The sequence below is a fragment of the Pempheris klunzingeri genome, chromosome 13 (assembly GCF_042242105.1).
Source record: "Pempheris klunzingeri isolate RE-2024b chromosome 13, fPemKlu1.hap1, whole genome shotgun sequence".
Taxonomy (NCBI): domain Eukaryota; kingdom Metazoa; phylum Chordata; class Actinopteri; order Acropomatiformes; family Pempheridae; genus Pempheris; species Pempheris klunzingeri.
In genome coordinates, this window is record NC_092024.1 from 6,383,038 (window position 1) to 6,527,216 (window position 144,179).

At 40.5% G+C, this 144,179-nt stretch overlaps 2 protein-coding genes across 2 annotated transcripts; both read right to left on the bottom strand.

Annotated features, from left to right (window-relative positions):
• Window positions 1-29,268: 29,268 nt before the first annotated feature.
• Window positions 29,269-45,233, bottom strand: gabrg1 (gamma-aminobutyric acid type A receptor subunit gamma1). Its single transcript, XM_070842349.1, has 9 exons — window positions 45,157-45,233; window positions 35,402-35,562; window positions 33,789-33,856; window positions 33,127-33,347; window positions 32,740-32,822; window positions 31,285-31,422; window positions 30,669-30,821; window positions 29,648-29,850; window positions 29,269-29,547 (listed from the first exon to the last, which is right to left on the bottom strand). Exons 1-9 carry the CDS (start codon window positions 45,231-45,233, stop codon window positions 29,269-29,271), a joined length of 1,383 nt encoding a protein of 460 aa, XP_070698450.1.
• A 16,010-nt stretch (window positions 45,234-61,243) lies between these two features.
• On the bottom strand, window positions 61,244-115,910 carry gabra2a (gamma-aminobutyric acid type A receptor subunit alpha2a). The gene is made up of 9 exons (XM_070841961.1): window positions 115,843-115,910; window positions 111,641-111,753; window positions 95,405-95,472; window positions 78,286-78,506; window positions 74,379-74,461; window positions 73,274-73,417; window positions 71,655-71,807; window positions 63,200-63,402; window positions 61,244-61,546 (listed from the first exon to the last, which is right to left on the bottom strand). The coding sequence occupies exons 1-9, from the start codon at window positions 115,908-115,910 to the stop codon at window positions 61,244-61,246; spliced, it is 1,356 nt and encodes a 451-aa protein (XP_070698062.1).
• Window positions 115,911-144,179: the final 28,269 nt, after the last annotated feature.

Here is a 144,179-nt window from a genome sequence, read left to right on the forward strand (position 1 = left end):
AACAATGGAAATACAAAAGGGTCCTGCAGAGGTTTATCCATCCCCATTTTTGATTTCCCCTTTGATGCGCTTAACTCTTGTGCTGATTTTGAAAGTGGTTGTAGCTAAACTAGTCCTTAAAGTGTCTCCAAGCAAAAGGGGCATGTGGAGGACCTGGAGCCATCAGGAGCTTAGCTCAGCATCATACTGCTGTGAAAAAAAAAGATAACTTAAACTTCTAAATGGATAATCTTCTCTAATTTTTCTAGTAAATGTGAGGATCTACACACAAACAAAGCTCATATACTTAATTGTTGGTTGGGAAGCATAAATGAGCCAAAGCAAGAAAACACTGGTCGTGACATAGAAGGACAAAAATGTCAAATAAGGAAAAATAAAAAACATTTGCTCATGTTATGACCACAAAGCCTTGAATCAGTTAAAATGAGAGGGCACTTCCATCCATCATCTATGGTTATCTACGGGGAGCTGGAGCCAATCCCAGCTGATTTCAGATGAGAGGCTGGGTCACCCTGGACTGGTCGCCATCCACCCACAGGGCCGACACACACACAGACAATCACTCACACTCACACCTACGGGCAATTCAAAGTCACCTGCATGTCTTTGGACTGTGGGAGGAAGCCGGAGTACCCGGCAAGCACAGGGAGAACATGAGAACTCCACACACTCCACACTCGAACCTGGAACCTTCTTGCTGTGAGGCAACAGTGCTAACCACCACACCACCACGCTGCCCCACTCTCCTTAATTACACAATACCTTAGCGAACTAGTAAGCTAGTCTTGTAGCATCATCTCATCATGAAGTGTATCAGTACACAGCTCTCTAACCACAGTCATTTGAACCAGGGAGGGGGGTCCAACTTTACATGTGTTTACAAACCACAGCTGTGGCTCAGAGGTAGAGTGGGTGGTCCGTCAATCAAAGAGTCACTGATTCGATCCCCGGCTCTGATGTCTTGTCTTGTCCTTGGGCAACCCCAACCCCAACTTGCTCCTCCAACTCGCCCAGTCTCAATCAATCAATCAATCATTATTTATAGAGCGCCAGTTCATAACTGTGTTATCTCAAGACTCTTTCCATAAAGAGCAGGTCTAGACCAAACTCTTTAATTACAGAGAGACCCAACGATTCAGGAATTCAACATTAAGGATTCAACAATCCCCCCATGAGCAAGCACCAGATATTAGATTAGGAAGCAGTGGAGGAAGAACTCCCCTTTAACAGGAAGAAACCTGGAACAGAACCAGGCTCAGAGGGGGGGGGGCTTTCTGTCAGGGTCCATGTTGGGTGGAGGTTGGACAGAGAGAGAGAGAGAGAGACACAGAGAGACAGAGAGAGAGAGAGAGAGAGAGAGAGAGAGAGAGAGAACACAAACAGCAACCAACATACTAACAAAAGGAGTGTGACTAAAAAATTAGCATTATGGTAACATTGAAAAACATGACGAGTGGCCGACGATCCTCAGCAGTGATTCATGAAGCCAGGAGAACCAGGATCAGGATCCACAGGAACCAGAGAACCACAGCAGGAGAACCAGAACCAGGATCCACAGGAATCAGAGAACCACAGCAGGAGAACCAGGACCAGGATCCACAGGAACCTGAGAGATGAGAAAAGCACAGAAAGGCTCCGGGGAAGATGCCAAGTTAGTAACAGACATTAAAGAGACATGAAGCATCAGGATGGAGAGGAAGAGGAGGAGAAAGGAGCCCAGTGCATCATGGGAGTCCCCCGGCAGTCTAAGCCTATAGCAGCATAACTAGGGGCTGGTCCAAGGCCTGATCCAGCCCTAAACTATAGGCTTTATCACTAAGGAAGGTTTTTAGTCTACTATTAAATGTAGAGAGGGTGTCTGCCCCCCGAACCCAAACTGGAAGGAGGTTCCACAGGAGAGGAGCCTGATGGCTGAAAGCTCTGGCTCCATCACTACTTTAGAGGACTTTAGGAACCACCAGTAGGCCTGCAGTCTGGGAGCGCAGTGCTCTAGTGGGGTAGTACGGTACTATGAGCTCTTTAAGATATGATGGAGCCTGACCATTAAGAACCTTGTAGGTGAGGAGAAGGATTTTAAACTCTATTCTAGATTTTACTGGAAGCCAATGAAGAGAAGCCAGTACAGCCTCCAACTTGAAATGAAAACGTGCTGTACAAATTATCATAATTTACCATTTAACTGACAAATCTTACTCATTCCATGGTGGTGGCATATAACCCCAACCTGGCTTTCTTCTGTCTGTATCACGTCTTTTTTCCATCAGTGGACTCTGGAGCACAGATGCCGTCTTCTTATCATCCCATTCAAAATGGAATGAGGCCCACTGACGGCGGAGAGCCCAAAACAATAGTGTAAGACCCCCACAACACGGTGTACTTCTTCAAGACATATATCTATTGAATATATCAAATATCTAGTACAGCTGGAAAAATAAATATGATCGTTTATGTCAGATAATTAAGATAGTATTCTAGAAAATAAGGTTTTGAATTGGCAGTTCTTACAGTTTACAAGGTAGGGTTGTGAAAATATCTAATATATCAAATACCTAGCTCTGTCCAATTAGAAATAACGCTGCATCTAGATGATCTATGAATATCTTTAGTATGTAAACGATGTAATAGTATGATAGTAATAATAAAAGTTTTGTAATGTAATGCAAAGTGGTCGATGAGGGTCATGGATATTGACGTCACCTGAGCCACTGTGGTATCAGATATTGAGATATCACATAATGTAAATATAATGTATGTATATATTAAGTATTGATTAAGATGTGCAAATGAAATGTTCGAGATAATCTAGTACGAATTGATCAAGATAACACAATGACTTAGTATAACAAGTGTGATGGATCATGTGACCAATCAAAATGAATCAATGTAACCAGAAGGTAATCAAATATCACATTTTACACTTTGGTTTAAATAAATCTTTTTACACTTTTAAATAAATGCAGTAAGAAGAAAACAGAATCTGATGGTGTAAATTGGAGTGAATACTTTGTTTTAAAAAAAAAAATGTACTGAGGAGGAATTGGAACCTAACGGTGTCAACAGGGTGTGCTGTAGGATAAAAATAATAACTGCCCAGGGGGACTTACCCGCCCCGGCATGTCAAGTCAATGTCAGGTCAAGTTAAGGTCAGAAGAGCAGACTCCGTCTGGAACACTGTGTAAAGTACGACATATTCTAATGGTGTAAAACCGGTAAGAACTGCCACAAAGGGGCAGGCAGGGGAAATCATTCTGCTGACTCCGCGGATTTTGGGCTATAAAAAAGGGACCTTGCATTGTGTGTTAGAACTGTTCAGGATTTGATCTTGCTCAGGTCTCGGGCTTTGTTATCGACAATAAATCTCTACTGCGCTGAATCCTGAGGTCTCCTGGTTGCTATTTGGAAGATTGACTCTTGATTTTTTGGAAACTTGAAAACCTTTGAACCTGGAAGGAGAAGACTGACACCCAGTCGGGGGTTTCCCTCCCACAACACTACTCATAGCATTATCTGGTCGCATTATTGATTTATAAAGGACACATTTTTGACCAGCAGCAGACCTCTGGACTGCTGCAGACTGATGTGGACTGATGAAATAAAGAGATGAAAGCAAGGATGAATTCTTGTGGATAATTGTTGAGCGATGTAGTGGTTGTAGTTAAAAAAGAAGAGTGCCAAAAAACAAAGAGCATTTTTCAGTCTTGAAATTTTCCAAATCAAATAACTCAAATCAACTCTAAGACTTAGATTTCACTGCACGTTTGTAACAGCATTCCAGTGCCAAAGGTGGATTGCTCCACAGGCCCAATATATTTCGTGGTGATTTCAATGTATTATTCCCAGGATCCCAGAAAATATGTTCTCACCTTGTATCATCCTGGTCATGATTCATCTCTACCACTGCTATGAGTCATTATAGCTCCTCTCATCGCACATGTGTGCTGGCTCTGACCTGATGCTCACCACACTAGTATGCTATTCATGGTCCTTGTGGCTGTCTCGTCTGCTTCCATGGAAACTGAGCTGCTGTGATGAGGAATGGAGAACGAACGTGACAAGAAGTAATCCAGCAAATCTGACAGAGCACACAAGGTTTACTGCAGCACAGATAAGCTGTTCCTGTATCCTGTTCTATTCCTGTATTCTTCACTCTAATTAGCATATCTCTGAAAGCAATCCCTACTCATCAGCAACAGGCTAACATGGTCCCACAGATCTGTGATAACCTGTGACTCAGTTTCCACCATTGTTCTTAAGTGTACCCTCATACTGAGCATCATTTGGACTATTTGCTTAAAATAATGTTTCTACAATGTGAACAAGTATACTATATGTACTATACCCAATATATGGACTAACAGTAAACTCTTAAAAGGAATAATTCAACATATTGAATAAATATTCTTATCACTCTTATCTTTAGAGCATCAATATCAGTCTCCTGTATGTTTTAATTATGGAGGCAGTACAGATCTGATTTACCTAGCTGACTGCAGCCATGCAATGTTGAGTATTTCTTTGCATATCAGCATCTGTGACTGACTGAGCTGTTTGCCTTGACTTTTCCCTCTTGTAAAAAATCAGGAAGTTTATTAAACTGCCCAACATAAGAAGGTAAAGTGAGCACCAACAGGAAAACATTGAGTCTTTGTGAGGACAAAAAGTAACACAGGTTGGAACTCCAACAGAACCTGCAGTATATTCCTAACTTTTATAAATATAGTCATAGTTTCAGTGTAAGCTTTGTACAATAAGAGGTTCCACACATATCTAAAGTGGCATCTGTCCTTGCATGATTGTCACTGGCAGTGACACTTTGAGTGGAATGCATGCAGAGAAATCAGTGAGAGGAGTCTGACACATCAGGGGTGAACGCGTCACTGCGGAGACAAACCAAAAGGGACTACATAATCATGCACTGAACAGAGCGAGGCAGGAAAGCACAGCTGAGCTCTTCCTGCAGCAGCACAGAAACCAGAACAGAGTGTGCCTGACCCACTGAGACCTGTTTGGCTCTCCTGACATCTGGCCAGCACACTGAAACCAACTCAGGGTGATTTAATGGGAGGCAACATACATGAAGACATTGACGCTGTCAGGTGGACACTCAAATGATGAATGATGAATTATACCAAGAGAAATATCAGAGTACAGACAATTCTGCCTTCTTTTTCTTGGCTGTAATCAGGACCAGCCTATTTCTTTGTGACAGCTATTTCTTCAGACTGAAACACATCATTTTTTATTAAACCTGGTTTTTATAGCTGGAAAGCCCAGGTGAGCTTAATCAGCATTACGACCCTCCAACATCAACCATCTTGTCTATGAATGATGCAGAAAAAATTAGTCCACCCATTTGTCACTTCCAGGTTGGACTATTGTAACTCGTTAATATCAGGCTGCCCCAATAAGTCCTTAAAGACTTTCCCTGTTTGTCTTTTAGATGGCGCCCTGATATCGATATTCTCATGGAGCAGCTTGCTGTTAAAATGCTGGTCCAGACCGCTGCTGCTCGTGTTCTGACGAGAACTAAGAGAAGAGATCATATTTCTCCTGTACTGGCTTCTCTTCACTGGCTTCCAGTAAAATCTAGAATAGTGTTTAAATGGTCAGGCTCCATCATATCTTAGAGAGCTCATAGTACCGTACTACCCCACTAGAGCACTGTGCTCCCAGAATGCAGGCCTACTGGTGGTTCCTAAAGTCCTCTAAAGTAGTGATGGAGCCAGAGCTTTCAGCTATCAGGCTCCTCTCCTGTGGAACCTCCTTCCAGTCTGGATTCGGGGGGGCAGACACCCTCTCTACATTTAATAGTAGACTAAAAACTTTCCTTTGTGATAAAGCCTATAGTTTAGGGCTGCTGTGTGCCTGTGGATCCTGGTCCTGGTTCTCCTGCTGTGGTTCTCTGGTTCCAGTGGATCCTGGTCCTGGTTCTCCTGCTGTGGTTCTCTGGCTTCATGAATCACTGCTGAGGATCGTCAGCCGCAGCCACTTTTTATCAATATTGGTAATGTTATTGTTATTAATATATGAACTATTCTCATGTTTTTCAGTGTTACCATATTGCTAATTATTAGTCACATTCCTATTGTAAGTACTATAGTTGCTGTTAGTATTTTGGTTGCTGTTTGTGTTCTCTCTCTCTCTCTCTCTCTCTCTCTCTGTCCAACCTCCACCCAACACGGACCCTGACAGAAAGTAGTAATTTTAGTTACCCCCCAAACCAACTTCTACCACACACACCTGGCCATTTGAGGCATGCCAGGCTCAAACAATATATAATATAACAATATGCAATATCAAAGACCAGGCAAAGGGATTTTACAAAACTAACCCCTGTATGTTTAAGATTGCAAACACAAAAATCACTACTACTTCTACTGGAGCAGGCAATGATGAAATCAGCAAGACACCATAGAGTTACTAGCTAGTTTCATCCCTAATCTTCAGACAGATACTTGTGGTGCAGTGGTTCCTCTGGAACCAGTTAGGCAACCAGAAACTGGCAACCCTCTGGAGACCCCAAGACATTGTCTTCCACTCTCTCCGCCACCTAAAGTGAAAACAACAAACTGGCTGGTTTCCTGTAAAGATCTACCACTTCAGCCTACCAAGGGGATGCATGGCTCTTAGTAACTGAGGTGTGCCCATCAACACCAATTACAAGCAGCAGTACTAACCTTAAGTTCTGAACAAAATGGTATGCAAAGGTGAAGTGTCTGTTGTGTTCAAAAGAACATGGATACAATAATAACACCTCGTCTATGCTGAAGCATTATAGAGCCCTGGATGAAAACAAGGAGACCAACCAAGGTTGACCAAGTTCAGGTGAGCCATTTTAGGATGCAATGATAAAATTACATGGTACGTTTGTATTAGACAACATTAATTTATATTTTAAATGTGACTAATGTAATTGGTAATTGAATACTGCATTTCTTTTGTCATCAGGAGAGAAGAATGATGTGGATGAGGCCTTGGTCAATATGATGATTGAGGATTCCCAGCCCTTCACTATTGTGGAGGACAAAGGGTTCAGAAAGCTTGTTAAAGTTTTTAACCCTACCTATGTTCTCCCCACAAGGCAGGTGTGAGTGGGGTACTACACACAAAGTTACTTGCCTTGTGAGTAAATATGGGTGCTTGTGCCAAGGAGCTTTGTTTGCGTCACACAAATCGTTGAGTTCCTTTATTTCATTGCAATATTCTAAATGGCGCTGTTTTGTTTAAGTTGCTGCTGCAGTGACACTTGAATTAATCACTTTTTGTTGGTTAATTTTATAGGAGAGGCTGAGACAGGTGCAGGAGCAAATGGGCTGGTCGGCACTGTAGCTAATTCAAGAGGTGGATACACGCTGGAACAGCACATACCATATGCTCCGATGTGTTTATGACCTCAGGGAACCTGTAGGAGCAGCTCTGGCACTGACATTGCCCCACGCTCATCAGAACAGTATGAAATTATCGCAGAATGTCTAAAAGTGCTGTCCCCAGTTAATGGTGCCACAGTTGAGCTGTCAGAGGAGAAGAGAGTGTCTGGATCAATGCTACACCACACACTGGAGGATGAGGAAATGGGAATTGTCCAAACTCACAGCAATAGCTGAGAGTCAGAGGAGACAGTTAAGGGAGAAGCTATACATGACATTGTTTGGACACCACAGTCCTGCAGACAAAATATCACTGCGGATGCAACAGTGGAGGTCCAAACGTACCTTGATGAACCAAACATTGAAAGATTGGAGAACCCCCTAGAGTATTGGGAAGGACAGAAATATGTATATCCCAACTTGTATAAACTTGCTGTTGCTTTTCTCTGTACCCCAGCTCCATCTGTGCCCTGTGAAAGGGTATTTTCTAAAGCAAATCATCTAAAAAAAAAAAAAAAAAGAAACCGCCTGAGGCCCAGCACTGTGGAAAAGTTAATAAAAAATGAAAAATGAATAAAATGTTCCTATTTTATGTGTTGCATGTTGTCCCTAGTAACATAAGCACAGTCACAAACCAAGAGACACAAGCACAGTCACATCACAACCCTCTCCCCAGTTTGTTCCCACTTTCCCTTTTGACCCTGCCATTGTATCACACAGACAGACACCATATTAATAAGTTAATAAGTTATGTATTGGCATCACAAACATCACTCATTCATTTATTCAAAGCTTCACACACCGAAGCCATGGTGTCATTACAATCACTTGTTTTAGATTTATTGTCCACTTGATTTCACAGTAGAGCAAATGAAGCACCATGAAGCTTCGGCCCATGAGTGAACCAACTGGATGGAAAGCTTCAGTGCCTCATGAAGCTTCATCTCGCCATCACTACAAAATAGGTTTGCATCTCAGATGAGCCCCCCATTTGTCACAACCTGGCTCAGTGGATGTGTCCACACAACACAAACAGGAGTAATTTATTAAAACAAGTCAATACCAGAGCACACTGATGCAGGGTGGATGCCAGCTGTAGGAGGGGGGAGAGCAAGTGATCACACACACCAGCTTTTATAGCTGGAAAGCCCAGGCGAGCTTAATCATCTGATGACCCTCCCACATCAGTCAGTTTGATTGCTGAGGTTGTCAGGACAGCCTCCAACACCGTGGGAGGGGCATCACACCTAGGAACAGCTAGGATACTTGATACTGGATACTTGATACATGAGGGGCATAGGGGGCTGAATTTGTTTGTTTTTTAACCTTCATAGATGATAAATCAACTGAGAAACGAACGTCTGCTTTCCATGGTGCTGCAGATGACCCAACTGTGTTGTATGGATCATTCTCTGCAACATAAAACATTATTCCATGTATTGACAGATCATTAACGCTACTGCCCAATAGCATAGCTTTAAAGCAGTTTACTCTCTCCAAACATCTCAAAACACATATATATTTAGATCAGGGAAATCAATATTTTTGGGGCACCCCCGAATCTCCCTAGCACGAGTTTTTGGACTTACACTCAAGGATAATTTCCACCAGGCAGCGACACAGCCGCTGGAGCTGATCGCGGTCACTAGAGCCCAGAAGCAGTCCACACTCAGAAAAACAAATGGCAGACAAAGATTCTGGTCAGTTTTATAAAATAAAACATCATCAACATGCAGAATTTCCATCATATATTCCACCATCACATCAATATTATTTTATAATTTGTTGCATCAGGTAAAACATCAACTAGTCAAAGGGTTTTTTCCGCTTCCTCCAGATGCGATATGAAGCTGTGTGGCAGACACACACATACCCGGTGAGATTTCGCTTTTAGTGGATGTGAGTGTATCCTATGTACATGATTTTGCTACTGTACTGTCTATATACTGTACATATCAGTATTGAGCTGTATGTCCTGCTGTGTCAATCTGGGGGTTGCAAAGTTTCCATTTAGAGGTGATTATAACCTCGAAGACCATCAATCCCCCATCCTTCCCATGATTCAGTGCGACACCATTCCAAAAGGTTTTTTATGATGCCAAAACCCAAGTGCCTCCGCTTCCATTACACCAGGAGAAAGGGGGAAGTGCTACACACTGTGTTCTTTAAATAATGAACCCATATGCCTTGTTGCATTAATAAGTCATGCACCACCTGTGAAAGTGGAGGAGTGGGGATTGATACAGTATGCCATTTGTGTAGCTGCAAGACAATGTATTTACTGATCAGTGTAACCACACATCAGCTGTTCTTTCAGCTAAAAAATGAAGAGCATTTCTGGAGACACTGCGTTTTATTTGACCACTTCATGAAAAACTGAGCATAGTAAAATGACCTCTTATTATAATTATTACACTTGATTAAGTAACTGTTAACTCCTCTTATTACCATGAAAGCTGGCGTTTTTTAACCGTCATGTCTTTTGTTCCTTGAGTGTTGATAATTGATTGATTGATCATAAGCACCTTCAGGTCCACTGGTAGATGTACTAGGCCTCATTTAACACATTCGAATAGTAGTGATATCAACTGATGAGTTGACAAAAAACTCAAAGATTGATTTTAAAATTCGCTTTGCTTCAGATGTGTATACGCTGCTGCTGAAAGCGTGTGTTTTTGGTATTTCTCAACCATTGTACGCCCCACCCCCAACACTCCCCAAAGTACTGGGTCTGAATGCTGCAGTGCTTTTGACAGAAGATGGGATAGATGGAACATTTCTCCTTCATGCTTTAAAAAAGGAAAGGGCATCTGATAGAGCACTTCCACTGACATATATGTGTCATACATTCTTTATGAGGCATTTCACTAAAAGAAAGGCTTGTTATACTTTTCTTCTGGGCAGCACATGGATCTGGACTGAAAGAGCGAGATTTCTGTTGAGATCCTAAGATGACTAGATAGGCTGCTAAGATTAGCTTTATCATTTATTAAAGCTGATAGATTCTAAATGTCTTCATAAAAATGCTCCAGATCTATCTTTATCTGTGTGTGCGTGTATGGGTTCTCATACTGCTGGCCTTGTAAGAGGCAGGCTGAGTTTTAAATCTTTGCAAAGAGAGCCATTTTAGATCCTTAATCTACCGTAGCTGAGAATGACAAACCATCATTGGACAAAACAAATCAGAAAAAGCAAGAACATTTCAAATAAACATCCTTTCAGAATACACAACACGCAAAACTTCAATTCAAGAAACATGATTTCTCATTTAAATGTGTCTTCAGTCCAGGATTAACTGTTTGTCAGTATGTGGGGCCTACAGAGGCTCTGAATGGATCTGAAAGTTGTATAGTTATTATTATAAACCAAGCCAGCATTAACAGCTAGTTCATGATTGTAAATCAACAAATTAATGGTTTATTGCAACACAATGAAATAAATGAAAATCACTTCATAAAAATCTGAAACAAATAGTAGAAGTTCAGGAGAGTACCAAGGCCAGCTAGCAAGAGATAGGCAACCACTTCAGGCATAGACCGGTACTTAGCAGTGCCAGATTGGTCTGTACTTGACGACAGCACAGTCCAGTGATTTGGTAATTTACAAGTAAAAAGATGTCTAACTGCCTATTACTAACTCTCAGGAACAGAACTCAGCTTTGAAGCAAATTTGGCCAACTGGTAACACTGGATAATGCAGCTTGTGTTCACATGACGCACACTGGCCCAAAACACATACACAATCATTGGGATGGGAGAAACTCTAAAACTGAGAATAACTTAGATAATGTACAGCACACTGAAAACTAATACTTGGACTGGTCGCCAGTCCATCACAGGGCTGACGCTTAGAGACAGACAACCATTCACACTCACACACACCTACGGGCAATTTAGAGTCACCAATTAACCTGCATGTCTTTGGATTGTGGGAGGAAGCAGGAGCACCTGGAGAAAACCCACGCAAGCACGGGGAGAACATGCAAACTCCACACAGAAAGGCCCCAGGCAACCGCATTTCTGCTGGCCTGCAGGTTTGAGCCTGGAACCTTCTTGCTGTGAAGCCTGTGATGTTCATACCTATGTAAATTATTTAGTAACCATGGTGACTTGTATGCATGTCACAATGGGAGTGCACAGAGTTTCCCTGACCAATCCTTAATGCATAATAGTACCGTATGTGCTGAACGTCAAATAATGTCAGGTGTAAGAAGTTGGTGTGTCCTCAGAGCATCCACATTCTCAAGAAAATGGGTCTAAACGATAGATTGCGAAGAGAATGTTTCAGGTATGCAGCAACTACAAGCTGAAAATACAACAGTTACCTGTAGTATCTAGATATTTATGTGGCCTAATCGCAGTGTCATTTGCGTGAGGAAGCACACTTCAGCACTTCAGAACTGCATGTTGTATAAAAGCACCCAAATCCTGTCAGCCCGATAGTGTTGACTCAGTGTGTGGGTCTGTAAACACGTTTTGTTGGCTCTGCAAAAGCAGACAGTTATTTTGCTGTGTTGCAGGGTCACTTTACCCTCAAGCTGATGACTGTTATTGTTCTTTAGGTTGCTGATGGCACAAGATAAAATGAGGTTTTCTATCAAATAACACATTTACTCCAACTGGACAGTCGCCCCTAACCCCAACCTATGCAGGACTTAGTAACACAGTGATGGCTTAGCCGGGCTAAAAGTACCACACGTATTCCTGTTTCTAAATCAGGGCCCATATTTATCAAGCATCTCAAAAGATGAATATAACTGACCAAGAATTCTCAAGTGGTGTATTTTTGGATCTACATTTTGGAGTAAAAGCATTTCATCAACTTTCCTAACTTAAAATATCATTCATTTCTCTGAGAGCTGCAGAGGAGTCCTAACCTGTTAGGAGTTACCAGGCGATGGTGTTTAGGAAGAAATGTTTTTCGACACCTAATGACATTTTGCTTAAAAAGAAATCTGTCTGACAAAAACACAATGGGCTAATATTTGAGAATAACATTGCAGGACATAGCACACGCAGTCTCTTCAGACACCCATGTCCTCAAAACTTTTTGGAAATGGGAAGAATGCAGCGGTGCACAATGAATCAGCTAGAGATCAGATTATCAGACAGGTATTATCAGACAAACCTGACAAACACAACTACACTGTTGCCCATAAAGTTGGAATCAAATGTTTTTGACCTCTTCTCATGAAATGATTGTGACAATGTGATTTATTCTTGATAAATAAAGTGTATATCTTCTCAACTTTATTGATCAAACTCTTCCAAACATCGCAGTGAAACTGAAGACTGTGTATTCAGGCTTTAACAAAATTGGGGGAACTGAACAATTATTACCCAGACACCCTACAGAGGAAAGCCATTTCGGTTGCCTGTATCCGCAATCTCGTTCTTTCGTTCAATTCATTAAAATATATTCATATATTCCCTACAGTGACTCCTGGAATCATTTCTGTGACAGAATTTTACTTCTGCATGTGAAAAAGCCAAAAAGTGAGAGCGGTTGATTAACACAATAGAAATGAATGGATCTGAAGCTAATTTTGATACTGAGGAGATTGGAAATATTTATTATTATGAGCCTCCCAGGCGTCCAAGTGATCAGAGAGAGAGAGAGAGAGATCACTGCCTGATTACAATTACTACGTGTCACGCTGCTTCTCATTACTGAAATCATTGGACTGACAAATTTGAAAGTCAGCAACAGTTAGAAAACCAGACTTACTGTGCACCGAGCATGTTTTGGTTGAGCTGAGACTCTGACAGGTCCGTGACCATCGCCCACTGCGGCGGCTGAACCAGGAGTTTTAAAACTCCATCATATTGCCTGGAAGATAATCCTCAGGTCTTGAATGAGCACCACATCCAGTGTGTAGTTTATAATAATAAACCTGTACTGTAGGTTCAGTTATTCCATTTCTTAAATTTAGGAATCTGTGCCATACCATACATTTTCTATATACGCTGAACTTATTCAATAAAACATGACCTCCAAAGGTTAAAATTTTTCTCTGATTCTCTGGGTGCCAACAGTCTCCCAGCCAATCAGCAGCCACCACCTGCAACTCAACACAATGACTTTCCATAGCGCAGGGTGAACAGCGTCACCCTCAGGTAGGGAGGGAACACACATTATGACCAAGCATCATTACAGCTGAGAGCTGCGGGGAACTGAAGAGTTGAAGAGTAGCTGGAATGAACATGCAGTTATGTGCAGATATTGTAACCATTTGGCAACTAGGGCACTTTAATTTATCCAGCTTTTGAAAGATTTAATACTTTTTTCTGATATAGAATAGTATTGAATTACTTTCTGCCTTTATAGTCCGTCTCTGTATTGCATTGTCTTCATCAAGACTCAAATGACAACAAGGTGCTTTGTTATAGAAAACCTACAGAAAACTGTTTGATGAGATGCTGTGTAACAGGTCTGATAGCACATTATTTTGTTGAGGACATTTTTTAAGATAGTTCCAGCTGAATCAGGAGAGACTAGTTCATAAACTCAACTCAACTATTACTAGTACTACTAATGATGATAGGCTACTACTAGAACCACTAGAGGAACAAGAACAGTACAATCCCAGTACATTTTTGCCTACTATAGGCTACAGGATGTAACTGTTGTGCAGGCACTTCACTGATATCACCGATGCTTGGTAGATGGGTATCAGTGATATCACTTGCTGCAAAGCCCTTCTGTCCTGAAACGTGCACATCCCATGCTAATCTGTGATGTTACTAGTCTGGATACTTTCTATTGCTCCTGTGTATAAGTTAACAAGAACTTGTAAAGAGTTTTGCCTTTCTTATATACGAAATATAGCCGTTTCTTAGCTCTCTTAACCAAGACGGAGATGTGAGATGGCCATGACTTTTCTTTTTTTTCTGTGATACTGATACCCAGAGACTGTACCTGCACCACCTCAGCTCTATTGATACAGACAGGGGTGTGTGTCTTTGTCTTCTTTTTCCTAAAATCAACAATCAGCTCCTTGCTTTTGCTGACAATGAGCAGTAGGTTGGTCCTGCAAGTGACAGCACCTCTCTGTGATGGTTAAAAGGGTTAACAGTGGAAATTAACAGCAACAGGTCTGTTGTTGTTTGACTGCTGAATTTCCTCTATGTGGACTAACGACAATCTGAATGAATGAATGAATGAATGAATAATTTCAACAATTTTACTTGAATATTGTTAATCAGCGAAGGGATTGGAGGCCCTTGGCTGCAGAGCCAAAGGAGGCTGAGTCATTTGTTTATGCCAAGAGCATTTTCTTTTCACATTCAAATTAATTTTAAGCACTTATCTTCTGTCCAGAATTTTATGTGAAGAGATAAACCCTTAGGGAATAAAGTACATTCCACTGAGAAATATTACTGAAAAACAGAATGAACTGGTAAACTCTAATTTGTATGATAATTAAGTTTACAGTCACTTAGTAATTAAACAATTGTAAGAAACTGGGTAAGCAGTTGGACGAGTGTTAAAATCATAGCTGTTTGAGGAAGCTAAAGCTAAGTTTTTCAAAAAGCAAACAGTGTCAGTGACAGGCAGCTACTTTCCTTTTATACCCATGATGGAGATGTGAATAAACTGTTGGATTACATAAGAGGAAAATCGCCTTTTATCTATTATTCACATGCATTGTGGCTTTTCCACTGATTTCACTCTGTAAATGAAGACGGTGAGTGAATGTATCTTTGAATCGTGTTCATTTAAGCATGAACTGTCAGCTCTCTAAATTATTCACACGCAAACAAATTTAGACCCACACAGTGCATTTGTAAACTTTGGAAAATAGTCTGTTTTCTCTAGTACTAATTCACGTGCATGTGTGTGTGTGTGTGTGTGTGTGTGTGTGTGTGCGTGCGTGTGCACGCTCCAGAGGAGTTTGACATTTTCCCAAAAACTAGATGTCCTCATGTACAATAATCTATGACAGTAGTCTTGAAGAACCTTGAAAGCAATGTAATATAAAATGTATCCGTTATCACAGCTGGAAGAACAAGAGATACTAAACCTGTGTTTCAGGTTCTGTCAGGGATTAGAGGCATATTAGTATTAGGAAGATGCAACATCACATCAAGGACAACTCATTAGGTGGGTATTATTTAGGGCTGTGGACAGGTGGGGGTGATTTAGGAATGTGAAAAAGTGAGCGGGTGGATGTCAGAGGAAGGTGAAAAGCTCCCCAGCCAAGCATGGGCCCTGGAAAAGCGAAAAGTAGCTGGAGACAGGGTTACAGGGGCAGACTGATAACTGAGGCAAACATTGTTGTGCTTCTTGTTGGCTCCTTGTGCACATGAATGGGATGAAATATTTAAAGCATATGGCTTTTACAGGATGTCCAAGTGTTATTGGATTGAATGAATCATGTACTGACAACAGTAGGAGTCAGGAAAAGAGTCTGTATGATGTTCAGAAGAGTTTATCATTTTACAGCTTTGAGATAAAATGATTATTAATTATTATTACTATTGTTATTATTACCATCATTATATTATTACCACTTCTTCTGTATTGGTAGGCTGTGTATTGGTACAAGAAAGAACAGGAAAGAAGACAATGAAGTCATTCCATGGTCATACATTAACAGTGCTACTCAGTCAATGAGCCATGTACTGAAACAACTCAGTGGGTAGAAGATAAACCTCATCAAGTGCTTCTCCAAAAGCTCTCAGTAGAAAAGTTTTGAACATTTGAACTCCTACGCCTAGATGAAAAAATGCCATAATTGAGGATTGCAACGCGCCACATTCGGCTTTTAGTAGAACGTCACTTTTTATTGTTTAATTTCTACAGTCGCTCACACAGCATGTCACCCAGAATGATTTTTACAGAATTGAAATGAACACAGGGAATTGCAACCCACAACCCTTCCCACGCACACTGTGACCTCATCTAATCCAGGCAGGTGTGAAGAGAAAACACTCCAGAGGCTGTCAGAGCCACTGTCATCTCTGACCCTCTGTAGATTGGTCAGCCATGACTCCAATATGACTGACAGCGAGGGAGCCGGATGGAAACACTCCAACTGTGAACTCTGTTAATTATCTGTGAAAGGGACATCTGAGAGGCACAGACGATTGTAACCGGGTCTATATGGATGAAACCATTTTTAAAAACACTGAGATTGCCAATTCTCAATATCTGTGCAAATATTCAGCGTGTTAGTTTATTTCATATATCTATTTTTCATTTTTTCAGCCCAAATTTTCCCCAATTTAATTCTCTGAGACAGAAACAAACTCATCTTGGAAACTATAACGTGAGAACATCAGAAACAGACAAGCTTTATACAAAATAGAGCAAATACCCATAACACAGGAAAATAGAAATGCAGACATCTATGTAATATGCCTTGATATACGCTTTGAGTTGATGTAAATCCGCCTCTTCTGATATTATACAGTTTAGGTGGGCCTAAATGTTTCCTCATCCCTTATATTTAGCAGAACGTGAAAAAATGTACAGTAGCAGACTACATGACATGAAACTAATAGCACAATATGATGAAATATAGCAAAGCAGGTGCACTGAAATGTAGGCCTGCATGTAGATTTTATGTACCAGCATAATGTGTCACTCAAGAGGAATGCAACGGGGGGTAAGTTTTTAAAATACCAAAAAGTTCAGTCCAGTCTGGTGTAGCTCCAAGTCTTTGCACTTCAGTGCCAGCAGAAAGAGCAGGTTGCAGTGGGCCCAGATGCAGTGTGACCATGTGTCAGTCCTGTTGTCTCATGGGGAGTGTTATTATACACCTGGAACAGACTAGTCAAGTGGTCTGGCCAGTGTGGTTTTGCCTTCCTAACAGAGACAGAATCTTTTACAGGCCCAATTCCCTTAATGCCTGTAGGGTGTAGGGGTGCTACCGGGGTTGACTTGAAGGTTGCCCCTTGACAGGATTCCCATAGCTGGATGAGGTGGTGCCTCAGAGCACAAGTAGTGGTGGCTGCCATCTGGTCTTTAGTGAGGACAGCCCATCCATACGAACAAGTCGTAATAAGTAACAAATAAGAGTAGGTGTCACCGTGCCAACCACATAACAGATAGTCAATTGAAACAGTTTCCAAAGGTTATGAAGTTAAAGTAGGCATCAAAGGGGCCCTTACCTCTTGGCCTCTCTTCTGTTGGGTCCACCTTATGCACTTTGACGCCCATTCCTGTAAGTCAGTGCCCATCCCTGGCCAATGGAAGGTTTTCCTTAGCAAGGCTTCAATCTTGGCCACACCCATGTGGCCTGTGATACTTCTCCCAGAGTTTATGAGTCTTATTTGTGGAGACCACCAGTCTAGTATGACATTCCTGGGCTGTCCGTTTCAGTATGCCTTCCTGGGTATGTAGCCGACTCGATCCCCCATAAAAGTTTGTGAAATAGCCACGAATAATAGCCATGAGTAATTCATAACACAAATTGTTTTTCATGTCCCTGTTTAAACAAATGTATTTCTATGGGATTATCTTTTTGGGTCTGTCTTTTTTCCTGTCAGTAGGACTTCTGCAGGACCTGAGAGCACAGAAGCTGTACTGTTATTTCTCATTTTATGCTCATCTTTAATCTATAACCGCTACATTACTTAACATTTAACAACAAGATTTTATCTTTTTATTTTTTCCATTTCACTTTATTAGTCCAAATCAGCCCACAGCTGTCTGGAGGTCTGCTGCTGGTCAAAAACGTCCATCCATCCATTCATCCATTATCTTCTACTTATCTGGGGTTGGGTCATGGTACCAACAGGTCAAGCAGGGCACTCCAGATGTCCTTTCCCTGAGCAACGCTTTCCAGCTCCTCCTGGGAGATCCAGAGCTCATGACCACTGGTGAGGGTTGGAACATAGATCAACTGGTAAATCAAGACTTTTGCCTTCCGGCTCAACTCCTTCTTCACTACAACACGCCGGTACACTGCCTGCAATACTGCTGATGCTGCATCAATCCTTCTGTCGATCTACAAGACCCAAAGATACTTTGGGCAGCAACTCGCTCCCAACTAGGAGGGTGCAATCAACCATTTTCTGACAGAGAACCATGGCCCTAGACTTAGAGGTGCTGACTCTCAGCCTGACTGCTGCAAACTACCCCAGCACATGCTGAAGGCAGGGACGTGCGGTCAGGGGAGGCAGGTGAGGCAGTGCCTCATCCGTCATCATCTTCACCTGCCCTCACGAGATGTATACTAATGATAAAATAAATATTTGTCCACTGATCTGTGCTATAAATGCAATTTCTGTATGATTAGAATAATTTCAATCATTTTTATAATCAAAATCGCTGTATTTTGCGTATTTCCTGTTCAATTACAGCGTAGGCAGCGAGGTGAGGCAACACCGAGCTGTGCCTCACGTCAGATTGCGCAATCCCCTGCAAACTGGGTTGAGCGCATGCCTTTTGCTTACTCAGTGTATGCTACCAATGTAATGCTTTATTAAAATGTTTTTATACATTGTTGACATTTTTATTATATGTCCTCACTTTCCATATAATAGGTAATGTATTTCACGTATGTCTATCACTTATTTAGTGTTAGGATCTGACATAAAGCCGCACTGAAAAGACATAAGGTGAGGCTGGCAGTACCTCTGCCTCAACGTAGCGGGCGTACGTGAGCTCACGTTTCTTCTTGTTCGGTGCTTGCTCTTCTTCTACGTAGTCAAGTAAAGTTCAATAGGAGTCCGTTATTTTATGTTTTGCTCTGACTGACTGCAAAAATGGAGGATGTAATATCTCAGCTCAAAAATTTCTCAAAATTGGACTTTCAATCAAAACGTGAAGTAATAAATAAGAAGGAGAGGCGTATGGACTTCATTTACAAGTAAAGGTAAGACCAGTGTGCCAATCCTGTGTGTGAGTGAGAGAGAGAGAGAGCGCATCCACCGTGGTGCTGTGCCGCTTGTTATAGCTGTCTGTAGCATCCACCTTGGTATTTTTTGGGAGGCATACTGAACCGCTATACATTTTACATTCTTCCTCGGCCCAATATGTACCTGCTATGTGTATGGAAAGAATGCTGATATGAGATATGACACACAATCGGTAGTTGGCAAATATATCGGGTGCATATATTTGTAAATCTGACTCTGAAAGAGTAAGTGCCTCACCAGCCACAAACCTCACCGCACGTCACTGGCTGAAGGCATGAGGAAGCCAACAGAACCACATCACCAGCAAAAAGCAGAGACGCAATTCTGAGGTCCCCAAACCAGACGCTCTTCTCACATCTCAGGGCGGCCCCTCCCCTGGAACCACTTTGCCTTGGGAGACCCTACCAGTGGCTATAGCCCCAGACAACACAGCTCCCAGATTCACAGGGCCACAATAAATCTCCCCACCATGATAAGGTGGCGATTCTTTGGGGGAGTGGTCAAAAACCGGTGCTTGACAAGTCAACAGTACGACTGGTTAATGCTATGACCATCCATTTTAATGTATTTCTCCTTCCATCCTTAAAAATCGGATTTTTTTGAATATCTTTTTTCTATCAAATCACCCTCATACTCTGCTCATAAAAATGACCCCTCAAGTCAATGTATGAAAGTTACTGTATGAAAGCTGTATATTTTTCCTGATCAAACCAAGGTGCACTTGGAACAGAACAGAACTGAAGTTCCCTCTAATTATTAAACACAAACACAATGTGTTACAATTGTTATGTGCATTTAATTATCATTAACAAATAGTTTTCATAATATATTAACTTAATCTTAAAGCTAAAGCAATTAAACACAAAATTAGCTTGCTTGAACAATCATTGAAAAGTAAATAGGGTCTCGCTGCTACCACATAAACTCCACTAACATCCAATAATTACCAACAAAAAAAAACCAAACAGACAGATGACTACATACCTCACTGGCCATGTTAACTTAAAGGGAGAAAGAAACAAAACCTCCAGCTTACAATATTTGTTTGATTTAGTCATCAAAAAAATAAAAACACCTTCTTTTTTTGTTGCAGAAACTTGACTTCAACGAGCACTTTTAAAAATATATTCTTACATATGTTTATGTCATTTAACCAAAAATATTTTCTCAAAACACAATATCTCTTTTTCGCTACAGGGAAGCAAAATTCCCCAAAAATATTTCCAATAAAGAAGTCAATTCCCACAGAGTCAGTCTTTAAAGTCAGAGTCAATGTTTTGATCATAACATATGTTTGCAAATACACTTATTGCAGCAACACAATGTTTCTGATCATGTATCTAATCTAAAGGTTTCACATAGCGCTCTTATTTGCCACCCATAAGGTGGGAGCTTTTCCAGTTCACACATCTTCATACCCAGTAATCACGTCTCACCAGGAGGCGATGGTTGGCTTTTTTTCAACCTGTCTCAGCACCCTCATTCAGGCACTACTCCCTTCTCTCATTCAGCTTACATGGTAATTGGTACCTTCCAGTGAAATGAGAAACCGAGAGAGGCACAAATCAAATGATGTGGGACCTAAACGACCAAAGAAATCTCATTGTCTTTGGATAAGTCACAGCCTTGAAAAATAGCTTTTTGTGATATTTTACCCAGCAGTTGAGAGACTGCATGGAGAAAATGTTTCATCTCACTGTAACCCAATGTTTCACCAATGAATTTCAATTAAAAAAGAATCAAGGAAGAACAGTTGCAGTCTGTGCAGTGCTCTAATAATATGAACAAGCTGCCAGGGTAATATTAAGAAGAGAATGAGAGTTTTATGTCCCACCCAGATATGTACCGATCTCATTTATGAAGGCTCTTTAATCAAATACTTGAGCAAAACATTTTTCTCCAACATTTTGTGGGCCAGTAACACCATTTTAACAAATCAAAGTGGTAAAATGAAAGCAATATAGCATAACAATGGTTAAAATAGTTATTAGTTGTTGACACCTACAACTCTACGTTTCAACTGTTGTGATGCATAACCTTGAAATAGCAACTCAGCAAAAATGACTGTGTTTTACCTACTGTGTGCAGCTGCCATGCCACCCCGGTAGATCCGCCCCTGAGTGGTGGAATGACTGACATAATGCCACAGCTAGCAAAACTAAAAATGTTCAAGGCTTCTGTAGACTGACCGAGTCACTAATCTGAATTACAACCCTTGGATTTAATGGTAGGCAGACTTGATAAATTTAAACATGTTAATGTTAAATGTCATAGGATAACTTGAAGAAGCAGAACATGGAATTGTCCATACTGACAGTGTGAATGTGCTCTCTATGAACCCGTGTTAGCTTTTCATCACGTATCAGAGGTTCTTACTGTTTCCATGATGGTTTCCTCCAGCAATATTAAGTCAGAAAATATCACTTGGACTTTTTCCAGGCACTGCTTTATTTCTCACAGTGTATTGATTTAGTAGTCACGATACAACATGAGCAACATTTACAGAGAATGACATTGTACACAAATGATGTCTTTATATGGCTTGAGTTAAATGCAGTACATAGCATTATGCCAATCATTAATAATGATCACAGCGAACAACCTTGCTGCCATGTTCACATGATACCTGAACATGTTATTTGAGGTTGTTGGGCTGAAAAATACAGCATTCGATTTTGAAGTCTTTAGCTACTTACAAGGAGGGTATGCAACATAATGTCTGACATGTACTAGAGATACAGATAGAGCAACTTGTGAATACATTTGAATAATGAATAATTTGAGTTGCACTTTACAAGGATTGAAAAGCCATATAAACTTACACTCGTTTAACATAGATCATGAAAACAATCATTTTTGAAGCGAAGACACAGTATTGTTGAAGCTGGGGGGACAGAAGGCCCTATAGAGACAACAGGCCTACCCTACCATGTGTAGGCAGAAGCCATCAGTGCTAATCCTAAGACACAGCTCTATCAAAACGTGCAAAATTCTTAAAATGATATTCACATATGTGGTGTTTGGACAAAGAGGCTCTGAAAAAACAAATGTTTGCATTTATTATGCTATGAATAACGTGTGATATTGTCCATATTAAGCATGTCCAATGTTCAATTTGGATTTGTTGAACAAATGCATTTAGTAAATAAAACTAACCTTAAAAGAGCAATATATTCCAACCAACACTATACCAACAATCCGCTGTATTCAAAAGCATTGTCATGGTGAGAATGAGGCTTTTTTCAGCCCATGTATCCACAGAATGTCCTTGTGGTTCAGGTACATTAGAAGAGTATTTACCATTTGCACATGTTCTTTGATCTGAATTTGTTTTCTCTGAGAACAATTAATAGAGTAATGTGACTGCAAGCAGTAAAATTTAATGACGGGTTTCACTGCTGAGGTGTGGGGGTAGATAAGGGGATTGTCGTGGAAAAATCTAATGGTGAGACTGAGAGCACCAACATCTTTTATTCTTGTACAAGAAGAGCGAGTTTGTGTGTTTTGACTGTAGGGACTCAAAGCTCTATGATACAATTTCAATTCAATTAATTCCAACAGGCTTTATCGGCACGATATTTGACAAAAACATGTCAAATACCTCAGTGTGTGTGGTTGTGTGTGTCACTGTCGGTTGTTAAATAATCCAATAATCAAATAATTCTTGACAGAATCTTAAATATATAACAATATATGACTGGCTCCACCATACTCTGGTGGACCAGTGTGATGGTCATTATCCTCTATGGTGACCGGTTAGGTTTTCTATAACCTTGAGTGTGTAAACAGAGTTTCCAGTATGGATATTTACTGGACTATTCTAAATTCTGAATTTAAAGAGCTGGTCATTTTTGCCCGTCTATTTGTTGTACAAATAAAGGTATCCCTAATAGAAGCCAGGTTAAAACCGAAGGGCAGTTGATTTCCTTTTACAGCAACGGGTCGCATAAATGCAAAATTCCATTTGAAACGTAAATTGACAGAGTCATGAACAAAGTTAAGCTACATGAACTTTTACTAGTTTTAATCGGACATGCTTACAAATATGTATTCAATTGTCTGGCTGCTGCTACTGCTGGAGGTCTCTCGTTCGCTGTTAAACTACTGTCAACCAAACTTGACACTTCCTGTATGTCTTTCACATTAAAAGTCTTTAAAAGTCTAAACTCTGGACCGTAATACCGTTTGAGCTGCTTTAAGGATTGAAGTATTAAACAATTGTGCAGGAAGTGCTGGTTTGGTTTGATAGTAATTGGGACACACTAAGAAGACAAATGCTGAAACTCACTGTGGCTCAGACAGAGGATATACAGACATTGTGGTCTTGTGAAGTATTTGATACATGATTCACATTTTATTTGACGCATTATGGAAAATTTGTAGCTCTTTATCCTCTATGTCTTTAATACCATTTCTCTAAAATAATTTCAGAAGTCTTATAGCAAACAAAACCCTAAGAGAACAATTGCAACAATGTCCATGATTGCATAGATTAATGCTTTCAGTACATTCCATGTTAGATACTTGTTGAAAACTACTTGTGTATGGACACCTCAGCGGACATTACTTATTACTGAAATGTGAGTTAATTAATAGCTATATCACCTTAACATTTCTATCTGGATTTGATGTACTTATGTGGGGACTTAATGTGAAGTGATGTGTAACATGACATTTATACAGGACATGCTACTAAAGTATGGATCAGACAGTTTCTTTGGTGCATGTGAAAATTCAAGAACTGCTTGTCTACAGTTGTTTAATGGGAAAATAATGGTGTAGCATTTTCCCCTTCTTGGTATCTGTGTCGTCTGCATTTGCCACACGTCCATTTCTACATTTTAGAGCATGAGAAAAACACCTGAAGTAGTATTCACCTCTATTTTCTTTCTTTTTTACTATCATAAAAAAATGGACTTAGCAGTCAACATGGATGCTCTTTACACTACTCATTAACTAGTAGATCTAAGAAGAATACAGTGTTTTTACGACTGAAAGCTGAATCTTTTTTCTAAACATTATTTACATGAAATGTTCAGTAACTTTTTAACTAATTAAAAATGTACCAGTAGGCGTACTCCGTAATGATGACAGTTTGACATGTTCTGGTTTACACATTTGTTAAAGGGCAAAGAACTTGCCTATCCCATAATTCACTCATATCAGCCTATGCAACCCTTAACTGAGCAAAAGCTTGCTGTATACCTCCCGTACTGAACAGCAAAGATACTAATGATGACTAAAAGTAGCTAACATTACCTCATCTGCTTACCTCTGACCCCTCATAACAAGAATAACAAGTTACAAATATGTTCATTTGAATTGATTTTTAACTGGATGCCATTTAAATTATTGAGCCATCACAGTTCTGATACTCTTTTAGCTAACTTCACACGCTCTCAATCACAACATAGTTTGGGTGTCACAACAGACTCATTTTTCTTCATCATAGATCATAATTTCTAGAGATACTGCATCCTTTATCCCTATGAACACTCTGGCGACTGCATACGTACCCCTGGGGCACAAGTACCCCTGTTTGGGAATCACTGTCATAGAACATAAAACTAGCACTTCAACCTTATGACATGTGGCGCTTTTCTGTTACACAGTTTTAGCACTACTCGCCTCGACTCGACTCTTGAGTACCACCTCAACATGGGTGGGGTCATCATAGCAAGGCAGCCCGAAACTCCAGTGATGTCATTTGTATGCGACACAAACACAACACAACTAAGGACATGGAGGCGATGGTATACCTGCTGCTCGGTCTGTGGCTTTTTGTCAGAATCAAGGTACTACGCACGCAAGGTAGTGCGCACGGTCGCTGTTTCCAAGGTTTTAAAAAAATGGCGGGTTTGATTCTTGTGAACGAGTTGCTCTCATGACTCATCCAGTGACATCACTCCCTGGCCAATCAGTGGCCTGCAGTCTGTTGACGTCGCATTTTCGGCTCGACTCAGCTCGCTTGGAACCCCGGCCGAGTAGGTACTAAAAAAGTACCCGGTACCAGGGACTATCACGAATGGAAAACCCTAAAGACCGAGTAGAGCCGAGTCGAGTAGAGCCAAGTAGGTGCTAGTGGAAAAGCCCCATTAGTGTCCTGCCAAGAACTACTTGTGCTACCGATTTAACAGTCCATGACATGAAAGCTGCATACATCTGTTGGATGTATCTGGCTATTCTGACTACCACTGTTCAGTTTCATATACACACACATCGTTAACACTGAATCCTCAAGATTAAATGAACTGTTCTTTGAATTTTTGTAGCTCCCCTTTCTGCTAACTAAAAAATGATATTTGTCAGCTATGCTGTGTGTAGTAAATTACTTCCTGATTAGCTTACGGAAAGGCAGAGAGGTGCTTGTTGAGCTATGAACCTCATAAGCAATGCTCATACAGGCCTTGATTTGAGGGCCTACTGAACTGCACAAGCAGTCTGAGCCAGTGAACTTATCACTGAACTGAAAACAGTCAGAAGCAGCGTTATTATGTAATGAACAGTGAACAAGCTACATAGACTGACGATAAACTGAACAGAACAAGTTGAGTAGAATCAACATGATTCAACCAGATGATTTTTCTCAGAATAAACTAGACAATGTCAAACTGTACGACAACTTTATGAACCTCAGCCATTTCCGAAGAAGTTTTGTACTGTATGTAGCTAAAAAAGTACAAATGAAGAAAAAAAAAAGTTAAATTGAAGACAAATTTTGGTCTGTTGTTGTATATTGTTCCTTTATAATAATGACTCAATGCTATTGACAGCTACCACTCAGACATTATACTGAAAAAGTTGTGCAGATGTTGCTGGAAATATTTCAGTGTGCATTAATCTTTCATGTTTCAGATTGTTTGTGGGTTGGTAAAAATATCTGTATAGTGAGTCTTTTAAATGCAACATTACTGTATAAAAGGAACTTCAAGTCATTTATAAGCTGTATTGTAAAGGGCATTTCTCAGATCTATCAGGAGGTAAATGTAGAGTTTGAAGCTGGAAATTTAAAATTCAGAACTGAAGTATTTTGAGAGAGTATGAGCATTTGTCTCACCAATGCTTTTTTCTAACTTGTAATACATCAGTGTATAAAATCTGGCTGGAAAAACAACCATCATTGTTCAAATCACTTCACTGTTTGACAGAGGTTACAAATTCATTCCATGCAGTAGCTTCTGAGCAGAGGCTTGCCCAGTTTTACCTCACTAATCATAATGCTGTGAGGTGTTGCCTAGAAAAATAGAATCCTATGAACAATGGAGTTGTTCAAATTTACAAAGATATGTTCCCTGGTTGTATTATAGTGACCAATATCAATCCCCAAATTCCAGTAAAACTCTACTGAGTTCACAGAGCTTTTGACCTCTCTAACAAAATCAGGGAGCATATCTTTAAGACAGCCAACAATATCCCTTCATTCCACATGACGGTTACAAAGTGCAATGCACTTTCTCTTTCTTTCGGATTCTCAACCATATCAATAGCACGGTGGCAAAGAGTAAACAAACATTTGGCCTATTTTTTTTAGGTTTGATGGCAATATCTCCTCTGTGGAGGCTGGAGTTTGACTTGTGCAAAAATGTCTCGGGTCAGAGCTGCTATAGTATGGCTCAGGGTAGGGTTGGACAGTACGGTAATAAATCTAAATCCAATATCAAATCTGCTTATTGAATTGAAATACGTTCAAATCCTTACTGAACCTAATGACAATGTTGAAATTCCAACATTTGCAAGTTCACTTTAGCTGTTGTGTAAAACCATTTGTTAGCTGTTGGTAACATGACCTGCCACTTGTGATGTTTGTCATTTTAACCAGAGAAAGCAACGGCATGTTGAATAGAAATGAGGCCTAAGTGTTTTGGACATGGCTCTTTGCTCATAAAAAAGAATGAGAAGACATAAAAAATGCTCGTTTTGGAGCTCAGTGGATTAGGGTAAAGATACATTTAGTTGAGATAAATTTAGAAGACAAAGGAGGAAGATTTAGTCAAAAGGCAGAGCATGAATGGAGTCAGTCAATACTATGAAGCACTTTTGCTGTCAAGAGAAAGTGTCATTTGGCTATACTGAATTATTTAGGGTATCAACAGGCTTTAGTCTTATGGATGGAGTGCGGGACTTTTATGTATAAATGAACGTCCATTACATTCAAGTCCATTCTAAATGCATTCACATAGTAATAAGTGAGCCTCTCACTGCCATTTCACAGAGTACCGCAGAATGTGCAAATTGATTTGTTTCTTGTTGGGCAATAATACGCTTGGCCCTGAAGGTCAAAACGCTGCGAGTGGCCCCTAGTAGTTATGTTCATTAACTCTCACCCTGTTCCCATTGTTTCTAAAAGTGTGTGTTAGCGGTACACACAACACCGCTACAGCCTTCAAGGTCCCATATTGTGTAAAATGCAGTTTTTAATGTCATAACATAAATGTGTGTCCCCAGTGTGTCTAGAGAGGAAAACATCCGTTCTCGTTTATTTTTGCTAAATCTTTAAATAAATGTCAGCGAAAAGGCTTCATTTAGATTTTGCTCCCAGCGACTGAACCGTAAAGCTCTCCTGCAGCTCCTTCAGAAAGGTGACGGCCCCCACCCACTGAAAACCTGAAACAACATGGTTGTGTGCCACTGATGTTACCTCGCTAATGCTTGGTTGCTGGTAATGAGAAGAAGATGTCAAAGGAAAACATGCAAATTGTGCTGTTGTAGGCTGCGAAAACCCTCAAATAGCCTTCATGTTCTCCCATCGTCTGAGGTAGTCAGAACCCAGTGGATTCACTTTAGTTTCGATAGTTTGAAGTGTCCCTACAAGGAGGGGAAACAGTTGTATGTTTGAACAGCTGTTGTATGTACGAACCATTTCACTTCAGATTGTTTTCTGAATGACTAGCAACAAACCTGAGGCTCAAGGATGGATGTGTGCCGACTCTTCGTTGCCTGACCTCAAAGCTCTAAGTTTTATGCTGTTTTACTTTATATACTATCTATTGAAGTTGGCGTTAGCATGTTGCATGGCTGATTTGCTAGCGTGTGTTGCACCTGCTCAAGCAATGTTGCACTTGGTGGTTAATGCTGTCATATTGAGACAGTAGCTGCGTGAGTGTTAAGCCAACTAACTGAAAAAAAGTAGTGGGGTGGATGCTGGTGACTGCTTTCATGTTTCCTTTTATGGAACATTGCAGCACTGGCTGTGAGCTAACAATAGCTTGGCTGTTATACAGAAGCCTGTTTTACTTCATTATGCTTCCAGGTATGTTTGTGTGTGTGTGTGTTGCTGCTGTAACATTATGTAAAATATACTGCTGCAACCAGCAGCTAAACTCCTACCCATACAGTGTCTAAAGTCAACCTGATGCTAAACAGCATGCCGATCCACACTACACTTAGCCTTACTGTCATACTAATATTGTGGGCAATCCAAATTGATCTCCACAGTTGTAGATGATATTCCTGCACAAGCATGTGCGGCTGTTAAGCTTTTGGTTTAGAGGTGGATATTGTGGCGATATCCATGGCATAACTGCAGCAACAGTCAGCTACGGGGCTCCGTGGTTTCAAAAACACCGCTGGGGCTGAAACCAGTGGGAATTTTTCATAAAAAGTGGAATCAGTCCCGGGCAACTATCAATATCCTCAACAGACACACAAACAATTTCATGGAAATTCAGCCTTTAACTTTTTAGATGCCATGTCATGTCAAGGGGGATATTTAATTTGGTGCAACATTAAAGTTGAGAAGGTCATTAGGGCCTATGCACTTGGAGAAATAATTATCCATACTGTACTTAATGGCATACTAGTCAGTAGTTATTGACTTATTCTGCTCTGGAACAAGCCTGACTGACACTGCTAGTGCAGGGGAAAAACAAGACATTGCCATTCATAGTTTGTCTTTAGGTTTAAATGTAGGTTCTTTTTTTTTTTTACCATACTTTTGTGCCAACTAGCTATTATGTCAACTTTTATAGCAGCTCTGCTTTTGTGAGAAGCTTGCAGATGTTAAACTCCAGTTGTCCTTTTTTGAGGTACTGGTTTTATAGATACAGATAACCTATCCAGTAAACTAAATTGAAAAGGCCAAAAGCAGTGGGGAAGAATATTCGTGAGTAAGAATCAATCTTGGAAACCCGTACATGCATCCTGTTTTCGCGCCATGCGCCTGAGCGGCAGTCGTCAAAGCAGCAGAAGAAGCTGGTGCAGTCTTTTCCATCCAAACACTCATAAGCATAGTCACCCTCCTCATGATAGGGCACAATGTTGTTCATCTGCAGCAGGGACGTCCCAGGTCGGATATTCACCATGCTGGAGGCTTTCTGTTTAGGAGGATGTTTCAGTACATTACTATTACATTCAGTAGCTTTGAAAGAAATGACACATTAAAAAGACAGAGGAAAGAAAATGAGTGTTAGGTACCTGTGCATTATTGTTGGCTTTAGCTTTTTTGCTCTGTCTGTTGCTGGTGAAGTAGTGCAGAGTGCCATACTCCATGAGGGCAGCGAAGGTGAAGATGAAGCAGACAGAGACAAACAGGTCCATAGCAGTGACATAAGAAACCTTGGGCAAGGACTTCCTGGAGATGGTGCTCAGAGTTGTCATGGTGAGCACTGTGGTGATACCTAAATGGATTGCACAGAGGATGGATGTAAGACAGAGACAAATTCGTCTGTGCAGTATCAAATATTTGAATGCTTGGGTACTACGTGATGAATTTGGCAGGGGAAGCAGCAGCCAATGGACAAATCAGTGAATTTCCATAGCAATCAAGGGTATTTCAACAAAGCCGAGCTGTTAAATCTTTAGCCTCTGTTTGCCTTTTGGTATTCTTTGCAATAGAGCCCAGAACAACTTGGTTGGTGTGGGCAGTTGAATAGCTCCACCTCAAGAGACTTCTGGATACTGAGGTCCTAAAGTCTCCAACAATTAAGTCCAATTGGCATCAGGGGGAAGTCATTGTGTGAAACGTGCATAGCACAACATTAAAGCCCCATAAAACTTGGCGTCAAATGCTAAGTTTCTCTACAGCATTGATATTCATGATTAAATGAACAACAATCAAGCCTTGTTTTTATGATGATATTAACACACATAAGCTCAGCTACTCTGCCTCATCAGGACTGTTAGCATGTAACTCTGATCAAAGAGTAACTAAAAGTGAGCAAAGAAACCCCCCGTTCCCTTTATCCACTCATTCAAATATTGGTCAGTGGTGATCGGTTTAAGGAAGTAACATCTCTTTTCTTCTAACGCAGCTCTGCCCCGTTTAAACTATTGGCACAGACAGAGAAAAACAATTAGGTGATTGAAAAACACGAGTTTTCAGGGCCTTTAAAGCCTCATTTTCCTCATTATGTTTATTCATGGCCAGTGGAAGTGATTTACAGAAACTGGCCAAGTTGAACTCTGACTCCACGTTTGAAATAAGAATGCATCAGACCTAGAGATGTACGGGCTGGGACGGCATCCTTGTTGATCCAGAAGGAGACCCAGGACAAGACCACAATCATACTGCAAGGAATGTAGGTCTGGATGGTGAAGTAGCCCATTCTCCGGCTCAGATCAAAGAAGATCGTCATGATTACATATTCTCCTGAAGTTTAACAACAGGGATATAGAGATAAAACATTAATAAACCCACAGGGAAAAGTGACATGTTCAAAGACTTAAGGTAAGGCAGGGCAACACAGAGCACAGGTTGGAATTTATGTAATCCATTACATGTTACCAGTTTAATATGAGTGTGCTTTCTTAAATAACTTAACTTTCTTAGATAACTTTTTATTGTAACTTGTGGTTTTAACGTGTAACTTTTACTCATTATACCCACTTACTAAAACAAATGAACACATGAGAGGACTGCAAAAGTACAAATAATTGGTTTAAACCATGGTAAAACAAATGCAGCACAACAACAAATTAGATTAATATGATAATGGTGAACTGCACTCTTTCCTAAAACTAATCCATATTCTAAACTCTTTCAATATTAGTCTCTCATATAAAAATATAAAGATCCTAGCAGCATGTAAGAGGGCTTGCCCACACGCTCTCACCTGACTGGGTGTGTGCCACATCAGAGGTGTTCCTCAGCCCTACAAAGGCAAACTGGTAGAGTCTCCAGTACCGCTGGTCTGCTACCTCCACTGCCCGCCTCTGCCACCGGTACATGATCTCATTCTTAGGATAACCATCTATAGAACCCCTCGCCCAATACAGACACACAAAAAATACATTAGCAAACCTACTAATGCCTGTAATATCCAACACAAAGATCGCACCTGTCATTCAACATAATGTACCACACATCACCAGGGAACATTGCACCATGGCAAGGCAAAGGGGAGCATTCAAGATGGATCTTACCTGCACAGTCTCACAAAATTTCCTCAAATGAGCAAGATGTCTTCAAATAACAGTCTGTGCATGGCAGTATTTGGTGGGTAAAACGGGCTTTGATAGGCATCTGTGTAATAATCAGTAGTAGGCAGGTGTCAACTAATGCTTACTCCCCAGATATATTATATTTTTTAGTGATACACTGTTTGTTAATAGTACAATATTTCAATTGACTTGACCTTGTAGTGCTTTGAATTGGATTGTTTTACACAAGATAGGCTCATGTTTCCAATATATTCCCAACTCTCTATGAAACAAATATGTTTTGGCAACAGTCCTCGTGCCTTAAATGTCATTCTAGTGAAGGTTTTCTGATATGGCATTTCTATGATTAAGGTCACTATAGGCACTATAATGCAATCCCTTAGTTAAGATTAGAGACATACCTTAAGTATGGGAGAGATTGCCTCAATAGTTAAAATAAATAGTGTCTGTTAGTAGAAGATAAGACATTGTCCAAGGTCTTGAAGGCACATTCTCTTATTTTTGATCACAACAAATGTCAAAGGTTCTGCATTGGTATAAAAATGTCACTCCACTTCCATTACTTCTACTGAGAAAGCACTATTTGCACATCTACAAGATGCTAACTTGTAAGCAAAATATATGTTCTTTAAATAAATGGCCTGTACTGGTCCAGGGGAGGTCGCTTTTGTCGTGTGCTAGTGTCTGTTTGTGCTCATTTGATGACATTTAGTGCAATTGTACAGGTCCTGGCATTTGTCCTCAACTCCATGAAATGGTCTTTTCATTAGTGTGTGGAAGATTGAGATCACGACGAGACATGAGAAGCTAAAGCACAATGCAAGAGACGAATGAAGGATGACACAGACAGCATGAATCACACTGGGTGAGGCTGCATAATTCATTAAGTCTGTCAAAGAAAATGGGGCTGGGTGACCTCCTCTCTCTGCTGGTGGAGCAGATGATAGATTGGTACAGGCTTAGAGAGGGCAGCCTCAAGCAGATGGCCCTTTTAAGCAAGGAGAAGGAAAAAGGGGCTTAGCCACTGTGCTAGCCCGCACAGCAGCCCCTCTCTCTGCACAAGTTACGGAAGTTGAAGTCAAGATGGCGGGTTCAAAAATGGGAGGGGAAAACGTTTGACCACCTACAGCTTGAAAACTCCAGTGGACACGAGTGCTCATCCATTGGAAAGTTATGCAGCTTAAGGTAACACTCCGCATTAATAGTCAACCTGACAAAAACAGAATTGTGACAGAGAAAAAGCAAAGTCTCAGCGTTGGTTTTTTCCCTCCCAAGTGTGAGTGAACATGCTAAAGGTACCTTATGTTCTCTCTGTAATTACACCAACAAATGCAGAAAGGACTGTGAACATTAGATCATGCTTTGACAAATTGGGGTCACCTAATGATAAAATATAAAAATACTGATGCACACACTAAAGCTGCACAAACAACAAAGGTTTTTGAAGAGTTGATAGATTAACATTAAAGATAGCTACCACAAAGGTACGTAAACTGGGTGCATTACTGCCCTACCTCAGTGTGTACATCACTCTCCCATTGCTCCACAACCTCAGGAGACGGTTGGGAGTGGTGATCCAGTGGGCGTCTGATTTGCGGGAATTTCTGAAGAATGTGTCAGGAATCCAGATTTTGCCTACCATGTTACTGTTGAGCATGAGCAGCTTCATTGAGCTGTTGAATTTCAGTCTGCTGTCATACCATGTCTGGGCAAAGAAAATGTCAATGGTGTATTCCTGCAACAGAGTTAGGACAAACAATAGGACAAAAATCGATGTAAATGGTATTTAAACAGTTGCTTGAATCATTTCCTAGTGGGGAAGTCGTTATTGGATTGGATTGCCATGAAAATTTGGTTCGGACATTCATTCATTGTGAACTTTGTAAAGCACTGTGAGACAACTCTGTTGTGATATTGGGCTACACAAAATAAATTGAATTGAATTGAAATTTCCCCTGAGGATGACTTGTAACTACTTAGTAATCCCTGACTTTTCATATAGTGCCATCATTAGGTGACAACTTGTTGTTGTCAGTTGTCAGTGAAATATCTTGTAATTTCACTATAGCTTGCACATGCTTGTTTTTTAACATTAGTAACATTTAACATTACATATAACATCATCCATTATATCAGCAGAGAAAAAGCGAAGGGAAATCAGAGGGAGCAGTCTCACCATGTTGATGGGGTCCACTGGTCCAATGCTGTTGACATACACAGCTGTTTCAATCACTGTTGGCCTCACTGAAATATAACAGAAGGCACATGTATTTACACACGGACAAGGATTGCAGTGTACAAGGAACTGGATATTTCAAATTGTGCAAAAATCATGGACCAAAACACAGGTTGGTGAAACAATGTGACTTAGTGTCAGTTTATTTCCCAGCTTTAATCTCAGTCCTTATGTGTGATAACTCAGCTGTGCTACACTGGTCAGCAGTGCACACTGCTTGAACACTTTTACAACAGGCACTATGTAGATGCTATTTTCTCAGACAACCTGGCAATTGTCAATCACAACAACTAAAGCACTATTTTATTTTCAGGTTTCTGTTGTATCATGTTTAAAATGTCAACGACAAATGTAACAAGCCAAATAAAGCTATGACCATCCATTTTAATTCATTTCTCCTTCCATCCTGAATAATCATGTTTTTTTTGTCTCTATGGAGGAAATAACGCTCCACTTTTCCTCACTGTCGTCGCTTCCTGTTAAACATCTCACACGACAGTGTGCTTATCAGCTCAGCAATACGGCAGACTACCATTAAGGTCATCAGTTTGAATTATTTCCCCCCCGATTCAAACAACAATCAAGCTTTTTATCCTTTTTCTTAATAGTGGAAGTGTCATCATCCAGAGCCTCATTGACCATTGCTATGGAGAGGAACACAGTCTGCTTTGCTTTACGTTACAAAACTTTTATTATTACTATGATACTATATCGTTTACATTACTGAATTAAATCATAGATCATCTATATGCAGAGTTATTACTAGATACTGGATATACTTGATTCATTTATCTTTTTACAACCCTACTTTGTAAACTGTGAAAACCGCCATCCCAAATCCTCATTTTCCAGACTACTAGCTTAAATCAACATAGACATAAACCAACATGTTTAATTTTCTTACCATAGATCTTCTACATGCTGTGCTGTTACTAATTCGGCTGTACTAGATGTTTATAATTTGGTAGTTGTATGTACAAGTACATCATGTTGTGGGGGCGAATTTGACGATTGTTTTTGGGCTCTCCACTATCAGTTGGCTTCATTCCATTTAGAATTGCCACCAGTCGGCCGTAAGCTGAATTCAAACAGCCCTGTATCTTTTGAGAAAAGGCTTTTTATTGCCTGTCATTGGAAAATGCGAAGTTGCTCATATAAGTTTTATAGGATTTATGAAGATTTTTTAAATGAAATTAACAGCAGGGAAAAACTCCACTCAGAAAGGTTCAAGGTTCAAACCAGGTTCATGCTGGCAGATTCCAACCTGGAACCTTCCTGCTGGAAGAAGGAAGAATGTGTGAAAGACAAAGTAAATATTATATCTTCTGTCATATTACAATCTCATTTTGAAAATTCAAAGAAAAGCGGAATATTAAAGATACTTGGTTCTCTCCAGACAACAGCAGCAGCTGGTAAACGTTTGTACGGAGTCACAAGACAGTAACCCATGCTGCAGAAGGCATTTTACAAACCCCTTTTGAACTGTGAGGTGAGTATTCTGTGGAAACAGAGTTAAAACAAAAACGTATTTCCAGCGGATGAACTTCACTTGCCTCCAATGTCAGGCCGCAGTTTGTTGTCGTACCCCAGCAGCAGTTTATTTAGGATCAAAGTCACATCACTCTCATAGACCTTTGGCGATAAGACCCAGGTTTTATTTATGGGCACGTCCTCATAGTCCTCTTCTTCCTGCTTACTGGGCCCAAATGCTGCACTGTGGAAGAGAAAAAAAACAAACACCGTCACAATGCTGTAATATAATCCAAAGGGCGAATCCCAGAAAATGTAAATTAAGGGGGGAGTTTTTTGTTTCAAAATTCAAAATAGTGTATATTTCTATTGGTTTTCAAAACAAGTGTTTAACCGAATTTTATTCCACTTAAGGTAGAAAAATCACTTAAACAGCACTTAAGGCTCCAGTATTGACTTCAGCACTGGGTGAAAGTTCCAGTCAGCACAAGAAAAAGCCCACAAATGCAGGAGAGCACCTCAGCACTGAGACAGAAATAGCCTGCCTTGTTCATACTTAGATTCCATTCCAGTCAGTGAGGGGAAAAAGTATTATGTGAGATACATAAATCATCTCCACTGCTTCATATGACAGCTGCTTCATTTTATTTTGGCACTGAGAACACTGGAATCTTCAAATTCAGTCAAAGGTAGCAACATTACAAGCCCTGAGGTCCTAAGGTTCAACACCCTTTAGAACACTGGCCAGAGATCTACTCATTTGTATATCCACTTCGTCCAGTCTTCACCCGAGCTTGCAGCTCAGGAAAGGTGACATCATACCACAATAGGTACGCCTTAGTTGGAAAATACCAGCAGTATAAATGATTTTATGAATTCTTACATTGTGACCTTCTCATTCCCTAATTTCACATCTCGATCCCTTGTGCCTATGAATGTGCCGTACTGGTGCACCATGTGTGTACAAACTATTACACTGTCGTAGGCCATAATCTAAAGCGGTTCCTTATATTTTTTGTTATTCTATCAATGTGAAGAATGCAATAGCCAAAAACATTGTATGTGATATATTGATTTACATGCAGATGTAACTAACATGACACTAAACAACATGCAGGAGAAAGCAGATATATACTTGCAAGTGTACATACACAGTGGTGGGACGCCGCTAATTAATTAGAGGCTTTGTAATGAATTAATCTCGAGTAATCGCATTTTTATATTTGACACAATCAGCAAAGTTTTTCAATTCAAATACATTTTGGTTGACGACTGAATCAATGAATAGACACATACGTGAACTTAAACAACAAAAATGTTTATTTTTCATCTATATTTAACTGTACAATTCTAGCTTATATTATATTCTTTTTAACTCAAGCACTTTCAATGTCTTAAACATATTTGTAACAAGTAAGTTCCAGGGAACCCTGACCACTAAACATGGTAAACAAAACAACAGATCAATAAAAAGCGCCATTTCTACCATCGGAAACAGTAAAAAAAAACTCAACAGAAACAGTGGAAATATAGGCCATAACAGTTAGATGAACATTTTAGAACTTTATAACAACAAACCCATCGGCCTCACAATACCTATTTCTTCTCTTTAAGCCAGTTTGTTATGATCTTGAGTTTAGTTATTGTCTCGTCTCTTGTCACTTCCGGTTTTATTTTGAAATTCCCTGTCCTCCTCTCGTTTCAGATATATTTACTTCCTGGCCTCCTGTGTCTCGTCCTCTGTGATTGTCTGGCCCCGCCTTGATTGTTTCCACCTGTTCCCCATTACCTCGTGTATTTTAGTCTCCGTCTCCCCTTGTCCTGTGCCAGTTCGTCATGTACCTTTGTCTTGTCAACCAGCGTTCCTGTTTCCTTGGACCTTGTCTTGAATCCGTGTCTGTCAGTTTTGTCTTTGTGTTGATACTTTTTTCAAGCTTTGTCTTGCTTCTTTTGTTGTTACTTTTTGTATAGATTGCCTTTGGCCTGAGTATTTCTGTTTATTGTATTTAGTTTTGTCTTTCGCTCCTGCTTTTACGGAGTTGTTTTTGTTTCCTTAGTCTTAGCTTTTTGCCACCGTGCTTGTTTGTTTTGTCTTTTCTTAATAAAGTTTATTTTGATACTTCTGAGTCGAGCGTGTGGGTTCTGGTTCTGTTCGCCTCCAGGCTTAACAGTACGAACTGGCCAAACATGAACCCAGCCGACTCTAGTCAGTTCCAGGAACTCTTAAGTTCCCACAGTGTCCGTATCCGACAACATGAGGATAAGGTGTCGGCTATCAAACAGGGAGTCAGGGATTTGGCTTCAAGACAGGATGATTTCAAGGCTTCTGTGGTGTCCCAAGTTAATCTTTTAGCTGAACAAATGCAGGACATGCTGACCCAGCTAAAAGGACATCCACCGGCTTCTGCATTTCCTGGTTCCCCGGCTGGTGGAACTCATCCACCCATGACTCCGCCTCCCGTTCCTCTGAGATTGGCCCCGCCTGAAAAATTTGCTGGAGATTCTGACCTATGTCGCCCGTTTCTAGTACAGTGCGAATTACATTTTGAGATGAACCCTTCGGCTTTCAACTCACCCCGCGCCCAAGTGGCGTTTATTACATCTCACCTCACAGGAAGAGCGGCGGCATGGGCTACGTCAGAATGGTCACGTAACTCTCTGACATGTCAATCACCAGAGACATTCATGGCAGCTCTTAAGAGCATTTTTGACCACACGACCCCTGGAAGGGAGGCCGCTCGGACACTACGAAGGTTAGTCCAAGGAAACAGGAACGCTGGTCGACAAGACAAAGGTACATGACGAACTGGCACAGGACAAGGGGAGACGGAGACTAAAATACACCAGGTGATGGGGAACAGGTGGAAACAATCAAGGCGGGGCCAGACAATCACAGAGGACATGACACAGGAGGCCAGGAAGTAAATCTGAAACAAGAGGAGGACAGGGAATTTCAAAATAAAACCGGAAGTGACAAGAGACGAGACAATAACTAAACTCAAGATCATAACACAGTTACTGTTTTCAGAGCTCAGTGCTGCCCTTTTCTTTTGAATTATGTTTCCTGCAAGTGAGAACACCCTCTCACTGGGGACAGAAGTGGACGTGCTCCTGCAGCGGAGTTGACCACCGCTGCGGCGGGCAGTCTGTCTCGCTGATGGTGGGGTCAGCTCTGTGGAGGCTCAGGGCACAGTTAGGCCCCACCTCGTCATCAGAATCAGAGTGTGAAGAACAGGAGGCCTTTCCTCTTTGGTGACTGGAGTAGCTCTGTTGGATTCTTGCAGCAGTGCCCCAAGGCTGGTCCTTCATGAAGGCAGTCTTGAATCTCACCATGTAGGATGAGTCCTCATCAGAGACCTTCATGGTGCGGAGCAGGTAACACCACAGAACATGAGACACAAGGAGCTCAGTCACTTATCTGCAGTAAATAATTCAAATCAATTAATTCTATTTTACCAATTAACAGTCAATTTAAAAAGCTTTTCAAATTCATAGTAACTAGCAATAAATCCTGTTAATAAAACAGTTCCGTTTACCTGTATGATTCAAGGACGGTCACTAGCTTCTCCAGTTTTGTCCACTCTGCTGTAGTCAGCATAGGTACTTGTCTGACAAGAGGAGCCTCGACAGCCTCTGGGTTCTTTAGGAGACGTGAGATCATATCCAGCGTTGAATTCCACCTTGTGGAAACATCCTGCTGTTTGCTCCTGGTGTACTTCCTCAGTATTGGCTGGGCTATGCTTAAAGTGACTCACTATCTTGCGACACTTTGCCAACACATCACTAAGCCCACAGTCGTCAAGGCAAACAGTGATGGTTCTCTGCTAAATGTGAGTAACACAAGGCACGTGCTGGAATGGCTGCTGTCTTGCTGCAGCCATCATGGTTCAGGCGCAGTCTGTTCCAATTGTGGTGACATTTCTTTCAATTCCCCAGGCCTCTGCCACAGAGAGAAAGTGCTCCGCGGTGTTTGTCTTCTGTAGGGTTAAGACGAAAGACTGGAGACGCCATTCCCCGTCTGTGGCGTTAATAGTGTGTGCAGTCACAGCGACGTAATTAGAATTGCTTACCGAGGTCCAATGATCCCCAGTCAGAGCAACACATTCGGCTTTCTTCAATAAATCCTCTTTAGTCTGCTTTTCGTGTCATAAAGCTGCTCGATTTTACGTGAAATTGTCTCTCTGCACAGCAGTTTGTAAGTTGGGTCAGACGCCCTTTTCCAGCCCCTTATCCTGCACTCTGCTTTTCATAGCGGCAGCAGCTTGATTACCCATGAATCTCATCAACCGTCGCTATGGTGACCCAGTCTGCTCTGTGTTACAGTGTTAAATCTTTATTATTAATAAAAATTATTTATTTTGAATATTATATTGTTTACATAACTGACCTTTATCATAGATCAGGGCTGGGCAATTAATTTCTACAGGGGGCCACATGAACAACCTGAACTCTTTTGGAGGGCCGAACCAACGATAACTTGAACTTAATTCGGCTCAATATTAATTTTTCTCCCATTGTAAAAGGCAGTCAATCATATACTTTGATTAGCTGCTACTGGTAATCAGAAGTATAAGAACATTCTGTAAATATTTATGTAAATGTATGAATTGTGGAGTAGGTTGAAGAGGAAAACAATCCTATAAAAGTAATAAACAGTTAAAAACAAAAACAATCATTACATCACTGTTTCATTCTATTTGTAACTTGTTAATCTTCACAAATACTGAAAAGGTGTTTTGCAGTATGTTAAAGAGAAGCAATTGATCAACTTCATACAAAAAGCAATAAGCGCCTTTGATGTTTTCAGTTCAGTTTACTTGTTCAATGAGAAAAATCCATTCTGTCTTGGGCTTGAACAAGTGCATTGAAATCTGACTGAATGTCTGAATGTTTGTCCCATTTCAGTCCCAACTTGTCCAAACTCGATTTCCCTCAGTTAAGAAGTCACTCCCTGTTGTTGTCCCTTTCATTGACCGCATGGCTGCCAGCTCCTCCGTGATTTTGAAGTCTGCAGTGATCCCACGTGAGATGATGAGTAGCTGGGCAGTGTCACGAACATCGCAGGGGAGCCAGGGGAAAGTTAACCGCTCTGTACTTCAGCTGAAGCTCCAGATTTCCCGCGATGTCCTCAACCCTTCTCATTACAGTGAACCTTCTCAAACGCGCCCTTTTTCTCTGGGCATATCTGAGTCCACCAAACACTCCTTAATAAACTCTCCGTCAGAAAACGGTTTACTTTTTCTGGCGATTTTGTGAGCTATGACATAACTTGTCTTGACAGCTGCGTCTCTGGGTGTGAAGCTCTGGGTCTCCTCGTGTTTGGTCACGTGGTGGCGATTCAGAATGTAATCCTTAAACACGGTGACTTGTGTACCACAAACTAAGCACACGGCTTTACCTTTGACTTCTGTGAAGAAATATTTAGCAGTCCATGTCTTGTTGAAAACGTGGCATTCGGAATCAGCTTTTCTTTTTTTAACGTGAGCCAACATTTTTAGGGGGCTAGGGATAACTGGCTAGCATCGTCTGTCGCCGTGCAGACAGACGCAGATACGTGCATTCTTACGTAAATAATAATAACGCCAGGCTTTTCAAAATAAAAGCAACACAGTTGTATTGCATGCACGGCATAAATACTTGTTCATTCGCACGGACAGGGATGCCCAAAGGGCCGTATGTGGCCCGCGGGCCGTAAAATGCCCAGGTCTGTCATAGATCATCTAGATTTAGTGCTATTACTACTTCAGTTGTACTAGATATTTTATAGCCAAATTAGTAATAACGCCACATTTAAATGACATATGTTCAGACAAATCAAATATGTGGACATATAGTTAGCTAGTATTCTAGAAAACGATGTTTTGGATTAGCAGTTTTCACAGTTTACAAAGTCGGGTTGTAAAAAGATATATTTATCAAATAAATCAAATATCTAGTAAATGATACAATAGTATCACATTAATATAATTAAAATGTTGTATTGCAGAGTAAACCGTGTTCATCTCCATAGCACATGGAAAAATGAGGCTCATTCTCTATTAAAAAATTGACAACAAAAGTTTTTCTTCGAGGAGGAAATAATTCAGACTGGCCTTAGAGGTAATCCATCGTATTATTGAGCTGTCTAGGACACTTCCAAGTTTTTATGCTGCTGATATTACAAACAGAGGACTGGGACAAAGACCCATTTACATAATGTTATTAGGCGGTAGGACTTGTCCAAGGACAAAATCCACATTTTGCTATAGATCATGTGTTCGTTCTATGCTTATTTCAGCAAAAAGCATAGCACAAAATCAGCTGCCCCTGCAAACACTGAAGGCTGTTTACTATGTTATCACAGCAATACATTTCAGTGGAGCCTTTATAATACCATCTTCTGTTTCAACATTATAAAGTAAAAAATAACATTTTTATTATAGGAAAAGCTTGATAGTTTCTCAGATGGGAATCTAAGTCACATACAAACTCCCAATTAATTACAGGAAAGAATGCTTTGTGAATCCAATGCTGAAAAGGCATTTTTGGGTTGTGACTTTGGAATAAAACACTGCTTTTGGCTGTTTAATGTGTGTTTTCTGCTGCCCTTTTGTGTCTGTTACAGGTGGTGAATTCTCCATCTGTGTTAAGGTGTGCTGCTGCTGTTCTCCATTAATAAATACGGGCCTAATACTGTAAAGGGACCTGAGATCTTAGCATTTAGCTTAGCATCCCCGACTGGGGACCCAGAGCGGGGTCAGAGTTAATCCACTTGCTCCTGGCTAATGTCCTGCTGTGTGAAGGTGGACTGGACATATAGTCATTAATATAAATGTGGGGGACAAAATAACACAAACACCTGCCAGTATAACACAGTACAGTTCAACAGCACAATAAACTACTACTGTGGCTGATAATGTAAAAAGCACATGTTACGTCTTTGTCAGTGTAATGTATGACATCATCCACAGATAACCCATTTGCTCTACAACAGATGCTCGTCAGTTAATCCTGATTCATTTCTACACCTGACCGTTATAGCTCACTGATCCTATATGTGTCAGGTTTATTGATTCTGTATTAAAGCTAAATTACAACAGGGCACGTTCGCATCGTGTTCTTGCTGCGATCCGGTTTTATTCTGTCGTACACACAGTTTTATACTCCACTGGAAGCATAGCATTTTTCCTGGCTGATTAGTTGAATTGCCCAGATTTGGTTGATTTGGTTATTTTCCCTTGAATTCATGCTTCAAGGGGACACAAACCATGTTTCTTATTTTGTCCATTTTAGTTGTTCTATTGTACATATTTCCTACTTTGTTGTGCTGTAGCCTACAGGCAGTAGGTTGATGTGGCCAGGCAACAGCCTCCATTGAAAATATACTAGGAAACACCAGCACATGATAGCAGGATGTAAGATGCAGGCAGGAAGTATTGGCTTGTCCACTGACAAACAACAGAGGAAGGCAGTGGTGATAGATGTAGCATTTCTGAGCGACAGCAACGTCGCTAAGAATTCACAATAGAACATCAACAACATATCAGAAATTGAAAGTGAGACATTTCACCGTTTCATGAAAAAATATTTGCTCATTTTGAATTTCATAGCAGCAACACAGCCCCTGCCCCACAACACAAGTTGGGACAAATTAAAAATAAAAAAAAAATTTGCAACTAATTAGGTTAATTGACAACAGGTCAGTAACATGACTGGATAGAAAAAGAACATTTTAGAGAGTCTTTCAGAACAAATGATGGGCAGAAGTTCAGCAGCCTGCGAATTGTGGAACAATTTCAGAAAAATGTTCCTCAACGTAAAATTCCCACTATCTACAGTACATGACATCATCAAAAGATTCAGAGAATCTGGAGAAATCTCTGAGCTCAAGGGACAAGGCCAAAGGTCAATATTGGATGCTCGTGATCTTCAGGCCTGAAAACAGGCATGATTCTGTACTGGAAATCACTGCATGGGCTCAGGAACACTTCCAGAAATCACTGTCTGTGAACACAGTTCGCTGTGCAATCCACAAATGCAAGTTAAAGCTGTATCATGCAAAGAAGAAGCCATATGTGAACACGATCCAGAAATGCCGCCATCTCCTCTGAGCCAAAGCTCCTTTAAAATGGACTGAGGCAAAATGGAAAACTGTTCTGTGGTCAGATGAATCAAAATTTGAAAGTCTTGAGTGGCAGTGTCCTGTGGACTAAAGAGAAGAGGGACCATCCAGCTTGTACATGTTGTTATATATTATTATTAGTAGTAGTTATCATTATTATTACTTTCGTGTTTGAAGTTTATTCTTATTCTTTTGGAGCTGTGTGTAACAAAAAGCAATTTCCCCCTGGGGATTATTAAAGGAATTCTGATTCTGTTATCAGTGGACAGTTCAAAAGCCTGCATCTCTGATGGTATGGGGGTGCATTAGTGACTATCAATGCTGAAAAGTATACAGAGGTTTTAGAGCAACATATGCTCCCATCCAGACAAACGTCTCTTTCAGGGAAGGCCTTGCATATTTCAGCAAGACAATACCAAACCACATACTGCACCCATCACAACAGCATGGCTGTGCAGTAGAACAGTCCGGGTGCTGAACTGGCCAGCCTGCAGTCCAGACCTTTCACCAATAGAAAACATTTGGCGCATCATAAAACGAAAAATCCGGCAACAAAGGCCCAGGACTGTTAAGCAGCTAGAGTCCTACATCGGACAAGAATGGGGCTCCTCCTCACCCCACCCAGACGTTCACAGACTGTTGTCCCAACTTTTTTGAGCAGCGTTGCTGCCTTGAAGTTCAAAATGACATGTATTTCCTCTTAAATGGCACATCTTCTTAGTTTAAACATTTTAAATGTTTTGTATGTTCTATTTTGAATAAAATATGAGTTCATGAGTTTTGCAAATCATTGCATCCTGTTTTTATTTACATTTTACACAGCGTCCACTTACCATCCACCAAAGAATTCAATTCTGTGGCCTGGCAACAACACCTTGTAACGTGTTAAGTTGGAGATTGAAAAAAAGTTGTGAATGAAAAGTGTGTGTGGGGGGGGGGGGGCTCTTATGGTGAACACCATTAACTGGACCCCATTTTCAGGCACCAAAAGTCATACTAATAATCTTATTTCAGTTTTCAGACTATTTATAAGAGACTACCTTTGTAAGAGACTACCTTTGAAGGCAATGGTAATAACCAGGAGGTGGAGCCTGAAAAGAAGCTGTAGAATAATGTGTGCTGTTATGAACGTGTGATTGAAGTACTACATTATATCGATCTACTTGTGCAAAACCTTGTTTATTAGGCTGCACTTTCTCTAGATCTATCCAAGTGTAGCGGTCACAGTGGCACTTATCACACATCACCGTTTCTTCACACTTTACACATCTGTGACCAACAGACAGGGACTGAGCTAAGTTCACACCACGCACCCTCCGTCCATCACTAGCCCCCATGGCACCTTACTGCTGTATGCTCCTGAGGCAGATAAGGGCTTCATGCTCATGAAAAAGATGCTGATGGAATGAAGCCCCCCCCTGTTGTTCATTTCCCTACAGATGAGTAAAATGCAGATGTATCATGGCTCAACGCTGGTAAATGTAAGGAACATTTCTCCATCAGTCAGGATGAACCCCCCCCCCCCCCCCCCCCCCCCCCCCCCCCCCCCCCAGGCCACAGCTCACACAATGACACAGACAAGGTACAGTACCTACGCTTCCTGCCGAGGGCAAAGACACGAGAGCCCGGAGGAGGCGTCCGCCATCTGCAGCATCTGCAGCCGTTCACCTGCACAAACCTCGTCCCCCCCCCGCCCCCCCCATCATGATGGAGACGTCCCCCTCAGTGCACACTTACCACAGTCCGAGGAGAGCGAGCAGCAGCCAGGGGCTCATGGCTTTGTCCTGCACGGCTCGGAGAAGAGGGCGCTTCATTCTCTCCCCCCCACACACACACACACAGCTGGAACACGGTCCTTTCCACGGAAACACAGAGGAAACAGAGCTTGTTGTCTGTCAGGTCGCGTCTGAACGCAGCCAACAAGGGTTAAATGTAGCGACGGAAGGATGCGAGAGGTGCGTCCTCGGTGTGTGAGGAGGAGGATGAGGAGGAGGAGGAGGAGGAGGAGGAGGGAGCTGGCTCTGCCCTAGTCCATCTGCAGTGCCGCTAACAGGCTCTGTGACACCAGCTGCTCTCAGTGAAGAGTCCCTCTGCCTCCGCTCACACACCGACTGACTGCTGGATGCAGATTTCGAGGCTGTTACTGTTACAACTATTGTTCATGCTGATGTGTATGGAAAGCAGATGCTGCCTCACATTCACACTATCTGCCCCCTGTAATCCTCTTGCAGTGCAGGAGCCGCTCTGTGGCATCATGCAGGGGGAGCTGCTCACGCTGGAGGACCACAGGCTGCTCATGGGCAGAGCTGCGAGGGGGGGGGGTCACATTAACACTCCATGGTTTCTCACTCAGCAGGGTCATGACCAGGATTTCAGCGATCATGAGTCCAAGGTGACTCCGAGGCACGGCAGTTGAACATGCTACATGTCATTCCACAGCTCTGACCTCCCCACCCTCACTTAAGTCTGGCTACACGAGGGACTCACTACTTCCTGCAATGGCACTGAACATTAGCACTGGATGTACAGTGTGTATATATGGTGAAATGTAACTGTCACAGATACTGGTCCTGTGTAAGGGTGGAACTGTAGAACATGAATTCCCCTCTGATAAGCAGAATTACCAGGAAGATAGAGTACATGACCCCCATTACGTTCTTACATCGCCGTCCGCAAATGTATTCCTAGCAGTGTGGAGAAGGTTTTGAAACAGCACGTGGACCATCAGGGTGGGGAGTGGTTCACCACATGGGGCACAGCGCTCCTTAGATGACTCACAGGCTGAATGTTAAGACAAAGAAGACAAAGTGTATTGCTGCTCCAAAAAAAACCATGAAAGTTCTTTTCCTGAATTTTCTTCAGTTGTTTCTTCTTCAAATCAAATCGAATCAAATCAAAGACTTTATTGTCACATGCTCAGCAGTTACATGAAGCGATCACTGGCAGTGAAATTGTTGTGTTTGTGGTTCCCGGTAACACCGCTGACAGTATCAATAAAGAAAAACACGCCAGCAAGTAAGTAAGTAATCTAAAATAAGGTATATACAACTAAAACAAATAAATAAAATAAAATCAAATGTACAGCTAAATAGATAATAAATAAATAGAGGTGCAAAATAGGGCAGTGCAAAATTGTTTGTGCAGATTATGGGCAGTTTAAAAGTCTTCTGGCCTGGGGGATGAAACTGTCCCTGAGCCTGCTGCTGCGGGCTCGGATGCTGCGGTATGGCCAGACGGCAGCAGGCAGAACAGTTTGTGGCCCGGGTGATAAGAGTCCTCGATGATACTGGTGGCCTTCTTCCTACACCGCTGGGTGTAGAGGTCCTCCATGGATGGCGGCATCGTCCTGGTGATGTGCTGTGCGGTCTTCACCACCCTCTGTAGAGCCTTACGGTTGAGGACGGTGCAACTGCCGTACCAGGAGGTGATGCAACCAGTCAGGATACTCTCAACGGTGCACCTGTAGAAGCTGCAGAGTATCCTGGAGTTCTTCTTGTAAATAATATATGATATGTCTGTCAAAAAAAAAATTCATGAGATGAATCAGGAAGAGATCAAACGGCCTCTGCCAGAACTCTCATTAGTGTTCATCCTCACATGACGAGGAAGGAAGAGAGAACCACAGTACCTTGTGGGATCACATATCAATTGGAGGGTCGGTGGTTCGATCCCCGGCTCCTGTGAGTCAGCATGTCGAAGTGTCCTCGGGCAAGACACTGAACCCCAACCTGCTCCTGAAGCAGCTTCAGTGTGTGAATGTGTGTGAAAGAACAGTCTCCTCCAGCTTAGATTCCTCCTGAATGAATGCTGTGAGCATGAGGATGTGAAATGACTAGTAAGGCGCTATATAAATACAGACCACTCTGACTAGATACAGTACACTCCACATTATTGTAGTGGTGTGCTTTGGTATTCCAGCTAACTCGAAGCCCCTGTGTTACGAGTAGAGCTGGTCGGTTCCTGAATCACCCGGGTTAATGATTCGAATCTTCGTACTGAATCAGGAATCACGAGTCCGAGGTCTCCATTAACCCGGATCCTATGCGTCCTCTGGCTGGCTGCTGCTTGTACACAAGGCGAGTTAGTGGACTCACAGGAAACACCGCAGGCTCAGGTGATTCGGTTCACTGACTTCACTCCAGTCAATGAATGAGAGTAATAAGTTAAATAAACAAGTGGTTAAACACACTGGTGTTCGTTATGTGGCTCATATATTTTATGCACATGCTATGATGATGATGATGATGATGGTGGTTATTATTATCAGTAGTAGTGGTATAGACTAGTAATACAGCATATTTTATTGTAAGCAAAACAACAACAAACTACAGTTATATCATTACTATTATTATGTTATATTATTATTATTATTATTATTATTATTATAATTGTTAGACAACAGACAAAAATGCTTACAGGCTACTTTAGGACTGCTGTTTGTTTTCTGCTGTGTGGAATTTTAAAATAAACTTCTGTGTAACCTAATAATGCGTATGTGGATCCTTACCATGGGTGAATCCACAGCGACAGGGGAGGGGGGCAACAACACTGACTCAAGTGACTCAAGTGAACCGGATCACTTTAGTGAGTGACTCAGAGTAACCTGAGTTTACCACCACTAGTTACGAGTGAATTGGAATGTGTCAAGGGGGATGTTCCATCTGCTAATAATGAGAAGGGGGGGGGGTTACGGATTTGTAGTGCTTTTATGATTTTGTGTAATAATTAGTTATTATGTTTATAATCAGTATAGTAATCAGTAATCAAGCACTAAAAAAATAAGCAACGTTCTATGTACCTTTTGCTTTCATGTGAATCTGTTGAGTCTTTGGATTGATGGACCGCCTGCAGCACTTGGTACAGCCACGTGAGACGTTCTCTTTCAGTCTGTATTTGGAACTGAAAGAGACAGGTGTGATGACGGAGTGTTCTGCTTCTAAGTTCGATTCCAGTGTTTCATTTACAGTTCTGTGACTATGTTATGAAAGAGCAATGTCAGACAGTTGTAACATAAAAAGTGAAAGTCTGTACTGTAAGGTGTTTTAAAGGGTATTGCAAGAGTTCTCAACTGTGTTCCCTCGAAGTGCCAGCGCTAGCTTAAAGTCACACCTTGCATCTCACAGAGCCATGGGGAGTGTATATTTCCTTCGGGATCTATATAGAATGAACGTGAGGTGTATTGTTGCTTCACTAATGTTTTGTGTGTGTGTACACATGCTGGTTAATTGTGCCTATCCTGTGGTGGTTTAGACATGTGGGACAGGGCAGACTTATTTGATTTTTCGTTTGTTTTATTATTACTATTATTTTATGCATCCCTCAGTAGTAGTCTGAGGAGAGGGTGTGAACTGATGCAGTCCCTGTCACATGTTGTGTCATTACAGACTCATTCAGTAAAAGAGATTCAAGATCTTGGTGATTTTGTGGTGTGACCTGAACTCACTGCATTATCAATCAATCAATCAATCAATCAATCAATCAATCAATCAATCAATCAATCAATCAATCAATCAATCAATCAATCAATCAATCAATCAATCAATCAGTCTTTATTTATAGAGCGCCAAATCATAACAGTGTTATCTCGAGACTCTTTCCATAAAGAGCAGGTCTAGACCAAACTCTTTAATTAGAGAGAGACCCAACGATTCATGATTCAGTCATTTTGTCTGACCGTTGTATTCAAAGTGATGTGTTTCAGACTAAAGTTAGTCTTTACCACTCCTAGGGTCATTAGGCACAGGTGAGCTAGGTGCTCACCTAGTGGACAACTATAAGGAGCGATTCGTTTTCTAATTAATTTCATTTTGAAGTCTTTCACAGTGTCGGTACATGCAGAAACCAGACTGTAGGAGAAAACAGACTTGATGCCACCTCCCAAGCACACTGAGGAATGTGGGTTTCCTCGGGAAGAACAGTCTGTCTGTCTGTGACATGTTTTTTTTGAAAGGATGGAAGGGATGGTTGGAAGCTCTGAAATTAACTTTATTACTCACATCCATCGTCAGCTGCTTGAAGCATACAAATCAACATTTTGGCCGTTAACAACTGAATGAAGCAGCAACCACTTCTCTTGTTCAAAGCTTAATACTACATTTTTAATTGCCACCAAGAAACACATTTTAATAAATCAAATTAACTAGTGAGGCCTAAACATCCTGCAGGGAAAAATATTATTGCTGTTGCGAAGACACTACATCAACTAATTATGCCGTATACCCAAATAGCATGAAAAAGGTGATATGAGGGACACCAATTTCAAAAAAATTCCCATTTGCTTTTATCTTTTCATCAAAGCACTCTGCTGATAAACCACAAACAACTACATTCTTCCTCCAATTGTCATTCAATAAATATTCATGAAAACATTTGAACATTATACATACAAGACTGTATAAATACTGTGCACGTTTGGTATAGTATATGTGGTCAGATCATTATCATTCGCCATTTACTTTCTTTCTGACAAATACATCTACTTGTGAAGTCAGGTGTTATTCTATGTCTTTCTTATGGCCAAAAAAACCCTTGAATAGGCCAAAAGTAACAATGTGTTTGTTCCTCTTTCAGCATTGTCTGATTTCCCCATCCTGCCCGTGGCTCTCAACACCAAGACCTTTGGTTCCTACTGAAGACATAAAAAAGTCTGTCTTTCATTTCCAAAACAGCCAGCCACAGTTTTTAGTAAATATTACTGAAACAGGAGGAAATACAACAAGATGATGCAGTCATTCCTGCTGTCCAGCATTAAAACCCATGGATTCACACTGCAGCTGCCTGACCAGTGAACACATCTTCCACACTTGTACCCAGTTTCTGGTTACAGGCAAACAGAGCCATCCTTCCTACTAGGTTATGAATCATGCTGTCTTTGCCTGATTTTTATTTATGTTTGTTTGTTCTCCACCAAATTAGTGAGGACAACATGTTTCTCTGTCTTTCGACCCCTGAGGGTTCAGCTCTCTTTCACCTTGGGCTCTGCTGGAGACCAGTTCAGCGCTGCACCTCATCTCACCAGGACCCCTGAGAGTCCAGCTCCAGGTCTGCAGCTCACTCCTCCAGCCCCAGAGCAGACCACCTTTTTCATGGCAGCGACACAAAGTCCTGCCTGAACCAAGTTTATCAGCACCAGCAGGTATGATCCAAAGTCTGCCAGCTGATCTTCAGAGCAACAGGAACACACCAGCAAGTTAGTACTGAGCTGCTCACTATCAAGGAACAAAGGAGCGACCAGATTCCTCCATCCTGCAACCAGGACAACAAGGACAAAGAACCAGAACCTTCTTCCAGCCTGGTTCATCAACAGGCTGAGAAAGCAGCACACTGAAGGACCTTCTTCTTCCCTTCTGAGGACTGGGAACAAACTCTAACTGGACATATACAGCATAGAATTACTGTATACATGGCTATACAATGGTTTAACCTTGTTAATGTATTGTCTTAGGTAGATTGTTTATGATTGATTTTGTTATGTGTTAATAAATGTGTTAATCCACATGCTGTCTTCTTTAATATTGTAGAGTGAATACTGCCAACCTCTACTCTGTCAGGACCTCAGAAAGTTAATTATTAATCATAATACCAAATTGATTGAGGTCAGTATTTTATGAGACTGAATGAGTAAAATGCTCTTTCCTCGAGGTGGTGCCCCAGTTGAGGTGGACTTAACACTAAACAATAGAATTATTAATTATCTTTAATAAGTAATTATTTCAGATAGCCCCAGAAATAGTGCAAACCCCAGAGTACTGAGCACAACATGTTACTGTGTTGTGACGGCGATGTCCCTGTTCTCTGATCTTATGGAAACATGTGGACATGGATGTTTGGCTGTATAGCATTCATTCGAACAGGTATAGATGATTAGTAACACTCAGGCATGTTTCTCTGAATGGATAAATTAATCAGCCCTACTCACTTCCTGTAAAATGTTTCATGTTATGCCCTTTTGTTCTCGTCAGATTACATTGCGAGATGATAGTGTGTTTGCGTTTGCTTGTGGTGCAGTGCTGAGTCCCTTCTTGCTGACTGAGGATGCAGACAGCACAGAGGTGAGAGAGGTAGATTATTCACACATGATAAAACTATTGTGAACAGCCTTGCCATCCCTCGGGCCAGTGCTGTAGCTGTAATTATATTTTAGATCTGAGTGGTGCGGTGCTGCTGGGTACACAGCTCATCAGAGCTGCTAGATGGCATTTTACATTACACTGAGAACCTGATTGTGCCAGAGATACAGTATGTGATAAAAGCAAGCTATTGGAGCTATCTACTTTGTAGAGCTCAAAAACAAAAGCCACGCAATTAGCGGGCATGTAATCCAGGGGTGTGATAAGAAAGACCACATTAATTCTGACATTTTTAATTCTAGTTAGCCATTGCTTGATACATACGTATCTGATTTGTGTGACCTCAGTCTGTCAGAATTCATGTGATTTTCCTGCTACTACAATACCTCCTCAGGCTGGAAGGAAGTTTGCTGACAATAGTGAAACAACAGTTGAGTGTTGAGTTACTTAACTCATCAGCGTTTAGAATTTTGCTTCCTTGCATCAAGACTCATCTAACTGGAAGCATATTAAAGGAGGAGGCTGAATGGGGCCACCACATAAAAACTAACTTTAAGGCAAATGGTCTGTATTATTTCAGTCATTTCAACTACTCAAAGCACTTCTACATGACATCCTCATTCACCAACGACACACATTCACACACTGGAGTTATGCTTCAGTTGGGGTTCAGTGTCTTGTCCAAGGACACTTTGACACGACTTAGATCGAACCGCCGACCTTCCAATTGATGGACGACCCACTCATCCTTTGAGCCACAGCTGCCACAGGTAAAGCAAGGCCAAGTTTTTTTGTATTGTACAATCAAACACAAGTATTTTGCATAGGGTGAAGAAATGCATCAACAACATTTAAAATACATTAGAGAGGTTGAGTTGAGACAAACTAAACACCTGTCCTATAGCTGCAGATGGTGTACACGAGTTAAAACTGGGCAGTTACATGAACTGTATCTTGTTCGTGCATGCTATAAACAAGATACAAATCGTTAATCAGATGAAATTCCTTATTTTAGCCCACTTACGGCTCAACAAGATACAGTTTCAGTCTGAAAACTGTTTTCTCACAGCTTTATTTCATCATTGTGGTTTTTTTAACTGGTCTTAAAATCATTCACTTTCTAAATCCCATAAATGGCCTGTCAGGATTACGTGAGTCAGATTATGAGTCACACCTCACTTACTTTTCTGCTTAACTTGTGCGCCAGACGTGAGGTGCAAGTTTCCCTGACGTGTGTCGTCAGCTGCAGGCCAGCAGACCAGCTGGCTGAGGCAGCAGCACTGGATGTAGAGAGCTGGGGTGGATATTATGGGATGAAATTGAGGGGAGTCTGAGATGAGTGTGGACAGCTCTGGCCTCTGGCTACGGTCAGGCCCTTAGAAAGCTACTCCATCTCAGAGATTCAAGATTATTGTGATGGACAGAAGACTCACTTTGTGTGTGTGTGTGTGTTATTAAATGATTTGAGTCATAGTAACAGAAATACTGTGTTTCCATGACAAGGTTTTGTGCATGTGTATATGCATATTTTTGGCTGTTGTGATTTGTACGCCTTTTGGCATAGAAAACTTGTTTCGCCACCTCTTTTATAACGTAGTTTTAAGTAGGAGTACAGAGGAATTGAAATAGCATTCTCTTACTGTATTTTTGTAGCTGCTGTGTGCAAAGCTTGTGGGGTTTGAGAATAGGCTATCAAGCAATAGGGATAAGGTGATGTTGGTGCTGATCAAAGGCAGGTGGACAAGTGCAGACAGGAGGGTAAATGTGCTGATGTGCTGTGAATGTGGAGCCGGGCTGATTATAGCCTCTTCAGCAACACTCACCATTCAGCAGGACTCCACTCTCAGCAATGCTGTGGATCTAAGCACTGTTGGGATTTGGATGCCTCGTGGTCTGCTGACTGTGTGTGTGTGTGTGTGTGTGTGTGTGTGTGTGTGTGTGTGTGTTTTAAGGATATCTAGACACCTTTGTGTAGAGTAACCTTAACATTTAAAGCTGATTACACCCCAGCAGCGGCAAGTATAAAAGTATGTGATGTCAGTCTGGTCAAGTCCAGAGCATGACACGAGTCAGACTGCCATGAAATTTACATATATGGTTGCAAGAGAGCTGTATGTATGAGCTGTAAGTGCTTTGTGGTCTTTCTTACCCTCTCAAGCTACACACTTGCTCCTTATTAAGCCTACAAAGAAGATAAGCTTGATACATGTATCTTGTCATACATCTTGTCACATGATAACAGCTGGTTGTATTTAGTAGGGGAGTAAGTAACCTGTGTCTTTGTCTGTTGTTGGACCTGGAAATCCTCCTTGATCCTTCTGCCCACAGCCTCCCTTTGAGCTATTAGTTTTAGCTGATGCTGTAACCCCAACATTCACTCAGACACTGCTCCCTATATAAGCGACACTCAGCAGATTCCTCTCTGGAAGCAGTGAATTGACACACTTATGAATCATCGGCGCTGACATATCTAGCATCACATAGCTGTCATTTGGACATTGTATTTTGGGATTTATATCAGAAAGTTGTGTATATGCCATTGACACTTCTGCTTTCATTCCATTGTGGGGATTTTTATGGGCATTAGAACGCTCTCAGCTCAGACATTCAGACAAAGAAAATAGGAGACAATAAAAACAGCCCAATATTTAGCAAATAAGGAATGATTTTGGACACAGCCATGATTTGGGGTTTTTTCTGATTCAAGCCGTCATCCAGGGTGTTTCTTATTTCACTGATGTAGTGTTCCCCACACACAAACGTGATGTCATGATAATACCACTCCAGTCTTCCCCTCGGGGGTGGCTTATTTCTAAGCCGTACCAGCAGAGATCTTAAGTTGTTAAATGGTTTTTGCTAAATACTGACTCCTTTAAGATTCTGGTCAGATGCTCAGCAACCGTGTGCATAAAAAGCATTTGCTGTCCATAGACCAAACATAGAACTGTATGCAGAGTACGTAGCTGGCTACATCAGCAGCTGCATCACATAACATAGCACCCACCTCACGGATCATTAAATACCACATACAACCAGAAGCCCTGGAAGAACAGTCAGGTCAGACACATGCTGCACGCCTGCTCGTGGGCATTTAGATCAGGTAATGAGGTGGAGTAATACAGATTACAACAGATTACAAACAGCAATACCAAAAGAAGCTGGAGGGCTACTACTCCACCGACACCGGCGCATGTGGCAGGGCCTGAAGCACATCACGGACTACAACTCCGTGAGGTGGAGATGTTTGTGATTCCCTCCATGGGACAGTCGCTTTGAGACGGGACAGGCACGACCCCCCCCCCCACTGTCTGTCTCATCAGCTGACATGCACTGAGCCCTCAGAAGAGTAAACCCATGAAAGGCAGCTGGCCTAGATAACATCCCCGGGCAGGTCCTCAGGGTATGTCCTTCAGAGCTGGCTGATGTCCGCACCTCCAACCTGTCACTCATGCAGGCCACAGTCCCGACCTGCTTCAAATCCACCACCATCATCCCGGTCCCCAAGAGGAGTCCGGTTAACACGCTGAATGACTACAGGCCTGTAGCACTCATTCCAATCATTATGAAGCACTTTGAGAGAGTGGCGCTAGCTCACATTCAGAACAGCACACCTCTGCACCATACCTACTGCACCAACAGATCCACGGAAGATGCAATATCTGCAGTGTCGCACACGGCCCTCAGCAGTTCTCACAGCTGAGAGAACTATAGTAGAACTGTATATAGTTCCTTGTATAGCTACAGTTTATCTATCTTCTTTCTTTTTCTATGTATTTTTTGAATCCTGAAGCAGCATTGAAGGCAAAACGGCAAAGCAAGAATTTAATTGTGCGGTGAAATTTAAAACAACTGAATTGAATTGAATGTTACATTTGCACTCAATCATTTAGTGATTTCATGGAAGCTTTATTTACGGGTGAGGGCAGATCCTTAGAGAAAAAGGACAAAGAAAATTAGGGATATTATGATTATTGTTATTTTTTCATTATGGGCCGCAGTAGCTTGATGACTCCAAATAGTAATAATAATAATAATAATAGTAATAATGGATAAACATTGGTGATTAATACTCCTTTTTTTAACCTTCGTAAACAGCTAATGAGATACATACATGCAGTTATTGTAAAAAGAATGTCTGAAAGTATGTCATACCATTTCTATATTAGTCATTCAAATTTTACATTCAATCGTCCGTCCATTTATTTTCTTAAACAAGAGGATGCACATCAATCTCATCTTTGAATGAGAAAGCATGAAAGAGCTGAGCACACAGGAGGATGATGGGGTGTGTGGTGAGGAACAGGCGTTAATAGGTAGCAGCAGGAGGGTGTGGTTGGATAAGTGAGTAGTGAGCAGCGAGTTTGCTTGGTCACATATTGAGACAAAATAGTGGTGGCAGTACACAGGCTGAGTCGTTTAGATCTCCACTGGAGTTGTGTGGCTGAACCATCTCTGCAAGATTCTTAAATCAAATCCCAGTAGAAGCAACAGAAACACGACACACAGGAAAGGTCAAAGGCACGTTTGCCTTCTTTTATTTGGGCTTTTCCAAGCTCAAGACAGCCAGTATCATACACTATGCTTCAGACGCCATTGTTCGTTTACATTCTTGTTCCTGGAAGCCGCTTTTCCTGATGACGTCACCATGCCATGAAATACCGCTCTTGGCCAAGTCAAGGCAAGAAAATATGACTCTATATTTGCCTAATTTGACTTAGTAACCATCATAACAGACAAAGAGATAGTAAGGGTAGTTTGTGTAGGAGGAAAAATATGTTAAAGTCTGATAACAGAACACACACGTTGCACAGGATGTCTGACTGTCCTGTCCTGGAAACTCGTGAGTTTCATGAGAACATCCATAACAATTCCTGGCATGGTAAGGTAACCCAAGTTGGAAACAGGATAACACACACTCTGCAGTAGCAGAGAGATATGCACGCAAGTTACTGGAATACTGCGTACACACAAAGTGGAAAGCAGGATGTCACACACATACAATTCACCAGAATAATCATACACACACCAAATGAGCACACCCAATGCAATACACACACATTGAGTAGTGACGCAGTATTGAAGTATAAAAACCCCTGAAGTTGATGAGAACTTTGGAATTGAATTGGAATTGGTATCGATATTGAAGAGCTTGTGAAGCTGTGTTGTATTTAATAAAATTCCCCGAGGCTGCTGACGTTGGTGTCCGGCTGATTCCTTTGATTCTCCATAACATTTGTAGCTGGCATTACAAATAAAGAACGTCATGCTCTACATAGAGTCACTTTATTGCCAAAAAAAATCTGAAATGACAAAAAATCTAAACTGTTAGCAAAAACTCTGGATGAATGCTAAAAAACTGTAAGTATTACACAAGCAAAATGGCAGGAATCATAAGGTGCTTTACTTTGTACTTGATTTTAGATGCTTTACTTGCTTTTATTTTTCTTCTATTTATACCATAAATGTACGTACTTTTGCTCTCCTGTTGTGGCCCTGATTTGATATGAAACTTGTTGAGTGGGTCCTTGAAATACACACCACTGAAATACTGCACAGTTTTTCAGAGAGCATGACATTGGTCTCTTGGGTGGGCCACTGAAGCATACATTGCACGCATTATCTGTTATGTCTGCTTTGTCCTAAATAATTGATATAAAAGTTCAGAGAATTTTGTCAGTCTTGTAACTCCTTGTTATGTAAGTCTACTCTCTAAAAACCCTAAATATCCTTCATCCACCTCTGACTCCTGGTCGATGACCTTTGACCTCTTCTTAGTAGATGCTGTGAGTGGTTTTGCTCTGGTGTCCATGGACAGGGTCTGAGGTGGACCATATGCCTATTTATTTCTCACTAACTAGTCTGTGAATTGTCAGATCAAAGCTAGGAGAGAAAATGTTGATAATAATGTACATGACGCACTTTTCTAAATGGTAAATGGTCTGTACTTGTATTGTCTTTACGCAACCCAGTCTCACAAAGGTTTGTGAAATAGTCATGAAATTTAATTTTAACATAGATCATCAAGATACAGTTTTATTACTAATTTGGCTATACTAGATATTTGCTATATTTGATAGATATATCTTATTAAAATCCTACTTTGTAAACTGTAAGAACTGCCAATCCAAAACCTAATTTTTCATATTTAACCAAGATATCAAAACAGATTATCTAGTAATTGCTAGTTTGGGTATACTAGATATGTGATACATTCAATATATATATCTTTTAGTTGCAACCCTAAACTGAGAACTACAACTGTGGTGCTGATTTGTGTGAAATTGCATGGTACAAGCTCTACATAATTCTACTTTTTGATAAGAGCTCTCTATAACAGTCGACCCCATGCCTGAAAACATGTGTTATGAAGGTTAGTATTACACCTACAGGACGGGCCTCGTTTCACAGAGCACTTTGAAGACCCACTTCATAAAATGAAATAAAAAAGTGGGTCCAATATTATAATTAATTTGAAAATTGCAGAGTGACATAGTAGGCTGTTATAAAATGAAGAAACTTGAAATGAAATGTTGATGGAAATATGGATGGAAATATGGACAGTACTATCGATAAACCTATTGAAAAACCTTAATAGTTTTTTGAATTGAGATGGTAATAATTCAAACTAATGGCCTGAACGGTAGTCTGTAGTATTGTTGAGCTGTCAAGGACAGGACAGGAAATGGATGATGATAGCATTAACTGGTTGTTTTGTTGACTTATCAAGCACACGTTTTTGACTGGCAGCGAACCCTCTGTACGGCCAAAGACTGATGTGGACTGATAAGATGAAGAGAGGATAAGGATAAAATATCATGGTTAGATGTTGAGTAATGTAGCGGTTATATTTTAAAAAATATATATAAAATGAGAAATAACAGCACAACTTCTGTGCTCCCAAATCCTACAGAAGTCCTACTGACAGAAGAGAAGATCACACAAGACACAAAAAGATACTTCCATTGAAATACATTAGTTTGAAGTGGGCTCAGGGACACTAAAAATGAGAAAACTATTGATGGAGACATAACTAGATTTCGTTCTTGTGTGTGTCTATTGTCCTGGTAGGGCTCTTATTTACAACTGTTGGGTGTGAATGGATGGTTTTCTTTTTTCTGTTACCAATTTTGGCTTGATTGTTTCCACGCATGCTGACTCTGAAACATCTTAGTTTTGTTCAGCTAAAAACAGGAAGACACTGAGATTTGTTGTGAGTGAATTTCACAATTGTATTAGTGGTCATATCAATCAGGAAGAGCTTCTCCACTCCAACATTTAAAAAACACAAACAGGTTCAAGTGTGCAAGACGGAAAAAATATTGACCTCTTGAACAAATCTCATCTAAAAGATACACAAGTGGAACAAAGGGTTAAACAAAGTACAAGGTTTATATACTTATCTAAGAAATGTATATAATAAGTGTATTGGAAGGAAAAAACAATTTCAAGAACTTAACACATAAATACACAAAATTCAAAAAAGGCAGTACTATTGACACAGTATACTCTTCTAAGGGGGACCGAAGTTAAGACTTATAAATGTGTGAAGGTCCTTCGTTCCTGCTACATTTGATATTAAAAAGATAACAATCAAACTCATTATTTAAATAAACACAGAGACACATTAAGACATATATAATTCACACACACAAACACATATTCTCACACATTTGTGTCGACAGTGGGATGCACTTCACGTGGGGAAGTAGAGTGGCAAAAAGTCTAGAAAGCTGTACAAAAGCTACAGAGTGAGCAGCAAAGCACCATTAGTGTCCTCAAGTCAGCTTCTGAACACAGTGGACCAAAATGTCTTAATCAACCATCTGTAAAACTGTTGGCATCAGTGATGAATAGGTTTATGTCCTCTCTGTCCAGCAGGTACTTCTTTGCCATGCTTGACGATGCCTCACTGGAATTAGAAGCCCAAAAATGTTCTGCAATGTAATGATTCTAATTCAGACATAATTATAACTATCCCTTTCGGCCTCAGCACTAGCAGCGCCGACGGTCTCTCCTCTAGTCTGGCTGTCTTATCTAACAATATCATGTTTTACTTCTAATTTTATTTTTCATCTTTATTGTAAATAAAAAATAAAAAAATTATCGTGGTGAGACTGTAGTGTGAAATTAGTTTCCAGAAAATATTGTAATTTGGTATAGATATTAATTAAAAAAAAAAACCAACACAGGACCAGACTACTTTCTGCAAGAATAGACTGAGGAGCATTCAGATCACCGTGACCGCGAGTGTGACTCGCTGCTTCTTAAATCCCTCCTGGCTGATGAATACTGACGTTTATGTAAAGTTTATGCTTCATGATAATAATCTAACACGGTGAAATGAAATTTAGAGATGTTTTCTTGTAATTATGACATAATCCATCAGTATTATATCTCACAAATCCTTGGATAATCACTATTATTGCTGTTGATTGTGGACCTTTTCAAGGGCAGTGTTGATTGAAATTCCATTCTTTAAATGTACCTCGTACCAGCTGTTGATGTTCTCTCCATTGACGTACAGCATTTAAAATAAGATTGAAAAAAAAAAAAACATTTCTATGACAGCAAGAGTGATCATTTCCAATGTGTGAAATCGAGGTTGATGAGTATGAGGTTGTAGAGCTGGACATGTTCATCTACAACAAGGACAGGAGGTTTAGAAGTGCTCAGAATAATGGAAAGATTGAACTGAAATGTTTAAACTGAAAGCAAAATTCCTGTGCTAATAAAGACAACAACACAGTGCAAGCAAGATTTGGAACTTGTTTAGCTTATAATGTTTTGCTTTTCTCAAAATGACAAGATAAAGACCTTATAATTGCGAGGTAGACAGTCAGCTAGCCACACACAGGAGCAGACAACGTCCCAGAAATTCATTTCGCCCCACCTGAGGACAGTGGAACAAGCTTAAACCACAACTCTGATATATTGCCATCTTGGAAAGTTGTAATGGTGAATGCATTAAAAAAATGATTACTATTATTAATAACTAATAATTATTTACACAACTAAAAGACACAAATGTAATTATGTATTTAGGTTTTGGTCTCCAACTCCTGAGATAAATATCTGGCTCTTTGGGTGTGAAATGTTCCGCTACTGACCAGCTAGTTTCTGACTTTGTCTGTCTGCTGCACGGTGGTGAGCAGGTCGAGCTGTCTCTGAAAACAGCCTCCTGCTGCTGGAAATGAGGTTGAACGAGAGTGAGACTGAACCAAAACAGTAAACTTAAGTTGGTGGAGAATCTCTGTGGCTTCGTCACTTCGAGTGACATCTTTCACACCACGCATAGTAATTTGATCCATTTTGATTATAAAAAAATTCATTTAGATTTAAACATTAATACTAATATTACAAGATGCTGTCATCTGTAAGCCATAAGGGAAGGATATGTTTGTTTTTTTCTTTTTGAATGTAATGAAAATGCAATGTGATTCCACATGTTTTTGAATATTGAGAGAAAGCAGACATCAGTCAGCACTGAAGCTTCCTTTTCTCTCAGTTTAGGCAGATGAAAACTAAAAGTATCCTGTTTGACTATAATCTGATAAAGATGCCTGGCTTACTCCTGTAGTATAAGCTCTTAAGTTTAATTTAAACCATTAATGATGTTCACCTACATCAATCACAAACTGCACTCAGTAAGGAAAGAGAGAGGGGAAGTCTGGATGTGGTGTCTGAATGAGCAAAATGAATACCAACAGATATATAAGTCCTGAAAGGGCTGTGTGTTTGGAGTGTGTCCTTACAATTCATTTGGCAGGATCCATGTCTTTAATGACTGGTTCTCTGTTCAGGTAGGTGGCCCAGTAGACCAGGTTAAAGCTCCCAAACAGCACAGGGAACATGATGCGGGAGATGCGATCGATCTTACTGACACTGTTGAAGGTTTTCTTGCTCTGCTCCGGCTTTGTCTCTGCTGTGGTCTTGTTGGGATCACTCGGAGCACACTTGGAGATGGTGGGCAGCGTGGAGTCTTTCGTGATGTTGGGAGCATAGTTAGCCACAGCTACAGCATAGGCGTTGTTCTTCTTCATGATGGATGCTTCCTTTTTCTGAAGGAGAAATGCCTCATGGTTAGAGACCTTTTGATGTAAACATTACCGGTGTTCCAGTGTTGGTGGTGCATGCAACGTTTTGAGATAAAACAAATTCACTGTGCCAGGTTCGTTTTGAAACCCAGGGCTGTGATGTGTGGCTGCAAAACTTGCGCCGCCCCAACAAACATTACAATTACAGACGTTTAAACCCTTTCACATACTTTCAAACGCTGCATAAATATATGTATTTATCCATTCAGAAAAGTAGAACTGCACTTGAAAGTGATTCAAGTCTGACTGCTGAGATGTTTCCATATGTCCAAGCTACACAAGCTACATACACAATCTTCTCTCCTTCCGAGTCTCTGAAAGCAGCTACTTTCAGTCTCTTGATCCTGTCGTATTGGCAGCTCAAGAGAGATTTGATGCTTGCCTCTTGACACATGCCATCTTTTCTTTCTGTCATTTTACAATATGTCGTCTTGGTTTAACTTTCCAGCCACTCTAGCATCAGAGGACTGTTGTTTCTTTGTTCCCAAATTAATCTGATTCTTGACTCTGTTGTCAGGCAGCAAACGCCCACGTGGAACAAATACCATATCATTAACGATGGCTCCAGGCAAGTGATGACTATAATACAGTGGAAAGCAGCTGTTAATGTCATTTGTGACATCTGTATTTGACAAGTCAACATATCTGTGTATATAATAAACACAGATATACAAGTGAGCCCCCCCCTTTTTAACATACTTTTTTTAGTCACAACAGACAGACATGATTTACATATTTTTTACAGTATGTCGACAGTGACAGAAGCTTCCTGAGGATAAAACTGTTTGATGATGCTGATCATAAATAAATAGCAATCCTAGAATTGTAGAAAAATTCATTTTTAAAACTCGAGTACTGCCTGAAAATCATGATGTTGTAGGTTTTCTTTATATTTATATTTGTCAGAACAGTGATTGGTACACTGCAAACAGAAGCTGCTAACAGCTAACTCCACATGCTTTTAAAGGTGGCAAATTGGCAAAATGTAAACAAACTAGAACAAGTAGGGCTCCAGATGTATTCCAGAGCGGAACTAAATCCACAGTTATTAAGCATCCAGTTTACTTCCCCCAAAACCCCAAAATCATGGGAACTGTAGTTTTGAAACTTAGAGCATAATTATCTCCAAAATAGAAGTAAGACAAAGAATAATAACAGGAAATACAAGGTGCTGGGGGGCACACAGTTGTCTCAGTTTTGTCTAAAAGGAGGTCCACAGTGTCAGACTTTGGAAGTCAATATTTGGTTTTTGGCTTATGTGAGGCTTAACAGTTGCTGTATTCAGTTCATTAGAGAACATGTTCTACCAACTGAGCAACATCCACAACAGAAGTCTTAACTGCAGAGAATCTGCAGTAATTGACAAGCCTGGTTTACGTGTTTCAGGCCCTCACTGTATATCACCTACAGGATGCACCTGCAGTATTGCAAACCTAGGTTAGCCTTGTCTTGTTTTATACTGGCTGTCCCCCCACTTTCCTGACAGCTATAGCCTTACATAGCCAACTGATGAGGAAGGTTCTGTGTTAGCCCAAGTTAAGTCATTCCCTGACTGTGAATGGCCTTCACGATTGATCCTGAAGAGAAGTGGTCCCTTTAGTTGTGTAAAAGCTCTACCTTGTCATTGACAACACTCTTTCCATCCCAGGCCCAGCCTCGCTTGGTGAAGTAGTTGACAGTAGCAAATTCAATGAGTGCAGAGAAGACAAAGGCGTAGCAGACAGCGATGAACCAGTCCATAGCAGTAGCATAGGCCACCTTAGGCAGTGAATTACGGGCACTAATACTCAGGGTTGTCATTGTGAGAACTGTAGTTACACCTGGGAAGAGAGGGCAAAAGCATATAGAAAAAAAGTATGACAGATTATATTTAGCAAAAGGCAAACAGTAGAGACAGGCCTTATCATAACCGAGTTTTTGCTCGTTTACTATGCGCATTTTCAGGTTCATACTGTTATTTGGGGGGGTCCTACAAGAATACATGGAAAAAATACACGGTTTAAGAATACATGGTTTAATGTTCAAAAGACACACGTTCTTCTCACACTACCTACCTGCTGCAGCCATTTCAGCCTCTCTCTGTTTTAGCTCCTGTCTCCTTAAGGCTCACCTAGTGAAAGGCCTGGTCTGCTAGAGGTTGAGCAGGTATCACCCATCGTGTTTCTACATCAGCCCTGCCAGCATTTCTAAGCCACAGAGTCCATTAGCCAAGTGCTTATGCAGAAACTGGGCAAAAGTGAACAACATCGGCAATCAAGAGTGAAGTTTTTTGTGAGGTTTGCCTAAAGTAAATAATCTGTTTTCTGTTTTTCTTTACAGACATATTCACAAGAAGTGACCTAAGGAGCCCAGTGTGGAAGATTTGTAGGAGTTTGTTGTGATGAGCTACAGAGGTAGTTCATGCTCATCTGTTAGTATGTAAATGTAGCACAGCATCTAATGTAAACACACAAAATATGCAGCAGAAAAAGCAATATTAAATCCTTGGACTACCCATTTAACTTCAATTTTATGCATATCTCATTGGGGCTGTTTATCAAATCATAATAAAACCAAAAATAAACTCAGCATGCAGGAAATGATCTGTTCTGAAATTGTATTACTTAGTGACAAGGTGTTAAAGACTTATTAGTCTATCTTTTATTTTTGGCCACAACCCAAAAGGTACCTTGCAAATATCACAAATACAACTCTTACTGCATTGCATCACTTTGGAAAAATGCACCCATCCCTGTTTAAAAAAGTATGATAGGCATTGTGTCATTTTTCTACAAACACTTGTGCCTTCAAAATAATCTGACAAATACAACAAGTCTTAAGTCTTATTTGAGTGTCTATGTACTTTTTGTCTTTTGCCCCGGAGCCACTGAGTAACTTGTACAGTATGGCTGTAGAGACCTTTCTGTGTGTGCTGAAACGAGTAACGAATAAGATATTCCACATGAAATTAACTGAGCCGATGCACTATTAATCTCAACCAGATCTAAATACATCATATTAATTTATTCTAACTTAAAATTAATACTTGCAAAGCATCTTCTGTTCCACAAAACGGCAGCTTCTAGCCACAAGTTTGCACACAAAATACTTGTCTTGTGGTTAATAGATGCCATTCTCATGATCAGACCTTTCCTTACTGGACACTTGAAATAATGGCACGCAGAAAGAATACAAACAAGAATGTTATTGTCTTGTTTACAGCAATGTAGTGAATTACAAGAGCAGTCATTGTGATTGCACTGAATCTGTAATGAATTAAAGTAATGATGCTCATACATAATCAGGATGTAGAATTGGTTCATGCTGGCATTGGTGCCATTTTCCTGTGAAACTGGGAATATTTACAATAGACTACTGGTGTACTTTGTTGTTTAGTCCTCATGGCAAAATGCTGTAGACACACCTACTAGTAGACATACCCCCTTAAACAGAGACCTCCCAACGCATGCCAATTCACAGCAATGTCAGCACTAATTCAAAAGTATCAAAATGACCAAAGAATGTCATCTAAATCGTACCCTGCAGCTTTAACAATACACATTTTAAACTTGCTACAATAAGATGGCTTCAGTCATGAATTTCTTTGATGCTGAAAGAAGCAATTGCAGATTAATTTCCTTGCTGAGTGGCACTTCATGAATTTCACTGTGAGGTGGCGATATCTTTTTATTCCATTCCCCTGCAAACTGGGCTAGGGGTGTCATATTGGAATTACAGTACCTTGGCAAGGTAGTTGGACTATCTCCAAAACAATGGGATGAAATGTATGTTAATATTGCAATAATATAAGACAAACTGAAATCTAAAACTAAAACCCTTAACAACTATAACAGAGAACTATCACCATAGATGCCAGCTGTACAACACACGAGTGGTTTGTAAAGACTGTGCATATATATATACTTGATCAGAACAACCACTAGTTTAAGAACGTGGACCTAACGTGGATTCTAATCCAATCATCCAATCATATTAGAAAATAATGTGGTAGTTCCACTTCTTTCATTTAAAATGCTGTTTTCTTTCCTTCTTTTTCCAAGAGTATACTTCATTTGCTGTGATTTCTTTTTGCCCAGAAAAACAGGGTATTTTCAAAGTAATTACCAATAAGGTGGAAAAATGCAAAGGCACCAAGGCCAACGTAATTACCTGAAAACATAGATGATTGTTTCAGTGAATAAGTGTGAATCAGTGCTGGAATCTATTGTATCTTCTCATTTTAATATTGCTCAACCTGAACAATGAGGGTCAGAGTTATTACAAAGGAAATTGCGTGCCTGATCTACCACAGATAAGAAATACATGAATACACAAAATGTAAAATAGTACAGTAGGGGTGTTGCATTAAAAGATACTCCTTCATCATATGAGTCTTAAGAACTAACTCTACATCCTGTGCTCTAAGTCTGTTTTGTTCGCAGGTCCTTGGTGGATGGTAAGTCGGAACCACTGGCCAGTATTCCTGATAGCTATGTAAGCCCTCCAGTCCAGATTGTCAGAAGGCCTTTTCACACAGAGTTTGTGAAATATCGTCATAAAGAAGACTTGCCATTGGGTTGGCTTTGCTTTTTATACCCTGAACCAAAGGACAGTAAATGACTGTCCAGTGTGTGATTTTAGGCTGCTTGACAGTTTTCCAGAGGCAAAAGAGGCATCACATGTCACACAAAAGAGTCCTGTCTTTTTGGTTCACCCTTTTTATGCAGACGTTGATTTGGCTCTGTTATTTCCTCTGCGGCCTGCTCAGATGCAAAACAACAGCTCCCAATTCCGTCTAAGCACATTTAACACAGACGGTGAGGAGGAACTAATGGTACAAGAACCCCATCTGGGAAAGCAGAGTAAAAGGGGCTAGTGCACTTTCTTCTCCTTACACCAAACCTTCTAAATTTTGGTTGGTTTTTTTTTGCCTTGTTTGTAGTTGAAAATATATTATCACAGTGGTCATTACGCTAGTTAGTGGATCTGTAAACAGCCTGAGAGACATGGATAAAATGAATAGCATGTGTGCAAAGCAAACAAGATTTACATTTTCATACACACAACCCACTGACATTGAAAAGACCAGTAAGTCCGGCAAGATCTCTGACAGTTTTTACAAAAAAGCTTAATTGTTTAAGTAAAGGCATGGATTATCCACCTCAGATAGTGTTTTTCTTGTATTACTAATACTCCTCATTACTACTCAGTGCACTGATACCTGCAGAGACTTTTAATGAATCAGGAACTAAATGTCTCCGGTACTGAGAACTTGTACTAACTCCTTCATTAAGTCACAAAATGGCTTTCAACGCAACCTTTTCTTCCTGCCTTGTTTGTCACATAAACAATGTATTAATGCGTAACTTACTGCAGTGGATAAACAGAGAGAGTGTGTTACATTAGCCCCAGACAGATCCCTGACATTTTACAAAATGGGAAATCAGAGCGTGGGTGTGGGTGCGCTGTTCTTTGGTAGATAAGCAGGGTGAGGCCTCATTGCAGCATGACCCTCATCTGGTGGTTGCTCTGCGGTGGCCTGATAAAACGTTCATCTGTCAGCTCGAACACAGCTCGTTTACAATAAGGACTAACAAACCTCGGCGGAGACAGGCCTGCAGGTTCAGGTGAGGAGAGGGAGATTTACCAAGTCTGCCAAGGCTGTTTGGCCTCGTGGGCTTTTCTGTCTCAGCACACTTGTAGACGTAAGTAAAATACTTTCCAGGTTTTCCAAACACGATAAATCAAGCTTCTCTTTTATACAAAATACAATATCTCGAATTTGCTTTCTTTTTTATTACATCGTTTTAAGCAAATAAATAATCATAATAGCACATCATTAAAAGTTGATGTAATTTTTGTCATACAATTTTTAGAAGCTATGCCTAGTTGGAAAGAATTGTGTCTGTGCCCATTTCTATATATTTGCTATGTCTCGTCACGTTTGTTAAGCTTAGTTTAAGTGTTTTCTGTTATGTCCTATTTTATTGTGGAGTTCAACTTTTGCCTCCTGTTTTAAGGTCCCTTTACTTGTGCCAGATACTTTTGTACCCTTGTGTTAAGCATTCCGCTGGGATGTTCTCGGCGGAGTAGAAAGCAGGCGGCAGTTAGGGAGAGGAGTTAGCCTGACGAAGGATCGGGATGCCAGCAAGTAAGTACCAGGAGAGGCAGAACTCGTAATCGGGGACAGAAGGTTGAGGTGTTTTCAGGGCACTAGTGAAGCGGGAGAGTCGGGAACAAGCGAGGTCGGCAACAGGTAATCAATCCGAAGTTAAACGCTGGAAAGTCAGGCGTGGAGCTTATGGAAAAATGGAAAATGGAAAAATAATAGTGTATGGGGGAAAAGTCTATGAGGTCAAAAAGTTGCTGGCAGGTCAGAAAAAGAGGCTGAGGTTGTCGGTTCCTAGTGGATTGGAAAAGATGCGGGCCAGAGGAGCGTTCGTAGATTCTGGCCAGCTTCATTGTAGACCAGCAACTCATCTGGGACTTCTACAGACTGAATTCTGAGGAACCTGGGCCGTCCAGAGCCAGCCATAGAAGAGGGGGTGCTGTTATATCTCGTCAGGTTTGTTAAGTTTAGTTCATGTGTTTTCTGTTATTTCCTGTTTTATTGTGGCGTTCAACTTTTCCCTCGTTTCAGGTCCCTGTGTGTTTCCCACTCCTGTGATTGTCTGCCCCGCCCTGATTGTTTCCCCCTGTGCTCCCTTCCCTGTTGTATGTGTTGTCTGTGTTTTGTCCTGTGCTAAATGGTCTTGTACCCTTGAGTCAAGTGTTCCAGCATCCTTAAGTTTAACTTTTACTGTCCACTGGTAGATGGTCTGGAATGATGCCATAAAAACCATGACACTATTTGATTATGCTTTTGTATTCTTATAATAATTCCATATACATTTTTAGTTCTTTCATATATCATTTATACATTTATGTTGCTATGAATGTATTTCTCACCTTAGCAAATATAGATGGATGTACTTTTGTCATGAGTAGTTCCATACATCCATACTATACATAAAACTTGGTCTGCATTTTCTCTGGGCAGATTGATTTTAACTTCAATGAATCCAAGATAAAAGAATCCCAATATTTTTCACAGCATTATATCTCTTGCAGTGATGAGAGAGCAGCCTTTTGAATGCACCGTTAGCTCTGGGCAGGGAAAGTTTTTTTCTTTGCCTCAGAGTTGCTTTAAAGTTGTTTAATCCTTTTAATGCTAACATTGGTCATCCAGTCTCATTTATCACTGATGATGGCAGCTCCTCTCCGCTAATGGTAATCTCTGAGTGATAGTATGGGAAGTTCTCAGAATATTTCACATTCAACTCGCAGTGGTAATGTTACGGGTGCAGTCAGTTTTTCAGAGCTGCTGTGAGCTGGCTGTGTGGTCCATGTCTCACGTGTCCACGGCGGTGCGTCGCCGTCTCACCTCCTGGGTCAGTCCGTCCCCTCTGCGGTTATCGGCCCGTCCTCCTCTTCTCTTTGATCGATGACGTTGCCACCCAGCCGTTCTGGTGTTCGGGTCTGTGAGACCCGTTTTAATTTTTTTATCAAGAGAAAAATGATACGATTAATTATTTTTTCAAACTCAGACTCATTGGCCTTGGCTCATATTGATGAGTCTGAGTTTGAAAAAATGATTAATCATATCATTTTTCTTTTGATAAAGAACATGAAAACGGATGAAATCGGATCCCACAAACCTGTACACCATACAAGGGTTAAAAGATGGTGGAGCTGACGACTGGGGTGGCTGTGCTGTAACCTGAGCAGTTACCAGTGCGTGTGTTTGTCTTCTGTGAGCTTTTGTCAGAAGCACGTTTATAGGGACACTCGTTTTAGTTGGAACTGGGAAAAGTTTTTCTTTTGTTTTCTTACCACTACACCTTCATGTAGTTTTTCCCTGTATAGCAAGGGGCGGCTGCAGCAAATGTGCTTCTGTTTCGTTTTTTGGTTCTAAAAGCCTCTTCCAGCTCGTCAGCTGTGATCTTGAGTTATCCATGTAAACAGATTTAGTGGTTTTGGTTTTTCTTTGTTGTGTGTGGCACCACCCGCAGGCCTCCATCCCCACCAATCCAGCTGATACCGCTGAGGTCTGATTGTTTTGGTTCGTGGTTTGTGTTATTCATTTGATTTGTCCACTTGTACAATAAATGGTGACTATGTGCCTAACACCGCTGGCGTTTTATGTTCTCCCCTTCCCTAGACACAAAGGGACGTAAAACAGGTAATTATTTAGCTATGACATCAAACATACTAACACCGCTGCCTTTTTAGGAGATAAATACAAGATAACTCTAGTATTTGTATGTTATAGATTGTCTGGGTCCTGTACTGCAATCATATATGAGTTCCTCCTTTTTTTTGTCAACATCACGTTTACCATCAGTTACCATTGAGAAAATCGATTTTTGACATTTGTGAACATAGGGGATAAAAATCAAGATTCTAATGTGAATCTACTTTTTCCAAAGATCCAACGATACAATGTACAGAACTGATGTACATATTAATATTGCATATTTTGAACTCAACAACAACAGCAACTGGGGGAGGAATATATCAAGGCCTAAAATTGACACGCAAATTTAATCACGCCTTAGGCAATACCCCATGAAGAACGGCAGATGATTTCCCAGCTTCCATTCTGTCCATGTTTGTGTTTAATGACAACATTTTCTATTTTGCTAGGCACCATTTTGGAGTTGCATTAACAAGTGCCGGAGGAATGGGTCCCCCATCTTCGCTAATTGTCACCGAATATTTCTGTCAGATTACCATAAACTCGGTTTCTGCTGAAACAATGCCCCTGACTGATAGGATCTATTTAAATCAACCCTATTCAAATCAATTAGAGTGGGCAGAAATAACAACAATAATTAACAACAGAAACAGAACATTATAATCTTCATGGCAGTAGAATTTATGGCAGGACTGCTGGATTAGACTGCATTAGCTAGTCATTTCATCCAGCAGCCTCCATATTTCCAAGCAAAACCAATGAAAAACACTTGCAAGTTTAAAAGTAAAGTTGTAATTAAACACAATTTAAAATCTAAATCGGGTAAATAGTTACAGGTTAGAAAGAAGTTATGCATCTAATTTATTAGAAAGCTAGAAAGCCAGTGATCAGTAACATTATAAACCCTGATTTAAATGAGCTGATATCATTACCAGACCTCAGGAGGCTTGTTCCACATGTGAGAATGTGAGTTTCATCTTGCATGGTTTTAAATCTGGGGAACAATGAGTAGACCTGCACCAGATGAGCTGAAGGGTCTGGGTACCTCATAGTGTACAAGTAAATCACAAATGTATTTGTGCCCAACACCATTTAGTGCTTTATTAGCAAGTAATAGTTTTTTTTTCTTTTAATCTAACCTTTTGACACACAGGGAACCAGTGCAGTGATTTAAGGTGGTAAGACTGGTGTAATGTGCTCCACCTCCACCTTCTTTCACTGTCCCTGTTTATATTGTTGCTGCTGCAACAAGAAAATTTCCCCCTATGGGGGATAAAATAAAGAAGTCTAAAGTCTAAAGTCTAAAGTCTAAAGTCTTCTTGGTTTTGGTGAGGACACTGGCAGCAACATTCTGATGGGCTACAGCTGTCTAATTAATTCATCACTAAAACCGGTGAGACACCATTATAATAGTCTAACCTGCAGAAAATAGATGCATGAGAACGTTTCTGTATCTTTTTTGGACGGAAATAAGTCAAGCTATGTTCTTAAGGTGGTATTAGGCTAATTTGGTAATTGTCTTCATGTGGCTGTTGAAATGTAGGTCAGAGCAGAGTCCAATACTACACCAAGACTTTTGGCTTGATTTGTAGGTTTTAGAGTCATGGATTCAAAGTGAGGACTGAGTTTTGTTTGTTCAGTTGGAAAAGATTCTGGCACCTCCACTCCTTACCTTAACAATCTTAACAATATTTAGTAAATAGTGAAATTTTAAGTTGTGTTGAAGAGGGGATCTTGTGACTACTAAAACTGTTTGTGTGTGGAGAAATACATTAGAGCCATGTGTAGGATACGCTTATTTTCTTTCTCTATGGAAAGTATGAATAGTGTTAGTCAATGGGATGATAAAATGTTTACCAAAGACAGTTCTGGCAGGCACTGACTCTCGATTGAGCCAGAAGGAGACCTGGGAGAGGATGACCGTCATGATACAAGGCAGATATGTCTGGATCACAAAGTAACCAATCTTCCTCTTCAGATGGAAGTGAGCTGTCATCACTGTGTATTCACCTGTAGATAAAAAGGGAAAATGTAAATATGTAAAGGCAGAGACGTCCGGCTGAGTGAGGATGGCCACATCCAGTTGACACGGGTTGTTACTGATGTGGACCATTAGTAGATTGATTAAAAGATACATAGATGACAGTTATGCATTGTATTATACATCAATAATGTGCCATCATGAAAGAAGATATGATATAACACTCCATCACTAAATTAACATCAGATTACCACGTTACTTCTGTTCCATACAAATGATAACATGGTCAGTTCATGTGCATGTCGTACATGTCAGTAGCACATTTCAATAAGGAGTTCCCAGTGTGGTGTAAACAGATCGTTGTGCATAACCACATGCAGTTTAATCAGCTGGTGGTTAAGCTTAAGTTATTTTTCATCAATTTGGAGGAGTAAACAATGTTTACAACTCAAAAGTATTATTATTAGCTGATTATTTGTATTAGTTGTTAGTTGCTTATTAGCAGATTAATTGACTAGTTGATCAACAGAAAATGTAATACAACCCATCAATAAACTAAATATTAAATAAATATTCTCTGTTTGTAGCTTCTCCAGCGTGTTAATTGTCCATTTATATTATTACAAGCTGAATATCTTTAGAAAAAAAAAAAAATTAATTAAATTTCCTCAGCTCAAGTCATGTTGTAGTTAGGGAGTTACTCGGTTTAACAAAAGATAACCTGTAGTGATAAATGATTATGTTCTACAATTGAGCAGATTTACAGGATTACTTATCCTGACCAATAAGTACAGGAATTTTGATTACTGGGTTTGACTATAAATACTGAGGTTCGCTCCTGGAATGACAGCAGCCATTAAAACACTGACCACACAGAGTTGTGAGTGAGGAAACTGTGGAGCCACAAAATATAGAAAAAAAGAGGTCAGTAGTTTAAATTAATTACACAACAGAAGCAGTGATCAATGCAAGCAAGGTGTATTTCAATGATGTGCCCGAGGTAACCCACACATTTAAACTGCTGCGGTTAATTGACAATAGAATAAACCTTTAGATACAGAATTCCTGTAGCTCAGTCCAGAAATGACAGAGACGGTCAAAGACAGTCTTGCAGAGATGATCAGTAAGCAGGATCATGTTAGAATTGTACAGGGACATTAATAACCGGGTTATGATCCATATTATATCCTGAACATAATTAAAAATGGGATAAGAAATAAACGGGACTAGTGCACCTTAAAAGGTCCTAAAAGAGTTGTGCTGATAAGACAAAGACAAACCAGGAAGCTTTATTTGTGACTGTATAATGATTAACTTTTTATACATTGTAGGCAAATGTCATCTTTTCTTCTTCAGGTCAGTGAACATGTTTGTTTTGTTTGGTTTGTTTGACCCGATACAAAATGCTTGTTGTAATCGTTGTAACCCTTTTCTATCCAAGCACTAGAATTCTTTTTGTCTGTTGTCTGATAGGAAATAAATGCATGATGCTCACCAGTGCTAGATTTAATGGTTTCCTTCCCCACAGTCTGGCCCACTAAGTCATACTGGTTGAGCCTGGATCCATCAGCTGCCACATCCACTGACTGGGAGGCATTACGAGTCCAGATGTAAGTAACCTCTGTCTTAGTGTAGGCATCTGATACAGAGACAAGGAGACAATTATCAGCTAACAAACCCTCCGAATCCTTCTTCATCATATTCAACACACAGTCTTATAACAGAAACAGAGCATATTATTAAAGCTCTGGGCTCAAATTACAGAGATCACACATACACCCCCCCCCCTACATACCCTGACATTAACAGAGGCATAATTACTCCTACACACAGAATCACACTCAGAGAATCAGCCCTGAATAAAACAAACTGGCCTAAGCTTTGGGAAAGTTTAGTGCTCTTTCCTTGCAATTTTCCAAATTGTGCAAAATAAAGTCAGTCAACATGATGAAAAGTAATTCAGTATGACATTTAAAAACACACTTGTCTATTTATATTATGGCTTTTTCTTAAGGTTTGGTGTTTGTTGTCCTTTTATGTGTGTGTGGACTAATCCCAATGGGGGCTTAAGCAGAGTAAGATTGTGGTGGGTACAATTACAGAATTATGAAACTAAACTTGAAACCAAGTGTATAGGGATCCAAGCAGCCAAACACCAAATGTGTTCTAGTGCCACAAGTGGGTTTTTCTCCAAAAATGACATTAGTCATGCAGCTAGCAGAAACAGAGCAATATAAACAGTCCAATATTAATAATGCGTAACTGATTCCAAAGAATATTTGAACACTAGGTTTGTAAATTCTTTGTAGGAAAAACAGATTCTAGTGTGAAATATTATTACAGGCAGATGACATGGGACATTTTTATGTGCCTGCTCTATTGTGTACCTTGTTAATTTAAATCTTAGATCATTTAGGAGCCAAAATCAATCTTGACTGAAATTTGAAAAAAGCTACAAGCAACATTTCTTTTATAATCTGTGATGAGAACAGTGAACACTTAAAGGTGTAGATTCGGCCAGTGTTAAGGCTGGGGGTGGAAAGCGGGGTGCAGGCTTGTACAGTATGGATGAGGATGATGATGATGATGATGATACGTACAGCTGCCAAACTTGAGAGGACATGAGTGAGAGTCCATGGGGAAGTCTTCCAGGTGCATGGGACATTCAGCTTGAACTGTCAGCCTAGCAACAGACACAGACACATGTACAGTTTGTTTAATTACATCCTTACAGAGAAGAAAATTCATCGTCTTTTCTGTACTGTCTGGTGTTAAGACCTGTTTTCTCTACATCACAACTTCATTATTTAATTTTCCAAACATAATGAATGGTGTTTTATCTAATTTCATATATTATTTCTAGATAACAATCACATTTTGAAACGATTTCAGATATCAGGCATTGTTTTAAGAAATTCAGTGGGTTATTATGTTTTTCTTGCAGGGAGCACAACAAGAATGACAACGTCTATACAAAATGCTACTGTTATGACCAGCAACTGTTATCTATAGATAATGAGATCATTAAGCCATGATGACAAGATGAGTTTGATATAGCTGAGAGGTCTAGATGTTTAAAATGTTTACGTCATAAAAAGTAAGGGAAGAGGCTTGCTGTGTCTTAATGCTTTTTGGTAGAAATGTGTATTCGAAACGAGAACCCAAACCAAGCCCAAGCAAATAGGCCCCATAATTACTATTATTATCATAATTATCATTAACATTATGAAGTAATAATAATGTATAGGCTCTGTCAGTCTTGCTCTGCTCCCTGCTGGGAAACCTTTTGCCATCAATAATAATAACCCACTGTATTCCTTAAAACAACGCCTGATATCTGAAATCATTTTAGAATTTGATCATTAACTCGGAATAATTTAGGAAATTAAATAGAATACCATTCATTATGTTTGTTTATTGACAAGGTCTTTAACAAGATTCCTTAAAGCAGTTATAGTTATGCGAAAAAGAACTGAGCAATGATGGTGTCTTTTATCTTTTATCTCTTCATTCAAGAACCTCCTTGAACAGCTTAGATCTGTAAAGTCTCCTGGATCACATTCACAATCCTATGCATCACCAACAGAATCATTCACTGTATCATTCACCTATAGCCAGGAAGCTGGGCAGATGGGCAAGTTAAGGTGATGCCGCTCTGTGCCATGGAGCTGCATCCCATTCTCTGAAAACCTGTCTAACCACAGCTAGACCACCACGGTTTGCCTATCAGGTTAAAGGAGGGACAGAAGATACTGGTTTCCTCCACTCCCTCCTCCAACGTCACCATGCAACTTTGCTTAAACCTTTTTTGCTGACTTCCCTTCTGCCCTCAAGCACAATTCAGGACCACCAGATGATTGAGAAACTTCACCACCTCGACATCCCTCCACTCCCCATCCACTGAATTCATACTTTCATCAACAGCAGTAACATCATCAATGATCAACACCAACACTGAAGGCCCTCAGATCAGTGTTCTTTGTCCCTTCATTTGCACTCTCCACCCAAATGACCGATAACCACTCACTGACAATAACTCTGTTACGGCCTATGAAATATTTTTTTCTTTTTACACAATGATGCACTGATAACTACCTGAAGTTGTACCCCACTTCCTTCTCATCCTCCAGCTGGGATGCTGAACATGAATATATACAAGATTTTAGATCTTGTATGTATGTTGTTGTGCGTATACCTCTTTATATTTGAACTTGCATCTATTACAATAGTAAAAAAAAAAAGATGAAGCTGCTGGTGTGTCTGCAGACATTCTGTAAAAGAAAGATGTTTAGTGTCAAAGGGTATTTGGGCTGCAGTCACACCCAGGTCTGAGCTCGCAGCTTGTGAACAGCACAAATAATGCACAATAATGTGATAAAAATTAAGGACAGCATGAATATGGATCATGGTTAATATTAGTATTACTGTACCTTGGCCAATGTTAAAAGGTTTACATGTACCTTAATCAATTACTGATTCAAAGCACCACCCAGCGAGCATGCCAAGTGACAGATCAAAAATCTTGCATGATTAACAGGTGCTAACTTGGTCATCTGCCTTTCATTTTCTTTTTTCTTTTTTAAAAATTCATTCAGGTTATTAATCTCATTCATCTTAAACCTTTTGAACTCTAAGAGACGCAGTAGTCCACATACATGCACAATGGACACCTCTCACCTAATGTCAGCTGGAATTGTCTCCAACCCCCTGCTACCCTCTAAGGATAAGCAGTATAGATGATGGATGGACAGGGTTTATGAGTTAAAGTGGGAGTAAGCGAGCAGGTGGAGAGGGAGGGTCAGGTGATGGGAATGGCGGGAAGGTGGTTACTGCAGGGGAACTGCTGAATCTGAGATGACAAGAGAGTTAGTATGTGGCAGGGAAATGCAGAGCTGACAACAGAAGGAATGGCTGGAGCTGTTGCACCAATGTTGCTTGTTGCACCTGCTGCAGTGTTCATAGCACTATTTCTTCTTTCAATTTACTCATCCATTCAGTTCATTTTTGTGTTTTGTCCTCTTTTCTAGAATTCTAGTAAAGCTATATTGAGGAAGACCAGAAGTTCATTGTTTACCCGTCTGGTTGCATTCATTATCTTGTTTCACTATCACCACTCTCATAGCATCATTTTCAACCACAATGCAGGTTGCTGTTTTGAGCCCAAAAGGTCTAAAAGTGGACTGTACACTACCTGCTCAGCATCAAACAGCTGCTAAAGTGACCAACTAGCTGGTCACAAAACAAAGCTAAAAGATGATGAATATTTCATTACTCTAAAGGCGCTTTTCCATTACACAGTTTTAGCTCTACTCGCCTTGGGTCGTTTTCCATTACAATTGGGTGGGGTCGTCATAACAAGGCAGCCCGAAACTCCAGTGGCGTAATTTGTATGCGACACAAACAAATACAACTACGGACAGGGAGTGTTTAGTTTGCGTGTAGCCGCTTATCGCATTCACAGAAATAATAAAAAACGCCCGGTCGCTGTTGCCAGGGTTTTAAAAACGGCGGGTTTGATTCTTGTGAACGAGTCGCTCTCATGACTCATCCAGTGATGTCACTCCCTGGCCAATCAGTGGCCTGCAGTATGTTGACGTCACATTTTCGTCTCGACTCAGCTCGCTTGGAACCCTGGCCGAGTAGATACTAAAAAAGTACCCGGTACCTGGTACAATGCCTAGTGGAAAACCAAAAAGGCCGAGTCGAGTCGAGTATGTGCTAGTGGAAAAGCGCCATTAAGGAATGATGTTTCTACATAACTATAAATGAGCAATTATCCATTATCAAGTTTGTCATACTAAATTGAAAGACGATGATATGTCAATGTTGTGCTCACAACATATTTGCTTACACCGTTAAGGTTCTTATGATCTAATCTTTCTGTAAGTTCAAAAACAAAGATGAGACAACTGAAGATGTTTTGACATTTCTACTTTAACATCAGTTTCTGAAACTTGTGACTGACCTAAGTTTCAGTTTGATCAACATACTGGAGATATCCGGGCCAGTGACACGAGACTGCAGAGTTAAAAGGGATATGTATTATTACACATATTGTTAAGACTTCAAAGACAGTCAATTCAGTCAAAAAAAGGCCATCAATATGCAACCTGATGACCACGGTTACATCACTGCTGTTATACCTTAGCAAGGCATATTACAACAACTATGTAAGCCGAGTCAGATAGGATGGGTAGATAGGTAAAACTCAGTGTCATCTGCATCAAAATGGCAATCAGTCCTTTGTCTGTAATGTGATTATCAAATGTTCCCATGATCCAGTATGTCATGAGAAGTCTGTTTTGTCCAAAAGTCACACTGTTACACGAGACTGTACTTGGGCCACCGGGATATAACCCTAGATAACTCCCCAGGTCATAGTTGTCTTGGAAGAGCTAGAATCACAACTAAGAAAGAGGGAAAAGTATGCAAATGTGATGGGAATATGGAACTGTAAACACTGAATGATTGAAAATCTGATATTATCAGTTTCATAAAATCAGCAACCTCATAGTGTAGAGCAAGGTTCCATCCTCCATGATCCTCAGCAGCTTGTTGGGCATGGTCATATTGTGGGCCACAGATTTCTTGCCGTTATGGAAGAAGGTGTCAGGGGTCCAGATCTTACTGGCCATTAAATTGTTGAGAGGTAGAATGTTCATTGGTCCATGGAACTTCAATCGCTCATCTTTCCAACTCTGACGGAAGAAAACATCTACGGTGTACTCCTGAGAGAGAGAGACAGAGCAGGGAAAGCACTGTTAATTGACTAACTAACAGCATGTAAAATGCCATGACTCTGGCAATGGAACACAACTTCAGTTGAAGTCCTTGTCTCACAATCCAGTCACACAAAAGTTAATGAAATAGTCACAAAATTTTATCTATGAATTTGTCTAATTTTTCCGTGTCCCTGAAAACGAATTTCAATCTTTTTTGTCACACAGACCCCCACATTTGTGGTGCTAACCACATTGAAAACTGATATTTGAGAAATTCAACAGAAACATCTCTTTTCAGACACAATGTCATTGTTACTATGGATCACTGACAGATCTCACTAAGATCACTTCTACATATTCAGAAGACAGTAATTCCAATGAAAATTGTTTGCCACCAAAAGCGCCTCCATTTATTTAGCTTAATTTCTACTACTTGTCTACTTGTTATGGGGAATCAAATCTTATTTGACCAGTCAAATTAAATCAAACTCGTTCATGTCTTAAGACACAAGGAGCAGTGAACTAAGTTGCTCAGTACTTAAACACCTCCACATTTAATATTTTTCTTGACATGACAGTAAGTGCATGTTCTCCCCGTGCTTGCGTGGGTTTTCTCCGGATACTCCTGCTTCCTCCCACAGTCCAAAGACATGTAGGTTAGCTTAATTGGTGACGTAGGTGTGAGTGTGAGCTTGAGTGTTTGTCTGTCTCTATGTGTTGGCCCTGTGGTTGCCTGGCGACCAGTCCAGGGTGACCCCGCCTCTCGTCCAAAGTCAGCTGGGATTGGCTCCAGCTCCCCTGTGACCCTGACGGATAAGCGATATAGATGGATGGATGGATGACAGTAAGTTCTGTTCATTTTAAGAAGCTAAGGCGTAATTAACATGTATTTCCAAAAATATTTATAGGTGAATATTTCAGAAAGATCTTTGTCCAAATGAAAATGCAAAAACACATTTGAGGTGCTATCAGGAGCATGCAAACCCATTGGGGGTGATATAACCCTAACCCTAAGGCAGTGATATAACCATAACCCTGGCTAGTTAGAAGCCAAAGTGGGGTTATTTCTCAATATCCAAATCGAATATCAAGTTAGCAAAACTCAGGAAAATATGGACTGGGAGCACTGTGAGTCCATGTATGCCGACATCCTAGCTCCTTTCCTGGAGCAGTACCCTTCTGAGATGATAACAAAGTTTCCTCATGGCAAGGGAGATATAATCAGGGTCTTCATCTCCACCAAGCCAAGCTACAGGGTAAATATTGGCATAAATATTTTGGAGTGACAATGACAACATCGTTAACATTTGTTAAATTGCATTAAGCTGAAAATGGCTTAGTTAGTCAGAATATGTTCGTCATGGAGACTACCCAGCCATACAACATCAATAAATTAATACTTATAGTCAGGTGGCTTGTATGTCCTCCCTTTTCTGTTCAAGTAGTCCATAGAATTGTGGATTACTGCTTTAGTACTGCTCGAGTCCCATCCACAGCTCCGACGCAGTGAAGGGTGCAGTGGGCTCACTGAAACATTGCTTGTTCCTCTACTTTGGACTTGGTGACAGTTAAATCTATAAACAGTACACAGGGCCCAAGTGGTCTACTATTTTTGAAGCCATCTGGCTTGACAATCCAAAGGCATTGGCCATCTTGCATAATCTCTCCTTGTCTGCTATTTAGCAGGCAAACCTTCAATATGAGGATGAAACAGCTCATAGCAGTGTGCTTGACAAACAAAGGTTTTCTTGCCACTCCTCAACAACAACAACCACCAACTTAAAGGTTCGACTGGGTCTTGTTCAAAACCGACAACGCTGGCTGTGTGGTTTGTGTCATCAGGTGATTATGTAGCAGTGACCTCCATAGTGCATTCTGGCGCTTCTGTTCCTCAAGATAATGGAGTCACTATAATCTTATGTGTAAACATATCAGGTAAAAGGTTCACTAAGAGACAGCTGATTATGAGTATTATGCTAGCCTAGAACTGGACCATAATATCATAAATAGTGAAGCACAGAGAGAAATGGGCCAAAAACTTTTGGACTGTAATGTTACAAAAGGATGGTTACTTCTTCTTTACACTTAATGATTAATCACGTGGTGGCATTACCACATCTAATTTGCTTTACATAATATGTATACAAATGAATCCTGCTCATCTTTTATGGTGGATGCACATGGTGGACAAACTGTGAAGATTCCTGAGATTTGTGTTGCATGAATGAACTTGATACCATGTTTTTGAGCAGGATCATCTTACTTACATTGAATAATACCTTGTCTATTAATGTCATTGAAAGTCTGTGAAATCATACGTGTGTGTGTGTGTGATCGTATGTGGGCATTGTGTTTTCGAATCAAGCATGTCCTGTTGTGTCATCGACCTCAGATGGAGCTTATCGTGTTATCACTGCTTGGCAAAGGACGGCACCTGGTCGAGTTCAAACCTGTCTGTCAGTCTCATATCCAGCTGTTTCCTGGGGCAAAGTGTCAGACACAGTTTACATCAACATCACTGAGGCCTTCAGTCCCTCTAGCTGAGTGAAAACATCTCTCCTTTGATTTGTCACTCTCTTTACACCACCGTAAATGTAGAAACCACGTTTCCATACAGGAGGGTCCAGCAATCAGCAAATCTGTGCCTCTGAGAACAAACCTCTGAGTCAGCCATTCTCTCTATACCCGTTTGATTTTGATGTTGCCAGCAACATCGTGTTAATCCGCAGCGCTAAAAAGGGAAAAGAAAATGTTAACTGATTAACTGTACCTCTGGTACCTCTGTGAATTATGACTATTGTGTACCAATGGACCTTGGCACCCCCACCTTACAGGGGTGGCATGGTGTGACAGCTGCCACCATGTTTCAAATGTTTCACCAGCCCAGCTGTGACCCCAGATTTGGACGGTGTAATTCAAATATATAAAACTGAAAAGTTATGGCTGGCTGGAAAATTACAATACATCAATTCATCCCCATAAAATACGAAACAAACATCCGTGCTGCAGAGTGGAGCTTTGAGACGACACCGGGTTGGTAACAGACTTCTCTCAGCTGGGCCCTGGCAGCTTTCTGTACAGCAGCTCCTGGTGGTTTTTCTTCCTGCTAAATGAGTAAAGTCGCCAACTTCCACTAGTCAAAATACCGAACGGCTGCAGATGGATGGTTGCGGGGGGGTTTTGTTGATGCATGCTTTGCTTGGTAGTGGTAACTTGTGTTTGATTGTGTGAGGGACAGATTAAACCTTACAAAACTCAAATATTCACTGGTGTTAACAAGTGCTTCCATATTACATGCAGCTACCAACTATCTCTGAAACTACTCATTAAGCAGACAAATTTCAGATGAGTCATGCAGGTGCAACATACTAAAGTGCCAAGTTTAAAAAATCTTGCTCACTTGCTGTAAGCCCCAAACAAAAAGGTACATTAGTCAGCAAGGCAGAGACACTTTATTCAAGGCTTAGAGCAAAAGTTAGCTTTTTTATCTCTGCAAGGTGGAAGCCTGGAGGGGATCCTGCATGTGGGTGTGTGTTTGTATCTGTCTGTCTGCAGCAAATCTAAAAAAATACTGGACCGATCAGACTAATATTTTTTGCACATTGATGTCTGTATGATGAACAAAAAGCTATTTTATTGAGTGTTATATACCGTCATTGATTGCTGACTCCTCACTCCTCTTAACCAGCTGGTCAGGGCCACGTGTCCAACACGAACAAAACAGCTGCTTCAGTTTGACACCACCTAACTAAAGGCAATCCAGTTTGGGTTCGGGGGGCAGACACCCTCTCTACATTTAAGAGTAGACTAAAAACCTTCCTTTTTGACAAGGCATATAGTTAAGGGCTGGATCAGGCCTTAGACCAGCCCCTAGTTATGCTGCTATAGGACTCCTATGGTGCACTGAGCCCCTCTATTCTCTATCCTCCTCTTCCTCTCCATCATTATGTCTCATGTCAGCCAAATGTCTGCCGCTAACTTGCTATCTTCCCCGGAGCCTTTCTGTGCTTTCTCATCTCTCAGGTTCCTGTGGATCCTGGTCCTGGTCCTGCTGATGTGGTTCTCTGCTTCATGAATCACTGCTGCGGATCGTCGGCCACTCGTCATGTTTTTCAATTCTATCATACTGCTAATCTTTTAGTCACACTCCTATTGTTAGTGCTATAGTCACTGCTAGTACGTTGGTTGCTGTTTGTGTTGTCTCTCTCTCTCTCCCTCTCTGTCTCTCTCTCTCTGTCCAACCTCCTCCCAACGTGGACCCCTACAGAAGCAGCCCACATTGAGCCTGGTTCTGTTCCAGGTTTCTTCCTGTTAAAGGGGAGTTCTTCCTGCCACTGTTGCTCAATATAATATCTGATGCTGCTCATGTGGGAATTCTTGAATCCTTAATTTTGAATTCCTGAATCGTTGGGTCTCTCTCTAATTAAAGAGTTTGGTCTAGACCTGCTCTTTATGCAAAGCGTCTTGAGATAACGCTGTTGTGAATTGGCGCTCTATAAATAAAGATTGATTGATTGATTGATTGAACTAAAAACAAGCTTCCCCTAGTCTGTTGCAGGCCACGTTTTGGCTACTGACTGCATTTTTCTAGTTTATATACACTACTCACAAAAAGTTAGGGATATTCAGCTTTCAGGTGAAATTTCAGGATGAACCTAAAATGCATTCTGAAACCTTCCAGGTGAACTTAATGTGACCTTCTCTAAACTTTTGAATGCGCATGTCCAACTGTTCGGTGTTTCAGTACTTTTTGCACAAGTTGCTGTTCTCTAACAACAACAGGTTTGATCCATGAATCCACCAATACATTTCCTGCTTCAGTTAGAATTGGTATTTAAACAGTCCTCCTCATCGTGCTGTTCACATTCTGACATCATGAGACCAAGACGACACCTAACAGTTGATCAACAGCACCTCGCCATTGCGAGGCTTCAAACAGGAAGTCCTCAGACGGAGGTGTTCACTGAGCTTAGAGGGTCACAGAGTGTCATCAGGAGGTTGTAACAGAGATACAGAGTGACTGGAAGAGTCACAGAAAGGAGAGGAGTGGACGTCCTTTGGCCACATCCCAATTTATTGAGGCACCGAAATTTTTTTGTTGTGGTATACCTACCACTGTTGTTAGATTTTCTTCAAATACATTGTTTAAAATGGAGAAATTACCATTGCATGCTTCTACTTAAATGCCCTACTTTCATGATATAATATCACTGTAGCATTCACTTTTTACATTTTCCATATATTTCACCTGAAAGTCGAATATCCCTAACTTTTTGTGAGTAGTGCAGTACATTTCATACACCGGGTACGGGTAACGGGTACTGCACCTCAGGGGGCGTTTAGAGAACATTGGGGGTGCTGAAAGCAATATCTTTTAAAGGGGGACATTGAGGGGGGGTGTTTGAGTTTGCATTGAAGATTCAATACGAAACAAGTTGAAACACTTACACCACTGCCACTGCCATGATACACCACTGCTAGATGACACAGTATATCGTTTAGTTTGCAACTCTTTGCTTCAGTGTAACTATCTCTGTAGATTGATAGTTTTGCATCTCCATGCTGCTTTCATTGGGAAAGGGACATCATCTATAAAATTTCCTCAACATGGCAGAAAATGGACACTCTTTTCCTTGGTGTTCCACATGGAGGATTATGAGACTTTCTTCCTATTGAGAGCATTAATTTCTCCCAAGTATACAATGTCAATGCTGTGTTATCATCCTGGTTACACATTTTCACTTCCTGTGAAAGCAACTTAGCGTGTAGCATGGATCCAGACATGCACTTCCCTGATACCTCCCACCTGACGAGTAGGTTTACACTGCAGAACTTACACTAACCCTCAAAGCAAAGAAGGTTATTTCCCTCAGAATGTAAGATAAATAGGCCTATAATGTATGCATGCGGGGACAACGGGGACACACCCTCTCCATTGTACGAAAGACGGAAATTACTACTGTTACTAAGCTAGTAGCTTACCACAAAAGAGAATGATACTCCATGTGTGTGTGTGTGAGAATGTGTGTGTGTACATATTTATGCATACACCTTCCAGTTAAGAGGCAACAGAAGCAGAGAATTAACCCAAACCTTATATTGTTGAGTGTTGTATTGGCATTCATCATTGGCTAGCAGCCGACCTCCATATGACTCCATATTCTGTGGACACTAGCACTGAAATGTTTCACTAAAAACTGCTCTGAATTCTTTGTGTAATTCTCAATAGACACTTTCAAGTTGCTCAATTTAATTTCCATCAAATATCTTAGGATTCTCAAACTCAGATAGTACATCCACCTCCCTAATATTGAAAAAAATATATCAAAGTTGTTCAATTAGCTTAAAAAAGATCAAAAGATTAAAATCAAGTCAAAAACTCAAAGACTCACATGACCTGAAATTCAGACCTGAACTTTAGGGATGAATGGCATCAATCTAATGCATCAATCTAAATTTGAGAACCCTAAAATGATCCTTGAAATAATGTTTTATTTCACAAAGTGAAGTCACTCAGAGATGAGTGAAAAACAATTGGTGGTATTTAACTTCTTATTCAGTAAATGTCAAAATGTGATATTCAGTTGCGGATACACAGTATTTCCAATTACCCCAGGTGCGCATTATTTGTCATTATTTTTGAATAATGAATGGTCGGGTGTGTGGAAAATCCATTTTTAAAAGGACACAGGTCCCAAATCTTAAAAATAGCTTATCATCAATCCATCAATCAGAACAGAGGAACAAAGTGCTGGAGGTCTGATCTGATCAACATCCGCTCTGTGTAACTGAATCTGGGCAGAACTGTCCATAACACACAGAGAGCCTGCCAACCATAGGTTGTGTCGCTGAAAAGACTCATCTATGAGTATCAGGAGGGTTTGTTGAAGATGTGGATGTGTCATTTGCGTGTATAGAGTTAAAAATGAACTAGATATTGCAGTGTAAAAAGTCCCACATTCATGTGTTTGATCAAAAGTTTGAGAGGCAAAATGACATGAGTGAATGAGACAGTTGAAGGATCTCTTGTCGCTTCCAGGTTGAAAATTTAAGAAAGAAAATTTAATGGGAGATTTTTTAGACAATTTTACAGCTCCTCTGCACGATGGCGATGATGTCACCCACTCTAGCTCTGGACGTTCCACCCCATACACACTAATGGAAGAAATTTTAAATCTTAGATCTATGCATCATTTCTGACATCTTTGCATTGGTAGTATCAGATTTATGATCTCAGCCGGTTGATAAGTTTGGTCTTGTTTTTAACCATCGCATCTGCAGATTAATTCCATACTCTAACGAGCAGCAAATTTAAGATTAAGATCTCAACTATGAATAAATATGTTTTAATGTGCACAAATATGTTCTAAAATTAGGTGATTTGAGTTTAAACCAGCCCCAATAAAAAAACTAGCAATAACTGTTTAACTTTTTTTTTTTTACAATTGTGGTTACTACCTTAATACATTTTTGTAACGTTTTGTTTTGTACGTTTGTATTTTTTAAGGAGTAAAAAAAAAGACAGCATAAATGAGGTGCTTACTGAGCTGCAGTATAAGAGAAACAAATATATGAAGTTATAATGTCACTATTAGTTCTGATTTCTTATTTGCTTAGCATCATATTCTCTTGCATCTCATTGAATTGCATCATATTGTGTTGAATGAAGAACGTAGAGGAAAGGTGCATGCTCAGAATCAAATGCAGTTTTATATTCTATAGATACTTTTTTCAGTAAATCTCATCTTTCTATAATAAATACCATTAATCACTGAAATCATAGTTGCACATTAATGGTCTTGATGTCAGGTTCCATACTATTAAATTTAAAAAATCCCGATATTAACACTGGACCTATTGTTATTGACAAAATGTTACTAGGTGTAACACAACACTTCCACTGTACCTTAGCATGCAGTATAATGTACATTGTATACATTCAAACTCTGTGATATGAAATCCACCTACCTCATGTATATAAAGGAACCTGTTACATTAACCATTCCATATTTATTCCAGCATCTTTGTACTCTGCACCATTCCACTATTGTCTTGTTGTACACACCTCCTACTGTCTTCTGGTTGTTTTCAGTGTCTTTTAAGGTTAGAAGTGCCATGACAATCGTTCTGGGCAAGATAAGGACCGGTTTGGAATAACTTGGCCTATCCAATGTACTAACATTAACATTAGCACATTAGCATTAGCTTCACTGCAGCCCTCATCAGCAACACTGCTAATGTTCATTTTGGAAATAGTTGTTTTGCATAGGTGCCTCGGATGATTGTTGTCCACATTAAGAGTTTTTCTTTATTGCTTTATTTAAGGAGACAGCTTAAGAATGAAAGGAGATACAGGTGTGAGAGAAATGGGGATGGCATACAGCAAAAGGGCAACTGACTGGATTCAAACCTGGGTAAGGACAAAGCCTTAATGAACGGGCCCCATGTGCATACATACACACCCGCCCATATACAGTCTTTTGGTGGCATAATTTCTGATAAAGCTTGCTAAATACATTCCTTCAAACCATCAATTGTATCAGTATCAGTGTTTTCTCAGAGACCTCATGACAAGTGGCGACCTGCAAACTGACGTTAGCAGTGCAATTTTCCCTGGTGAATGTTTGTTTGGTTGCTCATTCAAAAAGCTATGATGCAGAACAACATGTGTGTTCATGTTTGTAAGTTAGATAAGAAGGAGACAATAAAGCCAGTGTGCGTCTGCTCTTCCTGTGACATAAAGCTTATGTTATAACCTTATGCAAGGTTTGAATGGCTGTATCAGAACTGGCCTTATATCTTATACCTAATATTAATTTATATACAAAACTGGGTGGAGTCATCATGAAAATCTGAAATACAAAATATACGTTTCTACACCACAGGACAAGTACAGAGCAGATATGTTTATATGAACATGGAGGGGGTGAAAATGTCTTCATCTGCATCAGAATGGAGAGTCGAACACACAAAATAAGCAGGTGTATTGGGTTTCTAAAACATCTCACTGTATATTTGCTTTCGCAGTATTTGCGTGAAAAGCACAGACAGACATTGTAATCCAGCAATGAGAAACCTTCACAAACAACAAGGCAGAGGAAGCAGCAGGGGGCCATCCAATCAATCACTGAAAGGGAAGTGCGTGTGTGTGTGTGTTCTTACGTGGGAGATATGTATGTGTATGTATCAGAGCCGAGCTATCAAAGGCAGACAAAAGATAGACACTGTGGTGTAGTGAAATTATCTACTGCAAGTTTGATGGAGACATGACATGAATTAAACATGAGACCATGTCTCTTTTTTCTTTCCTTTGAAGGTACTGTCTCAATCACGACCACTTCCATCCCTCTGGCCCTTGCTGCTGTGCTACTTAAATATTTGAGAAGAGCCAGGTGGGATGAGGAGGGTGCTGGTGGCTCAGATTGTGATGGAAAAACTGGGCAAAGCTTTTAAGGCAGGAAGCAGTGTGTTTGTTTGCCTATGACATATATGTGTGTGCATGAGAGTTCAGTGAAGATTCTCCCTATCAATACACTGGGTGCTGATATTTAACTGTTAACTCTAGACTTTCACTAGCTAAAAGATAATTTTGGGGTTTTTTCAAGTCCACAGCTTTTTGATTTGTTATTTGGTTAAGTGTGCTAAACTGATTTTGAACCAGACACTAGTAAATCCTCTTCTAATTCCATCTATTGTAATTCAAGTGGCAGGGCAACTAAATAGGAGACATGCTCCATAGTATGTTAAGATTTTATTGCTGAATTATGACCAAGATTTGTGATACTGTGTTGAAATTTGATGTTTTCACATTAAAAGATGATGACCAAAGACATTAAAACATGAGTCTGACAGGTAATACACATGTCTAAAGGGTATTACATGAGTGGGTGGCTGCTCTGCGAGTGAGCTATACTGCAGCTGGGTACAAGCTGTGAATAATAGAATTCTCAAAATTGTAGGTAAGGTTTACTGAAAAAAAACCCGTTCCTAATAAAGTTGATGATGATAATAAGTATTTATAAAAACTTTATTGGATGAGAAAAACCAGGAACCACAAGCACATAACAAATTATAATATGGATGTCAAGTGGACCCCCACTCCATTTTTGCCCCAAACCAGTAATTCTTCGACAATCTTGATTTGAATGCAGCACTGCTAGTCTACACATGTAGCCGCCATAGCTACACCTGTTGAGAATCAGATTCCACGACATTAACAGGGTGGCCAGCCTTGCGCCACGTTGTCTAGTTTTGCACTGTAGTATGCAATCGGTTGTTTCTTGCATCAAGACCGCTGATGCGTACAAATCATGACGACACATAGAGCAGAAATGGTTTGCCATAGTCAGAGCAATTTGCATCTCCTTCTTCATGGTTTCAAATGCTATTATCGCATCATTCGTGCAGTGTAAAGGAGCTTTCATCTCATGTCTCATGTCTCACTTCCTGCTTCCTTAATAAGTTCTCTAAGCGCAGCAATTTTTCAATTTCAATCTAATCTGAATTTAAACCAGTCATTCGCAAAAATGTCATCATCTGTCCCACTGTTTGACGCAGGGGTGCTTTGCTGACCCCCTCCAATTGTGAGGGAGCCATTGCTACTGTTCCCTGTGACGCTCTCCAAGCACTCAACCTAAGGTTGGCAGTACTGCTTTTTTCTTCAGTGAAACCTTATGTCCCCCCTCAGCCAATCACTGGAGGAGTTTGACTGAGTCACTATGACACTCATCTAATGTTGGTAAGCAAATATCAACAAACAAATCCAGAAAAAAACATGAAATAAAAGGTTAGAAATTAATTTATATTTGATTGAGTGAATAAGTATTTGATCCTAAAGCAATTATTATTGTTGAGTTTGTCAATAAAGGGGGGTGTGGGGTGTGTGTGGCGCCAAACCTGACGCCAAACCGCCAGCTATTGCAATGCAGTCTGGGACACTCAATATGTGCATGTGACATACCTGTGGGCCAAATCTGATAGATATAAAATATTATCTCGCGGCCCGGATACAATTGCCCTGCAGGCCGGATGTGGCCCGCGGGCCTTGAGTTTGGGCCTTGATGTCTGCTTTAGGCCTATTTGCTCAAAATGCTTATGAGGCTTCCAGCCTCTGACTTTTCCTAAAGTCAACCTAACACGTGAGGCTTCTTGCCTCTGACTTGTGCTAAAGTCAACAGAGGTCAACCCCGACCTATTATGCACTATTACTCATCTACACAAGCATCTCTTATCCCTTAGTCAGTTTACCAATTACTGAAACGATCTTTTTGGGAGAATTTTGGAGTGCATCCAGATCCAGGAGAACTGCACAGATCAAATTATTAGAATATAAAACCTCCACCTTTCCTCTGCTGGTTTGTGCATGTATTTACCCAGGTCTCAGTGCAGCAGCCCACATTGTATTCTTTCCAATCCTGCCAACAACGTGACAGAGACGTAGCCTTCTTGATGTTTAGTGCCGACAGTAAGAATCTGAATACAGTCTGACGCAGCCTCCTTTTTATAAGGGAAGCGCTCGCCTAACCCCTAAGCTCATCCATCCTGATCTCTATTCCAGCCAGGCCCTGGTACCCTGTGCCTGAGCCAAAAACAGTTAAGCAAACACACTTTTTCCCATGTGAACTGCTAAACAAGAAAATGGAAATGATGTGACTGTCAAAGCTGAAAGTTGAGAGAAGCCATGCACGGCACAATTGGCAGAACTAAAAGCACTAACTGAAGCCTGTAAATTAGCCAGGGGCAAGCTTGCCAATCTATACACTGACTCAGCATATGTACATGGTGTCTTCCTTTTGTTTGGGGCAATATGGAAAAAGAGAAGGTTCAACAGGTCAGATGGAAAACCAATTCATCATCTGAGTATATGTAAGTACCTGGTGTGGTTTGAGAATTCAATAACACTTGATCAGACATGCCATGATATAAAGTAGCTGAAAGCTACTGGATGTGTAGAGACTATAGACTGTTAAACAATGCACTGGAGTGTGTGCACTGTGAATAGCATTCAAGGAAGTCTTGGCGCCAAATAGGCTGTTGTGTTCCCAGAAGGACCAGAAATGGTTGTGTGAGACAAAGAAATACATGCCCAGGCCAGACTGTGATATGAACTCTTGTTGTTATAGTTCTGCTTGGCTCAGATAAGGGGCAACAAAGTCTTGGCTATCTTCCTGTTTTCAACCATAACAGCTCACAATGGACATATATCTGACCTAAACCCTCTCTTTTTCCATATTGCCCCAAACAAATGGCAGACACCATGTGCATATGCTGAGTCAGTGTATAGATTGGCAAGCTTGCCCCTGGCTAATTTACTGGCTTAAGTTAGTGCTTCTTGCAACTTTCAGATTTGACACTCACAAAATTTCCATTTTCTTGTTTAACGAACCGGCAAGTGCTTCCCTTATAAAAAGGAGGCTGTATTGTATTCAGCTTTTTATTGTCTGCAATTAACATTCCTCACTTACACAAGAAGGCTACGTCTCTGTCACTTCATCATTTGATGTTGACACAATTGTGACTATCAGATTCCACAACACGCCTCATCAAAATGTAACTACATGTCAAGGCTACAGCAGCTACAAAGACATCAGGTGGAGACTGTTGGCACCATGATTGGTCAACTTGAGCTGCTTGTTTTCTCCTGCAAGTTTCTGATGGCAATGAAGTTTGTTGAGAGTGAAGACAACACGGGGCAAATTCAAGAAAAACTCAGTAAGAAGGACGTTTCCACTGCAAATTCTTGGCTCAACAAAATCCCTGCTTTCTTTCATCAGTCTTCAGTAATAACACATGGAGAATTTTCCCATTGTTGCTCTATCACAAAGTAAATGAAAGAATCGAAACGCAGTCTATTGCACTTCTCTATGTTCTGGTTTTTCACACTGCAAGGTCCTGCGATGTGTGCGCAGCACTATCTCTCTGTGCATGCACAGAGGAGAGGAGTAGCAGAAATCAGTCCACAAGATAAAACAGATGATACATGGGACCCAAACTGTGGCAACATCAAATGCGTCCCAGCTGTGTTCAGCATTAGTGTCCTCTGCAAGTGATAGCAGGAATATTAGGTTTTGTTGTTTTATCTTATGATGGCATGGTTGTCAAACTGTTACTATGAATAAAAACAGACCCAGTGATGAAATACTTTGTTTATGTTAGCCTTCTGTCACAGTAGTATGATGGTGCAGCTCGTGGGTGTCAAGTATAGTGCAGAGCAAACATTTACTTTGATATTGTAGGGTAATGACGACAGCAGCTCTGGAAAGATGTACATATGATGAGCAATCAGATTTTGTGCCACTTCTGAATCAGGTGGCACAAAGGTCGACATACTGTTGAAATAGCGGTCTCAACAGGAGTGAGGACTGATCAGGGAACCTCATACAGTATAGTTATTTTCTTGACCTTGCTATAAACGTGCAGGTAGTTTTACAGCCAAATGTCCTTCTTTGAAAGCCATAAGCCTTCACAGTCGCGACACTTTCCTGGTAAACCTTGGCACTCAACTGCTGTGGCCATGGCTGGAGAAGAGGAAATGGTAAATGGTCTGTATTTGTATAGCACCTTTCTAGTTATTTCAACCACTCAAAGCGCTTTTATCATCCTCATTCACCCATTCACACATCATTCATACAGGAGGGATGTAATTTGGAGGAGACTATTGTTTCATACTCATTCACACACTGAAGCCATGCTTCAGGAGCAAGTTGGGGTTCAGTGTCTTGCCCAACCCTAACACTTTGACATGTTGACCCATAGGAGCTGGGGATCGAACCCCCGACCTTCTGACTGAGGGACGACCCACTCTACCACTGATCCACAGCCACCCAGAAAATGGTTCCACGACTTCCAAAAGCTAAAGGATATTCTAAAAGTCTCTGTTTTTATTCAGAAACAGAGCCACTTCAGTTGAGGAACTCCCACAAAAACGCTGGAGATGCAACATTTGTCCATACATGCTCAATCGCAAAGTAGTTGAGTGGTGTGTGCACACCCTTGTTGCAATGACTACAAGCAAGTGACTGTGATAATAACACTGACTAATTTGGCCAGACTATGCAAAGTTACAGTAGGCCATGTAGATGATGCTGCAGAGCAGCACAAACTGGCTCTAACAGACAAAAAAAGGAGCGGGAGGCCCCAATGCACAACGGTGCAAGAAGACAAATATCTGAGAGTGTGTAGTTTAAGACAAAGACGCCTCACAGGTCGACAACTGGCAGCTGCACTAAATAGTACCCGTCAAACACCAGTGCCAGCATCAACAGTGAAGAGGCGACTTCAGGAAGCTGGACTTCAGGCAGATTTGCCAAGAAAAAGCCGTATCTCAGACTGGCCAATAAAAAGAAGTCTGAGATGGGCAAAAGAGCACAGGCATTGGACACTGGAAGAAGGTGTTGTGGACAGATGAGTCCAAGTTTGAGGTCTTCGGATCAAACAGAAGAACATTTGTGAGACGCAGAACAAATGAAAAGATGCAAGAGCAGTGCTTAATACTATCAGTCAAGCATGGTGGAGGCAGGTGATGGTCTGGGGGTGCTTTGGAGGTGGTAAAATAGGAGATTGTACAGAGTGGAAGGAACCTTGAGGAAGGAAAGCTATCCCAAGATTTTGCAACACCATGCCATACCCTGTGGACAGCACTTGATTGGGGCCAATTTCATCCTACAACAGGATAATGACCCAAAACACACCTCCGAAATGTGTCAGCAATATTTAAAGAATAAGCAGTCAGCCAGAATTCTGACTGTAATGGAGTGGCCAGCACAGTCTCCGGATCTGAACCCTATTGAGCTGTTTTGGGAGCAGCTTGACCGTATGGTATGGAGGAAGACTCCATCAAGCCAGTCCATCTTGTGGGAGATGCTCCAGGAAGCATAGGATGAAATCTCATCAGATTACCTTGATACCTTGAAATTGACAGTTAGAATGCCTACGGTCTGCCAGGCTGTAATTGCTGCAAAAGGTGTTTTTTTTTTATTAAGGCAAAGTTTGAAGAACACATTCATCATTTCCATTAAAATCATTATTTCTAACTCTGACAATGTCAGCATGTCCTGTTCATTTGCTATATTTCCTATTCAGACTAATTTCATGTGTGCTTCCATGGAAAACAAGAAAATTTCCAAGTGATCCCAAACTTTTGAGCGGTAGTGTGTATATATATGGCTTAATTGGTGTTATGTAAGTGCTGGGACTCAAGGCATGTATGAATGTTTGAAGCATGGAAGAATGTGCTATCCCATCAAAATTTTGCATTATGATCATTACAGAATGAAGTTTACCACAGACAGCCGATATATGATAATGATCAGTAATATGTTTAATATGTAATATATCAAACTGCTCCATATCAGAGGTGCATGTCAGTGGATGATCAGATTTCATTTTTAATAACACAGTCTGACCCATTGCTCTTCTGGTTGAGGTGGCTGGGTTTCCAATAGCAACAGGACAAGCAGAGCTGACAGGTATCTGTCTGGAAGATTGTATCTGCTAGATGTGTGTAATTACATCTGAGCAAGGTAACCCTAAGATTTTATGAAGGATCATATCAGCTTAGAGGCAGACTTCTTTAGGTTCTGGACAAGAGTCTTGAGCAAAACCCTTGTTCAAGGCCATGTTTTCTGTAGCTGGTTCGGTTTTAAGTGTCAGTCCTTATTACACAGCAATGTAGAATACTTGATTCTAAAATTGTTGGTTCCTTTCGTATAAAGCTGTGCCATAAGCGGGATAATGTACAGCAAGCAGCAGTCATTATTACAAAACAAAGTCCTTCAGGATGATTTAAGACCCCTCTGCTCCACATCATCCTCAGGTCCTGCATCACCTTGTACTTTTTTTTTTTTGCCACGGCAACGCTTTTTAACAAAAACTCACAGTTTTCACTACGGACCAACATCATCGTCTTGAGGCTTTCCTGACCAAATCTGAAGTGGATCTGGTCAACTGGCTTGTCTTGAGACATCATAGCGTAAAACATAGCATTTCCTGTCGCCACAAGGTGGTGCTATGACTAAATGAATATTGACATGTAGACGTCTTCAGGGCAGGACTCTTCTCAAATATGTCAAGTTTGGTGCTGATTGGATCATGTAGAGTAATTAAACTTCCTGTTTCATGGCAAGACACTGAAGTTTGAGGCCTTGCCACGCCCACACCGTTTGGTGAAAACTCAAGCTTTTAATAACTTTTCATCGTTAAGGCTTTTTCTACCAACTGACCAAGTTTGAAGCACATGGGTTCAACCCACTCAGACTAGTTTGTTCATCTATGATCCCTGTGAATTGTCAAAAATGCAATATGGCCGACTTCCGTTGGGTTTAGGTCATTGTTTCAAGAGATTTTTTTGTACATCTTGAAGAGATCCATGTACCTACACAATTCTGGGGCTTGAATTTTGGGGGCACTATGGAGCCATTCTGCTCGCACCGCTTGGTGCTCGGGCACTAATTACATCATTAGTTTAATTTATCTTCCAAACAAGCTCCATCCTTCTGATTTATTTACTCATTTTCTTATTCTTACATATTTTTTGCTGTCAGTGCCTTTCACTTTGTCAAGTTCCTTGGTCACACCTCAAGCAAAACATTCTACAAGCCTTTTCATAACCATGTGATATGTATTTACTCTCCTCCAACGTAAGCGAATAGTATCCACCAACTTTCGTTCCTCTTATATGAATGACGTGTGAATGAGTGAATGAGGATGTCATGTAAAAGCGATTTGAGTAGTCGAAATCACTAGAAAGTTGCTATACAAATACAGACCATTTACCATTTATTTCAAACTGCACATTTATGTTGACTGTGAGAACTGTGCATTTGAGTCTTTCGCGGACCTGAAGTCATTTTCACTTTTTGTGTTGTCTTGGATCCTGAGAAGATGAGCGGAGGTGTAAGACTTACCATATCTGTGTCGGACACTGGACCAAAACTAGTCACATAGATGTCAGTCTTCACTTCTGTTACACGGTCTGTGAAGACAAAGAATAAAATTCATGAATTTTAGAATTAATTGTGACACTCCTTCACTCCTATTCAGTATTTTACTTCCAAAAGGTTGGGGTAATATTGAGAGACAAAGTAATAAAAGAATGGTCAAGTGGAAGATATGTCCAGTTTTTTATACAGTCTATAAAGGAGAGTGGGTTGTCTATCACTCAGAAGATTCATGGCTCCTCCAGTCTGCTTGTTGAAGTGTCCTAGGGCAAGTGTAAGACCCAAATGCAACCCAAATTGTCTGAATGATTAGTTTCCGTTGGTAATGTTGGGCACTGGGAGGAGCAGGTTTGGTTATTAGCAAAAGAATGAAGTGATTATCAATAAGATCGAATACTTATCAGTGTACTTAATATCAGTAGAATTAAATTAAAGCTGCAAGCAGCGATGTCGGGGTGTGCGGCGGCTGCGTCCTGTTGCCACATGCCGACCCTTCGCCGACCCTTCCCTATCCATAGCGCCCCCAAAATTCAGGGGGCGCTATGGAGCCATTTTGCCACGCCCATTTGCAAGACCCATAAAATATGTAATTTTTCACCACGACTGATGCGTGTACAAGTTTCATGAGTTTTCGAGTATGTTTAGGCCTTCAAGATTGCAATTTATTTTGGAGAAGAAGAAGAAGAAGAAATGGCGCCAACCGCGCCTTGTATGAGGTTGGCCTTGTAGGAAGAAGTGTGTGTGTATGTGCGCGTATGAGTACACATGTAGGTTAGTAAGGAAAGAAAGACGAAAGAAAAGCACTCAAAGCAAAGCAAAGAGGGTCTTAACCGCCGCAGAAACGCACAGTAACCGTCTATTTTATCACTCAGCGACCCAACCTGTGACCTCCGTTTCATCAGTCAGTTGTTAAAACCACAAAATCCCCTGCGCGGGATAACACAGACAATGCATAAAAAGAAAACTAGCAGCAACAAAATCTTTACAAACTTTTATCTGCCCAGATAAAAGACTTCTTACTTGGTATTGCTTTGTGAGTGATTAGTGTGTGTGTGGCCCAGTTTTACTACCTGTTTGTGTGTCAATATGTCTAACATCTGAGCATGCTCAGTATCACTGCTGACATTTGTGTTTTAAGAGAAGCTTAGATATTAAATATTCAAGGGAATCAGTCATTTCAACACAATTCAATGACAATTACTTTTTAAACATTTGATTCAAATATATTTCATTTGTTGGAAAATAATTATTTTCTATCTTTAGTTCAGTTAACTACTGACGTTTGACTACAGATGTTTTATTGCTGAAGCAGGAGATGGAAACAGGTCTTGAATATATATTGATAAATTAGTCTCTATTTTCTAAAATTGGCCTAGTTTCTATGATTTTATCAGTTTGTCTGCTTATTATTATTAGGCTATGTTATTACCACCTTTTTTGAATGCAGCATAAGTGATAACATTATGCAGCTGCCAGTATTGGTGTTCTCAGCCTATTAAGATCTGTTTGGGTTAACCATATTCTGTGTCGGGTCTAACTGCCTCAGGTCCACATCAGATTAGGTCTCTCTTTTTAAAAAAATGAGCTCGGGTGCTGGTGGGTTTTCAATGGATCACTTTCAGTACATTCCAGTGAGTTTATCACAGCTTTTTTTAACAGCTGCTGCCGCTGAAAACAAGGTTAATGAGAGCAAAACAGTAAAGTATGATACCATAACAGTCAGAATAGACTTATCACCACTAGAAACTCTTAATATATTGATTAGAGCTGCTTTTAAGGTTTGGTTTACTCAGCACTCCTTGTTCAGACATAATTATGCAGAAGAGAGTGGGCAAGTATTTAATCATTGTCATGGTGGCAAGTTATTTGAAAAAAAAAAAGCACAGGGATCTCTTCCCAGTTGGAAGACTACCAAAGTGAGGTGCCTAGGAGGCATCTTGACCAGATGCCCGAACCACCTCCACTGGCTCCTTTCTATGCGAAGGAGCAGCAGCTCTACTCAAAGCTACCCCTGGATGTCTGAACTCCTATCTGTAAGGCTGAGCCAGGACACCCTGCAAAGGAAACACATTTCAGTCGCTTGTTTCTGCAGTCTAGCTCTTTCAGTCATTACCCAATACTCATGAGAATAGGTGAAGTTAGGAACGTAGATCGACTGGTAATCTGCACCAAAACAGTCCAGTATTGGACCCACATTACCCGTGAAGCCGCCCGCACCAATCTGTTTGTCCATCTCACACTCCATTTTACCTTCACTTGTTGACAAGACCCCAAATTTCTTGAACTCCTTTGCTTGGGGCAGCAAGCTGCTCCCAACCCGGTGTTGGAAATCCACTGTTTTCCGGCACAGAACCATGGCCTCTTGGAGGAGACTTGGAGGTGCTGACTCTCAGTCCGACCTCGTCGTATCAAATACACTGGTGAACATTGGCTTAGTCACAAGTTCATCCACTTTGGCTCCCAACGTGTCCTGGCCCAGCGAGATCCTGTGAGGGGCCCACAACAACAACAAAGGACGCGCCGGCAACACTCCGCATAACAGGCCCCGGGGAAAACAAGCCGGCATCAGGAACAGGCTGAGGCTCAGAGCACACAAACCTCCGCTGCCTAGTATCCTGCTCGCTAACGTCCAGTCTCTGGACAACAAGCTGGAGGAACTCCGAGCCAGGATCAGGTACCAGAGGGACACAAGGGACTACAGCATTATCTGCCTCACAGAGACATGGCTGACCACCATGATACTGGACCACGCCATTCATCGTATGGACAGAACGGCTGAGTCAGGAAAATCTAAAGGTGGGAGTCTGTCTCATGATTAATACCAACTGGTGCAGAAATGTTGCCTATCTCTCCAAGTCCTGCTTGCCCAACCTGGAACTTTTAACAGTAAAATGCCGGCCCTTCTACCTCCCCTGGGAATTCACCTCAGTCATATTCAGCGCCATCTATATGGCTAATGACGCTGCATTAGCCGAGCTACATGAGGCGAATTCCAGCTACCAGGCTAACCACTGGGAAGCAGCCCTCATCGTGGCCGGGGATTTTAACAGTGCCAACCTGAGGAGGGTGATGTCGAAACTTTGCAAGCACATCACCTTCCCCAGCAGAGGACAGAGAACTTTGGACCACTGTTATTCTCCCTTCAAAGACGGCTATGCAGCAAAGACTCAACCTCCATTCGGGAGGTCAGACCACTCGTCTATTCTCCTTCTGCCCAAATACAAACAACAGCTGAAGCGTGCGGCCCCGGCAGAAAGAGAAGTGATGCGCTGGTGTGACCATTCAGAGGCCGCTCTGCAGGACGCGTTGGAGAGGACGGACTGGGACTTGTTCCAGCGCAGCTCCGATGCTGACGTCAACGTGTTTATGGAAGCGGTTGTGGGATTTATTGGGAAATTAGTGTCCCTAAAATAACTATCAGGGAATTTCCCAACCAGAAGCCGTGGGTGGACAAAGCCATCCGCGACGATCTGAAGTCCCGCACAGCTACAGCAGAGTGACAGCAAGGCCGACGAACTAAACGACTTTTATAAGCACTTCGAGGCTCACAGCCGAGAAGTTGGCATACTGCTCGGCAGAGAGGAGGAGACACGCACCATGACGGAGCGCAACGTGAGGAGGATGTTTGGACACGTTAACACCAACTATGTGCAAAACTATGTGCGAATGCTGTTTGTGGACTTCAGTTTAGCATTCAACACCATAATCCCCTCGAGTGGGGTAACACCTGTCATCCCCACGCACCCTGAACATCGGTGCCCCCCAGGGCTGTGTGCTGAGCCCTCTGCTGTACTCCTTGTACACACATGACTGCCTGTCCACATCAGACTCTAACACCATCTGTAAGTTTGCTGACGACACAGCTGTGGTGGGTCTGATCTCCAACAATAACAAGGAGGACTATTTGATGGAGATCAGCCACCTGGAGGACTGGTGCAGAGACAACAGCCTCCTCCTGAACGTCAGCAAGACCAAGGAGCTGATTGTGGACTACAGCAGGAAGCAGCAGAGGAGCTACCACTCAGGATCAGTGGTGGAGAGAGTGGACAGCTTTAAGTACATGGGTGTCAACATCACGCAGGATCTGACGTGGTCCTATCACATAGACACCTTGGTGAAGAAGGCTCGACAGCGTCTCTACCACCTCAGACGCCTGAGGGACATTAAGCTCCCTCTCAATGAGAGCATTCTGGCTGGGAGCATCACCACCTGGATGGGCAGCAGCACCAAGCAGGACTTCTTGGCCCTGAACCTGCAGGACATTTACCAGCAGCGCTGCAGGTCAAAGGCCAGGAAGACTGCGAGGGAGCCCACCCACCCCAGCCACAGACTGTTCTCTCTGCTGCCGTCAGGTCGGTGTTACTGCTGCCTGAAGTCTAATACAGGGAGGATGAGGATGATCTGAGGAAGCCCATAGAGCCTCCCATTTTTACCTAAATCAGGTTTTTGGTTGAAGTCACTGTCAAGATGGTGGCAAGTGGCCAGCATGCAAGTGTCCCATAAAAAAAACCGTATCTAAACAGAAAGGAAGCATCACTTCAAAGACTCATCTACATAAAAAAACATGCACTTCTCTCAACATCAGTGTTGTCAGAACCTGCTGGATGGAAGATGTTAACTGTGTGATCCCAATGGTTCGTCAAGTTTCTGACGACAACTACACTATAAACAGAGGCATTTCTCAAAAACAGTTGGTCTTGCAAATTTATGCTGCCATTTGTGCAGAAAAGGCACATAAAAGAAATACAGAAAAACAGATTTAAAGATAGTTGAGACAAGAGTTGAGGCCTGTTTACAAACTATAACAAAGCGATTTACAACAATGAAATTACATGCATCAACTGCTAACATAACATAACATAACATAAAACAAGACATTCTAACAGGAGACATGGAACACATAAAACAACATGGAAGACAAACTCATCAAAAATAAAAATAATAAATAAAATAGAGACAAATAGCAGAATTCATAGAGGCAGCATACGATCAAGTAAAACACTTAAAACACTTAAAGAAGGGCAGTAAAGTAAAGCTATGTGCAAATGGAATTTCAGGCATAGCTAGTTAAAGGCCAGTTGAAATGTTAATTAATATAAAAAAAAAATTATATTAATAGCTGGCTTCCCTGATATCTGCAGGTTGACTGTTGCATAGTTTGGGGGAGTGACTAACAAATGCTCCATCCTTGATTTTCTTTTGGCTGTTGCTGAGAACCTCAAATAAACCAACATCAGATGATGGCAGTGTTCTTGAAGGCACATGGTTAATGAGCAATATAGCTGGCCCATGAAGGGCTTTGTATACGAGCAGAAGGACCAAGGACCTTGAATCAGTTCTAAATGTAACAGTAATCAATGCAGGCCAGCTAAAACTGCACTAATGTGCTCTCTACTCTTGGTTCTGGTTAACTGGATAAGTGAATGAGCTGAAGTCTCTAACGTTTGCTTTAAATTAAGGCATGAATCAGTTTTTCTACATCTTTTTGATTTATAAATGGTCATACAGAGATGTACAGTTGTGTGACATAACTATGGAATCATACATTGTGCTTTCTAATGATGTCTGTAGTGGCAGCATGTATGGTGAGACTAGTAATGGACCACGGCAGCTTCCCTGTGCAACCCAAAGCTGTTGTCATTTTTTCAAACACATGATGTCTCAGACTGACATGAAACTTTCTCCCTCTGATGTCTGTTTTTACGCTGAGCTTAGGTCTATTAGAACAAGAATTTTCGTATTTTCATCAGAGTTAAGTTTGAGGTTGCTGATATTTTAGTATGAACAATTCAGTTTTGTAGTACTGGAAATACCTGACTGAAATTCCTCAAGGATATTGTGTTTTTTTAAAGAATGTAGCTTATTTGCCCCAAAATTATCTCTTTAGGTATGTTGCTAATGAATGGAAATCTGGATATCGGACTTGCTTGTCAGTGCAATACCATCTAGATTTGGCACATTTTGATGCATTGAACTGCAGGTTGGTGGTTCAGGGTTGAGTGGCTGGTCAATGTTGGAGAATAATATTTCCAGTTCCCAGAGTTCTCTGTAATTAACTTTGAAAAGTAATCAGTTCTTTCCAGATGTTTTGTTATGGGTAGTAATGGTTTCTTTGTTTAAATTGCTGTGATCTGTGAACCTATTTTTGCTCCATTTTCTTTGAGCTGCCAGACAGATTATCTTGATTCCGTTAACACTATTATTGTTTAGCCATGGGGAGATTGTCTTGGTTGGCCTTTTTTTAACCTTTTAGAGGAGCAGCAGTACTCAAAGCAAATGACAAAGCATTATTGAATTTTCATTTCATGCCATTTAAAGATAAGTCAAAATTGTATAGCTCAAATAATCTTATAATGTAAAAAAAACTTACTTCCATCCATTTGATTTTGTTAAGGATAGGTTAGCATTAAAAATGCACAGTGATGGTCAGACATAGGTAGTTGAAGTACTGAAACATTATCAATGTTTTACCCTATCATTATTATCAAGTCGAACCATGTTATTACAAACCATATCTAGCGATATCAAGTGATATCAGCTTTAGACTTCCTGTAGACAATGATGAGTAGTTGGGTGGCCGATATTAAGTAATGATGAGCACTGATAGTCCTGTTCTGAGCTCAAGAGCCAGGTATTCAAATGTTGTAAATTCACCCAGGTCAGTGTCACAGCGCACAAGCTGTGTAGGTGAAATCGTTGCAATCCCTCCGCCTTCTCTGTTCTGTCTGACTGACTGATAAAGTTATTTTGGAGGACAAGTCTCTATCAGCGTTACTATATCAGTCGTGCTGTTTAGCCAGGTTTCAAATGAAAACATGCAATGCAAATTCTTTTCAGTTTTCAGATCATCAACCAAAATTGAATTGTTAGCCAATGAAATTTGTTACGTTGAAAAGAGCTCATTTCAGCTTTAGGGATTCTGTGAGAATGGCGAATGGCTGCAGCTGGGCAATGACAAATTTCAGGTTACTGAGACAGGTGCCAGATGTTCTGTGGTTACTATGATGTTTTAGTCCATGTCACCAGTTATTTAAAATGACCAATATGTTAAAGCAAGTAGCATGGGGTCTTTGTCATGTCTGGTGGGCACCTGAGTTATGATGTTAGTGGTTACTGTTGCTTAATAGTTCATTAACTTGACTTTAAAAGGTCCTTCTGTGTGTGTGTGTGTACTGTATATATATATATATATAAAAAGCATGGTGGAGGTTCCTTGCAAGTTTCGGCCTGCATGTTTGCGTTGTAATGGACTGGACATTGAGTAAAACACTCCGTCCTAGCTGAGCTGAAGAAGTCGCACGATGGGTGCAGAGCTGTTGCTAAGCATAAGGCTATGCTAGCTGGCTTTACTACAAAGGGAAATGGCAACTGTCTGTATAACAAATGTGTCGAGCTAGTGGCACTCGTGAAGAACCTGCATACTGTGAAGTCTAATGTGTTTTACGATACCAATATTCATATTTTATTCAATTTCTATAAGTGATCTGCTCCTTCACTTAGAGTCAGAAACACATTTAGACGTTTCTGCATGTCTGTAAAGAGGAAAGTCTTAGCTTTGTGGCAATGCCAATATTATCGTTCTACTCCAAATGTTTTATGAGATACACTCTTCCAAATGTCAACTGTCATGAAATCTTGTTTTTGAGAAAAAGGGAAATAACAATAATAATCAATAATATCAGCCATTATCCAAATGAAGTGAAAGACATTTATTCATCTACTCAGTCAAAATTCACAGATTTCTTAGTCACAAGTGATACCCCATATTTGGAAATCCACACACGTGCACACCCAGTAAGCCTTGGATAAGCGCGCCCTTCATGCCCATGAAAATTCTTAATTTTTGTCCACTTAAAATACGCTGATACAAACCTGCGCATAATATATTGGGATCTTTCACTTGATCAACAAATTACAAAATTTGTTCAATCTTGCTTTTAACAGAAAATCAGATTCTTTCTTTCCGGGCCTGATCGTGAGAAGGTTATTCATGTTTTCATTTCCTCTCTGCTTTATTATTGTAACTTGTTGCATTCAGGGTTAAGCCAAAAAAGGATCTCAAGCCTTCAGCTGATACAAAAAGCCTCTAACAAATACTAAAAGACAAGATCATTTCAGCCCTGTTCTAGCCTCTCTTCACTGGTTACCAGTCAGTTTTAGAATTGATCCTAAGATTTTACTGATCACTTTTAAAGTACTGCATGGCTCAGACCCTAACCACACTGCTGAATTACTGCTACCTTATGAGCTTGATCGCAGCCATATATCCTGGGGCAGAGCTCCCTGGCTGTTTCTACATCCCAGCTTAAATATAAAGGAGAAAGGGCCATTTGCAGTCATTGCCCCTCTGCTCTGGAACTCTCTGCCAGAAGATCTGGGACTTGCAAAATCAGTGACATCTTTTAAATCACTTCTTAAAACTATAGCTAAGTACTTTAGTGTTTTTTTAAGGGTCTGAGTTGATTCATCTGATATCCTGAAGTGTTTTTACCCATAAATAACGTTTATCATTAATATATAGTATGCAATTTAGGCATTTTCCTGCGAGTGTTATCTTTATATCATATTAAAAGACTTCTCATGGAGGACTGACCCTAAGGCTGGGGAATTCTCAAAATATACATTAGCCTAAACGTTGTAATGCACAAATGCTTGTTTAGAGGCACCTTTGGTGACCAAATAGCTCCAAGCAGCCACTTAATTCATGTATTCCTCAGGCCAGCTGTGTGTCATTCCAGTTTATCATAATTGATGTGACTGTACTGCTGTTTATTTCCAGCAGCAAGGATGTGATGAACATACACACCGGAATACGCTCATAACTGCTCATTTTACCTTTAAATAGCTTTTAATTCAAGTTTTGAGTTTGTTTTACAATGCACAATGCATTATATTGTGTCATATAAACTGATAGATTACTACTTTGCCAATCCTAGATTGCTGTCAATTAAACTCAACAATTCCTGCACAGATGTTTCACATTAAAAGTCTTGTATTGGTTCACTGTTCATAATACTTCATTTTCCTGTTGTGCTTTTTGTTGGAAAAATTTGCGTGTAAATTTATCATTTTAGTACAGGTAATTCAACCCCTGTAGTAATGCTAATGACGTTTTCGTCATTACTAGCCATTGGCCATTGTATATAATTCATGCAATTCAGTCAGCTCTAGTGATCTATTTGGAAACATTTACATTCATTATGTTTCTACTTGGGGTATAATGCAAAACTACTATCTGCAGGGCTCCCTCTCTGAACTCAGTTTCCCAGAGTCCTTAAGATTTCACAGATCGGTGCTAAATCACACCTGGACCCAGCTTTACAGCCACCATTGGCCGAGGTGGGACACATGACTTTACAACCTCAGGCCACAAAACCAGATAACCCCCACTGAACTTCCTCTTTCTGATCCTGGATCCATGAGGATCTAAGCTGTCTTTTAGGATTTCTCTCCTGAGGAGGAGAGATCAACTCTCTCTGATCTCCTAGCCTCATGGCTTCATGGCAGCGGCATGAAGCCCTGCCTGAACCAAGCTTATCAGCACCAGCAGGTATGATCCACAGTCTGCCAGCTGATCTTCAGAGCAACAGGAGCTCACCAGCTAGTTAGTACTGAGCTGCTCACTAGCAAGGAACAAAGGAGAGACCAGATTCCTCCATCCTGCAGCCAGGACAGCAAGGACAAAGAACCAGAACCTTCTTCCAGCCTGGTTCATCAACAAGCTGAGAAAGCAGCACACTGAAGGACCTTCTTCTTCCCTTTGAGGACTGGGAACAAACTCTAACTGGGCATATACAGCACAGCATTACTGTATACATGGCTTAACAATGGTTTAACCTTGTTAATGTGTTGGTTCTGATTTGCTTTAATGGTCACTGAGTTTGATTATTGTGATGTGTTGTAGTTTACTGTGCAGCCATAAAGTTAAGTTGATGTTAGTTTGCTCACACAGACACAGAGTCTACAGACTAACCATCCTCTCCTAAACTGCACCTTTAACCTTCACTGAGAGACAAAGCTAAGCTAACAGCTGCAGCACTTAGCTTTCCTCTGTCTACCTCTGAGCCACACACCAGGGGGTCTGGTAATCATCATTTGGGTTCTCCAACCTTTTATGGTCATCTATCTCACATTCCTTTTGCCTAGTACATACCCCTAACACCCCCCCCCCCCACACACACACACACACACACACACACACACACACTCCCTATTGTTTGTTAACTCATAGTCACACAGATTGTTTATGACTGACTTTATGTTTTAACAAATCTTTTAATACACATTCTCTCTTCTTTAATATTGTACAAGAGTGAATACTGCCAACCTCTACTCTGTCAAGAACTCTGAAATCCTTCAACTAGCTGTCAATGTGGTAATTTAAGTAGTAGTTATTAAGTTAATTATTAATCATAATGCCATGGACAGAGCTTAGATATATGTTAAGTTAAATGTCAATTATTTATGATGAAAAATTGACAACAAACAGGCCATAATAGCTATCTACTGTGAAGGTCTGCACAAGTCACGCTTCCACATGGTGAATCTTGATTTAATCATTATTCCTTTCCATTATTACCTTTGTCACTGATAAACAAAGTTGGGGCACTGCTGCATGAGTTTTAGTGAACACATTTAGTATCCCATAATGATCTCAGAGCAATAAAGGTGTAAGTGAATACTTCTTGGGCATGAATGGCATTTAATCTAACTGTGAGTGAGATTTACCAACATAATCAATTTTATCTGTCAGCTTTCACTGATCCACATTGACTGAACTTTGTGAGCTGAGGCTTCAGATACAAAGGAAATCTTCATGTGCTTTTATTTATAGCACAGGAAAACCCAGCTCCTATGAGTTAGCGTGTCAAAGTGTCCTTGGGCAAGACACTGAACCCCAACCTGCTCCTGAAGCAGCTTCAGTGTGTGAAAGAACAGTCTCCTCCAACTTAGATTCCTCCTGAATGAATGATGTGTGAATGGGGATGTGATGGAAAAGCGCTTTGAGTGGTCTAAATGACTAGAATGCTGTACAGATAAAGACCATTTACCATATATTCCCTCACTGTATATGGGCATTATTCCCAAAGGGGGAAAAGCCATCACCATCACTACTCTGTACCTGTGCTAGAAGTCCCTAGTTTCACAAAGTCACACTTGATTGTGCGAAACCATCAGTAAAACTATAAAAAGTTGTAACTGACTACCTCTCAAATTCCCCAAAATTGTTAAACTTAAATCTAGGTGTAAGAAATAAAGTGAAGCATGACTCTGCAACTGCACAGGCTATTGCTCATCATTCATGTGAAAATTCAAATGTATTTTCAAACTTGCTCAAACTGATTTTGTTGGATGGTTTAATAGAACTATGATAACATTTCCAGGAAGTTTGTAAATTCAGTCATATGTTATTAATGATATTATACTTCCAGGTGGTATTACACTGGACTACATTATATTGAGAGGTGTTTCTAATTCCTTGCCATTTGTCCTGGGGGGGAATATTAGGAACACCTCTGAATATAATGCAGTCCAGTACAACACCATCACTTACTTTGACTTTCGTGCTAAAATATGCCATTATATTAACTCCTCTGTAATAGTGTCAAGAAAAATACAGGCATTATAGGCATCATAATAATACACTTCATGGCAGAGCTGTTGCATTAAATTGTACAGGTGTACTTACTAAAGTGGATACACCACTATACATATATACACACACACACACACACACACACACATATATATATACACACACACACACACACTTTATTTATTTTACAGTATGTATATATATTCATAATTCCACCTTTATATTACTGAAATTCTATTTCCTGCTGTTTTCTGAGAACACTTTGACATATTTAGTAAGAAACCATTCTGTTTTCTAATCTGCTCCTGTTTTTACAGTATGTGCTGTTGGTGCAAACATTTTCTCCATCTTTACCTGTTATCTTTGTAACTCAGCCTTCATCTCTCCATCTGTCATGTCATACTCCATCTGCTTCTCTGACATTGTATTTGTAACAAAAAATACAGTGTGATTCACAAATGAACTCTGGGAAGTCTTTTTGCTATTTTTCCATTCAATAGTCAGCTACTGTCGACAGCTACTCACCATTTTCCTGTACAGATTTTTCATATTAAAAGACCCACACCAAGCTCTGACAGGCTTTTAAATATGTCAAATCTGCCAGATACATTGAGTTGCATTGACTGTACAACAACTGATAAAAAAAAGAAGTGGAAGTGACTAAAATCAATTAGTGAATGAATACAATTTGTGTCGGAAAGAGAAACTCATAGCAGCAAAGTGGTTAGTATAACATGACTGCATTATTTTATTATTGATAGTAGAGTACAGGGAATCTTCAGTGTTTTAGCTTTTAACTGACTTTTTATATTGTATGCTGGCTTTTGTTTCAGAGTCTGTGATATTTCAAGTTACACTGTACTCAAGTAGAGCTAAAAAAAAAAAGTACATTAAGTCGACTGATAATGAAAATGATCAGTAGTTGCATTAATAATGTCCACTGACCCTCCAAACCACAGTGACAGACTATAGGCTGGCATTGACAGGCTAGCTACTGTCTTCAAGCCCAAAGATCACTAGCTACACACTTACATTACATTATATTTACATTTTGTCATTAAAGTTTGTATACTGGATAAAGAACATTAATATGAATTGCAGTCATACTTACTCTGCAAAATGGTAAATACTTGTTCTACTTGTATAGTGCCTTTCTAATTTTTTTTTTTTTTAAAGTGGTTTAGCGTTACATTCACATAGGAGGTACTTCATTTTGAGTGGAGGAGACTATTCAAACACATTCACTGTTCGCTTTGGGAGCAAGTTGAGGTTCAGTGTCTTCAACATGCAGACTCAAACCACCGGAACCGAACCACTGATCCACTGATTCGTGGATGGCCTACCTCTGAGCCACAGCAAACAGAGCTTCTCTGTCCTTTGTTTTAGTAGCCAAGATGGCCTTCAATGCATGTTGCACAGACATGGTTGTGCACTTGAGTCCCCATGTTGTACCATAAACAACACGCAGGAGCACAAGCCTCATGTTTGAGCGTGTAAGTCTCCATGTTTTACGGTGCTTAGACAGCTAAAGGGAGCAGGGGACAGAGAAGGATTTATGTCTTATATGATAGTAGAATTTTACAGAGTTGTTTATTTGTTAAACTGAAAATGCAGAGTTTGTTTTGGTCTGAGATGCTGGTGTTCACAACGTCTACTGATTCCGGTTATACCTACAACCTTTAAGCTTTGATTTCTAACTCAACTCTTTTCCACTGTCATCTTTGTATGGAGTTTATATGCATATTTTATTTGTTATTTGATATTTATCTTGGCTTAAAACGGGACCTGAGAATGTAATTTCGTACCTCCCCATGTGTAAACGTGTGTTGGTATGACAAATAAAGTTCCTTGAATCCTTCCTTTAACTCAAAATTAGTTTACTAACCAGTAATAGTTACCAAAATAGTTGTTTCATGTCCTCTGTGGCTTTGAAGGAGCCACATTCATTACCTAGGACAAAGCTATCAAAGGACAGTGTCAATGAAAAAAGGGGCAGTGCCTGCACAACCTCTCGATGCCACAACGTGTCAGTCCTATCTGGACCCTCCTCTAGCCAAGCTGCTTAAAAAACGGAGACCACATCCATATTTATGCATAATGCACACCAAGCTCTATGATGCCAGTTGTGGTTAACCATCTTAAAAACGCCCAGTAAAGCATCTAAATGATTAACAATTCAGTAAAATACACTAAACCAAGTACACAGAGAGAAACAACATTAAAAGGCCAAGCTTCAAAACATAAAACCTGCATCTTAAATACAGACATAATATCAGGTACATACAGTGGATATAAAAAGTCTGTTAAGATGCCGGGTTTTTGTGATGGAAAAAAATGAAACCAGAGATTAATGTGACCTATAACCTGTACAACTCAACTGAAAACCCCTTAAACTAATACTTTGTTGAAACACCTTTTGATTTTACTACAATCTTTTTGGGTAGGAGTCTATCAGCATGGCACATCTGGACTCCTGAGCTCAGCCCTCTTCAGGTCACCCCACAGATTTTCTGGCTGGGCCATTCCAAAACGTTAATCTTCTTCTGGTGAAGCCATTGTTTTGTTGATTTGAACATATGCTTTGGGTCGCTGTCATGCTGAAAGATGAAGTTCCTCTTCATCTTCAGCTTTCTAGCAGAAGGCTGAAGGTTTTGTGCCAACACTGAATGGTATTTGGAACTGTTCATGATTCCCTCCACCTTGACCAAGGCCCCAGTTCCAGCTGAAGAAAACCAGCTCCAAAGCCTGATGCTGCCTCCACCATACTTCACTGTGGGTGTGGTGTTCTTTTGGCGATGTGCAGTGTTGTTCTTGCACCAAACATACCTTTTGGAATTATGGCCAAAAAGTTCAACCTTGGTTTCATCACACCAGAACACATTTCCCCACATGCTTTTGGGAGACTTCAAATGTGTTTTTGCTAAATGTAGCTGGGCTTGGATGTTTTTCTTCGTAAGAAAAGGCTTCATGTCTTGCCACCCTACCCCACAGCCCAGACATATGAAGACTACGGGAGGTTGTTGTCACATGTACTACACAGCCAGTACTTGCCAGAAAGTCCTGCAGCTCCTTGAATCTTGCTGTAGGCCTCTTGGCGGCCTCCCTGACCAGTTTTCTTCGCGTCTTTTCATCAATTTTGGAGGGACGTCCAGTTCTTGGTAATGTCACTGTATTTTCTCCACTTGGTGATGACTGTCTTCACTGTGTTCCATGGTATAGCTAATGCCTTGGAAAGTCTTTTGTACCCTTCTCCTGACTGCTACCTTTGAACAATGAGATCCCTCTGATACTTTGGAAGCTCTCTGCGGACCGTGGCTTTTGCTGTAAGATGCGACTAAGAAAATGTGAGAAAAAGCCTACTAGAACAGCTGAACTTTATTTGGGGTTAATCAGAGGCACTTAAAATGATGACAGGTCTGTACTGACTCCTATTTAACATGATTCTGAACACAGCCACATCCCCAGTTATAAGAGGGTGTGCACACTTATGCAACCACATTATTTTAGTTTTCCTAAAAGATTTCAGTTTGTTTTTCAATTGAGTTGTACAGGTTCTAGGTCACATTAAAGGTGGAAAAAGTTCTGAAATGATTTATCTTGGTCTAATTTTTTTACATCACAAAAACCTGGCACTTTAACAGGGGTGTGCAGACTTTTTATATCCACTGTACATCATCTTGTATAATGAAATCCACACTACCGATGTTTTGTGAAAACATAAAGTTGGAGAAATACAAAAACACCATAATAAATTCACATACATGCATTGCGTTTTAACATCCTACAATCAAAAAATGGGTTGGATCTAATGGGAAAAAGGGGGAAAAACAAGGGATACATATGTTGTGTTTGCTGAAGATAGACACAACATTGGTTTCATTCTTGAAAGCATTTTTTTTTTTTCCTGGACCCTGACACATATAGTTTTTATTATTGACACAGGCTTAAAATCTATAGCAAAGTCTACCATTGATTATTTCAGTCTGAGCTCTCCCCCCCTTCCGCAATCTGTATGTTACCATTTCAAAGTCCCAGTCACTATGTAAAACAACAACAACCTCCGAGCTAGCAAGCTGCACTGACAAAGATTTGGTTTGTGCAATGAGGCAGGTCTGTTTGTTTCTGTCTAATTAACACACACAACAAGCCTATTGAGCTCCTCTATTGCTTTTAATGACAGGACACTTTTTCACACCAAAACAAGTTTCCCATTTTGCAAGGGCACCGTCGCTGCATCCTGGGCCGACCAAGATGATTACGATTGGTTCAAAGACATGCAAACCAGAACATTTTGTTTTCACCCTCTACCAAAAAGGTGGTGGGTTCAGCCAGACTTTTGTCCAGAGCTAGAACAGCACTGAAACAAAATGTGGTCTGGCTGTGCAAGGATACAGACTTACAAACTGGATGTATGAAGAAAGTGGTATTCAGTAGGCAATAAGGGTCGAACTGAAGTAGAATGTCTACTGCTTCAATGTTGATCAATCATTTTTTAATCTGTCTCTTCTGAGTCTCCCAACTTTATAAAAAAGTGCAATAGTAAATCACTAGAGAGCTCCTTTACTGGTGTACATACACAAGTATGCATGTTTTCTTCCCTGTCTTACCTCCCAGTCCAGGTCTCAGTCTGTTGTCATATCCATCCAGCAGACTGTCCAGGATCTTGGTGAAGGTTGTGATGTCTTTGGAGTTTTGTGTTGAATTGGAATCTGCTTTTGACCTAAAAGACAAAAAGTGTGATTTTGGACAGAGAAAGAAAAAAACTAAGCGTCAGATACAAAAATAAGCATCATCTAAATACTACTAAGAACTGTGGGTGGTGATACATCTTGGTAATCCCCACCTACAATATTGTATCCATTTTATCCCAGATTGTTTCATAGTAAACCTAGAAAAGTATGTTGTGGCACTGTATTTCTTCTATTTCAAATGATGGTACACATTTTAAATATTGTGCAAAATACTTTGAATTGAATTATAAACCCTACAGCACAAGAGTGATGCATGGTCATACCGGATACTCGCCTTTAGGCAACTAATCATAATTACAGTTTTTATATTAAGCAAGACAGATTCATGTGATGGCCTTTTTAATTTCAGCAGTGTCTTAGGTACCTTATGGATGCAATTGTAAAATTGCTACAAATAATTCAAGAAAAGGAGTAAGGTGCTCAGCTCTCTGGCAGCAGCATTCTGAAAGAGCTGGAGGTGTCTGTGGCAACACCTGACAACAGACATTCTGGTTCACCCCTGATGGAAATGAAGGCATGGATGAGTTTCTCTACATCCTGTCTGGACATGGGACCTCTAATTCTTGCTTTTTGGTTGAGATGATAAAGAGGTGATTTAGTTAGCATCTTAATGTGGCTGTTGAGGCTCAGATCTGATTCAAGAAGTTTATTCAGCCATTTGTGTGCACGGACACATAGGAACTCCTGTGCGGAACTCCTCCCGGAATCAGACAAAAACAGACACAAGACAGACACATAATTCCATAAGAAAGTATAAAACTATATAAAAATAAAACTATACACATACATCTATAAGTATGTATGTATGTGTGTATATATATATGTGTGTGTGTGTGTGTATAGGAAAGGAAATCACATTGTAGGATTTTTAATGAATTAATTAGTAAATTCCTTGGTAAAATAAGTATTTGGTCACCTACAAAGGGTTCATAGGTTGGATGCTGGTTACTTTTTTTTTTTTCCATGATGCTTTTTGTGAAATGCAATAATGTTACCGCACCACTACCTGTGACCTCACATTAGCTTTGTTGTTACACAAAAGCCCATTTGACTTTCCCGTCCTCGCCCTTGTATGACGTTATGTAACCTAATTGTACTTGATAGACATTCCCTGAAGGTAACAATATAGTGACATTTTAAAAGGAAATTGTCAAACTGCAGGAATTAATTTGCTTGGCAATGTTGTGTAACCTTGATTGGCACCTAGAAGCTAACGCTATCATACGGCTGTACCAGTGGCTCTCTGGGCAGTGATCCACAGATTCACTTAGCCTTACTGCAACACTAGTATAACTGACCCTATTGGCACAGTGGTGTAACATACTGGTCACGTAGACTTGCATACTATAATAAACAACAACGGAAAGTCATGTTCTGCATAGGGACTGTTGCTTTTGGTATTTCATAGCACTATGTACTAAACTGAGAACATGTCACAGATTGCACACATCTAAAACCCACATTTCAAACCTACCTCCCACAAAGACTGCTACTGTCTCTCACCACGAGGAAGCAACATATGCACTGCACTGGTGGGAGGATGTGTTTCAGCAATCGGGCTTCATTTGGCCCACCTCAACTCCACCTCTTTGCTCATGTTTGGATTAACCAGCAGTTAGGTGGAGTCAGACACTGCCAAGATGGCAATGGAACGGAAGCCACCCACTGAGCTCCACTCTGGCTTTTCAAAAACCTATGGCTGTCGTATTGCACACTAAATCCATGTTTTATACAGTCTGTGCTTCAGTGACCCCAGCAGAGCTGATGTAGAAGCACAGTGGCAGGTACCTGCTCAGGCTTGTGGGTGTTGACCGATCAGAGGAGACTCTGCTTTTCAGTAAAGGGGCCTTGAAGAGACAGGAGCTAAAGGATGGGGTTTCTGAGAGAGACTGAAAGAGCTGCACCAGCTATGTCCAGTAGGAGAAAAGTCATGTTTTTTTAGCATTAATCCATGTTAACCTATTATAGTAGGACCCTCAAATGAAAGTATGACAATGGAGATTAGAATAATAGGACCCCAAGATTTCTAACGTGGGTTTTCATCTGCATAGCTCAAGGATCAAGCTAAGCAGTGACTTTCATTCTTTCCATCTTGTTGCCAAATATAATGATTTCTGTCTTCTCTTTATTTAGCTCATGGAATATAATTGCACTGAGAAGTTCTAAGCATCCATAGAGTGAGTCTAAGGGACCATAGTCGCTAGGTTAGCTAAGAGCTAAGTCAATCTAAACCAACATTTAAAACAGTAAAACAAAACCTGCACATACTGTCTATGTTATTCATGCATTGAAACAACAGAATAAAAGTCTGTTCACACGGCACAGAGACAACAGTTTGTGGAGCCCAGATACTTGCAAAAGCTGCACAGAAGCACAAAACGTGTATGAACTATGGAGGTGTAGTATTACACCACTGGACTGCCCCTTACAGCACAGTGTACACTGGTACATACAACAACAGTTAGGGAATATGAGATGTACTCTGTGGCTATTTTTTAACAAAAGGGCCTATTCTAATATTACGTGAGAGTATGTGAGCGTGACCACACTTGTAAGTCGCGCACAGGTCATAAACGAGGGTCAGCCACTGACATTTGCTGGAGAAGTGAGTGGCAGCTCAGACTGTCTGTTCCAAGGAGCTGCTGGAGATGTTTCTCATTAGCTTCTGCCGGTGACTGCTCGGCTTTGGTTTGTTAGTTTCCTTGAGGAAAGACATGATAAATTTGAAAGTGCTGAAGTGATCCATAGGTCGTATTATATTTTACTTCTGACGCAGGGCAATGACTCAAAGTTTTTCCAGAGCCTCTTACGCTCACATCCTTTACTGTTCATGGCACTGTAACAGGATGTACAATCGACCATGTTCTACGACCGTCTTGGCCATCAGATGGACAGCCTAAAGTCTACCTACTGTCCTCCAACCCGACACTGAGCAGCACCCTGTGTAACAGCAGGGTAGTGTAAGTACTTTAGAAAATAGAATAAGATAAAGGCTGGAGATGGATAAAGGCTTCAGTATCTTCTTATATTGTTGTCTAAAGAGGCACCGTTGACTCCTTATTGTACACAGTGACATTTTAGCTGCTGTTAGGGCAGCCGGCTACAGATTGGCTGTTTGAACTACTTCTGACTTAAAGTGAGAAATAACACTGTGTACTTGACAGGAATCTAGCAGGGAAATGTCGTTGCTTGATCTAATATAACACGGGGAAAGGACTGTGATCCACGGAGGCTGAGCACGTTCAGAGAGGACACATGGTGATAACATGCCCTGCTCTTCTTCTTTTTTCTTCTTCTTCTTATCCTTCTGAAACACACAAGTGTCTCTGTAGAATGTCTTTCTTTTTTTTCTCCAAAGCATTCCCAGAGAACGTTTTCCCTTTGATGGCTGATTAACTTTACGGTTTAGACATTACATGGTGCGTTCATGTGTTCCAACATTTTTTACAACATGGAATCTAATACTGTCCACATTGGATCTGACGGTAGGGCCGATATGGATTATTATTTTAACTTTTAGAAACGGTTCGTGCCTTACAACTCGCAGTGTCTTTTTCCGTGAAGAAGCACCGCGATGGATGCTACAGAACTGTGCCAATCCCTGAAGTTGAGATTTATCTGGCTAAATTGATGCTTGATCTATTGTCACAAAGCCGAATTTACCAGAACGTCATTAAATGTATTAATCGACTTCATTTAGTATTAAGCTATGTGTAATATTTTTCTGATATTCAAATAATCTTATAATTAGCAGATTTATCAACGAGGTCTGGCGTTTCCGCTCTGGACGTGGGGATGAGCTGAGCGCACAGAGCAACGCGTTATTGTGAAGTCTCATATTAACGCACTTAATTGGATGGTAGTTGTGGACTTGTAACAGCACGATACTGGTGCTTGACTTAACATCCCGTTAAATAGCCTTTAAGGTGGAGAACCGGAGAACCACGGAACGATCCGCTGCCTGTGCGCGCGGTTAGTTTGACGTCCGAGTGGTGGTGTTTTTTTTTTTTTTTTACTGTCAATGTAGAAAGACACATTTCACCAACATAAAAACTTACCTTGTCTGCCACAGTACGATCAAAGAGACCAGTACAGACATGGACTGTGAGCTCCATCGTCCTCTCATAGCTGCAGCCTGCCAACAAGACGGGGAACGCGTTCGGTGCGCGTGAAAACACGGTAGGGCGGCACAAAGCGGCGCGCAGCTGGAGCAATTAAACGGACCTCACACGGATATCTGTCACAGGAGAGACAGACATTTAGGACGGTTAAGTCATCTCACACTCCCGTTTTGTTCAATGTAGTTAATCCCAGACTTGTTAGCCCAACTCCCGCTCCAAACACTACCTGCACGGCGAGCGTTCTCCGCCGCTTTTGTCTGGAAGAATGCCTCCAATTAAATGTAATTTTGTCGAACGATGGATGCCGCGACAGGTGTCCCCGGGGCTGCCAGAGAACACTGGACGGTGAGTGAACACAGTGGAGACGAACAAGCCTCCCCCCCCCCTCCCAAGAAAAAAAAAAGAGAGTATTAACACCGAAAGATGAGCGCGGTTACTGTCCCTCCATTCCGCCCGCTCCTCCAGCAGGGAGTCCACACAGCTCACCCAGTCACCAACCTGAGAGCGACTGCACACACACAGCAGCGCTCAACAGTCGCCAAGCGCGCTCATCTCGTGGCTCAATTCTGAGGTGGAGGGGTCCGCCTGTGGAGGAGCGCTCATTTCCTGGTGATGAGGTCTCCATTAGTGCCCGAGACTGCACGAGATGAACATCAGCTGTGCAGATAAGAGCGTGCAGAGTGACACAAATGGGTTTTATAGTTACTTTTTAATTGAATTGCTTAAATTGATTTCAGTTCATTAAATGTATGGAAGCTCGGCCAAATGTGAACTCATGTGAAGTAAAGAAGAACACCTATAAGACCCAGGACCTGCCAAGTCCTTTGGTACATGGTACATATCCTTTGTGTCTTCTTCTTCTTTTTGTTTTTAATGCATATGTATATATTTTTTTTAATTTTTATATTCACTTTTGTATATATTAGGGTTGGGAGTGTTTTTATTTATTTGGACAGGTAAATGTTGAGTGAGTCTTTCCTTTCTACTTTTCTTTTTTTTGCACTGAAGAGAACTGCACACAATTTCGTTGTACTCCTGTGCAATGACAATTGAAGATTCTGATTCTGATTCTTTGGGGTCTGAAAAATATTCATGAAAAGAAAAATGCATTTGCTGTTCTTGCAAATATTTTCAAAAAAAAGAAATTGGACTTGATATGTTTTGTTGCTAGGTTCCCAGGATTGTTACTGGTGATAGAAATGCAACATCCATTATGCCGCTTTTTGTGTTTTCAGCCACTTTAGTCTTTAGTTTGGAACATGGTTTAGACCAATGTGATGCACTGATGCCTCTGAGTATGTATGTCGGCTTAAAAAGATAGCAGCTTAGGCGTGATTTAGTGAGCCACATCTCACACTGTATTTGTACAAAGACATAGCCATTGGCATTTTGTGCCCATGGCAGAAAATGTTGCCAAATCTCAACAAGCTTCTTTTTTTTTTTGCTTGTTTTGCTGACCTCCAGTGGTTTAACTTCTCACCTTGCTGCAGTTATGTGGACGTGTACTCTCGGGTGTTGTGAGTATGTCAACTATTAGGATGGAGCTACAGATGCAATAGAGCACCATCAACTGTGCTAGGAATAAAATGTTTAAGTATAACGCTTTTTTTGTCAAGCAAAAATAAAGATTGACTGATGGATAATAAAATAAAAATCATGCACATTTCTGTTACAGAAAATAGCATATCAACTGAAAAGTAATGATTTGTAGAATACACATAGTATAATGTGGAGCTAGGATGTTATCTTAGAGGACCCTGGGTGTCCACTCTGTTTTCAAATTAGCACCTTTTTTTTTTTTTTTACATTAGACACATTAGAAAACAGAGCAACTTCTATTTCCACAAGAAAAACCTAAACTGTGTGAAGACATAAGAAGAAAAGCAGCAGGAGATGAACTGTCGAGGCAACAAGACCTGAAAGGTCGTAAATGTCTCAAGTAATAACCCCTGACGGCAGCAACCTTCACCAACAAGAAAGGAACAGTACTAACTGTTCAAAACAGAGGGAACATATATAGACCTTTGGATGTACAGCTATGGCCCACTAGCAGGGCACTGGTGACAGCGAAGTTACTCCAACATCTGATGCTAACATATGTCAGTTGGTGGCTGCAAGAAAAAAACAATACATGGCTATCAGATCAAAACAATGTACCTGCAAAAGGTCAAAAGCTTAGGTATTTAGAAAACCAGCCATCCTCAGGGGGGGAATGTTTGACATTTAATACAACCCAGGCTTTGCTACATTTACAAAGAATTACATGACACTTCACATAAACAAGACTAAAAGCTTTAAGCCCTGCTTGAGGACCAAAGAAGATCCAGTGATCAATATGGATGGATGGATGGATGGATGGTTGGATAGACCACACAATATACTTTGCCAAATGTGTCCTGAAGTTGGCTCTAGACAAAGGCCATGAAACCACTGAAATCAAAAGGATTTATCTCCTAAAGGCCTCAATATGCTTCAAATATAGTGATTGTTAGATTGTATGATATCATCTGAGCCGTATGGTGGAATTGGGGAGGCTGCATTATGCAGCAGTTGGGCAGGTGTACGAGGGAGCGTGGGGGGGGCTTCACTCTCAATGCTAAGGGTACAACCACACCGTCTTTATATCCCCATTTATACAAGTTATAGACACACTTTTGATTGGGTTCATGAGTGGATGGCACGCCATATGACAGTCTGAAGAGGAGCAGCATGCAGAAGGTTAAATGTGCTTAATCATTTTTTTGAAATCTGTTTAAAACATTTTGAGACATAAACCAAAAATGTAGCCTGATAGCTTAAGATCACCACAGTCACCATAAACATTAGAATTAATTCCCATGGGGCCTTGAATAATCAAACTTTTAGGCAATATTTTCAAAAGAAGTAATATCTTGTTCTGGACCAAAGTATTGAATGATCAGAGAAATCAACACTGACCCATCCATTTTCCACCACTTAGCCACAACAAGTCGAGAGGAATTCTAGCCATTAGCCCTCAAGATATCTTGCTCTGGACCAAAGTGTTAGTGTGAACAATTTGACTGCCAAGACAGCTGGTATTGTAACTTATGTGACCAAGAGTTAACAGTCACAATTAAGTTAAATGGCAAATCACATCAACTTGCCAATAATTCATGCTGTCAGTGCACAAACCTACATGGTAAATGGTCTGGGCGTGTTCAGGGTGGTATGGCTGTAAGCAATAAACACATGTAATAATGACAATGAATAATAAACTCAAGGTAATTACTCACAGATCTTGATTGGAAAGACTGCCAGAGAGTTGACAGACGTGGCCTCTTGCAGCACCATTCGTGTTCTCCTGCCAGTGCTGATGACTGTCAGCATGTTTCTTGGCTTTGTTAGGGCAGAGCTGTTCTCAAAGGACCATGGAGTGGATTCAGGCATCAAGTATATCATAGCATTCTTAATCATAGGCACAGTCATCGGGACCTGAACATGAACACTACAAGGCACAGCAATCACATGCTCTCACGTGTCCGACAGAGATTGAATGATGAAAGCAGAATAAAGGACTTAAGCTACAAATGAATCTGTTGCATCGTGTGCATCAAAACCATTTGAGTTACAGTTGAATCATTATTCTAAGCCAGTGCACAAGGTACACAAGGTAAGTTACAATTAGACTGCAGGTAACCGAAAAGGAATTTGTGCTAATAAATATCATTTTTCCTGTGGCTGGTGTAAAAGCATTATATTAAACTCCAAATTGTCCTGGTAAAGAAAACATTAGGACTCAGCTGAAGAAATGCGTCGTCATCTCCTGTCTGTTTTATATACGTGTATGAAGACACCTACCACATAGTCCCACAATGGGGGGGGCTATTAATTTAATGAATTTACAATGTTACAGCAGACAGGAGGAGATATAAAAAAAGATATGTACAGTTTAGACAGAGGAAGTATAAAAATAGAAGCAATATACAAATGGGGAATATAAATAAGAAGAGTAGGATATAAAAAAAAATTTCATATTGTGAAGGGACAGATAAAGTCATAGTTTCAGAACCACTTATATTTAATACAACATGTAATTAAAGCTGCAAGCAGCGATGAGTGGGCCCTCGCACCTCTGTGCATGATGGGGCATCCAGATATCAACCATTCTATCTTTCTTTCCTGTTTCAAGCAGACACATTGAAATTTGAGGCCTCGCCATGGCCATACCTTACAGTGAAAACTCAAGTCTTTAACAACTTTTCATCATTAAGGTCAACCCCTTCGAAATAGTTTGTCCATTCATGATGCCTGCGATTCACCAATAATGTACAAAAAAATCAAATTCAATCCAAAATGGCCAACTTCCTGTTGGGTATATGGACATGATACATCAGTGTACCAAGTCTTTGGTTGTCAAACTGAAAGGAGGGGTTCAATTTGTGAAATTTTGTAAAGGGTCCTCGCACCACGTGGTGCTCAGCCCTAATGAATGTCACACATGAAAACAAGAGCAGTGAAACAATTACCCCCACCTGACCTCTGAACAAAGGTTTTATGCTAGCTACTGCATATCTTTAGGTATCAAGTGAAAACTACACTAAAATTAAATCTGCAACCAGCGATGAGCAGGCCCTCACACCTCTGCGCATGTCAGGACATGCAGTGGACACATGGCGCAAGACGCTGGCTGTTTTAGGTAGCTCTGAATTTTCACACGTTTCGGACACTGCACGTCACTTCATGTGTCCCCAATGTAGTGTTAGAGCACACCCACTAATCACATCTGAGATTCCAGTATATGAAGTGTTGACCACAGTGTGAACATTTCATATAAATCAAATTATAATTACCACAGAAGGCCTACTTCCTATTGCCAATAGGGGGCACAATAACTGTGGACGCTAATTGGCATGTAGTGTCTTCAGGCAGGTTTGAAAAGGATCTGATTAAGCCCCCCGGACTAGTTCACAGTTATGAACCCATTAAAAGGCCAAAAATGTACCAAAATTTCACACTTAATTCAAAATGGCCAACTTAATGTCGTGTTTAGGTCATGGCACCATGGGACTATTTTCTATGTCTGGCATGGTCCATCTGTCCAGCGAATTTCGTACATCTAGGTGAAATGTAGCACAGGGGTTACTTTGTTGAAATTTTGTAGGGGACGCTGTGGAGCTGTCTTGCCACACCCAAACCCATAAACCAAATCAGATTACACATTTCATGCCTCCTGATGTGCGTGCCAAAGTTGGTGAATTCATGTTTAGCCCTGCAAAAGCAAATTCCTGTTTCATGGTTAGCAATCCATCGCTGTGGCAGCGGCATTTGATCTCAGGTCACTGTAATGAACCTGCTGGAAAGTTTACATCACAATATAAAACATGTCACTTCCTGTTGTCAGTAGGTTGTGCTATGACTTTCAAAATTGGTCAGACCTGGACTGTCATCAAACATTTGGTAAGAATCTGACCATGTGGAGTTACAATAGTTTGTTTGTTCATGGCAAAGGATAGAAACTTGCAGCACTGTCATGGTAATGCCTTTAAACAAAGACTCATTTTCATTAGTAAGTCAATGTCAATGTCAATGTCTTAAGGCTTTTCTGACCAAATTTGAGGTAGATCTGGTTAACTGGCTTGTTAGGACACATCATATCGTAAAACATGTCTCATTTCCTGTTGCCAGTGAGTGGCGGTCTTACACAAAATGGCCAAATGAAAATGAGCATGACATTATGCCAAATGTTTGATATGATATTATGATTTTACATTTGCATTTAAATAAATAACAACTATCAATCAATCAATCAATCTTTATTTATATAGCGCCAATTCACAACAGCATTATCTCAAGACTATACAATGTTATAATAAAATCACATATCAAAAGGGTACCATTCTGCATAAAGAATACTTTTAAACTTAAGTACAAGTTCTATTTTAGTTCTTTCGGTCAGAAACTTTCTTGCTCTCATCACTGTGGTTTTCAGCAGCAGCAAGCAGCTGTTTTCATTGAAGAGTGTCTTGCCTTGTTTGACGACTCTTTAGGTCTCACCCAGGCTTCTTTATCTCAGGTGAAGTAATAATACTTCTACCTACACAACATATGTAATATGTACATGCACTGATGTAAATGTTTTTTTATAAAGGTTTTTGAGTTGTATCCTACAAAATCTTTATCAGTTGCTGTTTCATAGATGACGGCAACACCAGCCATGGTGCTCCACATATAGCGGAACTTGGTAGCTAGATTAATCTTGACAGGTTCAGTCCAGTATGAAGAATTCGACCTGAGGCTATCTGATGAGCTCTATCTTGGGACCAGCCTGATGCTGGAAGCTTCTGGGAGGACATTAAGGGAAGTCTGCAATAGGATTAGAGACACAGTGCATGAATCAAACGTTGACATAGCCATAAGTAGTACCAACAAGTAAACTATAGACCTGAATCCAGCTGAAACCATTGTAGCACAATCTGCCAGGTTTATCGAGAAGTGAACCCACCAGACTGAGGGTAGGCTGACATGCATTAGAAACATCTATCTTAGGTGCTTAAAGGATAGGCTTTTAAATTACTGAGTGGGTTAGGGAAAGCACTTGATGAGAAAACAAGAGTCAGGTCCAAAAGACAGTCGACAACCCACCAAAGCACTGAAACCCAGTGGAATGGGTCTAGAAATGGGATATAGAGGCCCAAGGTCCCTGATCCAGCTGCACAGGATCACCTGAAACTCATTTATGAGGCGGCTGTGGCTCAGAGGTAGAGTACGTTGTCCATCAATTAGCAGATCAGTGATTTGCTTCCTGGCTCCTCCTAGTCTGCATGTCAAAGTGTCTTTGGCCAAGACACTGAACCCCAACTTGCTCCTGAAGCTTAGCTTCAGTGTGTGAATGTGTATGAAAGAATAGTCTCCTCCAACTTAGATTCCTCCTGTATGAATTATGTGTGAATGGATGAATGGGGATGTGATGTCAGAAAGCACTTTAGTCAAAATGACTACAAAGGCGTTATAAATACAGCCTATATACTAATATAAATACAGACCATTTACCATGTTAAAAAATAAGTTTGTATTGACTCATAACTAAGATATGATTAGCCTTTTTGTTAAAACATTTCAGCATTTTTCTGCATTTACTTCAGTATTAATATCCCCGTCAACCATATCTCCAACTCTATCTGCTCCTCATTGTTACTGTCAAAGTCCGCCTTTTCTCCAAAAAATTCAATTGTGTACCCATGCACAAACGATTCACAGGACAGAAGGAATGCACACAATGAATGTTGAAAACAAAAGCTGACACAAGCATGCAATTCACATGGTAAATGGTCTGTATTTGTATAGCTAGCTTCAAGTTATTTCAACTACTCAAAGTGCTTTACATCACATCCTCATTCACCCATTCATACAGGAGGAATGTAATTTGGAGGAGACTATTCTTTCATACTCATTCAGTGTCTTGCCCAAGGACACTTCGACATGTTGACCCATAGGAGCTGGGGATCAAACCCCCGACCTTCTGATTGAGGGACGACCCACTCTACCACTGAGCCACAGCCGCCCTGTAATGCATACAGTAATGCAGAAGACAACAGCTGTAAATATTTGATGCGTTCTTCCAAAACTCCTCTGACCCACTAGGTATCGGGTTTGCAATGTCGTGGAAGATGGTAGATTGGCTCTAGCTAACTCACGATGTGGCATGTGATTTGCAAGATTGCAAGGACCGTTGTAAGAACAATGCATTTGACCATACCATGTTGGGCAATGGTCTTCGTCAGTCTGCTTTCCTTAAACACTGTGAAACACTTCAGCTGTTGTTTGGCTGTGGTGTAAACAGATACACTACTTGCTGTTTTTCTGTTGTATTATTGACAGAAATTGGGGACCTGCACTATTAAAACTGTATTATTAAAATGCCACCAGAAACCAAAACTGTCAACTGATCAACCAGGATTGAAATCTTTAAGGTTCTCTGTACGATATCCTAGCATATCAGACCAAAACAAAAGTGCGTCAACCCCCTGCCATCACCATGGCTCCACTGTCAGGTGTCTCTTTCTTAAAGCAGAGGCTGAGGCCATTACTCCACTGTATCTTTACATTCTTTAGAATCGTTGTATAGATAATCTTGAAGGATAATTATATGGACCTAATTTTGCCATGAGAACAGTAAAACCAATGCTTCAGGTAAATGCTGGATGAATTTTCAGTCGTCACTGGCATCGTGGAACAGTGACAATTACTGACCTGAAGAGCAGAGCTGCTGAGCTTATATGTGTCAAGATCGTCAACCAAAATTGCAACAACTGTGAATTCTCAAAGTAATTTATAAAACATGTATAATAAAAAAATGCCCGTTTTTATTTTCTCATTTAATCATTAATTCTTCCATTTATACTGTATTTTGCTAGCACCTTTCTATAGATATTGCCCTGCTGTATTAAGAAAAATTATCTTTGCATGTAAATGGCATTAATTGACATTTATCGTGGACAGCATATTGTTGTATGCTGATGTCTGTGGACAAGTGATTGTGATACTAACAGATGATGACAGCCACACACAGCTGGCTTACATGCGTGTGTGTGTCAGTGTGTGTGTATGCATGTGGTGGTTGGGGGAGGGTTTTTATGGGAAATTAAGGTATGTGGTCATGACAGCGAGCATAGAGCATGTGGCATGAACATAGCCTGTTGTCACTCAGATACCATGTATTACACAATCATATTCTTACATGTGGTCTTCCTCCACTTCATAACCTGCTTTAATTTCTGAACAATTGTTGTGTCATGATGGTGAGCCTTTTAGAATGCAGTGAGTTCATTTTTCTTTTCCTGTCGCGTGTTGTGCTTTAATCTCCCCGCACACACTATGGTTTAAAGTGTTAAGTTCAGTTCTTCGGCTGGACTCAAATGCAGATTCTGGAAGTCAAAGGGGAGTTGAAAACAGGGTTTTATTGAGAGAGTGAGTACAGATGATAAGATTTTTAGCAGTGGGAGGCAGGGCAGACAGTGGGAGGCAGGGCAGACACATCTGTGAGTTCTGGCAGCGAGCGGAGGGAACCGGAGATAAAGACCCAGAGAGAGGTGTGTGTGGCTGGTGGAGACAGCACACTGAAGCACAGGAGAATAGAGTATCTCAGGAAAGAAAAAAAAACACACAAGAACACCAGAAAACAATGGACTGAAAGCAATTGACTTAAGTTGGGAAACAGGGTGAATCTTCATAGGAGGGATGTTTTAACCATCTTTGAGTCAATTCTTAAGGGCATATTCTTGAGAGAAAGCCAGACTTTCTGATCTGGATGGTTGACATAACTAGAGTACAGTGACAGTCTGCATTGCGGCAGTTGGCCTCCATGGATCGTAGTAAGGCTGTGCGAGTGTCCTTCCAGGCTTTACAACAGTGGTGTGGATGTATCTGGCCAGACTGTACCGCTAGTTCACTTTCCTGGGAAAGGTTAACCTCAAATGGAGTTACAGTGGTGGCAGCCCTGGTGAGAGTTGTGTTTGTATTCAATCCAAGAAAGCTGGGAGCTCCACACTGCAGGGTTGGTGGATGTGTGCTTCCAGCTTTTGGTTGGCTCTCTCAGTATGGCCGTTGGACTACAATTTAAAACCAGTGCAATGTTGCACAAAGAGCTTTACAGAATGTTTTCCAAAACTGAGAGATTAACTGCGGATGACAGTCAGAGATGATGTCCAGACGGATTCCATGGTGGCAAAACACATATTGAACCAGAAGATCAGCAATATCGCATGCAGAGGGGAGCTTGGGAAGAACCACAAAGTGTACAGCTATGAAAAACCTTTCGAGCATGGTGAGTATGATGGTGTCACTTTGGGATTCAGGCAGTCCGGTGATGAAATCAAGGGTGATGTGTGACCAGGCAGGTGAACAGTTCTTTCAGCCAAGTTGAAAACAGATTGTGCCTCTGGAGAACAAACAAAGGAGACTGGAGCTGCTAATTTGCTGTAGTCATGGACGATAGAAGTTGGCAAAACCTTGAAATCTCTGATTGTTTTTGTGTGTAGGGTTATGCCCACTCAACTATGGCTCTGATCTTCTCTGGGTCAGATTTTATTTCCCCATTTTTAATGTACCCCAGAAGGTTCTGGTAGGTCCAGTTTAGTGAAAATTGTGGCTCCTTGGAGGAGCTCAATCACTGAGGAGATCAACGGGAGAGGATACTTGTTTTTTTATGTGATTGACCACAGTATATGCTCTCACCTGACCGTACCCTGCGGAGTCGCTCAGCCAGGGAGAGATCAATCAATCAATCAATCAATCAATCAATCAGTCAATCAATCAATCAATAAATCAATCAATCTTTATTTATATAGCGCCAATTCATGACAGCGTTATCTCAAGACGCTTTACATAAAGAGCAAGTCTAGACCAAACTCTTTAATTAGAGAGAGACCCAACGATTCAGGAATTCAACATTAAGGATTCAAGAATCCCCACATGAGCAGCATCACATATTATATTAGGAAACAGTGGAGGAAGAACTCCCCTTTAACAGGAAGAAACCTGGAACAGAACCAGGCTCGGGGGGGGGGGGCTTTCTGTCAGGGTCCGTGTTGGGTGGAGGACAGATAGAGAGAGAGAGAGAGAGAGACAACACAAACAGCAACCAACGTACTAACAGCAGCTATAGCACTGACAATAGGAATATGACTAATAGCATTATGGTAGCACTGAAAAACATGACGAGTGGCTGACGATCTGCAGCAGTGATTCATGAAGCCAGAGAACCACAGCAGGAGAACCAGGACCAGGATCCACAGGAACCAGAGAACCACAGCAGGAGAACCAGGACCAGGATCCACAGGAACCAGAGAGATGAGAAAAGCACAGAAAGGCTCCGGGGAAGATACCAAGTTAGTAACAGACATTAAGCGCACTATACATTAGCACTGAAAATTGGCTGCAATTTCTTCTTAATTGTGAGGATTTGCTGATTTTCTTTGTCTTATGTGAACAATTGTGCCTTTTGGACTGAAGGTCGGACATTTCAAAACCTCACTTGTGATGGGCATTTTCACTGTTTTTTGACATTTTACAGACCAAACAATTAATTAAGAAAAGAAACAACTGATTCATCAGTAATAAAAATATTCTTGAATTGCAGCCTTACAGCAGATAATATACAATGACAGACCTATCGACAGACCAAAAGACTGGCAGACACTTGGGTTTAGTACTAATTGGCAAATGTTACCATGCTAAAACTAAGAAGGTGAACATGATAAATACTACCTGGTAGCAGCATGTTAGCGTTGTAAGTGTGAACACGCCAGCATCCAGTAGCATTTAGCTTAAAAGTACAGTAGGATTTGGTTGCAACCCACTGAATACCCATTTGACTTACCCCTTGCTTAGGAGAAACTACAGTGGCCTCCAGGTAAATAAGTGTGATCCTCCACTTGTCAAAATTTGGCCTCATTCACCCACCATTCTTGACATTCATGACAGCTGACAACACCAGGCGGCTGGAAAAGTGGGTTGAAAATGGGACAACTTATGAGGACAATGAGAATCATTATCAAGAACACGTGTGAACAATTCTGCTGTTAAAGAATACATCTTGAATCTGATGTAGACTTGTCTTAGGACATTTCTTGAGAACAAAGTTAAACTTTGGAGCTAAATAAAACTTAAGATATTGGTGAGTGAGGCCCATTGTTTTTAGACCAATTACTTTTCTCTTGTAGTACAAATGAATATGAACTGATATACTACGATATGGTGGCTTGTGTGTCAGTATTGAAGTGACAGAATAGCGTTATTTGAAGCCCTGGGAATGAGAATGGCCTGGATATTCATTCAGCTACTATGCATGAAAAGAGACGATAATCGCCATTGACATATTTTCTCCTTCAGCCAAGGAGCCGTGGTCTTCCCTAGATGATTGGCTAAAAGGAATGTATTCCTTCATTATCTAGATTTTGATCCTGAACAAGCCCCTGGGTCACTGCTGGGTCTATATCTATTGACAGATGGCTGCACTGGGACCAGTAAAACTAATGAGGGTTTCAATGGCTATGTGACACCCAACCTGTGTGATTGAACTGTGTGTGAGCTGTCAAACACTGACTCGTGGTAATGAAAGATCACACAGTGTGATGTACTGTATGTGTCACATTTTGAATAGGTTAGGTCAAAAGTACATGAAACATCTTCATTAAAGGTCTGTGCCTTAATGACATTAGGTTTATAGGTGCATCAGTTAAATATGTCATTTGAATTGTCTTTACCACATGGAGCGCAATATGGTATAGAGAGCTTTGAGGAAATGAATGATGCAAAAACAACCACCATGGTATTTAGTTTTTAGAACGCACAGGAGGAGATATTGGAGCTATCAAAAATAAAATCATGGGAGGCTTTTTTGAATAATATAGTTACCATGCCACCTAATGGTATACATAATCAATTCAATATCACACATTCATATTCTTATTGTATTTTCCCATAGTTGGTATTATTATATAGGTTCTCAAAACAACATATCCACGGACATGTCCACATGGACATATCCACAGATATTTTTGATGAAAGAAGCAGAAAAAAGCATACTATCTTTTGCCTCATAAATAATCCCTAATTGTTTACATTGCACAGTCTTACTGTATAAATATGTGACTAAGAAGTGACGCTGTGATGGATGTTTACACCAGCCAGTTTTGGTAATAACCTTCTGTGTAATAGTCATGGGAATCTCCATCACTGAGGCCCATGCAATATGCATCTTGATGTATTGTCAACAATCCAGTACATTAAAGATAAATATAATTCAACTAACAACTCAATAATTCAAGTGCAATTTGAAATTGTGATGCAGCACTATTTGACATGATTTTATCCAACAGAATAAGATTCAACGTGATACAATGCTGTGCAATTCAAAATGTTACAGAGTTTGATTTTTAAGCAAATCTTAACAGCAAATCAGAAATTAACTGTAAAAGTGACATTTTTACTTTAGATATTTATCTAATACTGCAACTCAGTAAGTATCTCATTTGCATATTTAAAAAGGATAAAACAGAAGACACTAGATACCCTCCAATCAGATCTTAAAAGGTTAGAAAGCAGAGATAAATGATATTCACGCACAGGAGAATACAAAAATAATATGTTCATAAAGCATAGATACAATGTGGCTGGAAGTAAATCAGCAAAACTACTGTCAAACTGAAAAAATAGCAGGCAAAAAATGTACAGAATAAGAGATATGAATAAAAAGAGATTAGAGAATAGTTAGTATTCCCATATTAAAACAACAATTTACAAGACAGAGGATATCCAAAATTGCTTCGAAACATACTATACGAGACTATATGCCCAACCAAAAATTAACAACAAAGATTGTCTGTGATAGATCAATTCTTAAAGAATTTAAATTCTGTGACCGAGGAAAAGAACTTGGCTTTGACAGGAGAAATTACAGCTGAAGAAATAAACAAGGCAATCTCAAATCTTAAGGCCAACAAGTCCCCGGGCTCAGATGGGTACACCTCAGGGTGGTACAAGACACTCAGAGTATCGTTCATCCCGTTGCTCAGGAATACAATTAATTGGGTGTTGAAGGAGGGAGAAAATCTTAGCTCTTACAGGGAAGCCATCAGGATGAGTTAGAATGTTCCAACTACTGTCTTATTAGTGTCCTTAACCAAGATTATAGATAGTTTACAGCTATCCTAGCTAGATGCTTAGAAATAATTCTGCCAAAAATCCTTCATTTTCAACAGAGACAAACACAAGAAGAACAAACATCAGACGGACTTTGCATGGAATGCAACATGTAATTGAAAAACAATAGTGCTTGGAATAGATACGGAAAAAGTGTTTGACTCTGTTGGGTGGGACGTCTTGTATAGGGTGCTGAGGCACTTTAGCTTCCATGAAACATTTATCAAGACCATACAGGCTCTTTACAACAAGCCAACGGCTACGATCAAGGTTAATGGGAGGCTCTCAAAGTCCATCACACTAGAACCGGGCTGTCGGCAAGGCTATTCAACAAGCCCTCTTCTCTGGTTCTCTTGGAACCCCTGAGCACTTGGATTAAACAAAATGAAAATATAAAAGGTGTAGAGTGAATAGTACAGAAATATACATCCTTCATGGTGCTCATGTGTACTCTCACAGACTATGGTCTACTATCAGCTACAAAATAAAGTTGGAATAATTGTTCAATACCCCCAATTTAGTTAAAGCCTGAATCCACAGTTTGCAAAGGTTCATTGTGGTTTAAGTTTCACTGTGATATGTTTGGAAGAGTTTGATCAATAAAGTTGAGAAGATATACACTTTATTTATCAAGAATAAATCACATTGTCACAATCATTTCATGAGAACAGGTCAAAAACATTTGATTCCAACTTGATGGGCAACAGAGTACATTTACAAAGTACAAGTTATTACTTTTAATAATAGACCAGACCAAACCAAATTTAATGAAGCATCTGGGAATCAGCTTACCTCAAGATTTAAAGCAATTCAAAACTATTCATTATGCCCAATTACTTTCTAGAATTAAAACGGATATCAGAAGATGGAAGGTAATACCTTTTATGAGCATCACATCAAGAGTGGAGGTGATAAAAATAAATACACTTTAGGCTACTGTACCTGTTCCAAACCCTGCCAGTTTAGGTAACAGATAATGAATTCATGGATTGGGATAAAATGATCTCCAAGTACATTTGGCAAGGACAGAGACCAAGGACCAGGTACAGCACGTTGCAGTTACCCCAAATGAAGGGAGGATTAGCCCTCCCGTGCTTAAGAAGCTATTATCAAGCTGCACAAATAAAAAACCTGTTAAATTTATACGATCCTTCCTGCTCAGTAAGATGGAAAGACATTGAGGCTAGTACAACAGATGGTGTCCCTATACAGGCTGTAATAGGAGATAATAAACTGAGAAAACATATTAGAGAGGAGACAAATCCGTGGTAGGATGTATCACTTAAGATCTGGTTCAGGTCAATCACAAAGAATGGCCTATTGGCACATAGCAAGCTACTAGAATGGATTGCATATGATTCTGAGCTCCTACCAAATAGAACAGATAAGAGGTAAAGAATAAGGAAATCAAAAGTTTCCAAGAATTAAGGGATCAATACAGTTGAGCCAATCAGGATTTTACAGATATTTGCAATTGAGATATTATTTAGAGACATTAAGGAAAATACAGAGGGGTGTGAGTCAGGAGTCATTAGAATGTTTGCTTCAGCATATTATCAAACTTGGGCAGGAAGCTAATCTCAAAATTATACATGGGGGTCGAATTAACAGAAAAATACAATATATAAAGGAGAGGTGGGAGAGAGAGGCAAACATTACGTTAACAGAGGATGAATGGGAAGAAATGAATAAGCAACAGTGGAAAATGACTTGTTCGTTATCTTAGAGAGAACAAGGGTGGAAAAACATTACAAGATATTTTGTAACACCAGCACAGAGAAATGATCAAGACACAGGCTGTTGGAGATGATGTGGAGCTGGGAAGAGGATTTGGGAAAACTGGATTGACTATACAAGGCCAATAAGGTCAGACTATATTTGAGTGTGCAAATTGAAAAACCCCTTGATTCCTAGCTACAGATTTTGAAATGTTCCTTTATTAGCTACACTGGTAACAGACTTTTTATTTTGGACAGAAGCCAAAAGACACTTTACAATAGGAACAAGTGCTATGAATGAGTATTAAAGTTTGAATTATCTTATTTTATCTATTTATTTCATTATTCAATTTTCTTTTTTATTGGACAAATCATAACATGCAGAGTACATCTGGTGATGTCGTTCACCCATACAGTACAGAAGACATAGCCACTTTGTACCAGATGTACACAGATGTACGCTGCATGTTATGATTTAAAGTAAATGAAAGAAAAAAATAATTAAAAAAAAAAAAAGGTGGTGATTCTTTGGGGGATTTTTTTGTTTTCTTGTTAATTATTTTTGTATGTATTGTGTTGTGTACTCCCGACATCACTGAAAATGAAGTCACGCTCTCAATTGCTCCTTGAGATTTAAACAATCGTTGAATGAATGAATGAATGAATGAATGAATCACATGGCTTTCTATCTCAGGTTCTCCTCCTCTTACTCCTGTGGGGCACCATTATTGTACATTTCCTCTTCCTCCACAGTAGTCTGTCAGCCAAACCACAGCCATTTAAGGGACCTGCTAGGGATAATAATAATAATATAATAGTAACAAGGCGGTGGATCTCAGTGACATTGCAATGCTGTCATAACATGTCATAACTGAGGCCTCTTCAGCACAGAAGGTTACGGCCAGGATCCGCAGGCCAAACATTCTCCACCGGTTTTCGGAGCTCCAGTCCTCGAAGGCTACTTTTTCAATCCCTGGGAAGCTGAGGGCTCCAGCATCCAGTTACGAGTTTTTCATTGGAGTCCACAGGTAGACAGAGAAAGGAGCATAGAACGTAGGCTGGCTAGCATCCCAGTTCTCAAGGCTACAGTCTTTGGCAAACACAAACCATCACCACTGACCTCCAGACAGAAAAGGTATGTGCCCACATATGTGGCTGCTCCCAGCAGTGTGCTGCTCAAATCACAGCAATCCAAAACAAGAAAGCGCTGCTGTCCTCTGTGCCTTGGGGTCAGCTTCCTCTACTGATTAGACAGGAGCTGTTGGATGGTCCCATATCCCACAACTGGCTTTTTGGACCACTCCTTTAGACCACCACTTCGGACCAGCTGGACGCGGCCAAAGAAGCGGATAGGGTGAGGAAACACACCTCTTCTTCTGAGGATTATGTGGAAGGCTTCTAGGGCTTCTCTGTTGCTGTTCATGGCTATAGGTCAGATCAGCACACCAGGGAACTTGCCATACGTCCTGTCCTATTGCTGGGGGAAAACATATGGCATCATTGTAAAAGTGGCACAAAACAAAAGCAATAGAAACCCTCCTGACTGAAATTGCTTCTTAAATGACCTGAAGACACCATGTCAGGCAAATAGATTTCCACTATGCCTGCCTAGAAAGCACAAGATAAATGGAAACGATAAGTTTGATCCACCTTCAGTCATGCCTCTTCATTCTCCAGCATCAAGCTGGTGCAATGAAGTGTGTCAATAACTCCACCCAGAGGCGTTCTACCCATTGTTTACCTTATTGAGTCTCCAGGTTAACAAATTATCAGTGAAACTTTACTTTTCAGTCCTGCTCTACTAACAGTCTGCTGGCTAACAATAGTGTTAACGTTAACGTTATAGCCCGTACAGCCCAACAACAACCTATTCTCTATCAGGCAATGATTTTTTTATACACTTATTAGCTTCCTTGATTCTGTAAAGAGGAAGTGCTCACAGGCTTACTGCCACTGTCCTGCCTGTGCATGTGCTGTGGCTGACAAGCATTTATGCTAGTGACATTAGACCACAGCTGTTAATATTAAATTCATGAAATTAAAATTGGTTTGATTTTGCACCTCTAAAATAAGCTAAGCTCATACAGGGTCAATAAAACACAGGTGACTCGGTTTACACACTGGCCAATGAGCGGAGCACAGTGCTAGCATGTTGCTTGGAGCCATAAAACTCTTCTATCAGGATCTTTTTCAGGACATAACTGGGGAACAGATCTCTAGAGATCACCGATGTGGGATTTAATCCTGGTGCAACCAACTACACGGCATCTCTTTGGCAGAGTATTATTAAGAAAGTGGCTTGTATAAACGTACACACCGTTGAAGTTTATGTGACACAAAGGGTTGTTTTCCCTCATGAAAAGGGCACGGGGGTGACGTCCTATTCTGGGTAATGGATTACCGATGTGATCCACGACTGCTCGATGTGCCAATTGCTTTGCACAATTCTGTATCTCTCCACATCTGAGAAAAAAGAGATGCTCGTGCTGGGATCTTTCAGGTGTGTAAATGTCACATAAAGGTGTAAGCCGTACACTAGCTGAGTATCCTAAATGCGACAAGTTGGCACAAGCTTGCTGTTTCTAAGTGGTTGTTGTGAAATTTGATCTTTTAAACACGTCAGAAGGCGTCAGATGTAACGTTTTGCCTATCTCCACTGATATGTATGTGCAGAACTGAATGTGTTCGTACTGTAGCCGAGGGTTGTGTTTTATGCTGCTAATTATTAGGACTGACAAAAGAACGACACAGAAGCTCTGAAACAGGAGGACTTTATTAGCTCCATGCATTTTGTTCTGCTCTTTCACAGCAAAAGCTCTTAGGCACTGATTTACTGGTTATCAAACGGAACTCAACTTGACTCTGAGCTTTTCTCTAATCTTTCTCTTATCAGGCAACTTGATAAAACAGCTGACAGTAAGTTATGTTATTTTCTCCTGATGATTAACAGAATATAGATGTTGGAAAGAAATAGTCCAAAAGTCCAAAAGTCCAAATATATCAAATATAATAATATATCAGTATCATAATATATCTATCATTTTGTTACCATGGTTGTCCGCACTGTGACATTACATTAGTCTGTTCTGTACACACATTAGTTGCATGTCTGTCCATCCTGGAAGAGGCATTCCCCCTCTGTTGCCTCGATACAGATAAGAAGAAAACGTATCTGTGGGTCTAAGGACAAAGAGTGTTGTGAATTACACAGACTTTAATTTTGTGATTTGAACAAATTGCTATTGAAATTAATTAATTATATTAATATTACTTTATTGCATGCACACAGTGCACACCAGCAAGCAGCAACTTGGAGGATGGAGACACTTGCATTCAGCAGCTGGAAATGACACAGGAGACAGGAGGTGAGGAGAGAGCGCACTTAAGTGATGGTGATGTCTGAGTGTCCCACACTGCTCCCTAACCCTTTAGACACCATCCCAGCCACTTCAGATGGCCTTTTCATCTAGCTTGTGACCAAACTTTAATGGATCCATAATCTGCAGAAGAACTTCTGGTTTAAAGCTGTGCTGTGGTGCTCCAGCAATTACCCTGACACTCACACAGAGGTGCACATGCAAAGTCTGAAAGGACACAATTAGCCTACCAATTCTGCGGAGAGTGACAAAATGTAATATAACAAGTAGTGTAACAAAGTACTCTTCACAGGGAGTGAGGATTTTTAGTGGAGTGGAGCTGTGGTGGAGTGACAGTAGGTTCATTCATGGGAAAATTGGTGGTTCAATCCCTGGCTCCCCCAGTTCACATGTCAAAGTGTTCTTGGGTAAGATAATGAACCCACAAGTCTGTGCCATCAAGGTTTTAAGCATTAGATTAGATGTTGACAGATAGGTTGGCAGCTCTGCCATCTATGTATGAGTGTATGTGTGAATGAGTGAATGTTGACACAGTGTAATGCTCTTTGAGTGGGTGGGAGGGACTATATGAATGAAGTCTCTTTAAAGTATGACTGCCATACGGTAAATTGATTGCTGAGCATCTTTCTGACGTTAAACAATGTCCACGGTTTAGTTTAGTTATCACCACAAACACAGTACGTGGTTCACAGGTACATATGATGACTAGTGGTGTGGCCACTATAAATAGTGTGTAATGGTCACACGTAATGACAGCAGTTCTGGGGCTGTTGGAGAACCTCGCCAGTGTGACATAATTGGTTAAATTACATTATTTCTTGTGTGTCTTTCTTGGATGTTTCTATGACCATTAAGGCTTAGTGTGGGAATGAAAATGATGCTGGTGCAACAGTTATAAAACAAAACCAGGCATACATGCAGCTTTTTAAATCTGAAAAAAAAAATTACAAAATTACATATGCACATTTCTGTCTTGTTTGAGTTGTGAGTCGAGAGAGAATGTAAAAGAGCTAATTACATTAATAAAGTACTGCGGTGATTTCTGATATACATACCACACACACACACACACACACACACACACACACACACACACACACACCCTATACATTGGAAATGTTACCCGTTGTGATATCTGGAATAAAAACTGTTCCCCGACTCTTTGACAGGAGCCATCACAATGTAATTTAGATAAGCAATAATACTTTGGTCAAAGCGTAACATTTAAGAAAGTGACAGTAGAATAGATAGATGGAGACTGTTCAATTTCAGTTTTTTCAGACTCGTATTGAAATATTTATTTCCTAATTCCTCTCGTTAGTAGAACAGTAATGTGCCGTTAGCTGCTGATCAGGACCAACTCACTGATTTACCAAATAATCAATATATGCATATCAGTTCTTAGTTACTCTGTGACGTGCTGAACACACATCCAGTTTCACTGTCAGGTGCCTGATGTAGTAAGACATTAAACAGCCCCCAAAGACTCCTTCAGCGAGTACAATCATTGTTCAAACAGACAATTCTCAATATGTTTGGACATAGAAAAACATAAAGAACCTTAGGAGGCCACCTAGTGGACAAATATGTGGACAACACTGAAGCATTAGGATGATGACCAAAACCTAAATTGATGATTTTTTTTTATTGATTACTGCTACAACCCTCTTTGTTCGGTCAAGTGATTTGTGTCTGTCATAAATAACTTATAGGATCAATATGTTTTCTTGCGCGTATTTAATTCCGATACGTGATCATCTAAATTCAGATCATCATCCAACAAATCTAAATTCAAATGAATTAGATTTATGCTTCTTTTTTATAAAGATCCAACATTTCTAAATATGCTTTCAAAACATGCCTGGATCAGTCACTACCATGACGTGGGTCGCTTATGTTAAATGTTGTTCAGAAGTCTAGCAATTAGGATGAATGAAATATTTGCTGGCCGCTCAGCTCATAGAACCCTGGCTCAACAATGACCCAGATGCTAGCAAGATTCAAACATTGTGTTTGATTGACAAACAGTTAATCTAATTTCACAGTATTTTCTTCTAGTTAGCATCAAGATTTTTCCCAACAAATGATGATAGACTGCTTTTGACTGGTGCTGTGTGTGAGATATGAGATGATTGCTCAGTACATTCAGAGTGGCAGTGAACTTCCTGCAGCTTGTGTGATACAGTCACCATCCTGCTGTGTTCAGTGGATGAGAGACTACGCTCCATCCATCCATGATTTATACCGGTTATACTAAAGGATAAGAGTGACTGAGGGGCTACACTGACAATCCTAGTTGACACTGTGCAAGAGGCAGGGCACACCCTGGATTGGTCACCATTCTATCACAGGGCTTAGAGACAACCACTCATGATCACATTTGCTCCTACAGGCATTTTAGAGTCACGGGTTAACCTAACCTTTATTTGTCGTTGGACTGTGTGTACCGGAAAGAACCCATGCAAGCACAGGGAGAACATGCAAACCTCACAGGGAAAGGCCCTGGCTGGCCAGCAGGTTTTCTACTGGAACTGTCTTGCTGTGAGACAGCAGTGCATGTTGTCCACTCTCTGTTGGGGCGACTGTGCCTCAGAAGTAGAGCAGTTCATCCACCAGTTGTAAGATTTGTGATCAAATCCCTGGTTCCTCCAGTCAGCTTGTTGAACCACCCTTAGGCAAGACATTGAACCCCAAATTGCTCCCGAAACACATGTATGTGAATATGTGTGATCAGTTTCCTCCCGCTGGCAGGGCAGGCCACCTCCCATCACTGTGTGAATGGTTTATGTCCCTGTCGCCTTTTTTGCAATAAGGAAGAAATAATGACCATCCACTGGTTGCAGTTTCCTCAGTGGAATATCTTTGGGTTTTAAATAGTTGGTCAAACAAAACAAGACACTGTTTTTGGGCGGTTGTGATTCAGAGGTAGAGTGGGTCTTCCATGAAACTGGAAAATCGGTGGTTTGATTCCTGGGTCCTCCTTGGGTAAGGCACTGAACCCCAACTCGCTCCTGAAGCATAGCTTCAGTGTGTGAATGTGTGTGTCTGAGTGATGTGTGAATGGGTGAATGAGGATGTAATGTAAAGTAGTCAAAATGACTAGAAAGGAGCTGTACAAATACAGGAACATTTACCATTTGAAGATTTTATAGATTCAGTTAATCAACTAATCAAAATGTAATAAAAAGATACATTGATTCATTTGCAGTAGCCCTAATGAAGTGACAAGCCATATTATCAGTGAGTAAAGAGGTCAGAAGAAGAGAAGTCTAGAGTTTTGACGCCTCCCAAGAAAGAGAAATAGTCGCAGTTTGAAATAAATATATACAAACATATATTCTTTGGCAATACACACAGTCACACCATAGAAAAACCATTTGATAGACCACAGAAGACACAGAGACATTACACAGTTATTTTAAAGAATCTTATGTAGATTAAGGTCAATCTGGACTCGTCAGACCACATGACATTCCTCCATCGCTCCAGAGTCCAATCTTTATGCTCCCTAGCAAATTGAAGCCTTTTTTTCTGATTAGCCTCACTGATCAGTGGTTTTCTTAGGGCTACACAGCTGTTTAGTCCCAATCCCTTGAGTTCCCTTCACAATGTGCGTGTGGAAATGCTCTAGCTTTTGCTATTAAACATAGCCGTGAGTTCTACTGTTGATTTCCTACGATATGATTTCACCAGACGTTTAATGATCTCCCATCACGATCATCCAAGAGTTTGTTCCGACCACATTTCTTCCTCGAAAATGATGGTTCACCACTATCCCTCCAGGTTTTAATAATGCGTTGGACGGTTCTTAACCCGATTTTAGTAGTTTCAGCAATCTCCTCAGTTGTTTTCTTTGCTTGATGCAGGCCCATAATTTGACCCTCCTGAAACAGATTAACACCCTTTCCATGACCACAGGATATGTCTTCTGACATGGTTGTTTAAGAAATGAGAAGCTCCTCACCGCATCACATAGGGTTAAATAAGTTGTTGCCAACTGAAACATATTCATCACTGCAGTAATAATCCAATGGAAAGCTGTTACCTATTTGCTTAGTTAAATCCAGGTGGCGACTTTTTTTTTGGACAGGCAGTGTATATGTACAGATAAAACAGAGGGGGCAACCCAGGACAGAGCTGGCCTGTCCTGTTGGGGTGTATTTACAGCGTGAGATTAAAATCATTTATTTAACATTGAAGCTTCATGTAAATGAAATGATCTTTGTCACAAGAGACAGAGATCCTGTCGCCTGTAGCTGTCGCTGACTCTTATCCAGCATTTGATGTGTGGAAGAATAAAGACGAAAGACACATATAATTCCCTCGGACTAGTTTGTTCATTTATGACCCCTGTGGAATCCACTAAAAATGCAATATGGCCGACTTCCTGTTGGCTTTAGGTCATCGCTTCAAGAGACTTTTTTGTACATCTTGAAGAGATACATGATCCTACCATTTTTCACCACGACTGATGCGTGAGCAAAGTTTCATGAGTTTTCAAGTATGTTTAGACCCTCAAAACTGCAATTTATTGCGGAGAAAAATAATAATAATGATAAGAAGAAGAAGAAGAAGAAGAAGAATGGATAAAAGGCAATAAACAGTATTCATTTGAACTGTGCCCTGAATATCTATTCCATTTGTTTTGGTCATGTCCTTAACCCTTTATAGGGCACTCATTGAAATACTTAAATAATTCTAAATTTCAACCCTAGACCATTACTGGTGGTCATTACAAGACTTTTTTTACTTTTGTGAGTTTTTCAAAAAGATTTTAATGTTATGGTGAAAATCAAGGTCAGTGAAGTTGCCAAATATGGTTTCTTGCCAGTCTGTCATGTAGCCTGATTGTCGCTGATCGGCGTGGAGAAATCTGGTAGTTCTACTGCCTCATGGTGAGGCAAGGGGGCATTTTGAACTCCCACTAAAGTTACCAAATATGGTCTCTTGCCCAATAAAGGGTTAAAGTCAAGTTCTAGCAAACTGTGTTTGTATTGCTCAACATATTAACTCTGAATGCTTCCATTCCCATTAACAATTTTGAAATTGATTCCATTGGTTCATAGAGTGGAAGTATCTAATCAGCTAAATCCCAAACTGCACTGGCTGTGAGCTCCTATACTTTACAATCCGGTTAGTTTAGTTTTGTCCTGTATGTATCTTTCTAATCTGCTTTGCCAAATACATTCTAGGAGGAATGTTCAGTACTTCCTTCTAGGATTACATTCACTGGCAACATTTTTCCAGTGCAAGAAGTGTGACAAGTGTGAAATATGAGGAGAGTAGAGTTTTGATTTCTGCTGCTAAAAAACTATGGGCTGTTTGTTTGGTGAAATGTTCTGCATTTCCAATAATAGCAGGAATGTTAGGGGCACAAAATAACAGTGGGGTGAGAGATTAAATACTTCTTTTCTTAATCCGTGTGAACTGATCATTTGATAAAGTAGTGGACCCCATCCTGGGAGTCTGGATCACCATGGGGGTCATGAGATAAGGAGTCAAGAGAAGATTTAGATAGGAAAAGAAGATATCACAAATAATTAGAGAAGACTACATTTCTTCTAGAGCTCTCAGGTGCGTGTCAATGCCGTCACCGGCAAAACGTTTTTCAGACTTCTCAAATTTCAAAACTCTCAAAAGTTCTTAAAAGTGGGATTATCGCAGCTCATAGACATTTTTAGCCTTGCAAGAGAACTAGCAAAGGGACATTGATTGTTCTCTTTTTGCACCCTTCAAATGTTTGGATTTAGGACAAATCATATTGTCATAGAGGTAACTAGGGAAAGGGATAGATATAATACAGAATATGCCCAAAGAATATTAGAAATGTGTGCAGCAAGCCTCGTTCTGTTTAAATAGTTGCTGTACAAAATGTAGGGAACTCTTTACACCACTAGATGGCACCAGAGCACAGACTCCAGTAAAACAGAATGGTGGAACAGCCCAGTGCATTTCATGTACTCTTTACTTAACATGGCATGTAGCATTACCCCTCTTCAATTTAACCCTAAGCTTCTGTTTTAGGGTCCTGAAAACCCCAAGCCCTCTTTACCAATTTAGAAAATTTGACAAAACTGAAAACAGAAAATCACACAATACAAGACCCCAGCTGTAAAGTAGGATTAAATACAGTGGAATTTCATCTGGGGGCAGCACGGGGGTGCAGTGGTTAGCACTGTTGCCTCACAGCAAGAAGGTTCTAGGTTGAATCCTGGTGTCCTTCTGGGTGGAGTTTGCTTGTTCTCCCCATGCTTGGCACAGCCAAGTTCAAAAACAAGCAGGTGAGTGATTGTCTGCCTCTGTGTCACCTCTGTCATTGACTGGCAACCAGTCCAGGGTGTACCCCGCCTCTGGCACAAAGTCAGGTGGGATTTGCTCCAGCCCCCTGCAACCCTGAAGGATAAGCGGTATAGACAATGAATGGATGGAATTGAATCTGCTTTATAGTTGTGGTTAATTTTGTTACCTAATAAAACCTACCTCTAACCATGTCATTCCAATCCAACAATTTCAAAGATCTTGTAGTACATGTCTATTAAAAACAACTTTCTTTCACAAAACAAGTAGTGATGGCCAGGAAGCTTACGTCCCTAAAATGAAATCAGAATAATTATTTTGTTCCCTTAATGACTGCTCCAAAAAGCCTCTCTGATGCCATTCCAACATTAAAATGGGATGTGACAACAATGGTTTACTGTGTAGACATGTACATTGAATGCAATTTGTCTTCACCACCTGTAACGTCCTGTTCTTATATTAGAAGTTTACCCCCTCTGTGTGTCATGCAGTGTTTTTGCGTGACACCAACCAAATCTCAAAGATTATCTCTTGATAACACTGGATCTTAATGAGTTTCCATGCTGAGGCAAGATTAGCATCCTGATTTTGCACCTAAAATACAATCAAAATCTCATTAGAATTTCCTCCATTATAACAACCTGCATAATGTCATGTGATTTGTTGTAGCCATGTTTTAGTTATACTAGTTGTATTAGTTTTAGAAAAACTTTTAGCTTCTTGTTTTGCACATTTAGTATTTACATCAACAATGCTGGTCTACGCCCAATTTGGCTTAGTTTGGAGTAAACTAAGAGCACCTGAGCACCCATATCAGAAAAAAACATTTACACAGGTGAATACAGACACAGGCACTGGTCAAAGGAATGACACATTAAACATGTTGTACATTATTCAATCAGTCACTTATCAAACCGCTAACAGCATTAATGGCTATCCTAAAAACCTACTATGTAGAGCTAATGAGATGTTAATTCAAAGTGTAAATATCTGACACATGCAAATATTCTATCACCTAATCAAGTTGACACATATTTACTTCCACAGAGATACCTTTAGCTGCAGGGATTATAGTAAACTCATCACACTATGCACTGCACTGCACTGTGGAAGTGCACAGTAATAAGATTTCCAGACTATTGATGAAAGGGTCATTATATTTCTGCCATTCAAAAAGTGTTGAGATATGAGACAGACTTTTAGGCTCACTTTGAAAAATAAATGATAAATAAATTTGGATTTCAGCAGTAGTTCGATTAAGTTTTTATTTTATTTATTGATATTAATTTTTATCATTCAATTCAATTCCATTCAATTTATTTTGTATAGCCCAATATCACAACAGAGTTGTCTCACAGTGCTTTACAAAGTTCTCTGAAATAAACAAGAAGTGTAAGTGAACAAACAATCTAATAAAGAGTCCAGCAGTTGATGAGGCCGATGGATCAGTCCGATGGATCAGTCCGAGGCATCACCTGCCCTTTATGACCCTCCTTCTTCGGGAAAGAAAAACTCAAAAAACCCAGTGGGAAAAGAGAAACCTCCAGGAGCACCACAGTGAAGGAGAGATCCAGCTCCCAAGGACGGACAGGCTGTAGCCTTGGACAACGCACATCCATTGGCTGATGGAGAACCACATCAAAAGGACCAGGACCAGGATCCACAGGAACCCAAGGACCACATCAGCAGAACCAGGACCAGGATCCACAGGAACCAGAGAACCACATCAGCGGGACCGGGACCAGGACCCACAGGAACCAGAGAACCATATTATTTTTATTTATTTATTAGTAGACGAGGTTGTAATTTTACTAGAAAAGATCGTAACAGTATGTGATGTAGTCTATACAATCGTACATGAAAAAACACTGTAGACATCTATATGAAAATAAAGTTGAATTTTACAGGAAAACATTTTGGAACATAAAGTCAAATGAAGTCAATTATACAATAACAGAGTGGTATAACCACGAGTGTTTATCTCCGAACATAACCCCTTTTGTTAATTTCTCTTGAATTGGGACTTAATCTCACAGTATTACCACTTTTTAAAGCTACATCTTTCTTCTTTCTTCTTATTTATATATATATATATATCCGTTTGTATGAATCACATTCTGTAGTCACAGTAGCTGAGCTTAGACATGTTTGTGGAACATTTCTGCACAAATCTTAACTTCATAGTAAATATGCATGAACATGACATTGTGATTAGCTAATTAAACTCATTTCCACTTTGAGTAACGAGAACAACATGGAAAAACAGACATGCATACATACAGTGCACACATAGCCGTTTTGGTAATGCTATATAAAAACAAATCACTGTTTAACAGATTGTTCATGTTCCCCAGATATTGTAACCAAGTCTCACAAAAGTTTGTGAAATAGTCAAACTAATTTATTTCTATGGTATCATCTTTGCACAGAAGTAGTGCTGTTATTTAGGGCCCGAGCACCAAGTGCTGCGAGGACCCTCTTGAAATGCAATGAATTCTTCTTATTATTATTTATCTCCAAAATAAATTGCAGTTTTGAGGGTCTAAACATATTCAAAAACTCATGAAACTTTGCACATGCATCAGTCGTGGTGAAAAATTACGTATTTTATGGGTCTTGCAAATGGCCGTGGTAAAAATGGCTCCATAGCGCCCACAAAATTCAAATTGGAATTGTGGAATTGTGTTTTATGTACAAATACGAAATGTGATAGGTACATGTATCTCTTCAAAATGTACAAAAAAGTCTCTTGAAGCGATGACCTAAACCCAACAGGAAGTTGGCCATATTGCATTTTTCGTGCATTTCTGGCGATTTACAGGAGACGTAAATGAACGAACTAGTCCGAGGGGGTTGAAGCGATCCACTTCAAACTAGGTCAGCTGGTAGAAATGACCTTAATGATGAAAAGTTGTTATATATATATATATATAGCTTGAGTTTTCACCAAATGGTGTGGGCGTGGCGAGGCCTCAAACTTCAGTGTCTCGCCATGAAGACATCTACATGTCAATATTCATTTAAAGTCATAGCGCCACCTGGTGGCGACAGGAAGTGCTATGTTTTATGCTATAACGTCTCAAGACAAGCCAGTTAACCAGATCCACTTCAGATTTGGTCAGGAAAGTCTCATGACGTTGATGTTGGGCCGTAGTGAAAACTGTGAGTTTTCATTGAAAAGCGTTGCCGTGGCGGTGTATTTTGAACCTTCGCCATGAAC

Excerpts from the sequence above, each read along its gene's own strand:
- gabrg1 (XM_070842349.1), bottom strand. The coding sequence starts at position 45,233 with ATGAAGCGCCCTCTTCTCCGAGCCGTGCAGGACAAAGCCATGAGCCCC. Across the intron at positions 33,348-33,788 it reads CAGTGGACCCCATCAACATG|GAATACACCATTGACATTTT; the intron begins GTGAGACTGCTC and ends ACTCTGTTGCAG. Across the intron at positions 29,851-30,668 it reads CCCAGCCCGTACATCTCTAG|GTATCACCACAGTGCTCACC; the intron begins GTCTGATGCATT and ends CAATCCATTTAG.
- gabra2a (XM_070841961.1), bottom strand. The coding sequence starts at position 115,910 with ATGAGAGGACGATGGAGCTCACAGTCCATGTCTGTACTGGTCTCTTTG. Across the intron at positions 73,418-74,378 it reads TCCTCTCAAGTTTGGCAGCT|ATGCCTACACTAAGACAGAG; the intron begins GTACGTATCATC and ends TCTCTGTATCAG. Across the intron at positions 63,403-71,654 it reads GCCTGCCAGAACTGTCTTTG|GTGTAACTACAGTTCTCACA; the intron begins GTAAACATTTTA and ends CTCTCTTCCCAG.